The 144,179-nt window shown below is 40.7% G+C and overlaps 1 protein-coding gene across 1 annotated transcript; it reads left to right on the plus strand.

Annotated features, from left to right (window-relative positions):
• The first annotated feature begins 51,680 nt into the window (after positions 1–51,680).
• On the plus strand, positions 51,681–110,147 carry LOC133557784 (teashirt homolog 1-like). The gene is made up of 3 exons (XM_061908579.1): positions 51,681–51,906; positions 51,995–52,487; positions 106,199–110,147. Exons 2-3 carry the CDS (start codon positions 52,448–52,450, stop codon positions 109,348–109,350), a joined length of 3,192 nt encoding a protein of 1,063 aa, XP_061764563.1. The 5' UTR covers positions 51,681–51,906; positions 51,995–52,447; the 3' UTR covers positions 109,351–110,147.
• The last annotated feature ends 34,032 nt before the right edge of the window (positions 110,148–144,179 follow it).

Consider the following 144,179-nt stretch of genomic DNA (forward strand, 5'->3'; position numbering starts at 1 on the left):
GCCCGTATAGAAAGCGGTCTATAACCTGCAGACTTTTTTTTGTTAAAACTTGCACCAATCCTGTGTAGCCTGTGCTGTTATTTCTCCAATTAATTCACCACAAGGTGGCGCTATTCTTCACCCTCTTGAGTCAAATTGACTTGATATTTCTCACGCAGCTCTAGAAAACACCCCTTGTAACTTTAGGGTGTGTAGCCGATTTAACATCCAATTTGCTACACGCCTTTAGTTCACCGACAAGCACCTGTGTGTAGAATTTAAGCAGGATTTGTTGATTAACATGGCTGCCATCAAGCAAAACATTTGACTCACTTAGCAACTAATTATATAAAGCAGGGGGGTCAAACTCGTTTTAATCAAGGGGCCACATCGAAAGGATGGTTCTTGTCAGAGGGCCGCTTGTAACAGTGATTATATATGACTATTCATGTATAATTAACTCATGATAGTATTACACTATGGCAGAGGTGTCTGAACTGTTTCCACTGAAGGCAGCTCACTGAAAAATGAAGCATGTGGACGTCATTTTGATATTTTTCATTTGCAAAACCAATACAATATTTATTGTAACCATTAGGGCTCCCCTCAAATTTTGGTGAAGTTCCCTCAGTCAGCAATGGTTTGGGGAGCCATGTCAGCTGCTGGTTTTGGTCCACTTTGTTTCATCAAGTCCAGAGTAAATGCAGCTGTGTACATGCTTCCATCTCTTGTAAAGCTCTATGGAAATGATGATTTAATTTTCCAGCATGATCTGGCACCTGCTCACAGTGCCAAAACCAGCAGTAACTGGTGTACTGACCATGGCATTACTGTCCTCGATTGGCCTGCAAACTCCCCTGACCTGAACCCTACAGAGAATTTGTGGGTTTTTGTGAAGAAGAAGCTGAAAGACACCAGGCCCAATAATGCAAATGAGCTAAAGGCCGCAAGTGAAGCATGCTGGGCATCCATAACACCTCAGCAATGCCACAGGCCAATTGCCTCCATGCCACGCCGTATTGATGCAGTAATACGTGCAAAAGGATTCCCAACCAAGTAATGAGTGCATTAATTGACATTTTCAAATGTCTGATTTTGTTTTGCTGTTATAAATCTATTTTTTTACTTGGTCTGAGGAAATATTCAAATTTTTGGAGGTAGGATTTTTTAGTTTTCTTAAGCTGTATGCCATTAATAGCAATATTAAAATAATAAAAGGCTTGCAATATTTCAGTTGATGTGTAATGAATCCAGAATGTATGACATGTTCATGTTTTTAGTTGCATTACAGAAAATAAAGGACTTTATCACAATATTCAAATTTTCTGAGACAGTCCTGTATGTATGTATATATATATATATATATATATATATATATATATATATATATATATATATATGTGTATATATATATATATATATATATATAAGATTTGAAATTACAACATACAACAAATCATTTCAAACCACAACAAAGCAATTGCAAAAGGACTGCCTACCCCCAGACTAAACGACTCTGAAACCAATAAGGAATGTAACTGTCGCAAGAAACCTGATTGCCCTCTCAACGGAGGGTGCTTACAATCATCAGTCGTTTACCAAGCAAAGGTAACACGCAAGGACATTAACACATCCGACACGTACGTAGGATTAACGGAAGGAGCGTTTAAAACCAGATGGAATAATCACAAGGCCTCCTTTAGAAACCAGACCTTGCGGAATTCTACAGAACTCAGCAAGCACATTTGGAACCTCAAAGACAATAATGTTGACTATTCAATAACATGGCAAATTCTTGCATCCAGCACACCTTACAACAGTGGTAATAAAAGATGCAACCTATGCTTAAAAGAGAAACTGTCTATTATATATCATCCAAACCTGTCATCCACCAACAACCGCAGTGAAATCATTTCAACATGCCGCCACAGACGGAAACACCTCCTAGGTAACACATGAGCCAATCACCACGCCCCTACGCCTGTACCCACCCACTCTGTGCCCTATATAAACCATTGTATGTGAATGCTTCCATTAAAATCTGTTGATGATTGAGGGAGGCCCTCATGAAACAGTTCTGTAGAGATAAAGTAGTCTTGTGATTTTTCCCACACATACATATGTACAGTATATATATATATATATATATATATATATATATATATATATATATATATATATATTTTTTTTTTATATATATATATATATATATATATATATATATAATATGTGTGTGTGCGTGAGTGCGTGAGTGCGTGCGTGCGTGCGTGCGTGCGTGCGTGCGTGCGTGCGTGTGTGTGTGTGTGTGTGTGTGTGTGTGTGTACAGTTTTTTTTAACCCTTATTTACCCAGGAAAACTAATAGAGTCATATAAGAAAACAAAAGAAAATAGTCCAACATCTTCCGACTGTATCACGTCCTCCGGCGTCCCCCACAGGAGCGTCTCATGGCCCCTTGCTTTAGCATGCAGGGGCTGAGGCGCCGTCCCATCCCGACACCCCCCCTCCACACTCCCCACCTGCCCCCGCCTGTGCCATGGATCAAAGTGACACTTGGTCAGCATCAGCACATTATGAACTATGGCCACCTGCCACAGTAGACACATTGTTCCCTCAGTCTCTACTAATGTGAGGAATATAGGGGCCGGGCAAACACTAGGCTTCTGACAGCTTATTCTCTTTTTCGTGTGTGCGTATCTTTGTGTGTGTTAACACTTGCTATGTTTTTTTTTTTACATCCCCCATGCTTCACCTGCATATAGAACAAAAACAGTAGAGTGGCGATAAACAAATGACTCAAGTTAAGAATTCCGTCAATCTTGGCGCCAAAATGGAGTCACTGTTTGTAACACATGAATGACCTTAATAAAAATACTGCAATACAGCGGAGGGGTCCAAAGTGCGACCAGGTGGCGATTTCAATCCCGCGGTTTGTTTTTTATTGGCCGGCAAAACATTTTAAAGACAAAATTAAAACATTTCACAAAAAAACTAGAATATGCAATTTTGGGAGAAATTACGTATGAATGGTGAAATGTGCGAGCCAAACTTTTAAATGATAACGTTAGCATGCAAACCAATGGAATGCATTAAGTACCGAGTTATTCGACTATGAAGCGTACACATTAACCGTTAGCATGTGTTACAGGCATAGCCTTGGGCAACTTGCTCGGGGGTCCTGTAGTTAAACTCTGACTTGACCTGGGGGGTGGTAGCAAAAGACATCAGAAAAGAAGTGGGTGGCAATAGAGGAGAAATGCAAGTAACAGGAATTGTTGCTGCAAAAGTTATTTTTGTGCCTGAAACTACCATGTTGGACAAAACCCCCCAAAAGGAAATATACTGTAAACCTGTTGTGTTGGTTTCCGACTCACCAAGCCAACTCAAGTGTAGTCAGTTTGTCCCTTGCTACAGTTCCAGGTCTGAAGGTACTGCCTAACAACGAGATAAAAAGGTAACATGCTAACGTTAATATGCATGTATCAAGTACCAAATGATATGACCATGGATTACCATGAATTGATTAACGTGGACCCCGACTTCAACAAGTTGAAAAACTTATTCGGGTGTTACCATTTAGTGGTCAATTGTACGGAATATGTCCTGTACTGTGCAATCTACTAATGAAAGTCTCAATCAATCAAATGACTAAATGATGTGGCTAACTAAGTTATCATGCTAATGTTAGTATGCTAGAATGCCATTGTTAGCAATTTTGAACAGTCGGCGTGTTTCAAGTATCAAGTTATGTGACTCTGAGGTGTTCAGCCGTAAGTAACATTGGCTAATGTGCATCAACTTCCTGGGGGTGCAGATCACTGACAATATAACCTGGTCCCTACACATCCGAAAGAGCTCAGCAGCGCATGCACTTTTTGCGTCGGATGAAAAGAGCACAGCTTCCTCCCCCCATTCTCACCACATTCGACAGAGGCACTGTAGAGAGTCTGCTGACCAACAGCATCTCTGTCTGGACTGGAGCCTGCAATGCCTCAGACTGGAAGTCTCTCCAGAGAGTGATGAGGACGGCGAAAAAGATTATCAGGACTCTTCTTCCTCCTATCCAGGAGATCGCAAAAAGCCGCTGCCTGACCAGGGCTCAGAACATCTGCAAAGACTCCTCCCACCCCCACCAAGGACTGTTTTCACTGCTGGACTCTAGAAAGAGGTTCCACAGCCTCCGTAGCAGAACCCCCAGGTTCTGTAACAGCTTCTTCCCTCAGGCCGTATGACTCTTGAACGCATCATAATTAAATCATTCCCTCAACTCCCCCCAAAATGGATTAACTCGCTGGAATAAAAAGACAATATAACATACATCCATAAACCTGGATGCATATGAACAAGTGCAATGTATACTATATCTGTACAGTAATCTATTTATTTATATCTTCACCTTATTGTTTTTTTTTTTACCCTGGACTACCAAGAGCTAATGCAACAAAATGGGTGGGGCGTTGCTGGAGACTATCTCAGCTGCATTCGGGCGAAAGGCGGGTACCCCCTGGACAAGTCGCCGCCTCATCGCAGGGCCAACACAGATAGACAGACAACATTCACACTCACATTCACACACTAGGGCCAATTTACTGTTGCTATTCAACCTATCCCCAAAAAGATCCCGAGACCGGGATTGAACTCAGGACTACTCAGAACCTTCGTATTGTGAGGCACGGGCACTAACCCATGTACCACCGTGCTGTCCTGGTTTTAATATATTTAATGTAAAAAACTCACAATGGCATTCGCATCTGGCAGTAAGTCGGACACGTTTCCAGTGAGGGTTGGACTCCACCAAGGCTGTCCTTTGTCACCGACTCTGTTCATAACTTTTATGGACAGAATATCTAGGTGCAGTCAAGGCGTTGAGGGAATCCGATTTGGTGGCTGCAGGATTAGGTCTTTGCTTTTTGCAGATGATGTGGTCCTGATGGCTTTATACGGCCAGGATCTTCAGCTCTCACTGGATCGGTTCGCAGCCGAGTGTGAAGCGACTGGGATAAGAATCAGCACCTCCAAGTCCCAGTCCATGGTTCTCGCCCGGAAAAGGGTGGAGTGCCATCTCCGGGTTGGGGAGGAGACCCTGCCCCAAGTGGAGGAGTTAAAGTATCTAGGAGTCTTGTTCACGAGTGAGGGAAGAGTGGATCGTGAGATCGACAGGCGGATCAGCGCGGCGTCTTCAGTAATGTGGACGCTATATCGATCCATTGTGGTTAAGAAGCAGCTGAGCCGGAAGGCAAAGCTCTCAATTTACCGGTCGATCTACATTCCCATCCTCACGTATGGTCATGAGCTTTGGGTTATGACCAAAAGGACAATATTACGGGTACAAGCGGCCGAAATGAGTTTCCTCCGCCGGGTGGCGAGGCTCTCCCTTAGAGATAGGGTGAGAAGCTCTGCCATCCGGGAGGAGCTCAAAGTAAAGCTGCTGCTCCTCCACATCGAGAGGAGACAGATAAGGTGGTTCGGGCATCTGGTCAGGATGCCACCCGAACGCCTCCCTAGGGCACGTCCAACCGGTAAGAGGCCACGGCGAAGACCCAGGACACGTTGGGAAGACTATGTCTCCCGGCTGGCCTGGGAACACCTCGGGATCCCCCGGGAAGAGCTAGACGAAGTGGCTGGGGAGAGGGAAGTCTGGGCTTCCCTGCTTAGGCTGCTGCCCCCGCGACCCGACCTCGGATAAGCTTAAATTTTTATTAATGTGACCCTCACTGGAAAAGGTGTGGACACCTTTGCCTTCGAGTATCTCACAAGTGAGTAGATGCTCTACACTTCAGTTTTTATTGCGATTGTCATGATTGGTGTTCTGTATCATGTTTTGTTTAGTTATGTTCTGTTAGTTTTGAACTCCATTAGTTCCTGTTTTTGTGCCCCCTTGTTTTAGTTACCACGGTTACTTATTATTTCCACCTTCCTTTGATCAGTGTTCGCCCGCTCACCTGTTGCCCGAGCACTAACCAGAGGCATTATTCAAACCTACCTTGCCCTCCAGTCAGTGCTGGAATATTGTTTGCTGTATGTTGTGGACTGCCTGTTTTTTTAATGCTGTGAGTGTGAGCTAATTCCTGGAACCCGACTCCTGTCCCTGTTTGCTGTTTCCTGGTTTCTGGTTCATGTTTTCCTTGCTTTTTTTTCTTTAACATTAAAACAATGTTTTCATGTACCAAGCCTGTCATATTTGCATCTTGGGGTTCGTGACAGCGATATACATTATATTGCCAAAATTATTTGTCCACCCAATCAAATGATCAGAATACGGTGTCCTGGGATCCATTATTTAAATTTGTTTTAACTATTAAATGAACCTAGAATATGACTTATTTTATATTTGTGGAAAATATTGGACAGAATGTGTTGTCAAGCTTATGAAATGTGACGCAAGTGTAAGCCACTGTGACACTGTTTTTATTTTATTTATTTTTTTATATATTGCTGTAATGATAATGTCAATCAGGGATGATTTCTAATCACTGCTATGTTGGAATAGTTGTTAATATTGGTACTGTAGTTGATATTATTCATTTTTTGTTTGACTAATTTGGATTGTTTTGTGTCATGTTTGTGTGTCTTCTCAAATTGCTCTGTGGATTGCTATTCTGAATGTTGTTTTGCCGGGTTTGGTTTTGGAATTGGAATTGTGTTGTAATGGTATTGTGTGTTTTTTTGCATGGATTTAAAAAAATATATATTAAAAAAAAATCAGGTGTCCTAATCACTAGGCCCGGCCACAGGTGTATTTACTCTAGCACTTGGGCATGGACACTGTTCACACTGTGTGTAATGTTACAGTGGCCAAAATATTAAAAATATACTTGTTAAATATAACCTCTGCCTTGTTTTAAATGAATACTGAGGCCTACTATGCTACTGTACTTCAATGTTGGTAATTATAGTGGTACTTCTAGAGCCAAGTTTTTTCCAAGGTGGTACTTGGTGGAAAAAAGTTTGAGAACCACTGCTTTAGAATATACCTTGGAGTAGTCAGTGTATAGCAGTATGGATGTACTATCAACACAGTCATTATTGTGTAAATATCTGACAACTAGAGATGCGCGGATAGGCAATTATATCATCCGCATCCGCGTCACCAAAATTGTCACCAAAATTGTCATCCACCCGCCGTTACCCGAACCAACTTTTTATCGGGACCGTACCCACCCGCCAACCGCCCGCAAAATTACATCAGAGGTTGGCCACTTTTACCACTCACAGAGCTATTTATAACTGTTTCACAGAGTAATGATGACAATTGGAGGCACTAACGTTCTCGCGACTATTCAATAGCGATCATCCTGATGACAAGAACGTGGGCGTGCTGTGAAGCTATTGCCTTAGACACCTTCAACGACATGTACAAACCGATTGTTGGTCCGGCAACATGTTGTGTGCAGCTTCCGCAATTACACGTATGAGATTGAAAGGCATACTGGGTGTCACAGAGTACACTGATGGTTGTGATATAAACAACTTTAACACTTACTAATATGCGCCACGCTATGAAGCCACACAATACAAGATTGACAAACACACTTCGGGAGATCATACTCACAGTAACACAACATAAACGCAACACAACTAATACCCATAATCCTTTGTATTCATGACAATTCCTGGGGGGGGCATGGCGGCGTTTGGGGTGTATAAAATAGTCAGGAAGTGTCATGAATACAAAGGATTATGGGTATTTGTTGTGTTGCGTTTATGTTGTGTTACTGTGAGGATGTTCTCCCGAAATGTGTTTGTCCTTCTTAATTGGTGTGGCTGCAAAGCGTGGCGCATATTACTAAGAGTGTCAAAATTGTTTATATCACAACCATTACTGTACTCTGTGTCACCCAGTATGCCTTGCAGCTGTGTGCATGTTGCTGCGGAAGCCACACACAACATGATGCTGGACTGACAAGCAAATCGCGTATAATGTAGAAGGCGACAAAGCCAATGGCTTCATAATACGCACTAATATTTAATATCTGGGTGACTGCCGGCAGTCATTCAATAGAATAGTAGCGTCTCCTATTGACTTCTTCGCTTTATGACACGGGTCTTAAATGGCTCTTTGAATGGCAAAGGATACCGATTCCAGAACCATGTATATCAAATGTCTCCGGATGGTTCAACCGCCACCCGCCCGAATCTAATTAAAATAAATTTTTTCGTCATGTCAAGCGCCCGACCTGCGGTTTACCCGCGGACTCTGCGGCTGAGACCGAAAACCGCGCATCTCTACTGACAACACAATCACCTCAGTTTGTGTCGTCAGAGTGAATATGTAGTGTTACTTCACTTCCTCTGCTCTATGATGACATCACTGGTGGATCTGGTGGATTTTACACACCTTGCTATCCTCATTCATTCATTCCTTTTGTCTTTCCTTCCATTTAAGGATGTCCAGTTTGGTTTAGGTTCTGATGTGACATCTTGAAGGTGTGTTTAGGCTCCTTAATTGTGTTGGAAAATCTTCATGTTGTCCAAATTCTGCATCAGAGTGTCATTGTACATTCTAAAATTCAAGTTTTGACTGAATGAACCGCAGTTCCCCAAGTGTCAGAAGCACTCGTGTATGATATTACCACTTTGCCTGATGGTAAGGCAAGACACAATTAAATTGCTACTTACTTTTGTTGCTAAATATTGATAGTAAGTCTGTGCACAAGCTGTACACTGACTGCTCTAAAGTATGTAATTTCTAGTGACAAGATATGTTGTCATTAAACATGCTAGCTGGAAGTTAGACTGTCGATGAAAAGACGGACAGATGTGACATCAGCAGGTAAAACGTGCCCCAGAAAGCAATTAATACGTGAAATGGAGCGAAAATGATGAGCACGCAGAAGACGATTTGATTACTTTCTATTTTCTTTGCACACTAAAGTGAGCTTCATGAAAGTCCATTTTGTACACAAATTAAACTTTTAATGTTGCCGCTGGCAGATAATAATAAAATGTCTTGCATTTAAAAGTGAGTGCAAATGATGAAAGTCGTCTCCCGGCGTCAGGAATTAATTCTGCAACTGCGCTTCTTTCGACGTAGCGTAGCTCCAAAGTTCACGCTGCATGAACACCTTAATATGCATGGCCTTCACCTTTTTTACGGGCTCATAAAAAGTGTTGAGTTGTGCCTAATTCCTTTTATAATGCAACGCAGATGATAATTTATCAAGAGCGGCAGTGTATGTTAATGAGGACTCTCTGTGGGCGAGGTTTAAAAAAAAAAAAAGAAAAGCAAAGTGGACATGAAAAGGTCAATAATATTGTTTAATGCGGCTTTGATGATTTGCATTTTTCCACACATATTTTAGCCCATGAAAGGTTGTTAATATTTCACAATAAAATACCTGTATTATCCCATAATTTCAGAATGAGTGCATTCTTAAAAATGCTGTACCTTTTTATATAATCACTCACGTAATTGAATAGAGCTCAAATAATAATATTGTATACAAAAGGTCCAGAATGGGATGACGTTCTGGCCAAAAAACAACAACAAAACCTCCAAATTGGATCTAATGGTGGACCTTACTTGTTGAAATTCATTTAATTAAGTCATTACTCATAGAAGTGTGCATGTGTGCCCTTTTCAGCGCTATGAGGAAGTCTTTCCTTGATGAAGTCAGGGTGTCCTGAGCCTGGGGCAGCCCCCATCCTGCCCCCCGATGACAAGCAGCATCCTGGTAATAGAATAGCAAAGAATAAGGATATTAAGTGTGTAAGGTCCCTGCCTTACACACTCTCAACCAGGTCTTGTTTTTTTTCCACCTTTATCGGTCCTGTCATCTTGTAGAAAGTCTTACCAGGAATCTCAACATTATCATCGCAGTGTATTTTGATATTTTTACTCCCCCACAGTTGGCCCTATACTTTTGTCCTGTAGCTCTCATCAGTGACCTATGACCTAGATAAATGCCCACTGCTCATTTCGTCACCATAAGCCCACAATTGTTTTAAAAACATGCTGACATTAGCATGCTGATGCGGCGCGCCCACGCCAATCTGGTCGTCCGTGTTTCAGCTGACGACGCTGGAGACGTTGGCGGGATTAGCTGAGTTCGGAGAATCTTTGCATTGTTGTCAGTCAACGTGGGGCGTAAATTTAACAAAATGGAAAGAAAAACTCGACAAGATCTATATATTTTTTAAAAGACATCCCGGTGTGTCGTATTGAGTCAAAAAAAAAAAGTGTACCAATGTGGCCAAGTTGTGTCCTAATGTTGTCTACTGTATGTGCTGTGAAATGTACCTTAATGCCAGTGTTGTGCCGTCAGGGCCAACAAGGCCTCCTCTGCTGGCCTAACATAACCAGAAATCATGATCATAATTAAATATAAAAGTAATTTATAATTTACTTTGCCTAAGTATTTAAAAGTATTCATAATCTCCTTATGTCATATTATGCTCATTCAAGTGCTGTTGTTTTTAGTTTATAGAGTTTTTATCCAATCAGAATTCAGCGAACTTATGTTGCCATGCTATACCAAATCTGCTCTGGGCCTTCAGAATCAACAATGCGGGCGTCCGTGCACTGTAAGTGAACGGGGACATACAGTTGACAGTTGCAATAGCCAATCAGATCACAAGTTGTTGTCAGTAAGGCCTTCTAGTTGGCCGAAGGCAGATATATACTGTGATGTTATGAGCTAGATCAGTGTTTCTCAACCACTAGTGTACCGTGAAATACAGTTGTCATGTTCTTCGGTTATGTTTTGTTTAGTTATGTTCTGTTGGTTTAAGACTCTTTTTAGTTCCTGTTTACGCTGTATTGTTTTGTCACCATGACGACTGATTAGTTCACCTGTGTTCATTTTGACTCACGTACCTGATTTGTTTAGGACTCACGCACCTGTGTTAATCATGTCACTGTCATTTAAGCTTGTAGTTGCCAGGCAGTCGGGCTGGCGTCATTGTTGTTGCTCCATGCTCTGATTACGTATCGCTCTGTTCATTTCCTTCCAAGTAAGTTTTGTTTATTCATGTTCAGTTTAGCAAGTCTTTTGTTTCATATCCATAGTTTTGCCTCTGCGGTAGTTTTTGTTTTTTAGCCAAGTTTTTTCTCCGCCATGTGCGCGCCTTTAATTTGCACTGTTTTTTATAGATACATTGAAATATGTCTTTACCTTCACGCCATGTCTCGTCACCTTTCTTTGCATTCCGGGAAAATTATCCACACCATAGCCACCGTTTTGACAACAGTCTGGCATGCCGTTGGAGTTTATATAATTTCATATAATTGGGTTAAAAAAAGTTTTTTTGTAAACCAGTAATTATAATCCGCAAATGTGCCGTTGTTGAGTGTCTGTGCTGGTTAGAGCTCGGCAGAGTAACCGTGTAATACTCTTCCATATCAGTAGGTGGCAGCAGGTAGCTAATTGCTTTGTAGATTTTGGGAACATGGTTTGTCGTAATCACAATATGCAGACGACAGCGGGAGGTAGTGTGAAGGTAAAAAGGTATCCATCCATCCATTTCCTACCACGTATTCCCTTCTGGGGTCGCGGGGGGTGTTGGGGCCTATCTCAGCTACAATCGGGCGGAAGGCGGGGTACACCCTGGACAAGTCGCCACCTCATCACAGGGCCAACATTCACACTCACATTCACCCACTAGGGCCAATTTAGTGTTGCCAATCAACCTATCCCCAGGTGCATGTCTTTGGAGGTGGGAGGAAGCCGGAGTACCCGGAGGGAACCCACGCAGTCATGGGGAGGACATGCAAACTCCACACAGAAAGATCCCGAGCCTGGGATTGAACCCAGGTCTGCAGGACCTTCGTATTGTGAGGCAGACGCACTAACCCCTCTGCTACCGTGAAGCCGGTAAAAAGGTATCTAATGTTTAAACCAAAAACAAAAAGCATTAAAACTTAGGGATGGCTTTGTAAAACTAAACTAAAATTGAACTGGCTGCAAAGTAAACAAAAACAGAATGCTGGACGACAGCAAAGACTTAAGGCGTGTGGAGCAGACGGCGTCCACAAAGTACATCAGTACATGACATGACAAGCAACACCACAATAGTGCAAGATAATAACTAAAACACTACATACACACATGAGAACACAGCGTGGTTTGACAGGTCGTGACAGTACACCTACTTAGCTATCGTGATGCATGCTTGGTCATGGTTTGCATTCATATCCAACAATTGCGAGAACAACTTTTTATCGTCAATATTGGCTGCTGAGTTAAATGTTTTAATGTTTTCTGGTAATGGTGTACTTTGGGATTTTTTCAATGAAAAAAATGTGCCTCAGCTCAGAAAAGGTTGAAAAACACTGAGCTAGATAACATAATTACTCCGATACCCAGTTGTGACCCAAAATGCAGGAAACAGGAGAACAATGTGCAGGTAAGAGTATTTTAATATACTCAAGAATAGGAAAAAGCAGGCGTGCGTGCAAACTGTCCCAAACATAATCAATCCTCGAGCCCTGACGAACAGGCGAGGCAGGCATAAATAGCAGCCTGACCAGGTGTGTCAGGCTGCCAATCAGGGACAGTTGAGGGAAACAAGCGCTTAGGGAGACATGCAGGAAATGGAACAAAATTAAGAGCGTTGACAGGACAGAAACACCAAACAAGGAACCATAACCAGAGGTGAAGTGAGAGATTGTCACAGTTTGTCAGTTTTACAGTATAACTACAACTATTCATACTTACTAAACATCCCATGTGTGATGTCTATAGTAAGATGTATAGTTACTTTAAAATTTGTTGGTTATGACTTACAGATAATGAAAATCAATGTAACATTGACACAAATGTGTTTGGTTTTTTTTAAACGCTGTTATGTTTTACAGAACATTTAAAATGGCCCATGAATAGTCCACTATGGTTACATAGTGTACTGCTTGTCGTGTTCTCTCCGTCAGTCTCTCACTGAGACGAAACGCTCGCTCTTCTGTCAGCCTTAACAGCTGTCATGTTGCGTTCAATGACTGGCGCTTCAAACCGCCATTCACTCCAGAGGATAACGAGATAATCTAATTACTCTAATCAACACAAACCCTCGCAAAAACGCTGCTTTTGAAAAAGCATATTAATTTTTAAAGCGGCCTGAGATCAATTTGAGTCTATTTTTAGTCTGGGTGAAGTTTTGTATTGATATGACAGCTTTCAGAATGCGAGCGTGCGTCAAGAAGGCGCTGACAGTCAGTTGTGACAGTTGGAAAGTGTTGTTGAAAAGGCGCCCGGCGCGGACACTCCAGGCAGCCAGACGGAAGATTTGCGGGCTGTGATGTGCGCGTGTCAAACGACTTATCTTGCTAAGCGCAACGCCGCCTGGCACGCCACCATCGGAAACTTCAAACGGCGGCGAGCCTTCAAACGCGTTAAAAGTTAAAAAAAACGGACGGGCCGTGGCGCTCGAACACATCAGTCATGTAGCCGGCAGCGGAATGAGCGAGGTGTCGTGTGCACTCAACAAGACGACATTTGAAGACACGTCTTGATGACGCTTTCAATTTGGACTGACTGCAAGTCATAACGTCTGTTAGGTGACTCCCATATCCAAATCTTCCAAATCTGAATCAATTACTGCTTTGGTTCCTGACGACAATTAGCGTTTGAGCGATGACGCAGCTGCAGGAGTTCATATTTGAAGAGCAAAAACCGATGACATTATTGTCTATGCTTTTTGTCCTCTTTTAGGCCTAAGTGCGCTTGAACACAACTCATCACGCACACACACCTTTTTTCTTTGTGGTAGTTTTAATCTCACACACTTGCAGAGCAAACACATACATCTTGTAGAGATAGACATACAGACTAATCAACAGAAACACACACACAGCTAAAGGGTCCTGGCATATGTATCAACAAGTATACACAAAAACACATCAGAATCAGATGTATTGGCAAAGTACATTGCAGTCTTAATTTACAAATGCTTCTATTTGTGATTTTTTTTTTTTGCGGTCTGCTGAGTGCGTACAGTGCCTCGGCATACAAACGCTTCATTAATTTATTATTTCAGTCATTCATTCACTTTGTGTACAGCTTAGTGATGTGCGGATCGATTTTGAAATATCGATACCAGATCTTAATGAGATAATATCGACTCTCAAATTAGAATATCGATACTTTTGATACTTGAGTTCTGAGGTGTCCAAACTTTTTCCAACCAAGGGCTGCATACTTTGACTTATCAGTATGTGGGCCATATTGATATATTTTTTAATAAAGCAAAGAAATGCTAAAAACAAAAATGGTGTCAGCTTTGTGGTAATGGTGACCACGTACAGTACAGGCCAAAAGTTTGGACACACCTTCTCATTCAATGTGTTTTCTTTGTTTTCATGACTATTTAGATTGTCACTGAAGGCATCAAAACTATGAATAAACACATTGTGACAGTCTCTTACTGTCGTCGCTCGGGTTCAGCAGACCACCAAGGAAGGACATCTCTTCAGCAGGTTTGACTTCTTTATTTTGCAATAAAGCTTGGCAGTAGTTTGGATCGCTTTTCAGCTCCTTCCTTCACTGCTCATTCGCCGGTGGCTTTTCAGCCGCCGCCGTCGTTGTTGTCGTCTGCTTTCTGTCGCTCTTGCTCTTCACGCACTGCATCTGCTGCGGACACTCCAACTCCTTCCCTGATCTCTCCTCCTTCTCCCCTTTTATACAGCAGGAGGAGATGAGTTAATTGTGTGCAGGTGTGTGTGCCACGCACTTGATTTAAATTGTGGAGGCATTGCTCCCAGCAAGCCCGCCTCTCTGCTCCACCGCATCCTCCGCCTCCTCGCCGCCATCTTGGGCAGGGCAGCGTGCCCTGCCCTGCCGTCGGCCCGTTGGCTCCGACTCTCCACACACATGTAGAGAAAAGGTGAAATACCTGAATGATAAATGGGTTGTACTTGTATAGCGCTTTTCTACCTTCAAAGTACTCAAACCGCTTTGACATACTTCCACATTCACCCATAACTGAAAACATGTTTTACATTCTGGTTTCTTCAAAATAGCCACCCTTTGCTCTGATTACTTTTTTGGACACTCTTGGCATTCTCTCGATGAGCTTCAAGAGGTAGTCACCTGAAATGGTTTTTACTTCACAGGTGTGCTTGAAGTGCATCAAGAGAATGCCAAGAGTGTGCAAAGCACTAATCAGAGCAAAGGGTGGTTATTTTGAGGAAACGAGAATATAAAACATGTTTTCAGTTATTTCACCTTTTTTCGTTAAGTACATAACTCCACATGTGTTCATTCATAGTTTTCATGCCTTCAGTGACAATCTACAATGTAAATAGTCATGAAAAGAAAGAAAACACATTGAATGAGGAGTAGGGGTCTCCAAACTTTTGGCCTGTACTGTATATATTATAAGTTATTAGTTAGAACATTTTTTTTATTTTATTTTTTTATTTTTTATTAATTGTTTTGTCCTGTCCAGCTCTTCAGGCAAATCATATAGTTGATATAGATGCCCATATCGGATGTTCAGATTTACTTTACAAAAGAGAAGTGTGGGATACTTCTCTTGTTGCCTTATTTGAACATGACTTTGTTAAATGTATTTATATTATCATTTGGTGCAGCCGAAGACAGAGGGGGAAATTGTGGGGATAAGAGGGGGATTAGACAGAGACAAAAACAACAACAGCAAACACAACAACAACAATAAAACAACACCAGCACATATGATATGTACAAATATGATCGTAAAAGTGATAGCAAAGAAGCAGTTAGCGAAATAAATAATAATATAGAAACGACAATGAGCATTTTTACACTACAAACGGAGCAATACAAATGCCAATAGAGAAAGCGCTATTGATCATGAACAATACCAATAGTTTACATTAGTGTCCTTGAGTGCCCAGAAAGGCGCCTTATAAATAAAATGTACTATTATTATTATTATTATTACCTCTATTATCAACAATACAGTAGTTCAAATGCAACAATACATATACATAATGATAACTGGAGGGAAAAAAAAAGAATACCGAAAGATGGAAGGGAAAAGAGAGAGGCAACCTACTGTATATTACTCTTGTAGGTTGTTATAGTACAATGGGTTAAGCTGAAATTGAATAATTTCGATCACATCTAGGAATTGATGTAATGGGGATTTTGAGATTATTTTAGATAATGTTTTGTATAAAAATAATACCTTGTTAACCACATTCACTCCTCTGTCATTGCAACGAATGACGCTCAGAGCGACACTGACTCCCATGGTGTATTTTTATTTTTATTTTTATAAGAGCACTTAACTTAAATCAATGTATGTGGTCTAACAAAAAAATAATATCAGTATTGTGAATTGATCTAGTTGATGTAAATAAAGCAGTAAAAAAAATTATTGAAATCTATTTGCACTTTAAGGCCGCTGAACACAATATTCAGGTTTCTGTATGAATACAAACACTTTCAAAATGATTACTGTGTTTTTAAATAATGTATTATTTAAACAATGCACATATACACACACAAAGGCATCTGAAACACACACCAGAGCATAGGTCAGGGGTAGGGAACCTATGGCTCGCGAGCCAGATGTGGCTCTTTTGATGACTGCATCTGGCTCGCAGATAAATCTTAGCTGACATTGCTTAACAGCATAATTATGAATAATTCCGCTGATAATCACAGTGCTAAAAATAACATTTAAAATATAAAACATTTCATGCATTTTAATCCATCCATCCGTTTTCTACCGCACTTGTTCAAGAAGTCGCATTAATGATAAGAAGTATTTTAATTATTATTGGTTAGCTTTAGAATATCAATGTTGTTAAAAAGAATAAGAGACGTATTATGCTATAAAAATGTTGGTCTTTCTTAAAAAGGCACGCATTTAGTTGTATTCAGTGTTAAAAAATATTATATGGCTCTCACGGAAATACATTTTAAAATATCTGGCTTCCATGGCTCTCTCAGCCAAAAAGGTTCCCGACCCCTGGCATAGGTATTGACACACACTTGCAGCTCGTGGACAATAGGTATAGACACCGTCACACACAGTCATATTGGTGTACAACTACAAACCCCATTTCCATATTAGTTGAGAAATTGTGTTGGATGTAAATATAAACGAAATACAATGATTTGCAAATCATTTTCAACCCATATTCAATTGAATGCACTACAAAGACAAGATATTTAATGTTCAAACTCATAATTTTTTTTTTTTTGCAAATAATTAACTTAAAATTTCATGGCTGCAACACGTGCCAAAGTAGTTGGGAAAGGGCATGTTCACCACTGTGTTACATCACCTTTTCTTTTAACAACACTCAATAAACGTTTGGGAACTGAGGAAACTAATTGTTGAAGCTTTGAAATTGATATTTTTTCCCATTCTTGTTTTATGTAGAGCTTTAGTCGTTAGACAGTCCGGGGTCTCCGCTGTCGTATTTTACGCTTCATAATGCGCCACACATTTTTGATAGGAGACAGGTCTGGACTGCAGGCAGGCCAGACTTGTACCCGCACTCTTTTTTTACGAAGCCACGCTGTTGTAACATGTCCCGAATCTGGCTTGCCATTGTCTTGCTGAAATAGATGAAAAAGACAGCACTTAAATGGCAGCATATGTTGTTCCAAAACCTGTGTGTACCTTTCAGTATTAATGGTGCCTTCACAAATGTTTAAGTTACCCATGCCTTGGGCACTAATGCACCCCCATACCATCACAAATGCTGGCTTTTGAACTTTGCGTCGATAACAGTCTGGATGGTTCGCTTCCCCTTTGGTCGGGATGATACGATGTTGAATATTTCCAAAAACAATTTGAAATGTGGACTCGTCAGACCACAGAACACTTTTCCACTTTGCATCAGTCGATCTTAGATGATCTCGGGCCCAGAGAAGCTGGCGGCGTTTCTGGATGTTGTTGATAAATGGCTTTCGTTTTGCATAGTAAATGATAAATGAATAAATGGGTTGTACTTGTATAGCGCTTTTCTACCTTCAAGGTACTCAAAGTGCTTTGACACTAACTAGTAGAGCTTTAACTTGCACATACAGATATAGCGACAAACTGTATTTACTGACAGTGGTTTTCTGAAGTGTTCCTGAGCCCATGTGGTGATATCCTTCAGAGATTGATGTCGGTTTTTGATACAGTGCAGTCTGAGGGATCGAAGGTCACAGTTGGTTTCCGGTCATGCCGCTTAGGGCATGGCCTTTTGATGATATTATGAACCGTAGATGTTGAAATCCCTAAATTTGTCATGGCGCGGAGTCGAACCCGCGTTTCCTCTGCGGCTGGATCTGCGGACGCCTCCAAAGCGTTCCTCCATTGACAGCATGCTCAGACACGTCCCCACTTGTGCTGAGCGCAGCACGCCCACGCATAAACGAGCCTGCACACAATCAGGAATCAAAACACCTGGACTTGACGAGAGGGGGTGAAATAAAAGACCAGTGAAGCCAAGAGACCTTCGCCAGAACGTAGCCAATCCCCCTTGAGTAAGCATCCCGTCTGGCACCACTCCCTTGTTCTTTGCTCGCCTTCTTGTGCTCTTCCTCTGTCCCGACTTGATGTCTTTTGTGTTTCCCACAGTGTTTTCTGTGATCGTGTCCTGCCTCACGACCTCCTCCTGGATCTTTGCTTGCCCTCCCCGATCCTGGACCACTGCTTGGAACCGGACATCGTTGCCTCTCTTCAGCCCCCGACCGCTTGCCTCACTGTTGACTGCCTCTTTGCTTTCCCCCTTGGATTTGACGAAGGATACATCCAACACGCAAAGACAACACCCTCTGGTAAATTCCACATTGTTATTTCCACACATTGTCCGCATTCATTCTCCAGTAGTAGCATCCACACCCCACACATTCATCAAAGGTTTTAATAAACCTTCTAAAACCGCAGTTCAGTCCTGGTGTTGCCTCCTTCCCTTTGCCCATATACAACAGTACGTTCTGGCCAACAACATGGCGGAACCAGGCGACACCAGAGAGCCCCAGTCTCAAATCCCTAAGACATCTGACTTGTCCATTCTAGGTTCTGTTGTAAACGGACACCAAGAGCGTTTTTTCGCTCTTGAGGGCAATTTGCTTTTTCCAGACCTCACTCTAGGCTGGACTGCCTTATGCCTAGAGTGTCGCCCGCTGCTACAGCCCCGCTTCTTACCTCCCCAGTCCGAAGACCGGAACATTGCATTCTGGAACGAGAGCCTAGGCTAGCTAGTCCCAGACCCTTTGAGGGAGATTTCGAATTATGCAGGGGTTTTCTGGTACAGTGTGATCTGATTTTTCAACACCAGCCCTCACGCTATTCCTCTGATGGAGCTAAGATTGCTTTCATTTTTGCCCTGCTCACTGGGCCTGCCCTCAAGTGGGCTACGGCTGCCGTGGACAGGACCGTAGATGTAAGCACTGACTACGCCGCCTTCCGGGCCGAATTTCGGGCCGTATTTGACCACCCCAAGGATGGGGGGGACGCCGCGGGACGCCTCCACTCCATCCAGCAGGGACTACGCTCAGTGGCGGCCTACACTCTGGAATTCCGGACTCTGGCAGCTGATAGCGGGTGGGACGATCGTGCACTTCTCAGTGCGTTCCGCCGAGGACTTTCGGAAGAGATTAAGGACGGGCTACTGAGGGACAGACCCACTTCCTGCAGAGACCTCATCGAACTTGCACTCTTGTTTGATCAGAGACTGTTGGAACGTGCGGCTGAGCGAGCCCAGGGAGACTCAAGGATCAGTACCCGCCCTCAACTGCAATCCTCCTTTGAGACTCCAGCTGTTCCACTTCTGGATCCACCCATCAGGCCAACTACTCCTGAGCCCATGCAGTTGGGAAAGACTCGATTGACCCTTGAAGAAAGAGAGAGACGGTACAGACAGCACCTTTGTCTTTACTGTGGTCTAGCTGGACATATTCTTTGTTACTGTCCGGCTAAAACCAAAAGAGCAGGCTCATTAGCTGAGGGGATCCTGGTGAGCCATACGTCTTTCCCCCAAAGAGAAGAGAACCAGGACATCAGAATACCCGCCACCCTGGCATGGGGCTCTAGAACAATCCAAGTGGAGGCTTATTTGGACTCGGGCGCAGATGAGAGTCTCATTGACTACGAGTTTGCCCGACAGACGGGCATTTCCCTGGTCCACCTGGACAGGACTCTTCCAGCTCAAGCCCTGGACGGGCGACCTTTGGGACCCATCAGGTTTCGTACTGAACCAATTTCAATGACCATTTCAGGAAACTACAGCGAGACCATCAGCCTTTGGGTTCTGGATGCACCGATCGCCCCGCTGATACTGGGTAGGTCATGGCTCCAACAACATGACCCCCACGTCTCTTGGTCGACTGGCGGGATTTTGGCGTGGAGCACACCCTGTCACGTTAACTGCCTCAGAGCTGCTTCCGTTCCGGTTGTCCGCCCCAGTTCCAGCGCCCCCCAGACAGATCTATCCCTTGTACAGGTCTGCTACCATGACCTAGCTGAGGTGTTCAACAAGGAGCAAGCACAGGTTCTACCCCCACATAGACCTTACGACTGTGCCATTGAGCTCCTTCCAGAAGCTAAGCTAAGTCGTCTCTACAACCTGTCACTCCCAGAAAAAGAGGCCATGAAGACCTACATTACTGAGGGCCTAGCTTCTGGGATCATCACCCCATCCAAATCTCCACTGGCAGCTGGATTCTTCTTTGTCTCCAAGAAGTACGGCTCACTCAGACCTTGCATTGACTACCGTCACCTCAACAATATAACAATAAAGAACAAATACCCTCTACCGCTGCTTAACTCTTCATTCGAACCATTGGCCTCTGCAACCATTTTCTCTAAATTGGATCTCCGTAACGCCTATCATCTTGTGCGGATTAAGGAAGGGGACGAGTGGAAGACGGCGTTCAACACCCACCTTGGGCACTTTGAATACCGGGTCATGCCCTTTGGACTCACGAACGCTCCAGCTGTATTTCAGGCCTTCGTCAACGACATTCTTCGTGATATGCTTGATCAATTTGTTGTTGTTTATCTGGATGACATCTTGATTTTTTCCCATAGTTTGGCTGAACACCAGGAACATGTGCGACTCGTACTTCAGAGACTGTTGGAGAACCGACTGTATGTCAAGGCCGAGAAGTGCAACTTTCACACCTCTTCTGTGGAGTTCCTTTGTTTTGTGGTGCAGAAGAGACACATCAGAGCCGATCCCAAGAAGGTGGATGCCGTGGTGGATTGGCCTCAGCCAGCTTCCAGAACAGAGTTGCGGAGGTTTCTCGGCTTCGCAGGATTTTACCGTCGCTTCATCCAGGACTTCAGTCGGATTGCTGCACCACTCCATGCTCTCACCTCTCCTAAAAGCTCTTGTGTATGGTCGCATACTGCCAACAAAGCTTTTGAAGAACTGAAGAGGAGATTCATCTCTGCCCCTGTCCTCGTCCACCCTGATTTGGACGTGCCTTTTCTCGTGGAGGTGGACGCCTCCAACTCCGGGATTGGTGCCATACTTTCCCAACGCTCTAAGATTGACAATTTGATTCACCCAGTTGCATTCTTTTCCAGACGCCTATCCCTGGCAGAGCAGAACTACGACGCTGGGAACAGAGAGCTGTTGGCGGTCCATGAAGCCCTCACCAAATGGCGACATTGGTTGGAGGGGGCTCGTCACCAGTTCCAGATTCTGACCGACCACAGCAATCTCCTCCACATCCGCTCTGCCAGGAGGCTGAATAATCGACAGGCAAGATGGCAACAATTCTTCTCCCGATTCGACTACTTGCTATCTTTCAGACCCGGATCTAAGAACGCTAAGGCAGACGCTCTCTCCAGAGTGTTTAGGGAGGAACCTTCAGAGCGCTCAGTAGATGTTCCCATTCTGCCTCCCTCTCGTATCGTGGGGATGGTCTCCTGGAAAGTGGAGGAACTTGTTAAGACTGCGCTGCGCTCCAATCCAGGACCTGGGGGTGGAACACCCAACAAGCTTTTTGTTCATCAGGAACAGCGATCCAGAGTCCTGGATTGGGGTCACTCTCGCCTGTTCTCGTGCCATCCTGGATTCCAACGAACCCTATCACTGCTTCGTCGACGCTTCTGGTGGCCATCCATGGCCAGAGACACGCGTGAGTTTATCGCAGCTTGTTCTTGTTGTGCCCGCAGCAAGGCCTCACATAGACCTCCAGCTGGTCTCCTTCACCCGCTTCCCATCCCTGCCCGCCCATGGTCACACATCGCCTTGGACTTCATCACAGGACTTCCGGCCTACAGAGGTAACACCACTATATTAACCATTGTGGACCGTTTTTCCAAGGCAGCCCATTTCATTCCGCTCAGCAAATTACCTTCCGCTTCGGAGACGGCCGACCTCCTCACGCTCCACGTCATCAAGCTTCATGCCATCCCGGTAGACATTGTCTCTGACCGCGGACCCCAGTTTTCTTCACAAGTCTGGAGAGCCTTCTGTAGGGGGATTGGGGCCTCGATCAGTCTCACTTCAGGATACCACCCCCAGAGCAACGGGCAGGCAGAAAGGGCTAACCAGAGCGTCGAAACCATGCTCCGCTGTGTCGCCAGCAAGAAGCCTACTACCCGGTGCAAGTTCCTCCCTTGGGTAGAATACTCTTACAACTCCTTGAAGAGCTCCGCTACCGGTATGTCACTTTTTGAATGCTCATTAGGCTATCAACCCCCCTTGTTTCCCCTGCAAGAATTGGAGATAGCGGTGCCCTCTACAAAGGCCCATATAAGGAAGTGTCAGAGGGTGTGGAGAGCCGCTCGTGCAGCCTTAGAGAAGGCTTCTGCGAAGATGTGCCACAACGCCAACCGTCATCGCATCCCTACTCCAACCTATTGGCCAGGACAGCAAGTGTTTTTACTGGCGAAGGACCTAAATCTTCAGGTACCTTCTAAGAAATTAGCACCACAGTATGTGGGTCCTTTTCCCATCCCATTAACCCCGTATCTGTCAAGCTGGCTCTTCCACCCTCGATCAAGAAACCGGTAGCGGAGAGCTCTCTGTCCCATCCTGTCCCCCCCCACCCTCTAGGTTCTTGTCTAATGGAGATCAGGTTTGGATGGTTAAGGAAATCCTCAGGGTCCGTCGACAAGGTAGGGGGCTCGTTTATCTGGTCGACTGGGAGGGATATGGACCTGAAGACAGATTTTGGGTGCCAGCCTCCTACCTTGCCGATCCCTCACTTCTGGAGGATTTCTATCGTTCCAATCCTGATGCTCCCCGACGATCGTCAGGGGCCTCGCATAAGGGGAGGGGTACTGTCATGGCGCGGAGTCGAACCCGCGTTTCCTCTGGGGCTGGATCTGCGGACGCCTCCTCTGACAGAGCGCCAAAGTGTTCCTCCATTGACAGCATGCTCAGACACGTCCCCACTTGTGCTGAGCGCAGCACGCCCACACAGAAACGAGCCTGCACACAATCAGGAATCAAAACACCTGGACTTGACGAGAGGGAGTGACATAAAAGACCAGTGAAGCCAAGAGACCTTCGCCAGAACGTAGCCAATCTCCCTTGAGTAAGCATCCCGTCTGGCACCACTCCCTTGTTCTTTGCTCGCCTTCTTGTGCTCTTCCTCTGTCCCGACTTGATGTCTTTTGTGTTTCCCACAGTGTTTTCTGTGATCGTGTCCTGCCTCACGACCTCCTCCTGGATCTTTGCTTGCCCTCCCCGATCCTGGACCACTGCTTGGAACCGGACATCGTTGCCTCTCTCCAGCCCCCGACCGATTGCCTCACTGTTGACTGCCTCTTTGCCTTCCCCCTTGGATTTGACGAAGGATACATCCAACACGCAAAGACAACACCCTCTGGTAAATTCCACATTGTTATTTCCACACATCGTCCGCATTCATTCTCCAGTAGTAGCATCCACACCCCACACATTCATCAAAGGTTTTAATAAACCTTCTAAAACCGCAGTTCAGTCCTGGTGTTGCCTCCTTCCCTTTGCCCATATACAACAAAATTTCTTGCAGTTGCATTTTGAGAAACGTTGTTTTTAAACTGTTTGACTATTTGCTCACACAGTTGTGGAAAAAGGGGTGTACCTCGCCCCATCCTTTCTTGTGAAAGACTGAGCATTTTTTGGGAAGCTGTTTTTACACCCATTCATTGATCCCACCTGTTCCCAATTAGCCTGCACACCTGTGGGATGTTCCAAATAAGTGTTTGATGAGCATTCCTCAACTTTATCAGTATTTATTGCCACCTTTCCCAACTTCTTTGTCACGTTTTGTTGGCATCAAATTCTAAAGTTAATGATTATTTGCACAAAAAAAAATAATGTTTATAAGTTTGAACATCAAATATGTTGTCTTTGTAGCATATTCAACTGAATATGGGTTGAAAATGATTTGCAAATCATTGTATTCCGTTTATATTTCATCTAACACAATTTCCCAACTCATATGGAAACGGGGTTTGTACATAATAGGTGTGCACACTGATATAGGGAACATACACACATCCGTAAAGAGATGTACACACATTGACGTGTATGTTCATACGGATGGACACACACACATAAATTTGCGCACTTTCATATTTAAGTGCGCACACACACACACAAACACACACCCACATACACACACACACACACACCAATAAATATGGATGTACAGGTACTGTATGCACACATTTATATGCACATGCTCATTGGTTCACACACACACACAGAATGAGGAGCACATATTCACATAGATGCACACAAATACAGGTAGGTGCACACACATTTTAGGAGTGCACATGTTAAGGTGCATGCGGACACAGGTGCTCATACACGTTAAACTGTGAATGCTCATTGGTACATACATTCGAACACATGCTGAACGGTGCACACACAAACACACATTTGGGAGTACACCATTTTTGTACTGTCGAATGAGAGGGCGTGTATAAAATTGTGATTAATACTGTACACACAAACACACACACACACACACACACACAATGAGGCGCACTTATACAGGTAGATGCATACAATTTTTAGGAGCACATTTACAGGTTCATGAGACACATGGGCGCACACACACACATACACACACTAATACAGAGGTGCTAACACAAGTGCTCACGTTTAAGTAAGCACCTTTAATTTATATAGCACTTCTCACGAGGAGAGCTCACAGAGTGCTGCTCATAGTTAAAATGCAAATCAAGTACAATCGAAATAAGCATGTAGCATGATGCAACATCAGAGCCATTGCAATTATAATTCTTCATTTGGTAATACAAATAATTAAAACTAATTGATTTATATAAAGTAATACACGAATTAAAATGGAATGTTTACTGGAACGCACACTTAGACAAATGTGTTTTTAATGTGTAGGGAGTGCACACAAGTACAAATGTAGGTGCACACATATCGCCATATACTATGTAGCTATACACACACACATACTGTACACGTTTAAGAGCACACACACACATTTTGGTGTGCAGTAGCAGTCAAAGGTTTGGACACAAAATTGTCGTATTGTAGAATATGAGGTTGTGTATAGTATTTTGACTGGTACTAAACACACACAAACACACACGTGCACACAAAGCTGCACTCACACAGACGGTCGAACGTGCTGCAAAAACACATGCTGCTGCACACATTCAGATGTATATATGCAGCACTCTTTCTCTCACACATACGCACACGCGCACACGCGCACTCACGCACACACACACAAGGAGTCAGTTTCAAGAGTTCTGTAGCTTTAATTTGCTAGCACTAATTGGATCATGTCTGTTCTCAACATAAACGGACAAAAAGATTGTAAATGGTGCCCAATTAAACCACTCTACAAGTGTGTGTGCGTGCGTGTGTGTGTGTGTGAGTTCACTGACAAAAACAGTGACAAAACATATTTATATAAAATCCTTTTTCTCTAATTGCTTTTTTATAGTGCACTGTGATTGTATACTGTGACTGTATTCTTGCCACATTGATACTATACAGTATGATAAGTAGGAACTGTCATGACAAGACGGCACAATTTGTACGCTTTTGTGCACATAACATTCCTCCCACGACATCATCCCTCAGGCAAGACCCCCAGCCTTGCCAGACCGCCCTCTTTGACCACATGTGACAGGATGTTTACGGTGCGTTGTTTGCGGCCCTGATCATCACTGTCATGGCTGCTTCTGCTACAACAGTGCCTCTGATGGATGACGAACAGTCACTAGCGTCCTTGACCACCTGGCAGAGTAGGTGTAACACAGAGGTCCCCAAACTACGGCTCGCCAGCGTCCTAAATCCAGCCCGCGGAAAGTCCTAAATAATTTTTTTATAAATTAAAAAAAATATATATTAGAAAAATAAAAAAAATTATATATATATATATATATATATATATATATATATATATATATATATATATATGTTAAAGTACCACTGATAGTCACACACACACTAGGTGTGGTGAAATTACCCTCTGCATTCAACCCATCCCCTTGTTCCACCCCGTAAGAGGTGAGGTGAGCAGTGAGCAGCAGCGGTGGCTGCCCTTGGGAATCATTTTGATGATTTAACACCCAATTCCAACCCTTGATGCTAAGTGCCAAGCAGGGAGGTAATAGGTCCAATTTTTATAGTCTTTAGTAGGACTCAACCTACCGATTTCAGGGCGGACACTTTAACCCAGGGGTAGGGAACCAATGGCTCTAGAGCCAGATATGGCTCTTTTGATGACGGCACCTGGCTCTCAGATAGATCTTAGCTGACATTGCTTAACACAATAAAAATGAATATATTCGCTGGTAATCACATTGTTAAAAATAACGTTCAAAATATAAAACATTCTTATGCATTTTAATCCATCCATCCGTTTTCTACCGCACCTGTTCAAGAAATAACAATGTTATTAAAAATAATTAAAGACTTATTATACTCTAAAAATGTCGTTCTTACTTAAAAAATGCACACATTTAGTTGTAATCAGTGTTAAAAAATATGATATGGCTCTCACGGTAATACATTGTAAAGTATTTGGCTTTCATGGCTCTCTCAGCCAAAAAGGTTCCCGACCCCTGCTTTAACCACAAGGCCACTGAGCAGGCTAAATATATATATACAGTGGGGCATAAAATTATTTAGTCAGCCACCGATTGTGCAAGTTCTCCCACTTAAAATGATTACAGAGGTCTGTAATTTTCATCATAGGTATACTTCAACTGTGAGAGACAGAATTTGAAAAAAAATCCAGGAATTCACATTGTAGGAATTTTAAAGAATTTATTTGTAAATTATGGTGGAAAATAAATATTTGGTCAACCATTCAAAGCTCTCACTGATGGAAGGAGGTTTTGGCTCAAAATCTCACGATACATGGCCCCATTCATTCTTTGCTTAACACGGATCAATCGTCCTGTCCCCTTCGCAGAAAAACAGCCCCAAAGCATTATGTTTCCACCCCCATGCTTCACAGTAGGTATGGTGTTCTTGAGATGCAACTCAGTATTCTTCTTCCTCCAAACATGACGAGTTGAGTTTATACCAAAATGGATACATGGATTATGCAGCAGAGAGATTGGGAGAATGTCATGTGGTCAGATGAAACCAAAATAGAACTTTTTGGTATGAACTCAACTCATCGTGTTTGGAGGAAGAAGAATACTGAGTTGCATACCAAGAACACCACACCTACTGTGAAGCAAGGGGGTGGAAACATCATGCTAAGGGGACAGGACGATTGATCCATGTTAAGGAAAGAATGTCCCCTTCGCAGAAAAACAGCCCCAAAGCATGATGTTTCCACCTCCATGCTTCACAGTAGGTATGGTGTTCTTGAGATGCAACTCAGTATTCTTCTTCCTCCAAACATGACGAGTTGAGTTTATACCAAAATGGATACATGGATTATGCAGCAGAGAGATTGGGAGAATGTCATGTGGTCAGATGAAACCAAAATAGAACTTTTTGGTATGAACTCAACTCATCGTGTTTGGAGGAAGAAGAATACTGAGTTGCATACCAAGAACACCACACCTACTGTGAAGCAAGGGGGTGGAAACATCATGCCAAGGGGACAGGACGATTGATCCATGTTAAGGAAAGAATGAATGGGGCCATGTATCGTGAGATTTTGAGCAGAAACCTCCTTCCATAGATATATATATATATATATATATATATATATATATATATATATATATATATATATATATATATATATATATATATATATATATATATATATATATATCATTAGAGCCCGGACCCCGGCCAATGTTTTAACCAAATGCGGCCTCGAGTCAAAAAGTTTGGAGACCCCTGGTGTAACACATTTTGAATAAGGAGACCAAAATATTTTTTCGAATGAATCATGTATGATCTGGAGTTAATTAATCTATTTACCGTAAATTCATTTTCCCCTACACTTTGAACCCTGTTATAGAACAGTGTCTCTAATTTATGGATTTTTCTTTGCTGACAGCCGTAAAGCAGATAGTTTTTATAAAACACATGCAAATACACTTAAATTCTGTGTTAATGTGTGTACTATGACGCCATCTTTTGTATTAGTTTGCTCACTGCAGGTGCTGCTGGTGTATGTTAATTCCTGCTGTTTAAAGCTTTCAACCGGAAGTGCAAGTGCCGTTCCGTCTTCTAAATCGTCCATAGCGTTTATACTCCAATGGATTTTTTATTCATCACTCCAAGCAACGTTTGCAATTTTTACAATATACCTAGAACAATTCTTGCATACTGAACCTTCTCATGTGTGATGTCTGCAAAACTGTTTCAATGCATATTTGTACATGCTATTGTATTGTATTGAAGCTAGCATGTTTTACATTAGCTAATATGCTACCATGTTTATGAGTGTAGAATTATTCACTTACAAGGGCATTCTGTTTGTATTATTACAGTTTCACAAATTCCTCAGTAAATTCCCCAAAACATCATAATGAAGTTATTGAGTCGTTTTAGCTGTTTGTAGAACTAGCTTTTTGTTTGATCAGCTGTTTTACAGACACCGCTTGAAAACATTTAAGGTATGCAAATTAACATTAACAAACTCTTTTCGTGTAAGCAACTAATTTCACAATGTTATATATATATATATATATATATATATATATATATATATATATATATATATATATATATATATCTGCAACTTATAGTCCGGTGCAGTTAATTGCTGTGTTGCATATGACCTCACGTCTGTTTTTGTTCTCCGCCGCATAACTCCCACGATGGTCACACCTCTTGAGCGTAGCATTAAAACAAGTGAGTAAGTGCAGAAAAAGCCGTATTGCTGTTCTTTTCTTGGGTGTTCCAATCATTCAAATAGAGAGATAAGAAAGTGTTTGCATTGATTCCCCAAAGAAGTGGTTCATAAAGGTAACAAATTCAAGGGAAAAAAACAAAAATGTGTAAAAGGAAATGGCTCTTAAAAATATCGCTTTCATCATCTTGTACAATCAAACCTTGCTCGTGTCTGCAGTGATCACTTTGTAAAATGTTTGTTTAAACTTTTGATTTTTTTGAGAAACTTTCTGTGATGAAATCGAGTTTATTCCCTACTACAATAGTAGTGTTTGAGAGCGGAAGTAATTGTAAAGAAAGGGCAAGAGATCGCATTCGTTAGATTGTGTTCATTTGTTGTTGCTTTGTCTAAATATTGACCAGATTTTTTATTTTTTTTTTCCCAAGATGGCGCTGCTGTAGTGGCTGCTGTTGGCAGGAGCTCTGTGCTCTTGTGTCATCCTTTTGTGTTTCCCTCTTGTTTTCATGTGTTATTATATTTTTTTGCATTTTGGTCCGGGACCCTTTGGGACTGTGTGACAAGGGGTGGCACTTTTGTGACCTCTGTGGTGCTTTTTTGTGGACTTCTGGATCTGCCTCCCGGGAGCCTTTTGGCCATGGAGACCAGCGGCTGGGTGTCTGTTTGGAGAGACTGGAGGAGATGCGGATGAGGGGACAGGGCTGCGGAGCTAGCACTGAGCGCTGGGACGGAGAGGCTTCGCGGTGTCTTGGCTGGGTGAGCAGGTGTCGGACACCTCAGTCACTTTGGACGTATCCACGCTCACCCATGCGGACTGGACACTGGCCGAGAGTGGAGTCTGCTGTCTTGGTTGCTTTGTTGGGTCTGCTCCTGTCTCTGGCCATGCTCCCTCCACTCCAGCGGACAATGGCGTGGAATACCGCAGAGGCCACCACAGTGGACATGTTTCTTTTACTTTTTTATTCATAGCTGTATGTAGAAGTGTCTGGTTGCATCAGCTGCTTTAATGTCTTTAATGTCCTCTGTGTTCTTTGATGTTTTATGTTTCCCTCTTACACACATGGAAGAGGGATGTGTTCTATGGCTATGAGTTGTTTTTTCCCTTTGCCTCAGTCTGCACCCCCTCTCCAGGGCCCAGGCTAAGACCGATTTTTTATATTTTATTTTAATCTTCTATTTTTTTCTCCCATTCCCCCCCCCCCCGTTTACCTGTATCTCATCATTTTTGTAAGGGGCGCTGGAAGCTGGCAGACCCATCAGCGATCCTGTTCTGTCACCCTGTAATGTTTTTCTGATCTTGAATGGGATTGTGCTGAAAATTTTAATTTTCCTGACGGAATAAATAAAGTACTATTTTTCTATCTATCTATCTAGACTGTGCAAAAAAAAAAATGTCACGTTAAGTTCTAGTAATAAATATTATTATTGTTTTTCTTATCCACCATATTTTCATGTTCAATTTGCATAACAGAAACTAAAAGCTTAGTTTTATTGTGCAGGAAAGCAAAGGGATTTATTCAAAATTGATGACCACATTATAACGTATTTGGTGCTATATATGTATGTATGTATGTATGTATTAATAAACTAGATGTAGAAATCCTTTATAGGTTCAAGAGCATTTACTAAATCATGATATCGCTAGAAAACATTGCTGAATAACAGGTACATTTATAGCTAAATAATGAGACAAAATATGAACTTCACACCACAAATAAATACAACATTGTCTTTCACCGATTAATGCTTAATTTGTGGAACCCTCAGATGTAAAGACATGATGTGCCTCCAATATTTTCTTCTTTAAATCATTGTAAGTGTGTAAAGACGTGAGGTTGAGACGAGCAATAACGTCTTAGTGATGATGAATGGTTTACATTATTTGAAAGTAATTTTCCTCAAGACTGTATAAATCCACTCCATCCCTTTTTAGATTTTTTTTTTCATTATCTCTTGTATATTTGCCTGTAAAACTTTAAATAAATATGCTTGAATCTGCACTGATTCAGGTAAATACAGTAACTTAATGGGACTCTCGATCATCGTCTGAAACCGGGAAATACCTCTGGGTCACGTGATTCCACCATTGCAATATATGTTTGTTCGTTCTTTTCCTAACATTTTATGGGTTAGGCTTATATACCGGTGCGCTCTATGGTCCGGAATACACGGTCATTTCTTTTTTAATCGAAACAAAAAATTGCTGGGAAAAGCTCTCAACATTCCTTTAGATTTATTACATTATGCAATTAATCTTGTGTGGTGCAGACTTGCACACCTGTTGCTGTGTAATAACATTGGCACACCCACCAAAGCACCATGAAAGTCGGGGCAGTGAAACGAGGCCCGGGAAAAGTTGGTCCACGTCGGCAAACTGTCAGGTGCTGTTGGTCTTGAACCCCAGGATGCAGAGATGGCAGGCGTAGCACAAGAAAACATTGCTTTAATGTCAAAAAGGAAATAGTGCAACCGGTATGTGCCTATGCAGGGTAACATTGCAACAGGCATAAATAGCAGCCAGCTGATTAACAACAGGTGTGGCCAGGTTGCCAATCAGCGGCAGGTGAGGGGGAATAGGGCTCAGGGAGACAAGTAGGAAAAGGAACCAAACATAGGAAATAAACACAAACCACGGAAGCACAGTGTGACAAATCACAGCCTTAAATTAGCGATTAAAAAAAAAAAACATCCTCAAAAGTCACTAGGTCAGCAACAAATTCTCCTAATTTGAGCAGGCACTAATTATTGCAGCAGGAGAGGCGGTAGATATCGGCCAGGTGGAGTGGTAAAGGTGCAACCGACCTAATAGTAAGAACTTTAAAATGTTAATATTTATTACTTGAGGTAAGGTTAAGGTTTACACCAGAGTTTAGTGCGACCCATCCACCCCTTTTAAGGGGACGAGTTACATGTGAACTTGTATAGTTAGGAGGAGATGCCTCGTTAAGCAGAGAAAAATAATCTGGTTATAACCATGTTTTGTTAAATCCTATGACGCTGATATTGTTGTTTCTAATGAACTCATTAACTAATAACGCTTTGGGAGACAATTAACTGATATTTAAAAAGGCCATATTAAAGGTAGTGGGCTGTTTATTAATGGATTTGTAGTAATAATATTAATGACATTACGTAGATCTCGTGCTAAATGTCTTAAATAACTTTGAGTACATCTAGGAATTGTATGGTTGGAATTTGGAAATTATTTACAAAGCTCAGCGGTTAAATTGTTACGACATAGTTTGCCATCACAGTAGATAGCATATCCACTTCTAGCACGGTCTCTGGAGAGAAAAACAATATGTGAGGTGTGTATTATTCTATGAAAAATAGTAAAAAATAAATTGCCAAATGACACTTGAAAGATTCTTCAACCATGAGACACCAGATTCACTGGTCTGATGAGACAAAGATTAAACTCTTTGGCGTGAATGCCAGGTGTCACTTTTGGAGGAAACCAGGCACCGGTCATTGCCAGGCCAATACCATCCCTACAGTAAAGCATGGTGTTGGCAGCATCTAGTCGGGATAGAGGGAAAGATGAATGCAGCAGTGTACAGAGACATCCCGGATGAAAACCAATGCTTTTCATTCACACTAATGCAGCTTGAGAGGTGCTGCAAAGAGGAATGGGCAAAACTGACCAAAGTTAGGTGTGCCAATCTCGTGACATTGTATTCAAAAATACTTGAGGCTGTAATTGCTGCCAAACGTGCATCAACAAAGTACTAAGCAGATGTTGTGAATACTTATGTACAAATATTTTTTATATGTCAAATAAATGAGCAAAAAAATGTACAAACGTTTATTATTGTCGGAACGAGGACTGTGGTGTGGTTATCTGCTTGGATAGTTGTCCCGAGATGCAAAAGAAGGTGACGGGATATGGCGTGAAGGTAAATACATGTTTTAATTATATTATACAAGTGCCAACAAAAGGCGTGCACAAGGCGGAGACACAAAACTTAACGCAGGGAACAAAACTAACACTAAGGCCGAACTATGGACATAAAACAAAAACACTTACGGTGACGAGAGCAGAGCAGCATGAACTATGAAAATTGCATGAAGCAGTAAACATAGCATGAAACAGAGTGAACCATGCATGAAACAATCAATGACGCCAGCACGACCAACTGAAAAAACAGGCTTAAATAGATATGTCATGATTGACAGGTGCGTGAGTCCGAACACATGACAGGTGAAACTAATGGTTGTCATGGTGACAAAACAAGAGTGCACAAAGAGTCCAAAAACCAACAGAACATAACCAAACAAAACATGATCACAAATACATGACACTTATGGGGTATTGTGTGTAGAATTTTGAGTACAAAATAGAATTTCTTCCAGTTTGGAATAAGGCTGTAACATAACAAAATGTGGAAAAAGTAAAGCGCCGTGAATACTTTCCGGATGCACAGTACTTTTCAATGACGATTGGACCATCCTAATATGATTAAAATGTCTCCATAAATGCTCCTGAGTCAGCTGTATCACCAGGTGCGTGGTTTAGAAATCAGCAAACCGACCAGAGTCTATAATTAGTGCCTGCTCAAACACCACTGGGTTTAACAGCTGCAGCCTCCTCCCCTTTTTGTTTTATACCAGCATGACAAGTTGGCAGTAGCTGCATTGAAAGGTATCATTAATAGCTTTTTCTTATGCATCTGCATGCGCTTTGCGCAGCTGTTGGTGTGGAAGTCGTTCTTTACAAATAATCCATTTGCGCTGTTAAAGGCCTACTGAAACCCACTACTACTCACCACGCTGTCTGATAGTTTATATATCAATGATGAAATATTAACATTGCAACACATCCCAATACGGCCTTTTTAGTTTACTAAATTGCAATTTTAAATTTCCTGGGAGTTTCGTCTTGAAAATGTCGTGTAATGATGACGTGTACGCGTGACGTCACGGACTGTTAGGAAATATGAGCGCTGCGCACACACACAGCTAAAAGTCGTCTGCTTTAACGGCATAATTACACAGTATTTTGGAGATCTGTGTTGCTGAATCTTTTGCAATTTGTTCAATTAATATTGGAGAAGTCAAAGTGGAAAGATGGAGTTGGGAAGCTTTAGCCTTTAGCCACACAAACACACGGTGATTCCTTGTTTAAAATTCCTGGAGGTGAAACTTTCCCATGGATCACGACGGAATGTCAACCAGCAGGTTTTGGTGAGAAAATTGTGGTAATAAGTCGCTTCTTACCGGAGATCAGCTGAGCTTGTGCTGTCCATAGCTGCCGTCGACTCCCCTGAGACAATGGCGTCAACACACCTGTGGAGACACACCTCCCACTATCAGGTGCTATTAAACTCACTAAAACACTAGCAATACAATAGAAAGATAAGGGATTTCCCAGAATTATCCTAGTAAATGTGTCTAAAAACATCTGAATCCGTCCCAATGCAATCGCGTTTTTTTTTTTCTTCTAGTCCGTCGCTATCAATATCCTCAAACACGAATCTTTCATCCTCGCTCAAATTAATGGGGAAATTGTCGTTTTCTCGGTCCAAATAGCATTTTGTTGGAGGCTCACATCATAAACAATGTGAGGATGCGAGGAGCCCCCACACTTGTGACGTCATCGTCTGGGACTTCCGGTAAAGGCAGGGCTTTTTTGTCAGCAGCAAAAGTTGCAAACTTTATCGTGGATGTTCTCTACTAAATCCTTTCAGCAAAAATATGGCAATATCGTGAAATGATCAAGTATGACACATAGAATGGACCTGCTATCCCCGTTTAAATAAGAAAATCTCATTTCAGTAGGCCTTTAATGCTGGCTCAGCAGTTTGCTCCTAACCCCTATTACAACATTGGTTGTACTGTGCAATGCACTTTTATAAATTACCATGTGGTCAAAAAGAGCAATGTTTTCTTTCCCACTTTTTCATGTACTCCAAAATCATTACTAACAACTTTTTGTATGTATGATGAGCCCTTTGCCAACAATTTGTGATATTTAGCTGCAAAGTGTCCTTATGTTTACTGTTGGGCAGCCATTGTCTGTTGCCGTTCCTTTAAGACAACAATGCAGAGGCACAAACATACAGTACTTAACTGCAACCATTACAGCCTACGCTAATGTACAATCAATATGCAAAGCTATGCTAATTTTATGCGCACTGTCAAGCCGCATATAGGCTGGGCTTGCAATTAGACGCCAACTGATTGAGATCAGTTTGTTGTGTTATTTTGTGTGTTGTGACAGTCCCCCTCCAGGAGCTACATTAACTGCCATTATTGACCCTAATGCAACACAACGGGTGTTGCATTTCAAGGCAGGCGGGATGACGACTTAATGACGTTTTATTACCGCACACCCCAGATGGACAAGTAGGTGCAGGTGTGCTCTATTTTTGTTTAGCTAAAGCTAAGCACATTTTAGCTTACAACTCCAAAATTGAGCATGACAAAAAAAAGGTCAGAAAAATGCAAAAAACAGTTAAAGTTGTCTTCAAGCTGTATGTAATGATTATGTAAATTACCGTTGTTTATACCAATCGCACCAAATGTTTGAATAAATGAATATTTTTGCATATATTAGCTGCACCAGACTGTAAGCCACAGATATGTACGAAATATTTTCCAACGGGTGCCTGGAAAACTAGCTATCTTCACTAAGTCCACAGAGACGTTTTGGTGAATTTACAAAACTTAAACTATAGAAAAATATAGAAAAAGAATTCCATTGTAAGTTAATAATATTAACACACTAACACTTGTAATTGTGTTAGCATGTTTGCTAATGCTAACGATTCTAGCTTGATTACATAATAGCACGTACAAATATTCATGAAAAAACACTTGCAGACATCCCACATGGGAAGATTTAGTAAGTATGAATTGTTATAGTTATATTTTAAAACTTACAAACTTTTCTTAGGGTGATGAATGAAGAATCCTATTGACGAATAGTAGACGAAATAGTCTGGTTCAAGGCAGGAAACAGGATGTACATTTTCAACCGGCAGCAAACTCGTCCAAAAGAAGGCAACGTAGCACAAACAATAACACACGTTTCCAGTCTCTCTGTCTGTGTTTTGTGAAAACTATTTGTTGAATACAAAACAAAATGACCATTAGCGTACAAAAATCCATAAATTAGCTGCACCATATTAAAAGCCGCAGGATCCAAAGCGTGTGGAAAAGGTTGCGGCTCATGGTCTGGAAAATACGGTATTACTGTGACTTTACTTGTGTTTTTCTTACAATTTAGCTTGTGAAAAACAATAAAATTTAAATTATGAAGGAAAAGCAACTGTCTTTTTTTAGTACTTGTTGTAATAGTTAAGGCTTCACGGTGGCAGAGGGGTTAGTGCGTCTGCCTCACAATACGAAGGTCCTGAGTAGTCAGGGGTTCAATCCCGGGCTCGGAATCTTTCTGTGTGGAGTTTGCATGTTCTCCCCATGAATGCGTGGGTTCCCTCCGGGTTTTCGGCTTCCTACCACCTCCAAAGACATGCACCTGGGGATATGTTGATTGGCAACACTAAATTGGCCCTAGTGTGTGAATGTGAGTGTGAATGTTGTCTGTCTATCTGTGTTGGCCCTGTGATGAGGTGGCGACTTGTCCAAGGTGTACCCCGCCTTCCGCCCGATTGTAGCTGAGATAGGCACCAGCGCCCCCCGTTACCCCAAAGGGAATAAGCGGTAGAAAATGGATGGATGGATGTAATAGTTAAATAAAATAATTGAATGGTGGCTCATGGAATAGATGCTAAACCCTCCCCCCTCCCGGCACGCCACCCTTTTGCAAGGCTCTTGATGAATCGTTAAGCAGCAGTAATTGTATTTCATAACTGTCACGAGACCAGGGACAGTCGGGAAGCTATTTGTGTCAGCGTCTCCATCATCTCTCCGCTCGCCGGCTTCAATAAAACTCCAGTCAGCAGCCAGATTGTTAGCAGTCCGCCTCCAAGATTATTAAAAAATCCAAATGGGGAATTTATGGCTGACACCCGCTAACAATTAATAGGGGAGCGCTTGATTAATAAAGTTGGCTCAGCAGCATCCTCGACACTCCCCGTCGCTAAAGTTGAGGAGGGAAGGTGCGGCGGTCGTGTTTGTCATGGGCGACAGCTGTGTCATTCTTTTTGATTAATGGAGCAGTGTGACCCCGCCCCCTAACCCGCCTCCTTCCCTGTCGCAGGTAAAAATAGATGTAGGCCAATTTAGGAGGCGGAATTAAGAAGTGGAGAAAAGATTGAGAAATGTAGAAAAAGTCACCTAGCTGACCTTGTCACCATGTTGAGTCAGCTGTGATTAATTAGTGGAGGGAGGCTGAGCAATTAGGTCAGGGCTCTGTGTGTTTGTGTGTGTGTGTGTGTGTGTGTGTGTTTGTGTGTGTGTGTGTGTGTGTGTGTGTGTGTGTGCACGTGAGTGTGTGTGTGTGCGCGTGCGTGTGTGTGTGTAAACTTTTTGGGGGGAGAAAATGTTCATTAAGGCAACCGCATATGACAATTACTTTCGTTATCAGTTCATTTGCCGTTTCGTCAGTCTAATGTCTTCCATCGGCGAGAAATGTCAGAAGAAGTGTCGAATAATAACGAGCCTCCTTCGATGTCGTCTTTTATTTCTGGTTCCTTGGCCTAGCAATTTTACAAATCAAAGTAAGAAAAAAAAAAAAAACATATTTAAGAGCAGGCACCAGATGGAACTAGGATGGAATAAACGCCATCCATTTATTAGGATTTTTAGAGATAGCATTTTGGCATTCTTAACTGTCATATAAGTGTAAAAAAAAAAGAATGTATCAATGTATTGCACGAGCTCAGTAAGAAATGTTAATATTAGGATGTAAAAGCAGTAAAACACAACCGGTTAGCTATAATGATAACAATGTAACACAAAAGTTATTAACTGGGGGATGGCATGACGCATTGAGAGAGTGGCTGTGCCAGCAACCTGAGGGTTCCTGGTTCAATCCCCACCTTCTACCATCCTAGTCAGGTCTGTTGTGTCCTTGAGCAAGACACTTCACCCTTGCTCCTGATGGGTCCGGGTCAGCCCCTTGCATGGCAGCACCCGCCATCAGTGTGTGAATGTGTGTGTGAATGGGTGAATGTGGAAATAGTTAAGCGCTTTCAGTTCCTTAAAGGTAGAAAAGCGCTATACAAGTATAACCATTAACCTCTGTCTATATTAAAATGGGAAACATTGAAACACTGCATCTATTCACGGAGACTTACGCAAAGCTTTAACATAAGGAAAAGTTCCTTCGACTTACATCATACAAACTTTGTAACCATATTTAGTTTTAAAACTTGCAAAAAATGATCATTCAATCAATCAATCAAATCCACATTGACATCTTTGGCTCAGATTCCACATCAGGGCAAGAAAAATCGCAGATGTGGGGATCCCACCTGGGTTGACTGGTGCAATGGATGCCGAGTGGATACAGTTAATATTATGTGAGAGTCCAGTCCATAGTGGGGTCAGCAGTGGATCATCTTGCATATCGGGGCACAGGGACGTCATCAATTGATGCAAAGAAGAGTGGTCCATCCTGGGTCCCGACTATAAACAGCTAGCGCGTCATCCGTGGAGGCAGATCCATGGAGAGGGGGGCAGAGAAGAAAAGAGAGACAGTAGTTCAACTGGTCTAAAAAGGGGTCTATTTAAAGGCCTACCGAAATGATATGTTGTTATTTAAACGGGGATAGCAGCTCCATTCTATGTGTCATACTTAATCATTTTGCGATATTGCCATATTTTTGCTGAAAGGATTTAGTAGAGAACATCCACGATAAAGTTCGCAACTTTTGCTTGCTAACAGAAAAGCCCTGCCTCTACCGGAAGTTGCAGACGATGATGACGTCACATGTTGATGGCTCCTCACATATTCACATTGATTTTAATGGGAGCCTCCAACAAAAAGTGCTATTCGGACCGAGAAAACGACAATTTCCCCATTAATTTGAGCGAGGATGAAAGATTGGTGTTTGAGGATATGGATAGCGACGGACTAGAAAAAAAAAAAAACGCAATTGCATTGGGACGGATTCAGATGTTTTTAGACACATTTACTAGGATAATTTGGGGAAATCCCTCATCTTTCTATTGTGTTGCAGTGTTTTAGTGAGTTTAATAGTACCTGATAGTCGGAGGTGTGTGTCCACGGGTGTCTTGACTTGCAGTGTCTCAGGGGAGTCGATGGCAGCTTTATGGGCGGCACAAGCTCAGCTGATCTCCGGTAAGAAGCGACTTTTTACCACATTTTTCTCACCAAAACCTGCTGGTTGACATTCGGTCGGGATCCATGTTCACTTGACTGCGCTCTGATCCATAGTAAAGTTTCACCTCCAGGAATTTTAAACAAGGAATCACTGTGTGTTTGTGTGCCAAAAGGCTAAAGCTTCCCAACTCCATCTTTCTACTTTGACTTCTCCGACATTAAGCGAACAAATTGCAAAGGATTCAGCAACACAGATCTCCAAAATACTGTGTAATTATGCCGTTAAAGCAGACGACTTTTAGCTGTGTGTGTGTGCAGTGCTCATATTTCCTAACAACCCGTGACGTCAAGTGAACACGTCATCATTACGCGACGTTTTCAAGAAGAAACTCCCGGGAAATTTAAAATTGGAATTTAGTAAACTAAAAAAGGCCGTATTGACATGTGTTGCAATGTTAATATTTCATCATTGATATATAAACTATCAGACTGCGTGGTGGGTAGTAGTGGGTTTCAGTAGGCCTTTAAAGGCTAGAGCAGGGCTGTCAAACGTACGGCCCGCAAACTGGTTTTATGCGGCTCGGTAGATGATTTTGCCAAGTATAAAATTGACCTGAAATTGTTCAAGGAAAGAGACTGCTGATCTAAACGTGTCCATTCGATGTCACAATAACATCCCTATTGGGCAAGCAAACGCTTTACACCGGGGCCAAGCAAGAAGTACGCAGTAAAGCGCATCTAGCTATGGTAACGCGTGGCTTTGGCTCCTCCCCTCGAACCAATGCAACTTAAAACCTGCAGTTTTAGGTCTTCTGCTTCGAACACATTGTTCTTCGACACACTCAATCTGCGTTCAAAGTACTTCGGCTTATTAGTGATTCCTAGAGCCCCAAAAAAGTCTGCGGGCTATAGAGCGTTTTCCATTCGCACTCCAGTACTCTGGAATGCCCTCCCGGTAACAGTTTGCGATGCTACCTCAGTAGAAGCATTTAAGTCCCATCTTAAAACTCATTTGTATACTCCTGCCTTTAAATAGAACCCCTTTTTAGACGAGTTAATCTGCCGTTTTTCTTTTCTGCTCTGCCCCACTCTCCCTTGTGGAGGGGGGGCACGGGTCCAAGTACTGGCTGTCCAGAGTTGGGCCCAGGGGTGGACCGCTCGCCTGTGCATCAGCTGGGGACATCTCTGCGCTGATGACCTGTCTCCTCTCGGGATGGTCCCCTGTTGGCCCCACTATTATGTTAGATCCACTATGGACTGGACTTTCACTATTATGTTAGATCCACTATGGACTGGGCTTTCACTATCATGTTAGATCCACTATGGACTGGACTTTCAAAATATCATGTTAGATCCACTCGATGTCCATTGCACCGGTCGCCCTAGAGGGGGGCGGAGAGGTCACCCTCATCTGAGGTCCTCTCCAAGGTTTCTCATTGTGGTCCCACTGGGTTGAGTTTTTCCTTGTCCTACTATGGGATCTGAACCGAGGATGTCTTTGTGGCTTGTGCAGCCCTTTGAGACACTTGTGATTTAGGGCTGTATAAGTAAACATTGATTGATTGATTGATCGATTGATACATTGATTGATTGATTGATTGATTGATTGATCGATCGATTGATCGATCATTGCCCCTAAATGCCTCTGTCAAAAATTAGAAAAGTGAGTTAAACTCCACCATCTTCCACCGTTTCTACCTCCGGGTGTGTAGTATGTTGAGTTAGCACAGGGTCAATACCTGGACATGACAAATGAGGTATTTGACACCTAGAAGTTTATTTATTTTGTTCAATCCCAGATAGGCTCTGACTTCATGTTTATTGGTTTTGTAGATACATTGAGACAAAGTGTGTTGTGTTTTTCAAACCGCACACATTTTTTTCCCCTTAGAATTTGAAGTGTTTTGTTATTATTTGTGATTTGTACATGTTCAGAATGTGCTTGGTCTATTTTCGGCCAAAGTAAAACAAAGAAAACAATCTGAAGTCGTCTTTGTTGTTAAGTTATCATGCCATGATTTTACCAGTCCGGCTCACCTGGGAATAGATTTTCCACCATGTGGCCCCTGAGCTAAAATGAGTTTGACACCTTTGGGCTAGAGTATACAAATTAGTTTTAAGATAGGACTTAAATGCTTTTATCAAGAACTCTCACGAATGGCCAAGACAGATCAATTATTTTACTTTTATGTAATATTTTTACAATATGCTACAAGTGTAAAAAGAAGTTAACCACTTTTAATATATAAACGTAAAAACAATACGATAGTCTCGAAAGACAAGGACACAACTGAAAGCTTTTACTTTTACGCAAGCCCTTTTTTGTGCTTGTTGTACAAGCGGGATAAGAAGTTAACCAATGTGACAATTGAAACGTTGTTTCAAATGACAGACATAGGGCAAATATTTTGCTACTATGTATTGCTATTTTTATCGTACTTGTCATTCAAGCGTGATAAGAAGTTTACCGCTGTTAGTATGTAAACATAAACACAAAACAGTAGTTTTTATAAGATGAGAACATAACGCAAAGCATTTACTTTTTTGTTATGGATTTTTTTGTACTTTTACAAATGCAAGCATAATAATAAGTTTACAGATGTTCATATTGAACACTGAAACAATTCAACATACTCTAAATTTAGGGCATAACGTAGGGATTATCCTTTTTTTTCCACCCTGTCCAGCTACTCAGGCAAACCATATTGTTGATGTAGATGCCCATATTTGCTGTACAGGTTTACTTTACTATAGAGAAGTGTGGGATAATTTTATTGTTGCCCTATTTGTGTATGACTTTATGAAATGTATTTACTGTATATTAAAATTTGGCGCAGAAGGGGCTAGAAAGACGAAAAAAGAAAAACACAGGGGGAAATTGCGAGGACAAGAGGGGTATAGGACAGAGAGACAATAACAAAAACAACAGAACAGCATCCTGCAATGAGGTGGCGAATTGTCCAGGGTGTACTCCACCTTCCGCCTGATTGTAGCTGAGATAGGCACCAGCGCCCGCCACAACCCCAAAGTGGAATAAGCGGTAGGAAATGGATGGATGGATGGATAGAACAGCATCAGCAAATATGATATGCACAATTATGATAGTAAAAGTGATGGCAAAGAAGCAGTTAGTGAAATAAATAATAATACAGAAATGACAATAAACATTATTACACTACAAATGGAGCTATACAACTACCAATTGAAATAGCACTATTGATGATAAATCATAAAAATCTATTATCAATAATACAAATGTTTCAGATGCAACAATGCATAGATGTAATGATAACTTGAATTAAAAAAGAAAACAGATAAATCAAGGGGAAGAAAGAGAAGTGAACTGTATTAACCTAGTAGTTTGTTATAGTAACAATAGGTTAAGCTTTGTCAGTGTTCCGTGCCTTACTCAGTTTCTTTCCCCTAGGGCAACAACGTTAATATATGTTTAATGAAACTTGAATACATGCATGTGTGCTTGTATATGTACAGTATGTGTATATGTATGTTTGTACAGTGAATGTATATGTACAGTATGTGTATATGTATGTTTGTACAGTGAATGTGCGTGTGGATGTATGTACCATGAGTGTGTATGTATGTACCGCATCCGTGTATGTATGTGGGAGCGTAGGTACTTATGTATGTGCTTGAGTACCTTTGTGTGCGCGTATGTATGTATTAAGGATTGAATATGCGTATGTGTGTTTATATGTATGTATAATTGTGTGTATATGAGTATGTATGTGCATTTGTGTGTACAATATATTTGTCTCCCAGTGTGTGCGGGAGCCAAAGTAGGGCCCCAGCCACCCAGAGAGTCCAAACATTTTACTTTTATTTAAGTCATTTTTTGTAGCGCAACATGGGGTCCACCAAGGCTAATACTGAAACACAAAAACATAACAAAAATGAAAAGCATACAGTGAATACTTGACTTCTATGCAATGCTTTATTTATCGTATTTGTCATACAAGCATAAAAGCATGATCACTACTGTTAAAATTAAAACGTAAGAACAATAAAACGCGTTGTGTCAAACGACAAGGACGTCACACAAATATCTTGCTTTTATGCAATGCTATTTCCCTTTTGCACTTCTCATACAAGCATAAAAATAGGTTAACCAATGTTAATATTAATGTCATGATCTGCTACTCGGATCATGGCATATTCTGGTTTTGTTCTGTTTTGTATCTCGTCTTGTTGTTATTTGACTTCCTTAGTTCCTGGTGGCACTTCCTGTTATGTTCCGTTGCCATAGTTTCATATTAGTGTCACCTGCCTTGTGTTTTCGACGCACACCTGCCTCCTAATTTCTGTCTCTACTTAAGCCTGCCTTTTTCGTTACTGGCTCTTGGATTCTCATTTGCTATTTGATGCAACAGGTGACGTCGCTATTCCCACATTGTGGTAAAGACTTTTGTGTACTTTAGCTTCCACGCTATTCTGTTGCTTGTCCCTAGCTCACATGTTAGCGCTTTCTGTTGGTTTTGTCTATAGTGCCTTTGTGCAAGTATTTTCTGTTCCTAGTCCGTTTTTATAGTTAAATAAATCATCATTCTTACCTTCACGCTGTGTCCAACTCAAACTGCATCCACAAGGGAACAAAAACCACACCACGATGCCAGTAAAGCGTCACAATTAATACCTAAAAACAATAAAATGCATTGTCTCAAATGCTATATGGACGTCTTTTGCAACGCTAATTTTATTGTAATTCATTTACAAGCGTAAGATGAAATTAACCATTGTTAATATTAAGATGTAAAAACAATAAAACGTATCTCCGCTGATAGACGTTACGCAAAGATGTTACTTTTATGCAACGCTATTTTTATAGTACTTCTCATATTAGCTGTTAATATTAAAATGTTAAAACAATGAAACATGTTGTCTCAAACACAAAGACGTTACTTTAATGCAGCGCTATTTTTGTCGGACTACTTATACAAGCATACCATGAAGTTAACTACTGTTAACTACGTCAAAACAATAAAAACAATAAAAATTGACAAGGACTTGCGACAATACGTTACTTTTAAGCAATGTTTTTTTTTTCATCTTACTTCTCATACAAGCGTAACATGAAGTATATCCCTGTTAATATTAAAACGTAACAGCAATAAAACCCGTTGTCTTAAATGAGAAAGACGTAAGACAAGGATGTTACGTTTATGCAACGCTGTTTTTATAGTACTTCTCATACAAGCGTGAAAGGAAGTTAAACACTGTTAATATTAAAACGTAAAAACAATAAGACGTGTTCAAATGACAGACGTTACACAAAGACATTACTTTTAAGCAACGCTATTTCTATCGTACTTCTCATACAAGTATAAAAGTAATAACTGGTAATATTGAAACACAAAAACAATAAAACGTGTTGTTTCAAATCACAAAGACGTAAAACAAAGATATTACTCTTATGCAAACTATTTTTTATCGTATTTCTCATGCAAGTGCAAAAGGAAGTTAAACACTGTTCATATTAAAAAGTAGAAACTATAAAACGTGTCGTCCCAGATGACAGACCTTAAATAAAGACGTTAATTTTATACAAAGCTATTTCTATCGTAGAAGTGCAGAACTAAGTTAACCACTGGTCATATTAAAACGTGACGAATATAAAAAGCATGCTCTAAAGTGACAGACGTTACTCAAAGACAATAAAACACATCTAAATGACAAAGATGTAAGACAAAAATGTTTACTTTATGCAAAGCTAGTTTTATTGTAAGAAGTAAACAGTGAAAACAGTACCTGACTATATCATGAATGTTAATAACCGTTTAGAATTGTTGAAGTGTAATTTTACAGAAAATGTCGGTCACATTTTACGACATTGGATGTTTTGGAAATGGATATTTTCTTGTGGAATGTACAAAAAGAAGTCCTCAGTGCTGTCTTCGGATAAGGCGTTTAAGGATGAGAGCCCCCTCAGACAAATCCTTGAACCCGTAACGAGCATATTTAACAACGATGGCTATATATCCCCCTCCTTCTTTTCTGGCAATTAAAGAGTCCCCGTGTGTAATTTAATTCTTCTTTTCAAGTGCGGGGGCTCCCCTGAGACGTGGCCTGTAGCTGTGCCATCGCTCTTTTGGTGATTATCATTAATGAATGTCGCCCAGGACCATCCCTCAATCTGACTGCGCAGGAAACACAAGCCCTAATTAAAGGTTCCTATTCATAAATATACGCCTACAACCACGCGCATGCTCCTTTTAATGTCAGGAAGGGACGCTTTTAAGAGCGGCGGTGACATATCTTTAAAAAAAAAAAAAAAGCCTGCAAGGAAGGATCTTTGCAATTTTAGATTTGCAGAATTGTGGAAGATTAGTTTGCCCTACTTTGAATTGGAAAAGTTGAGTCCCGGCTGTAATTTTTGTACACCTAACTGGACCATGTTAGTAAACATTTTATCTTTTTTTTTTTTTTAAATCTGTCTTTTTTGTCCCAACTGAATGGAGACAAAACACTAAATGGAGGACACCTGTCAAAGAAAACAAAAGCACGAAGGAGGCGGAAGCAGTTTTTCCTATCAGGAAAAGTGGGAATCTCTATCTTTTTTTACTGCAATAATTGTTTAGAAAACGTTGTTTCTGTGAGGCAAAAAAAAAAAATTAAAAAATCCAATGCAGATTAATTACCCAGTTTTTATATTAATTTTAATTATGCAATAATTTACCGTGAATATGTAAATTAATATAACTTTGAATTATGAATAATCATGACTACTCACAGTTCAGAGTATATTAATCTAATTTAAAAAAATAATCATAATAATTAAATAGAACAACATAGCTAATTTAATAATTAATAAACACAAAATGTTAATTGATCTAATCACACAATATTGATATTACACTTGTAATAAGTAATACTGTTTAATACATCTATATTAAACTATTTTAAGTAGATATTACACTTTCAATTAATAATGGTACAATATACTAGGTCTAAAATATAAGTTAATAAACATATTTGCGAGGCTTACTTTTTTCATAATTTATATAATATTTATTAAAATTCTCAGTAATATGTATTAACAATACTTAATTAAAAATAGATATTAGGCACATTTGTGGATTGCATGTTTCTTTAAAGTTTTGTATGGTTAAATTGAATGATTATTTTTCAAGTGAGACGTTTTCGGTCCATGGTCCTCAGGTTGCCCACCCCTAACATAAACACTGTAATAATTCACTCTCATATGATGCAATAACTAATACACATACAGTACATACTATTGTCTCATGGTGCATGTGTCAACCCTGCACATCCATTTTTTTGTACACCCACAATTGTCCAAATTTAAAAGAGGCGGGGATTAAGGGGCTTTAATTGCGTTGTCAAAAGTACGGCAAATGCGTCACTTCTTGAAAGTCACACACCCTGTCGACGCTGGCGTTTTTAATTATGTCAACTTATCTGATAGATGTGTGCAGATAGGGGCAGAGTGAAAGTTAGACTTTTCTTTATTAATTCTTTGTATCATATATATATATAAATATATATATATATATATATATATATATATATATATATATATATATATATATATATATACACACGCATGCACGCACACACACACACACACACACACACACACACACACCTATATTTAGCCTGTCACTCTGATAGCAGCCAAGTTGATTGGAGATTAAGAAGCCTTTTTCAACTTCAGTCCAACTCCTAAGAACACTCACCTTTTTTCTTTTTTTTTTTTTAAGTGCAAACTGATTTATTTCTGACCAATAAGAGGAAGGCATTACATATTTTTCTTTGTTCCTTAACTTTACCGTAGGTAGGGATAAATTATAACATAAATCCAACAAAAGTGGTGTTTATAGGTGTAACATAAATGTTCCTGAGTATTTCTGCAGGTGTTTTTTTTACGCTGTGCAGTCTTCTTGTGAAGATGGCTGTGTTGGCACTGGAGAGAAAAAGAAAGAAAATAAGCACTCACTGAACAATATTTGGTACACTTGTACAATGTAATTACAACCAGGATCAAATGTTGCATCTAACACAGACTTTAGGGAAAGAGTGACACATGATTTTCATGCTAAATAATCAATGATAATTTACTCAAAATACCTCACCATTGCCTAATGCAGTCCAGACCTTTTTCTATCATTATTTATTCTGATAATATTGTTTTTGAAGTGCAATGTGACTTGTGAGATCTTGCAGACACATATTTTCATTTCTCAACACCTCATGACCCCCCCTGCTGGTCTCACTGGTACTTCTCCACCATTTAGTTGTGTTCCAGGACCTTCACAATAATATAGACGGCAGTTGTATTTTCTTCTGATATGAAAAATGGTGCACATTTAAAGCATACTAATCATAGATACAAAATGATTCAGTTGTAGCTCTTATCCTGCCGTATATACAAATAAAACTGACTACAGTTTTAAACTCAAAACACTCAGAGAAGAATGTTGGTCTATTTGCTGTTTGTTACTCGGCTGTTTTTAATATTTTAGTAACCCTTTTCAGCATTTTAAAAGGTCAAAATTTCAACAGCAATCATTTCACTTATTGACATACTCTTATAGTTATGTGCTTCAAATATTTAAAAAAAAAAAACAATACAAATCTTACTCGTGTGGAAATTCTAAAAAAATATATATATATATAAATATATATATATATATATATATACATATATATATATACATATAAGTTATTATAGGACATCATAATGCAGGCTTTATAGTGATACTTTTGTGCCAGAACCTTTAGAGTTACAGACAACCTTTTTACTTAAAAAAATAAAACTCCCCTCTTTTACATTTAGGAATATTTCTTAACTTTTAGAAATTCATCGGCAATATTTACTAAGTTACATTGTTAGTTGTACCAATAAAAAATAATAGGATAACAGAACACTATATGAATTACAACAGTTTTTGATTGATTGATTGAAACTTTTATTAGTAGATTGCACAGTTCAGTACATATTCCGTACAATTGACCACTAAATGGTAACACCCAAATAAGTTTTTCAACTTGTTTAAGTCGGGGTCCACGTTAATCAGTTCATGGTAGTAGTCTCTGACATATGTATGTTGATATAAAATTAAACATAATATTTTGGTAACATTCTAGAGCAACTGGAAATACCACTGCAAGCTCCTTACTGTTGCAGCCATATAGATCCATAAGCAAAGTCCGAGGCAGCCATTTTTGTAATAAAAAAAATATTACTCGAAAGTAAAAAATAACTTATAAATTATGGTATTTTTTTAAATAGTGTATATATTTTTTTAAATTCTAGGAATGAGTAACAATTTAAGATGCCCCCTCTTGTCTGGTTCAGTGACGTCACAGCTCTTCGTCAATCAGCAGCCAATAGTGACAGACGCCGATGGACATTTTTCTTTTTTTGAGGGGGCGTTCCTCGGTTCCGCACGGGCCTCAATATAAACCTGAGGAGCTGTCATGTAGAAGTGTGCATTCGTAGCAAGGACAACACTCACCATGACTGAAGTTTGTCCTTCCACTTTGAGCTCAATAGGAAAATAGTCCCACGTCTGCATTGTATCCATCCATTATCCTCATGGTAATTCATCAAATGTTCTTTATTTTCCCTCGTGCACGATGGCATTACAGATACAACCCACACGGGTGTTTGCCCCCCTTTATATATAAACACTTTGCGGTGTTTGGGACGCCGTGAGGGCTAGTGGAGCCTCTTGTGGATGGAGGAGCCCCTCCCCTCTGCGTGAAGCCTCCACATAAAGGTGGAACCAATTGCTCTGCCACTGCTTTTGTCCCACTTTTTTTTCAAACACTTTAAATTCCACGCAATCTTACAGCCTAAACCGGTATCCCTCTTACGAGACAAAATACATTTTGTACTACTTTTTATATTGCGTCCTTTACTCTCACTTATGTGGCACTTGCCCAGTCCCCAGGGTGCACATGCATTTATTTACATTTTTTCACCTTTGATGAGTATGAAGTGTGTGGAAACATCTTACAATCTTAAAAGGGATCAGTTAGCATGTAAGAAATTACTCGACTAGTAGTTGTCAAACTTTTTTACCAATTACTACCTCAAAAAACTTTCCAAGTACCACCATAATGACGAACATTAAAATACAGTAGCGTACTATCCTAAGTATTCATTAAAACCAAAGCAGAGGTATTATTTAACAAATATATTCAATATTTAGGCCACTGTAACATTACACCCAGTTTGAAAAGTAACACTGCTTTTGAATTTAGGAAAATATAACTATAATCACTGCGATGAGGTGGCGAGTTGTCCAGGGTGTAATGCGCCTACCGCTCGAATGCAGCTCCTGAGATAGGCTCCAGCGACCCCCCGCGACCTCAAAAGGGATAAGCGGTAGAAAATGGATGAATTAGGTGATTCACCACCATTGGTACACGTACCACAGCTTGAGAATCACTGGTTTAGACCGCATGTTTATATCATAACTTATCAGTAAGCTTTATTTGCTGCTTCTTTTTACCATTGCTTTATTTTGGGTGTCAGTTTTCTGCAGGCACCAAAGTGCAAATGACTTGTTATACTTGAATGTAGTCCACATTAAGCTTTTTTTTGACGTTTTCAATTAAGATATTACTTTATGCTTCAAGGGGGGGAAGCGTTGGCATATTTAAAAGGTACTAAAAGTGCCCTTGACCCCGCAACTATAGCCTAGGTGGGTTAAAGACAATTACAGCCCACCTACAACACACATGTGCATGTTTATGACATGTTAAACATATGGAAATTAATTCGGTTGCGTGCCCATACATTTTTGTTAAAAATACATGACTAATATACGGTATGCATTTTTCACGGTAAGTAATGAGAATATGTATTTTCTTCACCTTCACATAAGTGAGTTGCTGTGGGTGCATGTATTTGTAAAAGGTTGGAAAGCATTCCTAAAGCTGTGTGTATATTCCTATATAATACATATGTCCATGTTGCATGTATGCAAATGCAATTTCCTTTGGAAAATATTGTGTTATGCTAGTCAAAGTTAAAAATGCGTATATTGTACACCTGTTTTTTTTAGATCCCAAAAGTATGAACGTGATCCAAAGCACTGAAAAGGAGTAAACCGCAAAATATTTAAAGGCCTACTGAAACCCACTACTACCGACCATGCAGTCTGATAGTTTATATATCAATGATAAAATATATTAACATTGCAACACATGCCAATACAGCCTTTTTAGTTGACTAAATTACAATTTTAAATTTCCCGCAAAGTGTCCTGTTGAAAACGTCGCGGAATGCTGACGTGTACGCGTGACGTCACGGACTGTTAGGAAATATTAGTGCTGCGCACACACAGAGCTAAAAGTCGTCTGCTTTAACCGCATAATTACACGGTATTTTGGACATCTGTGTTGCTAAATCTTTTGCAATTTGTTCAATTAATAATGGAGAAGTCAAAGCAGAAAGTTGGAGTTGGGAAGCTTTAGCCTTTAGCCACACAAATACATTGTGATTCCTTGTTTAAAATTCCCGGAGGTGAAACTTTACTATGGATCAGAGCGGTCAAGCGAACATGGATCCCGACCACTTGTCAACCAGCAGTTTTCGGTGAGAAAATTGTGGTAAAAAGTCGCCACTTACCGGAGATCAGCTGAGCTTGTGGCGTCCGTACAGCTGCCATCGACTTCCATCAGACACTGGCCTCAAGACACCTGTGGATAGATACACCCTTCCGAGTATCAGGTACTATTAAACTCACTAAAACAGTAGCAACACGATAGAAAGATAAGGGATTTCCCAGAATTATCCTAGTAAATGTGTCTAAAAACATCTGAATCCGTCCCAATGCAATCGCGTTTTTTTTTTTTACTTGATTTTTTTTTTTTCTAGTCCGTCGCTATCAATATCCTCAAACACAAATCTTTCATCCTCGCTTAAATTAATGGGGAAATTGTCGTTTTCTCAGTCCGAATAGCTCTTTTTGTTGGAGGCTCCCATTAAAAACAATGTGAGGATGTGAGGAGCCATCAACGGGTGACGTCATCGTCTGCGACTTCCGGCTTTTCTGTTAGCGACCAAAAGTTGTGAACTTTATCGTGGATGTTCTCTACTAAATCCTTTCAGCAAAAATATGGCAATATTGCAAAAATGATCAATTATGACACATAGAATGGACATGCTATCCCAGTTTAAATAAGAAAATCTCATTTCAGTAGGCCTTTAAAAAGTGTTTGCAAAATGTATTCACATGAACTTACAACTTTGTATGTGTTTTGATGCATTATGCAAACTGGACCGTGCACGTGAGTGTGTGTGTGTGTGTCTGTGAGTGTGTCAGAGTGACGCCTTCCAGTAGTAAACATAAGATTGACAGACAGGTGGGCTCAGGCTGTCAGTGTGACGCGCCTTGAAGGGGTGGAGTAAAAAGCAAGCAAGAGGCCGACCTGCCGTGCTTTCATGTGTCCGTCCATCAGTGCGAGCAGCCCCGGACTCGCTTCGCCATCATTGCCCCGGAGAACCTACTTTTTTTTAATTAGCATTTAATCCAACGCGTTGTATTTCTTGTCAAACTGAACGTTGATGACAACAACCGTGAGCGGGCGCGCACACGCTTACACGAGCCGCGTGCGTGTGAGTGTCGGACGCGCGCACGTCAATGACTGACACTCCGGGGCGAGCGCGAGCTTTAACGTGTCACTCTTCCTTCTTCTCCCCGCAGAGAGACACCTCCGAGCGGGCACGGACGAGTCCCCCGCCCGGTACAACGTCCGGCCGACTACCGAGACTTCCCCAAGAGTGGACTTCTGGGTTCCGGCGGTAGGAAATAGTCCATTTAAGAGGGGCTGGAGGGTGGCCTCTTTCTCCCCGAGCCACCTCCGGTACATCTGCGCGGACCTTCTGGCACTTTCCTCGCCGAGAAACAACTTCCCGGACCGGGCGAATCGCCTCCCTCCTTTGCGGAAATACTCCTTGAAAACAATGCGAAAAGGCGAGTAACCAGCACAAGTCCTCCATTTTCCTATTTAAAACAAGAAGAAGGAGATCTACGCGATTCGCTCCAAGACTTCCGGACTCGTCGTTGCTTTTCCACCCCGCAGTTTGGGCCAGCAGCTCGGGGTCTCTGCATGAAAGCTCCCGGAGCAGCAGCAGTAGCAGCAGCAGCAGCAGCAGCATGCCCCGGAGGAAGCAGCAAGCACCGCGGCGCTCATCAGGTACGTCCGGGTGATGTAAACTAACACACCTTCGCTCATTTAAATGACACGAATCAAACGCACCAGAACCTTGAAGGGACGTTTGATTCACGTTTTAAAGTCAGGGAAAATAAATATAAGGTGAATTAAGTGTTGAATTTGCTAAAAAGTGTAGTATACTTTAATTGAGGCACATACTCGAAAAATGTTAAGCACTTTTATGTTGTTACAATGTTTCAACTCTTTATTAGTCTTGAGGCAAAAACTCTAAAAATGTTAAACACTATTATATTGTTATCATTTTTCAACGCTTTATTGGTCTATACGAACGGTCTCCAACAGGTAGCTTCCGTGCCCCTATTTGCTCACTACTATCAAATAGTTGTGTACATTACTTTGTAGTGTTGTGTTGTGTTGTATTGAATGGTGCAAAATCATGCAAATTCACCATCACCTGTCATGAAAACATTCTCGTTTCTTTCCCTTGTGTGGTTGCAAAAGACTGGGACAACAACTAAAATACTTTTCAAAAGTGTCAACGTTCATCTGTAAAGACATAGTGACCGCTTCAGTGGCCTAGTGGTTCGAGTGTCCACCCTGAGATCGGTAGGTTGTGAGTTCAAACCCCGGCCGAGTCATACCAAAGACTATAAAAATGGGACCCATTACCTCCCTGCTTGGCACTCAGCATCAAGGGTTGAAATTGGGTGTTAAATCACCAAAAATGATTCGCAGGCGGGGTACAGCTGCTGCCCACTGCTCCCCTCACCTCCCAGGGGGTGATCAAGGGTGATGGGTCAAATGCAGAGACTAATTTCGCCACACCTAGTGTGTGTGTGTCAATCATTGGTACTTTATCTTTAACTTAAGTTATATTTTAGATAAACATGGTATTTGGGTCACCTGGCAAATACGAAAAAAAGGTCCCTCTGTTTTCAATTTGGTTCACGTCATAGTGCAAAAGGTTGCAGACCCCAGTCTATGTAAGGAACAAAACTGTACCCTTATTTCCTCCAGTGCAAATATTAGTTGGCATGCTTTGTTTAAAAATAGTTCTTAAGTTCTCCAAACAAACTTAATAATCTCCTGTTTGTTTGTATTTGTTATATAAACAAAAGGGAGGCATAAGTGTCGTATATTCAGCTTTCCCTGTTTTCCGGCCCTAGGATTTGCCATCCTCGATTTGATGCTTGATTGATCGCCTGTCACGCCCGCCGCCTTTCATCTATTCATTCCCGATAAACATCAACTAAATCATTCGCCATGGAGACACGCATGCGCCCAGCAGCTGGCTAGACTCTCCGTCAAAGGGTCACTCCTCCCTTTTTTTTTTCCTTTTTTTTTTCCACCCGTGCTGAGACAAGACAAATTGAAAGAAAAGTTCTGGAGCAGGGATGAATAAGTTGGCGATTAAAGGAAGCAAGGAGGAGGGGTATTGGAGGAAGAGGAGGAGGGTGGTGGGGCGTAGCAAGATCACAGAGAGGCAAGCAGGAAAAGCAGTGTGAGCTTCTTAACGCTGTGACCTGACCTCCGTGTCGGGGAGGTGTTGTACGTTTTTCTGTGCGATTAGGAGTCGTGACCCGATATGAGACGAGATAAATTCAGCGCCTTTTTGAATTTCAGCATCTAGCGCCATAATTATCTCCACCAGGGACGTTTCTGTCACATTTTCTAGTTTAGTACATGAGTAGAGATTATTTTACATTCTTTATAGGATAATAATGTACAAGATTGTTTTGGCCCTGCCGTTGGTATGAGATGTATTTATTATTTTCTAGTTATTGATAAAATTGTTCATTTTTGGGGTGTTGATTGTGGTTTCACATTTAGCCAGATTACCTCACTATTCTACTGCAAACTTTGTGAAGCCATTAATTAATGTATTTTCTTAAATTGTTCACTAAATTATCCATCTATATTGTGTTTTACACAGAGATACCATTTTAATTAACTGAACATTTTATTCAGAGACCAGCAAGGGCGGACTGAAGAACTGTCGGGTGTAAACGTCACCAAGAATTCCCTTACACACAGGCACTGTCCCGCCTGTTACTTTTCTCATACTACATTCCCAGGATGCAGAATTGCCGGCTTGACTTATTAGAACAGCGAAAAACAGGCTTTTACAGACAGTGTTTGGCCTCAGCTTGCATTTATTGTGATTTGTGGCTTTCCTAAAGAGTGAGGGTGTTAGTAGGTTTGAAAGAAGGTCACCTTCTCTCTCTTTCCCTCATGGTGATTGACAACTTTGAAGCCGTTTGAAGTCTACACTGCGATGACCAAAGCCCTGCCAATGAAAAGTTGCTGCAGAATGTTCAATCAAGCGGTGGCGGCGGCCGGAAATGTGAGGTTAAGCAGACTTAATTAAGGTTGCGATGGCGAGACTTTGAACTGGCCGGTGCTGTAATGTGTAATTGACAGGAGGCTTCCACTGATGGATGTGTTGCCTGTTTGAAGAGCTAAACTGTCACGTGACGGCCTAAAGCCTCAGACTTCAGCCACAAAAGGTGTTTCTTCTGGCCTCAAAGCCAAGCTTATATTACCTCCACCAAGGAGCTCATGTTTTGACCAGATTTTCTTGATACTTCTTATCAGGACAGATTGTCATACATTGCATTATTTAAGGGCCGGGCCATCCATCGAATTTCTACCGCTTGTCCCGTCAGGGGTCGCGGGGGTTGCTGGAGCCTATCTCAGCTGCATTCGGGCGGAAGGCGGTGTACACCCTGCCACCTCAACGCAGGGCCAACACAGATAGACAGACAACATTCACACTCACATTCACACACTAGGGCCAATTTAGTGTTGCCAATCAACCTAGGTGCATGTCTTTGAATAAAACAATAACATATATTGCCATAGACATATACTTAATAAAAATGCGTTCAATTAACTGTTCGATATATGTTTTGGTTGAAGGAAACCAGAAAAGGATATCAACATATATTGCGATAGACACATCATCAATAAAAAATGGTCGAAATAAACCGGAAGTTGCGATGCAAGGTTGGTTTCATGAACAAAGGCACTCACACCGGGGTAACTTGACAAAACAGGAAGTGATGACTGAGCAATGGTGGGAGGGGCATGCCAATCACAACCACAGCCAATCACTTAACAGTATCAAGTTTGGTTGCGTCTTATTCCTGCCTCTGTTCATTCTCTGCATGGAGTGAGAAGAGAAACTAAAAATGAATTCCACAGATAGCGAATACATTTTTCATAAAACAGGAAAAGTCACCTTGGCAGTATGGCAGTTTTGGGGAATATTTAAAACACACTCTTTTTTTCTTTTCAACTTCGGTCTGTTCCCTATTCTATTCGGGTATATGGAAACAACAGGAAGGAACTAAAGTGCTGGACTGTATAAATAAAATAAATTACAAAAAATAACAAATCTGCCCCTTTTAAAATAGTAATTTGGTACAATAATATTTAAATAAAAAATACTGAATATCATAAATTCATTTCTTTACTTAAATAAGAATAACAGATCAACTTAAATGTTACACAGCTGTAACTTCATGGCACTAAACTTGCAAAAAATAGTTGTCCTCATGTGTCCATGTTTACATTTTCACACTTTGCACTTTTTTGTTCAACTTAAGTAAGCTTTTCTTACTTTTTCCTTATACTTTCTCTTGGTCCTTATTTTCAATAAGTTATGCAAATATCAATAATTATCCATATAGTCCGATATAAAACACTCAAAATGTTATGTAGTTTTATGCGATACCGCCCAGACCTACGTTTCATTTCTATTAAATAACAGACATATAGTAGACCTGGGTGATATGGCCTGAAAATAATATCTCAGATTTATTCCCCCAAAAATATGATTTACGATTTTGTTCCCCTACTTTAAAAAAAAAAAAAAAACATTGAATACAAATGACAGCGATCATTCAAAACAAGTGTATTTGTTTTCGATCAAAAACATATTGTACATACATTGAAATGACACTGCATACATTACATCTTACTCTTAGCAAAATTGTTCTCAAAATTATTTTTAGACCAGATATAAATTGTACTTTTCGTGGGATAATTTTCAAAGAATTAAATTAAGAGCTTCCCTTAGGAAGCAATACTTCTACTTGGGGGTTAAATCACCATAAATGATTTCCGGGCGCGGCATTGCTGCTGCCTACAGCTCCCCTCACATCCCAGGGGGTGATCAAGGGGATGGGACAAATGCAGAGGACAAATTTCACCACACCTAGTGTGCGTGTGACAATCATTGGTACTTTAACTTTAACTTTCCATCCATCCATCCATTTCCTACCGCTTATTCCCTTTGGGGTCGCGGGGGGCGCTGGTGCCTATCCCAGCGTTAACTTTCTGTTAGCAAATAAACAATAATCTCCAACATTGACTTTAATAACGTGCAAATTTAAATGCAAACTTGGATAAAATACTTCTATAAATAATAATGTTGTATTAAACATTGTATCCAACTAAAGAAGTAAAACATCAAGAGGACTATAGTTTGTTTCAGTAAATAGATAAAGTAAACACAGCCTTTTTCATTCACACATCTTGGTGGTGTGCAGACTAACTGCTTTTGTGATCGCCTTGTGATTCTTTTTCATCATACATGGCATCATTATACATACCTGGTGTAAATGATTCCACCATATTAAGGTCATTTGTTTGCCCGTAGTTTTCTTGTTGTTGCATCATGTTCGCCTCGTAAAGAAATGAATTTCCCGCACTCGGCTGGAGTCTTCAGTTTCAGATGCTTGAACAAGTTTGTTGTAAATGGGTTGTACTTATATATAGCGCTTTTCTACCTTCAAGGTACTCAAAGCGCTTTGACACTACTTCCACATTTACCCATTCACACACACATTCACACACTGATGGAGGGAGCTGCCATGCAAGGTGCCAACCAGCACCCATCAGGAGCAAGGGTGAAGTGTCTTGCTCAGGACACAACGGACGTGACGAGGTTGGTTCTAGGTGGGATTTGAACCAGTGACCCTCGGGTTGCGCACGGCCACTCTCCCAATGCGCCACGCCGTCCCTTGTTGTGCCTTTTTGTAAAACAAACTTTGCAGCGTGCAGTCATTTGTTTCACGCCTGTTGCCGTAAAACCAAAGAACTGTCAACGCTTTTCTTTGAAACTAAGCGTCCCACCTTTGTTAGCGTTAGCATTAACCATTCGCTATGTGTGCTGCTATGCAAATAAAGGGACAATGCAAGCTACGGAAGGTCATGTGGGGCAAAAAGTATGCCTGTGCCAGAGGGGGAAAAAATTATTTTTTTAAACTGTCTGCAACAAAAAACCCGAATATATCGATAAAATCGATATATCGCCCAGGCCTATAAAATAGTCTTCCAAGGATGACCCTGTTATAGCAGTACCTCGTTTTTCATTAATAATGTTAACTTTAAACCTGGGTTAGTGGCTTTGTGGTTAGAGTGTCCACCCAGAGATCGGTCGATTGTGAGTTCAAACCCCGGCCGAGTCATACCAAAGATTATAAAAATCACACCTATTTCCTCCTTTCTTGGCACTCAGCAACAAGGGTTGGAATTTGGGGTTGAATCACCAAAATGATTCCAGAGCGCGGCCACCGCTGCTGCCCACTTCTCCCCTTACCTCAGAGAGGGTTGGAACAAGGGGATAGTTTAAATGCAGAGGGTAATTTCACCACACCTAGTGTGTGTTTGACTGTCAGTGGTACTTTAACTTTCATTCAAAGCCAAAGCATTTACCAATTACCAAATATTTGCATTGTGAACATTTAAAATAGATCTGTTGTTTTTGCATCTTTTTGTGCTTAAATGTTAGCTTTGAAGAAGACCCGCGCTGTACCATGTTGTGTTTCAGTGACCGAGACACAGCTAGCACAGCACAAGATCCTATCCCTCCTCTGTGTGTTTACATCCCTGTCCAATATCTCCGTTTGTCTCTGAGGAGTTGCAAACAAAAAGCTGTCTTGCCTTCTCATGGGGAGAAAGAAGGAAGGGAATGTTTCAATGACTGCTTGTGTGAAGCTCGGATTCATCAGTCACAGGGATGCTTTTACACCCTGTAATGGCGCTGGGGCCGATCTAGTTTATGGCCAGTGACAATACATCAGTGTTCCCTCATCTGGAAGCACATTAGTGCATCTGTTAGTTTTGGCATCACAGTTCAGCACCATTTGAGCGGCACGTGTTTTTTGCTGCAGTCATTCGTTGTCATTTTTGTTGCTAGCCATGTTTTACTTCTGTGCGAAAAGATTATTTTAAGGGTACAGTTTAGTAACAATCGGCCCTCAAGCAGTCTTTTTTTTTTTCTCTTAGCAAAGTGTATTTGCGCCAAAAGTTGTAAAGAGCTTTAACAACAAGTTCAGCAAAACCTGAAAATTTTTATATCAATTATATTTGGGTATATTTATAGTAAGCAATAAAACATAATAGCGTAGGAAATGTGGCTTCCAGCAAAAAGGTCATGAATCCATATTTTTGTTGTTGTTCAAAGTCAAAAAGACGGTGCTGGGTCCTAACTTGCGCTGCCAGCAACAAAATCTTAAATCAAAAGTGTGCCACTCTTTGTAATGAACATGTCAACTAATCACTCAACATGGCAGAGTAATTACACAATGACACAGATTGAATCCCAGCTTCACACGCATATAAAAAAAAAAGGCGAGCGCAAGAGGTAGCAGTTCCAATGCACTCCATGATGCGGCAACTCGACAGGGAGTGGCTCTTCCTTCCGTGACGTGCCTCATAGTTCTTAATGAGGGGTCTGCCATTGTTAACAATTTATTTTAATTTTATTCAGCCAGTATTTGTGACAGCAAGCTTATTTCAGAGGGTACAAGTCTTCCAGGCCTGGTTATTTTGCTGCCTAAATATGTTGCATATGTAGTAGCAATAAACACATCCAAAGCTTATTTTGCAAATGTGGACAAGTTACCACTTCTGGACACAGAGTAGGCCAGCGGTGTCCAAACTTTTTTCAAAAGGGGGCCGCATTTATTAACTCAAAGGACGCTGGGGCCACTTTGATGTATTTTTGCATTTAAGATGCTAAAAGTAAACCATTGTACGTCAATATATATTGTGCTAGCTGAACAAAACATCTACAGTAGTGTTGTGTGTTACTGTAGGTAACCAAGAAGTTAGTGTATTCTAATAACTAGGTATGTCAAAAATAATGAGACTCATGGGAATATTCACAAAAATGTTGCAATAATCACATATATATGCAGTTTAATCAGGTAATTTATTTTGCGCCTCTATTTTCTACTCTTATCTATTACAACAATAGATATTGTGACCAAGTAATGGGCTCTTTTTGAATTTAATTGAAAAATTTAAATTCATTCAAATCCTGCAAGTGAGTTTATGCTACTAGTAAAACTGATGATACATTCAAAGTTTGATAATCAGATTTTAAAAATGTACGGTTTGACAAGATCGCTAATAATATCTCGATGATAATGAATTCATTTAATTTTTACAATTTGCCGGGGGGCCAATTACAAACTAGCTGCAGGCCTGAAATTGGCCACCAGGTCGCACTTTGGACACCCCTTGTTATCTGCTGAATAGATTTTACAACCAGCATTACATTACAACCATTCATGTTTGCTGCCTAAATGGGCTGTAGTTTATTTATATTTGATTGTGTCAATCATATTTAAACTTATGTCAATCCGTTTTTAATGTTGTCACTACAGAAGCCATAAGGATTTTAGTGTTTGGTAGAAGCCAGCAAAGGTTGCAAGTCATTTGATTGCTGATTAGACGAGCTGCAGAAGAATTCAAAAGTCAGTGATAACCGAGCAAAATTTTGTGAATTACTATTCTGAACCAAAATAATTGATTCATCTTTACATTATAACACACACATCATGCAGTAAGTTAACTTTTGTAACGTTTAGCTGTGATGGGTTTGAAAGTCATATGTTAAGTATTTATTTTGCAGATACAGTTGGCTAGTGTGTATTAATGTGCAAAGGATTAGGTCTGAGCCTCAGGCAAGGAAATTATTGATAGGTCTGTTCTTCTTGGAAGTTGAGTTCAGTTGTTTGGAAAACTGTAAAAGAAAAAATGGACTTTTAAGTAAAGTCTGTTATCGCCTTCTGAACATTTGTTCACTGGCATTCTGTTTTGTGATTGGTTTAGTTTAAGCTTATTTCCTCCATTGTGAAGTTTAGGCCTCATCTGCTGAGTCTTCCAGTTTTAATTAGACAATACCAGAAACATAACGCATGCTAACCGATATCTAGATTTCATTGACAGAAAAACAACAATATTTTAGTTTCAAAACTTCTAATAATTAGGGATGAGTATTATTTACATTTTAACCGATACTGGTACCAATTCGGTACAGTGGTACCTCAACTTACTAATACTACTAATTAACTTAGGAGTAATTTGAGATACGAGCTGACTCTCTGCTTTTGTTATGATTTAATTTGTGTGCATAATTTGAGTTCTGGGTATTTTCACCACTGTTGAAGTCGTATTTCTTCACAGCTATATTTCCGATTTTATGTGTAATAACAGTACATGGAGTTAAATCTCTAGATGTATTTCTAACCTGCTGTCACATTGCCTTACACAGTTGTACTGTAGCTACAGCTGGTCTGGGTAACATATGTATTGTGCCGTATCAAATAAACAGCACACAGCCAGAAATCGACATAATCTGCTTCTCTAACCACTGGAACTGAAAACATGAGTGTGAAGGATAACACCAACCAAATTAGGAAAAGAAACCATTGAAAACATGTCTTACCGTTTAGCAAAGTGGCGCGACCGTTGCACCGTCAGTCTGCACCACATTTCGAAGCTGCTAAATAGTCTGCCCGACGTGTTTCAATTTGTTCTTTTTTCTGACTCTAAAAAGTGGACGATCGTACAGTGTCATAGCTGGTCCGGTCCGTTAGTCAAAGTGGTCCGTGTGCTACATAAACATTGATTTCCTAGATCCGAGGATAATTCTGTCGTCGTCCGCACTACACGTGAGGAGCCGAGCTAACTGAAAGCAGCGGTCTGCACGTCGGGAGCAACCCAAACGAGAGCGCGCTATGGTTACACACCTACTGACTATGAACTGGACCAGCAAGAGTGAGCAGCGTGTGTTTATTTTTTCCTCTCGCTTGCACTTTGAACATGGAGGATTACATATCTAAAATAAAACAGTTTTCTAAACTGGACTTTCAATCGAAGCAAGAGGTAATAAAGGAAGATCTCAATCGAGATAGAGAGTTTTAAAACTGAAGAAAGATAAGGAAGACTTCTATAAACAAGTTATCGATGCTTTTGATCAGAAGGAGCTGCGCATGGACTTCATTTATAAGTAAAGGTAAGACCATAATAATGTTTTGTTTTAATCAAATGTGTTTTTCACAATGGTATCCTTACATCACACTCAAATTTTTAAGCGCAGGCCTAAATTTACTGCATGCCTTTACGGAGGGCCGGAGTTAGAAGAGGTTTTGAAATAATTAGGGCATGCTTGCCTTTACCGCATTCCTTTGGTAAGTACCGGAGTGAGAAGAGGTTTTAAATGAATTAGCGCCCTGGCAGCAATTCAAGGAAATACGGTATACAAAAATGGGGCTCCCCTCAGACCCATTGTCAGCAGCATTAACTCTGTGATTTGCAATATTGCTAAGTATGTGGCCAACATCTTAGCACCGATGGTTGGCAAAACTCTACATCACGTCCAAAACTCAATTGACTTTGTAGCGAAGATCAGAGATTTACAACTGGACACAAATGAAAGTATAGTTTTAATTTTCAAACAATTTCCCTTGTGGATCATTAAAGTTTGCCTATGACGTCACCTCCCTGTTCAGCTGTATTCCAACCCAGGATGCAGTAGAGACAGTGAGGCAACGTCTAATAGGTAATCACACCTCACAGGATAGAGCCACACTAAACCTAGAACAGATTTGCCTTTTGCTAGAACGTTGCCTTAACACTATGTACTTTCAATTCATGGGAAGGTTTTACCGACAAAAACATGGTTGGGCCATGGGATCACACCGGTTGTGCCATGGGGTCACCTGTATCCCCAATAGTAGCAAACCTTTACATGGAGGACATGGAAAAGAGAGCTCTGAGCGTTTTTAAGGGAACACTACCAAGACATCGGTACAGATATGTGAATGGCACATGGGTGAAAATCAGAAATAAAGAAGTGCAAACCTTAATCGAGTACATGAACTCAGTGGACAAAAACATAAAGTTCACACGTGAGGATGTCAAAGACAGTAAGTTGCCTTTTTTAGACTGTGATGTCCACATTTGAAAAAAACAGGGGCCTCCATGTTGGGATGTACCGAAAACCCACACATACTGATCAATTCCTACTTTTTGACTGACGCCACCCACTGGAACACAAACTGGACGTTATCAGAACCATGTTACACAGATAACGGTACTGTTCCGACCAGCCCACAGGCCAAAGAGAAAGAGCATAAGCATTTGAGGGCTCAGCCCAGCTGGTCGTTTGTGAAAAGTGCGTCTATTTCTGGAAATAACAGGAACAGAGTGTATGAGGAGGAAAAAGGTGACAGACGCAAAAATATAGTTATTCCATATGTATCAGATCTATCTGAGAAACTCAGAATAATTTTTAACCAAGACAACATCCCAGTAAACTTCAAACCAGTCAACACCCTGACACCCACAAAAACAATCTGGTGTATGCTATCTAGTGTAATGATGAATGTACTGATTAATGTATTGGGAAACAAAACAACCACTAAGCCGACGCATTGCACAGCATAGATGTGTAAACTCTTCAGGCCATGAATCAGCAGTCTACCTGCACCTCAGGGTGAAACAGCACTCCTTTGAGAACAAAAATGTACAGATTCTAGACAGGGAGGATGGATGGTATGAAAGAGGAGTAAGGGAAGCCATCTATGTCAAGGTTGAAAAACCATCCCTGAACAGAGTAGGTGGTCTGCGACACCACCTGTCTCCCACATACAACACCATCCTTTCAACCATTCCTAAAAGACTCTGCAATTTAGCCTGCAACAAATAACAGGAGTTCGAAACATGCTGGTCACTGAAGCTGACCAGAATCCCATTTGTTTACAACCGAATGGAATGCTTACGCGGGGGACTCCAACTATTTTGACTGTTAGTAGTCGATCCACAGCGATCGTTCTGCCACACAATACATCAATGCTAACGAGAGGAATTTACACTTCAACAACTGTTGTTCTTTTTGACAATTAATAATTGCTCGTTTGCATTAAAACAGTTGTTTTTCTCACTACGATAGGGCAAAACCCTCCTTGCCCAGGCACACCCTCCTGTTTTTTTGGAGTATAAATATATGGGGTTTTGGCACCAACTACTGGACTAGATCTGACCTATCTAATTCTATGAGCACGAACTGATGAAGCCTATTCGTCTTCCAAGACAAACCAAGCAGTCCCGTTGCGATCGATTTGATGTCCTGAGATCATTGATCTATAGTTCGCAAAAAAAAAACAACACAATGCCAGTATACAGTGCATGTTTATGGTCATAAACCATAAACTAGTTTTATGCTATATTGTGTATATCTACACTGAGTGTGCATATTAATTGGTATCTTGTCCTGTCTCGTGTAAAAACAGAAACCAGTGTTGTAAACTAACGGATTCATGTCTCACATAGCTGTGTTAGCTTGAAAAATGACAAATATGATATTTTCGGTTGTCAAATTGTTCAATTAATAGCTGAACAGTGTGGTGAGGACAGCATAAAGTGCTTTCTTCATGTCCTTCCATCCATTCATCCATTTTCAACCAATTGTCCCTTTTGGGGTCACGATGGTGGCCGGAACCTATCCCAGTTGCATTCCGGCAAAAGACAGGATACACCCTGGACATGTCGTCACCTCATCACAGGCACTGTTTAGGTATCTTGCTTATTATATTGGCCGGAAAACCGCCGTATATGGTGTACTACAAAAGTAGTTTGTTTTTAAGTAAGTATTTTTCGGAAGTGTAGACATCATGTAAGCGCCCTTGCTCCTGCCTTACCGTTTTTAATAATAACATAAATTCAGAATGGTATTAGCCATTTCGAAATATGAGCTGCTGCCTACTTACTGTTGCGTAGACAACCCGATGGTTAGTCTGCAGATGGCGCTTCAAGTTGGTTTGTATATTTACAGAAGAAAATGGAGCCACAGGGTTTATACGTTTTTTTTGTCTACGGCTGCTAAAGGGGAAGTGCGTCCATGTCTCTTATTTTCTCTTTCTCGCCACTGTAGGAGAATTATTTTGTATTGATGTCTTGTATTGTGTCTTGTTTTCCGGATGAAAATTCAAAACCGTGTTTATTTAAGACTCTAGTTCTGATCGGGTACCCTTTGTGCTTTTCCACCCACCCCTTTCCAACATGTAACTGTGATTGGCCACTCTCTCCAGCCCACCAAAAGAGGAAATTAAATATAATTGGATTTGGTCTATGTCAGTCTCTTCACATCATTTTTATTCGTTTAGTAAATGTTCAATTACTTTTGTCATTGTTTTTGTCAAAGTTCTTTTGTTTTCATTTATCGTATTAATTTCGTCAAGGTAAAATAGGTTGTTGCTAAATAAGGAATACGAACATTTTCAGTCAACAACATTAACACTGGGAGACACATTAGTCCCCAAGATAATGCTGTTCAAAATAGTTAAATTTTTTCATAAAACTACTGTAGCTGTTTGTAGTACATTTTGTTGTATTGATTTTCAAACAGTATTTTCAATTTAAAAGTTGTTCTTTTGGGTAGCACTGTGCGACAGGGGTTAGTGCATGTGCCTCACAATATGAAGGTCCTGGGTTCGATCCCCGGGCTCGGGCCTTTCTGTGTGGAGTTTGCATGTTCTCGCTATGACTGTGTGGGTTCCCTCCGGGTACTCCGGCTTCCTCCCACCTCCAAAGACGTGCATCTGGGGATAGGTTGATTGGCAACACTAAATTGGCCCTTGTGTGTGAATGTGAGTGTGAATGTTGTATGTCTGTCTGTGTTGGCCCTGCAATGGGTGGCGACATGTCCAGGGTGTACACCGCCTTCCGCCTGAATACAGCTGAGATAGGCTACAGCACCCCCGCAAACCCAAAAGGGACACGCGGTAGATAATGGATGGATGGAAGTTTCTTGTTTTGAAAAGGCATGTTACATGTTAAAATTGTGATGTCATAATTGAGGGATTAAATTGATTTCAAATCATTTTAGTGGGCGGAGCTAATTTGAGAGCTCGGCTGTAGAACAAATAAGTTTAGGTATTACTGTACTTTAAAAAAGACGCCGGTGCTTAAACTGTGCTTGAACCGGAAAAATAGAAAACATACACATTTTTGAAAAAAAGAAAACTGAAACAATGTTTATTTTTTATTTTTTTTATTAAACTTGAACAGACTTGTAATTTAAATACCTTTTTTATACAAATTAAATCACACAACTTAGTTATTAGGGCTGCTGCTTTTGATTAATTTAGTAATTGAATAATCTATAAATACCATTGTTTGATTAATTGAATAATTAAATAAAACACACTTTATAAAGCCTTAATGTGTATTTTATGGAAAATAATTAAAATAATTTTTCAGCGTGCCATAAGCTTCATTCTTTTTTTCTTGGAAATGTACATCAACACTGAAATTGCCCTTTTAACATGCCTTGATGCATGCATTAATATAAGTAAAAAAATAAAATACTCAGTACTGCTGAGTGTTTTTATTAGTATTGCTGATATTAGGCGCTCTATTGCAGCGGCTGTGTGGTAATTATGTTCAAGTAATTAATTTGTTAGTAACACTCAAACTAATAGTCAAAGCAATAGAATAGAATAGAATAGAAAGCACTTTATTGATCCCTGGGGGAAATTCCGCACCACAGTTCGCTCACAATAGACAATAATAATAAATAATATAATATATATAATATATATATAATATATAATACATGAATTATATAAATATATTATACATATATTCTACATTTAAGTGCAGTCAAGAGGAACATGCATTATACAGTCGGACGGCTGTCGTTTTGAAGGACCTCCTGTGTCATTCCGTGTTGCATTTTGAAACATAAGTTGAAACTTTTTTGGAATCATATGAACTGACTATTGTAAGTGATATATTAACAAATAAGAAATACAGTCCAGAATAATTTGTCATAATTATTTGTGCAATACAACACATAAAGAGTGTGCAAAAAAATTATAATTTGCATGGGTTGTAATGTTGATGCTCATAATTCCTGAGGTTCCTTGATGCAACCTCATTCGCCATAACCAACATTGGTGCATAATGAGGAAGTTATGCGTTATTGTTGTGGCAACTGGTTAGCGCTGCGGTGCTAGTGGTGTTATGAGAGCTGTTGATGGCGTTTCAAAGAGGAACTCTACTTTTTTTTTATTTTTGTCTGTAATTTTTACAATCCCTATGTCGGGGAAGAATACATATGTCTTCCTTCTTTTATTTTATACATTCTAATTTGTAATGTCTGGCACTTACGAAGTGGCTAACAATACAGCTAATGGGCATTGCGGCTGTAAATCTCTTCAAAAAAAGATAAAAAAAACTGCCCATTTACATGTCGTAACTTGAATAATAACCAAGTCTAAACGGTATTGTTATTATAAGCGCTAATGCCAGGAAAATACTTTTGGCGCCCTGTGATCACAGAGTGGTTACTAACTTAGCAGGCATTTTTGAGCCGGTGAGGTGCTGCATCACCTCTGAGTTGGTTAAAGTTTGTGCTAGATGATCAAGCATGCCTGTCACACATATAGTAGAATGTTATGGTCATAAACAGAGAAGTTGGTCAACTTTGACATTGAACTTAGATCCAGGGATGGTAAGAAAGACATGAAAAGACACTTGTTTTTTTCAACTTGCGTGAGGATAATGATTAATTCTTCATCTAATTAGGAAGATACAAACATCCCATCAGTCAGCATCCCAGTGAGAGCAGACGTACAGTAAGTAAATGTTTTATTATGTTTGTAGTTTGTGTTTCGTGTTTAGCATTTAGCAATAGTGCTACTTGCTGGCTCTGCTTATTTCTCAGCTTCTAAAACTTATAGTTCATCCACCTCAAATTCAGGTCGAAAAATATAGGTTTCTCAATCATCATTTGTCCCCAAGTAGTCGTTTTTGTCTTTCATGAAGTCTGCCATGATTAGTGGTAGTTGTTGTTTAAGAAAATAGCAAATGTTGTGATCCATCCGTCCATTTTCTACCACTTGTCCCTTTCGGGATCACGGGGGGTGCTGAAGCCTATCTCAGTTGCATTCGGGTGAAAGGCGGGGTACTGATGAGTCTGTGAAATAAATGTGCTACTGTATGGTTAAAATGAGCAAAATAGTAACATTGTACATGTTATTAGGAATGTGCCTGTTACTTCATTACATATAGTATATACTTACACAGTGTTTCCCCCAGAAAATTTGTTAGTTAAGGTGGTGTCTCTGCAGGGGTAAGGGGGCTGTGTGAGTGTAAGGAACAGTGTAATTTGGCCTGTCGCCACCATCACGTCTCCATCTCATCGCTGCCTGGGGGGGGCAATAGATTACAGACTGTGGTGAAATAGGCCGGCTTCGTCGCGTGAAGAAGCCTACAATTTTTGGTTGTTTTCCGCTCCTTATGCTGAATGGCAATATACGATGTATAGCTCGATTTTTTTTTTTCGTAAAATAAAAACAACATGCTTAATGTATTGCAGCATTTGGGAAGCCTGTAGTTGATTTTTATTATGTAAATGTTATATTTTTTATCAACATGTGAGAGCAGGGACCCTGCCATTCAAAACTAGGCTGCTACATTACTAATGATTAATGTAACTATAGCTGAAAAAATAGGACAATAGCAATAGGAGAGACTTCATCCCTGAACACCATGGAGTTTATGTAGGCTTTATTATGCAGTTACATTATTATATCAACTATCAGAGACAGAAACTCTTCATTTAACATAATGTCCTTTTTTGCTGCTCCAACACAGAAAACGGTGAAGTGAAATAACTTAGTTGTTAACTGTAGGTCAATAATGCTTGTCTTTCTCTCACACAGACAGGGCTTTGCTGTCCGTAACACACACACGCATGCACACAACGTTAAATGAGCTAACGTTACGCTGAAAGCTAATTAGCCTTCACCTCAAGGACTGCCACTTATATTTTTTAGAACGTTAACGGGCTCATAGTGATGTTACTATAGTTGACTGGGAGGTGTTTATTCTAATTTGGAGAGAGTCCGCTGCGTTATGCTCACCTGCTAAACACCTTTCTGCTAACCCGCTCCGTCTCTTTTCTCTGCCTTCCTCTGCCTGGAGCACTGACTCCATGCGCTCTGAATACTCACTACTGATTGGCTGTTACCGCTCTGAATACGCCCTGCTAATTGGCTGTTACATGCGATCTGAATACGCACTGCTGATTGGCTGTTACATGCGCTCTGAATACGCACTGCTGATTGGCTGTTACCTCTCTGTGTGTAACCAATCAGATGGTTGTATGGGTGGGACAATGCTGCAGAGACGTACTGACAGAGGCAGAGGCAGTATGAAGCGTAGCAGCTTGTTAAGTCTGTGTGTCTGTTATTTCACTTGAACTCCATGGTGTTCCGGGATGGATAGTCTCTCCTATTGCTATTGTACTATTTTTTCAGCTATAGTTACATTAATCATTAGTAATGTAGCAGCCTAGTTTGAATGGCAGGGTCCCTGCTATCACATGTTGCCAAAAATATAACATTTATATAATAAAAACAAACTACAGGCTTCCCAAATGCTGTGATTAATTAAGCATGATGAGTTGACTTGAAACTGTTTAATGTTGCACTTTTTATATGTAGAAGAAAGGTTTTGTCATTTTATTTAATCCAAGCAACAACCTGAGGTAGTTTAATGTGGATTAACGTGGGCAGAATTATTATAGTGTTCTCAATGTTAAAAGGATAAAGCCATTGTTTACAAATTTGGTAAATAAATAACCAAAACATTTATATTTTGTTGTTTTCTTACTGTACCGAAAATGAACCGAATCGTGACCTCTAAACAGAGGTATGTACCGAACCGAAATCTTTGTGTACCGTTACACCCCTAGTATTTACATCAACTATGTGATTTGCCTTAGAAGCTGGACAGGACCCAAAAAAATAATAATAATAATAAATAAAAATAAAAAAATGTTTTATTTTTTTTCTCAAGACTTTAGTTTATGTGGTGGCTCTTTGATGTTAAGGCGGCCGTCTTAACAACAAAGCACTGCGGGAAACCCTGACTTACAGCATACTGTATATGAAAAGTTTATGGATGTTTTTGGATGATTTTATATACTTGAGTTTGAATTACATTGCGTTAAAAAAAGAGACATATGTGCCCTTGTCTCGCATAAGGACTGGGAACTTTAGACAAAATTCCAAAATTAGTGCAGTTGGCCTTTTAAGGTTGGCTTCACTTAACAATAAAGTTTAAAAAGAGCGTCAATTGTGATTCTGTCGGGAGGCTCGCTACATAACTGACAAGATGTTACTTGTACAATGTCCAATGTCCAAAGACCTGCAACACGTGCTTGGCGGGTTGCAGGTTTGTATCAATTTTGCAGCGAAAATAATAATTACTTATTTTTTTGGCTTCGCCATGTTACTCCCGGGTTTCACGGTGGAAGAGGGGTTTGTGCGTCTGCCTCACAATACTAAGGTCCTGAGGAGTCAGGGTTCAATCCCGGGTTCGGGATCCTTCTGTGTGGAGTTTGCATGTCCTCCCCGTGACTGCGTGGGTTCACTCCGGGTACTCCGGCTTCCTCCCACTTCCAATGACATGCACCTGGGGATAGGTTGATTGGCAACACTAAAATTGCCCCTAGTGTGTAAATGTGAGTGTGAATGTTGTCTATCTGTGTTGGCCCTGCGATGAGGTGGCAACTTGTCCGGGGTTGTATACCGCCTTCCGCCCGATTGTAGTTGAATTAGGCACCAGCGCCTCCCGCGACCCCAAAGGGAATAAGCGGTAAAAAATGGATGGATGGATGGATGTTATTACTTCTGGTGCCATTATGGTATTCATCCCTAATATTATTACACTTTGTTGTTGTTGTTGCTGCCTTGCTTGCGGAAGACAGCTGTCAGCCAAGGCGCATCCCGCTATTAGCACCTCCGCCGCTTCTATCTGGATGGCGTCCGATAAAGCGTTTAATGACATTTGTCAGGATTCAGCAACGTGCCGCGGAAGGGAATATTTGAAGCGAGCGACTACCCAAGTTTGTGTGTGTGTGTGAGTGCGTGTGTGCGAGCATGCGTGTGTGTGTACGCATGGCTGAGCAAGATAAGTTTATGATAAGGGAGCGTATGCAAAGTGTCATTAAGAGTGTGACATTGACTGAGGGAGTCGGTGGGACGTGTTTGCAGGAAATCGCGCACAGCTTACGTGTGCGTGTCCTCGCCTTGCTGGAGGTGAAGTGACACATGAAGATGGATGCCTCAAGGAAATAAGAATAACAAGGGGTCAAATAGAACATATTAATGAAATTTGGCTGGCCTGCAGAGTGACGACGTAAAGGCGTTCGGCTCGGTAAACGTATCCTCTGCTTTAATGAGCTTGAGAGGAAACAGGAAAGCCTGGATTTCCACTCAGGCACAAACAACAAAGGAATCCTTGACAAGGAAAGAAGGGTCATTTGTGGATACTTTTGATTAAAACACAAATAAAACTTTGAGGCCTGCAGGTAGGATGTTGTCACTCATTTTCCGGGGGATTTCCTTGCTACACAACATCCAGGATTAATTTGCGATCAGTTTGAAGTTTTAATTCAGGAGAAGTCTTTTGTCAGATCTACAAAGGCTCATGGGAGTTCAAACGGTAACTTATAATGGCTATTGCACAGGTTTAACAGAAAAGAAGGAAAAGAGTCATAACTTAGGGAGGAGTTTAAGGTTTTTTTTTTTTTTTGCAGTAAATTAATACATAGGCAAATTTTTTGTTTTCAAGATTGTTGTCCACTCTAAGCACAGGATGTCCTTGCTAAATTCATGCACATCCTGCTTTTACTTTATCCGCACCAATAGCCATGCCGTTAGCTATATATATATATATACATATATATATATATATATATATATATATATATATATATATATATATATATATATATATATAGACATAAATATGTTTTAAAGAGTAAACAAAAACTAACCGAATATTATTCCAAACGATATCTTATAAAGAGTCGAAATTGTCAGTTGTAACTGGACATGCTTGAAATGTGAGAGAACGATGGTCTCCTGTATTTACATCATGTTGACAAATCATATCCAAGCAGAGACTGAGGGCAAAGTTAAGGCTGTGGAGTAAAATACTGCAGAGTCCAGACCTGTTATGTCAGCACATGTGTAGGGTCGCAGCTATTGAGTTTTTTAGTACTAGGATATTGTTCTGAAAATTCCTTCAATTAACCGAGTAAACCGATAAAACATGTTTATGTTTGGTTAAAGAGCATTTGTAAAGTACAAGAAAAAAATAAGACATTTAATAAAGAACGTTTCAGTTTGGCCGAAATATGTTGCAAGTACACAATTTACACTCATCTATCACTTATTTTGTTTTAGGCATTAAGCACTGGGAGGGGTCTATCAACAACAAACACCAAACACTACTACACTTCTTTTTCGGTGGTTTTTGACCACTCTTCCAGTTCTAATACAAATAAAATACATTACTATTTTATTGTCTGTGCTTTCACTTGAGAAATAGCATAAAAACTATACATTGTAACACATTTGAACATAAATCACATTAACTTGCATTTTTCCATTAACTATTGTCATCATTACAGTAGAGCATATGTTTATTGGGAAATTACATTTTGACCTTTAAACCTAAAGCAATGTATTGCTATAACGGTGAAATTAAGTTTTAACCCTCAAATCAGAAGCAAATTAGCAATTAGCGCCTAATAGACATTATTTTTCTAAAATTCTGATTCCTCAACGGTATGGCTCCATTTACAAACATTATTACTGTCAACATGCATTTTATTATTTTATCAAACATCAGTAAGGCCTATATTTCTCTTGCACTATGAGCTATGTTGTTGACAGTTTTAGCTATCGCTGCGACTGCTTTAGTGAACAGTAATCTTGTGCTTTTAGCTATACCAAGAAATAAACGATCCCTCGAAACAGGAAAAAGTCTAATTTATTTCTTTAAGTAAATTTACTCAAATTCCTCAATTTGTTTCAACCCTACATGTGTTTTTTTGTGTGTAATTTCTAGTCGTGTATCCTTTTTACGTCACATGTATGGTATCAGCTCGGCACCCAAATAGTACCTGGTAGTAGCTCCTGAGTAGTCGTTTGTAGTGATGATGTTTTTATGGAGTCACACCAGGCCATCTGAAGCGGGATGCTTGCGGCAGCAGACATAAGACTGAGACATGAATTGGCTTGGTGGATGTGTGATTGAAAGGTATTGGAAGTGACAGACGAACACGACTTGCAGATACTTACTTCTTCCGCAGCAGCAACCAACGCCATCACCCTGGCAGATGTCAATTAGGAATTACTACCACCGAGGTCCCGCTGTCTTTCCTTTTTTCCCCTTTGTGCAGCTATTAGTTCTGTGAGCCTTTTTGGAGAAACAACACTTTACCGTTGTCTACGTTTTGAGCAGCCCAGTCACCGTGGCCCTGCAGTTGCTAATCGATACCTAGCGTGTAATTAGGGATGTAACGGTACACAAAAATTTCAGTCCGCTACGTACCTCGGTTTAGAGGTCACGGTTTGGTTCATTTTCGGTACATTAAGAAAACAACAAAATATACATTTTTTGGTTATTTATTTAACAAATTTGTAAACAATCGCTTGATCCTTTTAACATTGGGAACACTATAATAATTCTGCCCACATTAAACTGTTGCTTAGATGAAATAAAATGACACAAATTATCTTCCTGATATAAAAAGTGCAACATTAAACAGTTTAAAGTCAACTCATCATGCTTAATTTATTACAGCATTGGTGAAGCCTATTGTGGATTTTTTATTATGTAAATGTTATATTTGTATCAACATGTGATAGCAGGGACCCTGCCATTCAAAACTAGGCTGCTACATTACTAATTATTAATGTAACACTAGCTGAAAAATAGTACAATAGCAATAGGAGTTCATGTAGGCTTTATGATGCACTTACATTATTATATACACTATCAGAGACAGAAACTCTCTTAATTGAAGATACTGTCCTTTTCTGCTGCTTCAACACACCTCAATCAACACACACACACACACACACACACACACACACACACACACACACACACACACACACACACACACACACACACGCACATCTACACGCACACACCGCAAAATGAGCTAACGTTACGCTAAAAGCTAACTACTCTTCACCTAAAGCCAGGACTGCGAGTGAGCTGCGCTGCAGTTTGTTTCTAGAAGGTCAACGGGCTCATAGTGATGTTTAGAAAGTAGTTGACTTGGAAGTGTTTAGTATAATTTGGGAAGAGTCCGTTGCTCCCCTGCTAAACGCCTATCTGATCGACGCTGAAGCGCTGACTAGATGCGCTCTGAATTTGCACTGCTGAATGGCTTGTTATCGCTGCTGTTGTAACCAATCAGATGGTTGTGTGGGAGGGACAATGCAGGGTGCTGTGCAGGAGACAGAGGCAGAACGGAGCGGAGCAGCTTGTTAAGACTTTAGCATAGGCGGCTACTTCATATGTTCGTGTGGAACTCGTTCGATACTCCTCCGCACCGAACCAGAACCCCCGTACCGATACGGTTCGATACAAATACACGTACCGTTACACCCCTACGTGTAATAGACATATTTTTTTGCCATTGATCTAGTGAAGGGAGCATCACTTTCCCCTGTTGGCTGATCATGTGGGATCTTGGCTTGACTTTGTTGTATTATTTTTACTTCTGTCCTTCACTGTTTCTTTTGCCATCGTCTTTAAACACCTCTCAAGGTCCCCAGAAATGCAGAGATGCAAATTTATGTGTAAGTACAATACTGTAGAATGTTCCAGCTTCAAGATATGTTTTATCAATGTTGGTTTTTCCAAAGTAGGAATTTAACAAAATGTCATATCACAGTTATCGTGACCAAAATGATCACAGTTATCATTATTATAGCAGTATTGTTGAATGTGCTCAAAATGTACACACACTAACAATATTTTAAAAACAATTTATTTTTTTAAATAACTAAAATGAATAGACACTAGGGGGTAACGTTGCGTGTATTTGTATTGAACCGTTTCGGTACGGCGGTTTCGGTTCGGTGCGGAGGTGTACCGAACGAGTTTCCACACGAACATATGAAGTAGCCGCCTCAGCTAAAGTCTTAACAAGCTGCTCTGCTTTCTGCCTCTGTCTCCTACACAGTACCCATCATTGTCCCACCCACACAACCATCTGATTAGTTACATATATAGCAGTAACAGACAATCAGCAGTGCGTATTCAGAGTGGTAACAGCCAATCAGCAGTGCGTATTCAGAGCGCATGTAGTAAATGCTTTAGCGTCGAGCAGATAGGTGTTTAGCAGGTGAGCATAAGGCAGCGTACTCTCCCCAAATGATAATAAACACCTCCCAGTCAACTACTAGTATCACTATGAGCCCGTTGACCTTCTAGAAACAAACTGCAGCTCAGCTTCCTCGCAGTCCTGACCTGAGGTGAAGGCTAATTAGCTTTTAGCGTAACGTTAGCTCATTTTGCGTTGTGTGTGTTAGCTCATTTTGCGATGTGTATGTGTATGTGTGTGTGTGTGTGTGTGTGTGTGTGTGTGTGTGTGTGTGTGTGTGTGTGTGTGTGTGTGTGTGTGTGTGTGTGTGTGTGTGTGTTACGGACAGTGTTGATTGAGCTGTGTTGAAGCAGCAAAAAAGGACATTTTGTTAAATGAAGAGTTTCTGTCTCTGATAGTGTATGTAATAATGTAAGTGCATCATCAAGCCTACAAGAACTCTGTGGTGTTCAGGGATGAATAGTCTCAACTATTGCTATTGTACTATTTTTTCAGCTATAGTTACATTAATCATTAGTAATGTAGCCTCGTTTTGATGGCAGGGTCCCTGCTATCACATGTTGATAAAAATATAACAATTACATAATAAAAATCAACTACTGGCTTCCCAAATGCTGTGATAAATTAAGCATGATGAGTTGACTTGAAACTGTTTAATGTTGCACTTTTTATATGTAGAAGAAAAGTTTTGTCATTTTATTTAATCTAAGCAACAACTTGAGGCAATTTAGTGTGGATTAACGTGGGCATAATTATTCCAGTTTTCCCAATATTATAAGGATAAAGCCATTGTTTAAAAATGTGGTAAATAAATAACTAAAAAAAGGTATATTTTGTTGTTTTCTTACTGTACCGAAAATGAACCGAACCGTGACCTCGAAACAGAGGTAAGTACCGAACTGAATTTTTTGTGTACCGTTACACCCCTAATAGACACATTGTTAAAAAAAAGCCACTGTTTTGCATGTTTTGTGTTTCTTGTGCTTCTGTGATGGTGTTTTAGTCTTTGTATTATATCTGTTTTAAAGGATAAGCTTGTATTGCTTTAAATATTTATTTATACTGCATCACTTAAAGATTTACCTAAATGAATAATGCTTAACAAATAAAATGTTTATGTTAACATTTCTGGCGGGCATTGTGGCGTCCTACTCTTTTCAGCGGTCCTGGAATTCACTGTAAAAACACCTGTGTCTTGTATTCTTCGGAGTACAGACGGATCACTGTGGTCTAAAAGAGCAGAGCTTGTAGGATCAATGTGCACAGTTAAATATCTTAGTTGCTCAGACAGCAAAGTGTTTATATAAGTTTAGATTGAGGTATGCCCCTTATTATGGGAAAGCAAGTTAATGTTTTTGTTTTCAATTGTAGCATTCAAGCCAATGGCGCCAGTCAAAGTTTATCAAAGTGCCGTTATCAATCACGGTTTTACGAGAATTTTAAATTAAAGTGGTAATACTAACTCTATGAAGCTTTTTCATGGTTTATCATTAATACCTTTTATCGTTGCATACCTTACCTTACCTATCCTCCTCGTGCCTTGTGGCACATAAGCTCTCCACGCTCATCTTCCATTGTGTCCTCTTGGTAGCAGGCCTTAGGACTTCATTCCAGTTCTTCCATTGTCCATATTTTCTTTCTTCTTCGATAGTCCCTCTCCATGTTGTTTTCGGGCTGACCACTCTTCTTTTGCCATCTGAATGCCATGTCAAGGGATTGGTGATTATTTGGCTCAATACATGACCAGTTCTTTTTGACTTCCTGGGTTACTTTGGAAATTTGGGTTTACCATTGCATCCCTATTCCAAATCTTTTCATACCTTGTGCAGTTCATCTTTTAATTGATTTAAAGTAGTTAGATTTAGTTCTGTACGGTCCTAGCAAAAATGATAATCACAATTATTTTCATCAATATTGAAATGACGAACATTCATTATGTTAAGTAAAACAGTGTCGCAGGGGTGCTTGATAGTGATGTCATCATGTAATTTGTAATTAAGTAGGCTAATAAATAGGCTAAATAAACATTATCCCTATGCTTAAGTCTTTTTTTATTCTGTTTTAATCTCTGGGGGTTTTCAGGGGGCCATAACAAAAACAGCCATGTTTTGTGGCTGACCCACACGTCATCAATTGGAAATCATTGTTAGTAGTGTGAAACATTTATAATACATTTTAAATATAGCGTTATTACAGTGTACCAATTGTATTTACGTGAAAGAGTCCTTCAATGCATAAATAAATGTCCGCATTCTCTAGATTCATACGCAAGCACAAATGCAGGGTGTGAATGAATTCCAATAAGCGCACATCTCACCAGAACACCAGTGAAATGTTGCTCCTTGACGGAAAAGTGTCTCCAAATTCTTATTTAGCACGATCGGTAGTTATTAGGCCAGCTAGTGTGACTCCAAAGAGACAAGCAGAGCTGTGTGTTGTGCAGGCTTCTGCACAATGAGTACAGCCTCTAACACTCCGCAGAAGTGAAAAAAGGCAACCAGCTGCAGAAGCCCAAGGAAAGTTTGGTAAAATCGGTGGGTGAGGTGTTCAGCTCTGTGCCCATACACAATGGCGTCCGGCATAGGCCGCTTAACGGTGTTTCAATGCATTTCTGCCATCGCAGACTGTAAAAGTGCTTGATTTGACATGATATGAAACACGATTTGAGCACCCTCATTTAGTCGTGGCAGCCCAAATCGGGATTGTGATTAAAATGTTATTATTAGTGCAGCCTTAGTTTAAATCGATTTTTTTATTTTTACTTTTTTATACTGTAGCAGGCTTTATTGTGAACATCTTGTGCTAATAATGGTTTACTAGCTCTGTCTGTCACCCAAAAGCAGTTCAAAGCAATTGTAGATCTGTAATTGCTTTGAATATTATTTTATACTGTATGGTGCATTTTTTAAATATTTAAACTATATATATTTTTCATGTTTTTCGACATGAATTTTCTTTTTGGATTGTTTTGTGTAGATTTTTAGTAGGGGAAATGCATTTGTTCAGTCAGAAATATGTAGTGCTTGGAATGAAAGTCCAAAGTAGGTTTTATTTGAGAGTATCAGCTTTGTTATGTGAGCCAAATCAAATCAGGATGTGTCGGAAGGACGTGTCGGCCACGCCTGTGAGAAAACCAGGAAATGCTAATTTGCACGGGAGCAAAGTCTCAATTTCCCAGCTGATTTACGTTCCGACACTCCGGTCACAAGCTTTGGGTTAGTGACTGAAAGAATGAGATCGTTTGGATGAAGTGAGCCGCCTCCTTCTGTAGGGTGACCGACCTGCCTGGGACGGCTTGTTACGCATCAGGCACTGCTGCTGTGTTGCCCCTCAGCTGCTGCTCCGCGTCATAACTTTGACAGGAGGCTTACTATTCTTTAGCACTCCTTTATAAAATGTCTTGGGGAGCCTTCCATAATGAGAAACATTGTTTTAAAAGTGTCTAAAGTTGAGATTACACTCAACACAATGGGGAAGTTGTTCTTTGGCTACAAATAGCTACTGTTCTGTAATCATTTTCATTGACTTGATTACATGGTGTAAATTGTACAAACCTTCCAAAATTCTGAATAATTTCAACTCCTCCAAATAACTCACAATATGGCTCAAGGTTGTGTATGGTCTCCATGTGCCTTTATGCACTACCTAGTTATTGCATTGAAGAGATTACCTAGTATTTTTTAGTCTGTTAAATTGCAGGTTTTTGCCAACCCAAGGTCCGTAAATGCACCTCACGTTCTTGTCTTTTTTTTTGCCTGGGTACGCCGCAAGGGGTGTGGCAGGTTTCTGTGTGACTTAGTCTAGCTTAAGGGGGATTTGCTCATTTTTGGTTATTTTGCCTATTGTTCACAATTTTTAAGAAACTCAGACGGATGTATTTTTATTTAGTGCATTCTAACTCGTAAATAAACGTAAATAAAAGTCCGCTTACAGTGCATCCTGTGGGATGTCCTCTATTCCGCCCATAAAGCCCATTAAATTACCATCCCTAAAGTTCTAGCAAAACTCCATTTACATTTCATGACTTGAATTTTAACCAATCATGGATGGATGGATGGATGAATTTTAACCAAGTATTAGTGATATTGTTATTATAAGCACTAACTCAGACGAACTATTTATATTCAGTCGTTGTCAAAAGTTTACATACACTTGTGAAGGACATAATGTCATGGCTGTCTTGAGTTTCCAATCATTCGAAGACGAAACTCCCGGGAAATTTAAAATTGTAATTTAGAAAACTAAAAAGGCCGTATCGGCACGTGTTGCACTGTTAATATTTTGTCATTGATATATATACTATCAGACTGCGTGATGGGTAGTAGTGGGTTTCAGTAGGCCTCTAATGGAGGTGTTTGGATGTTTTTTAAAGGCCTACTGAAACCCACTACTACCCACCACGCAGTCTGATAGTTTATACATCAATGATGAAATATTACCATTGCAACACATGCCAATACGGCTTTTTTAGTTTACTAAATTACAATTTTAAATTTCCCGGGAGTTTCGTCTTGGAAACGTTGTGTAATGATGACGTGTATGCAAGACGTCACGCATTATTAGGAAGTATGAGCGCTACGCACACACATGCTAAATGACGTCTGCTTTAACGGCATAATTACACAGTATTTTTGGAGATCTGTGTTGTTGAATCGTTTGCCATTTTTTCAATTAATATTGGAGAGGTCACAATCAGAGCATGGTCAAGAGAACATAAATCCCTACAAAATGTCAACCAGCAGGTTTCGGTGAGAAAATTGTGGTTAAAACGTGTTCTTACCGGAGAAAAGCTGAGCTTGTGCCATCCATAGCTGCCGTCGACTCCCCTGAGACACTGCGCGTCAACACACCCGTGGAGACACCCTTCCGACTACCAGGTACTATTTAACTCACTTAAACACTAGCAACACAATAGAAAGATAAGGGATTTCCCAGAATTGTCCTAGTAAATGTGTTTAAAAACATCGGAATCCGTCCCAATGCAACCGCGTTTTTTTTTTTTAAGTCTTTTTTTTTTTTTCTAGTCCGTCGCTATCAATATCCTCAACACGAATCTTTTATCCTCGCTCAAATTAATGGGGAAATTGTCGTTTTCTCGGTCTGAATAGCACTTTTTGTTGGAGGTTCCCATTAAAATCAATGTGAATATGTGAGGAGCCCCCACAATTGCGACGTCATCGTCTGCGACTTCCGGTAGAGGCAAGGCTTTTCTTTTAACACTGACAGTTGCGAACTTTATCGTGGATGTTCTCTACTAAATCCTTTCAGCAAAAATAAGGCAATATCGCGAAATCATCAAGTATGACACATAGAATGGACCTACTATCCCCGTTTAAATAAGAAAATCTAATTTCAGTAGGCCATTAGGGATTTATAGGCAGAATAGAGCAGCTTCCATAGGTTCAATTGAAAGCGGGCTTTTGATTGCATTTAATATTTTTGTAATGCATTTAGTGTGTGAATGTGAGTGTGAATGTTGTCTGTTTAACTGTGTTGGCCCTGCGATGAGGTGGCTGGCGACTTGTCCAGGGTGTACGCCGCCTTCCGCCCGAATGTAGCTGAGATAGGCACCAGCGCCCCCAACGGGAATAAGCGGTAAAAAATGTATGGATGGATAATGCATTGAAACAAAATACATCTGTCGTCATGTCTTTAATAATTATTGTGAACAATAGGCAAAATTCCCCAAAAAAGTGCAGTTCCTTTTTAAAGGCCCACTGAAATGAGATGTTCTTATTTAAACGGGGATAGCAGGTCCGTTCTATGTGTCATTCTTGATCATTTCGTGAAATTGCCATATTTTTGCTGAAAAGATTTACTAGAGAACATCGACGATATAGTTCGCAACTTTTGGTTGCTAATAAAAAAAGCCTTTCTTGTACCGGAAGTAGCAGACGATGTGCGCGTGACGTCACCAGTGTGAGGGCTCCTCACATCCTCACATTGTTTATAATGTGAGTCAGCGCTTTGAGTCACTTGAGAAAAGCGCTATATAAATATAATTCACTTCACTTCACCAGCAGTAAGAGCAATTCGGACCGAGAAAGCGACGATTTCCCCATTATTTGAGCGAGGATGAAAGATTTGTGGATGAGGAAAGTTAGAGTGAAGCACAATAAAAAAAATAGAAAAAAAGAAAAGGCGGCGGCTCCAGACGGCGGCAGTGGGAGAGTTTCAGATGTAATTAGATACATTTAATATGATAATTCTGGAAAATCCCTTTTCTGTTTATTGTGTTAATAGTATTTTAGTGAGATTATAAAGTCATACCTGAAAGTCGGATGGCTGCGGTGAACGCCAGTGTCTCTTAGAGAAGCCGAGGAGCCAAGATCACAGCTGCCTTTTTGAGCTGCAGGATGAGGGCGCGTAATCCACTCAAGTCTCAGGTAAGAGCCGACTTAATATCACAATTTTCCCATCCAAAAACTTGCTGGTTGACGTAGAGAAACATGTTCGCTTGACCGCTCTGTGTTAAAGCTTTACAACAAACAAACACCGGCTGTGTTTCAGTGCTAAAGGCAGCTGCAATCCACCGCTTTCCACCAGCAGCATTCTTATTTGACTTTTCCATTATTAATTGAACAAATTGCAAAAGATTCAGCAACACAGATGTCCAAAATACTGTGTAATTGCGCGATGAAAAGAGACGACTTTTAGCCGTAAGTGGTGCTGGGCTAATATGTCCCATCCAACCAATACCGTCACAAACACGCGTCATCATTCCGCGACGTTTTCAACAGGAAACTCCGCGGAAATTTAAAATTGTAATTTAGTCAACTAAACCGGCCGTATTGGCATGTGTTGCAATGTTACTATTTCATCATTGATATATAAACTATCAGACTGCGTGGTCAGTAGTAGTGGGTTTCAGTAGGCCTTTAAGTGGGGGGGGGGATATTGAGGTGAGACTTAAAGAGGTCATAATATCCATCCATCCATCCATTTTCTACCGCTTATTGTCAAACCAAATTCCCTTACCTGTTTGCACCTGTTTTTGTGTATTTAGGGTCTCCATAACTCCTGAAAATGTTAATCAAAACCACAAAGGTGTGGCAGAGATATTGATAAAACACATTTGCCTATTTCCAAATAGAACTCTGTTTGGAATTTGAGAAGATTGTGACATATTTTGCCTTAGTTACATCAGCCGATGTCTCCATACATTGGGGAGGTGTAACCAAAGAGGTTTGCGTGAGTCCGCCATTTTATTCAGTTGTAGTCTGATGTCGAAGTCAATGTGTTCCTTGTTTTACTCTATACTCTTATTTTGGGGCAGAATGGCTCGTACATGTGCATGCATCCTCCACTGTTGCCAATTGAAATACTAATTGGTAGATAGTTCTAACTTATATTTGTCAGTAGACTCCATATGGAAGCTCAAAAAACTACAACATGGCTGACAGTGTGGAGATGCAGTCAAAGGGGGCTTCAGCTCATAAATAAGACAAACAAAATGGCACATTCTGACGAGACAGTCAGGAAGCGGCTTAAACGTTTTGACCAAAGAACCACCATTACGTGTTATGTAAACCCCAAGGAAGTGTTTTAAATGTAGGAAACAAATCATAATAAGACCCTGTATAAGTGACGTCTGTGGCTCAGGAAACACTGGGGTGTTGTAAGCAATAGAGAGACATGGCAACAGGATACCTGTAGGAGAAGAGTGCACCATAAAGATTGACACAATGGGCAACATAAGAAATTGCCGTCCTGTTGGTAATAAACTTGCCTACTGAGATAATCAGAAGAACAGTTTAATTTATATATTTATATTCATTAGAATTTACCTTTTACGAGTTAACTTGTACTGAACTTAAATGGGTCATATATATTTTTTTTTTCTAAGGATTTCTGTAAAACATACAGATTATGTTTTACATTCTGTTTTTAAGCCACTTTCTGGCCATCTCTTTAGGATGTGCCATTTTGTTGGCGGTCTTGTTCATGTGCCTCCACTTCGACGGCTGGCGGGGAGAAGACGCAGTCTTGTAGTTTTTAGCACCTCCATATAGAATCTACTGACAGATATGTTATAACTATACGCTACTTGGCAACAGCGGAGGATACATGTGCATGTATGAGCCAGTCTGCCCTACAACAAGAGGATAGAGGGGGAAAAAAGGAGCTTATTGACCACAATAGCGAACTGGCGCAAAGCCCTTTGGTTAAATATTAAATGTGGAGATATCCACAGACATCACATGTTAGACAACGTCACAGGACAGAGGAAATTCCAATTGGCCCATTTGAATGCAATATGAAGAAAGGCAAGATTATTTAATAGATATCTTAACACTGCCTCCACGGTTTGATTTCAAATGTTGATGCCTTTTAGTATGCATATCCCATTTACACAAAATAGCATGTACTATCAGCTACGAAAAGTTGGTTTTGCATGATAGGTTTCACCTTTTATCCATGTCCATGTCCAGTTGCTCCTATTCAACTCCATAGATAAACCTTTACACACACTGTTTGTGCATATTTGTGTTGGGAAATGTCCGCAATTTGGGCGACCGCTTGTCATTAAGGGATGATGGTGCATCCTGCCATCAAATATGTTGTGAAAAACTGCTTTTGAACGCCTGGTTTGTCACTGTAAGGCAAATTTAAACATCTGAGGGGCAAGAGCAGCAGAAATGTGTTTGGATTCATTCATTTCAAAATTTGATTGCCCACTCTTAAATTGGAAATGGTCCAAAGGTCACCGACAAGACGACATGATGTCTTTTGAAGTTAAAAACTCATGACTGTCACATATCTCTTCCGGCCGTAAAGCTTGTAGCTCACAGAGTGAATCAAAGCATATTTTTGTTCGCGCCTTCACAAAAAAAAAAAAAAATGGAAGCCATTTATTGCAGTTATTGCTTGAGGTTACACCAACAAGTCGCCTGCCTTTCCGCATGGCGGGATGAGTAGTGACAGAGGGGTTACGCAAGGATCCTCGAATTGCTTTGTCTTGTATTGACGAAGACGCCCTCATCCCCTCAAAATAATGGTCAAATCTTTGTCTCAGACCTCACTGAGGGGGGTGAGGTCCTAAACCTGGCTCTGTCCCTCTAAGTCGTCTGGACTAACAGCAGGATGCCTCTTTAAGACCCAAAAGATCCCGCGTCTCCAAACCAACTGTTCTTCCACTTCACCCTATACACCAGAGAGCGACTTTCAATGTTTCCGTTATGATGCAGCACACAGTGAAAATTTCACCGACATAATTAGCATTGCAACCTGTCTATTAATTTGATGCGCCGACATATTATAAAACATCATAGGCACGCGCATTCCACTCCCTGTCTCACTAATTAACACAAATTTGATCAGGCTTATTATCAGTTATGAACATTTGTTAAAACAACCGTACTGTGTTGCACGGGCATTCAGGGCTTTGATAAATACACCACGAGGTGGCACTGTTATTCAATACCAAGGTTTATCACACAGCTTGACAAAACACACATTAAGACATGTTTAGTCGAATCACTATAACATTTAGAAATCACCAGAGATGTATCGGTATTAATATCTCTCGGTACGATATTATGACGGTTTTAAGGGGCCACGGTATATTATTGTGATTATATGTCCAAAAAAAAAAATTCTAAATGCCATTTTGTGTAAAAATGTTGTGCCAGGAATGTTTACGATAAACGCACTTCCTGTAATTGAACACAAACATAATGCTAAAATGTTCTAATCCTATGTATTGCGACAAACATGTATTTTAAGTGAAAATAATTGTTCAGGAACATCCACTGTTTCAAGCAAATATAGAGAGAAATAACTTACTGTTTATATCTATAAAGCATACTCGCCAACTTTAAGACCTCCGAATTCGGGAGATGGGGGGAAGAGAGGGGCGTGGTTGCGGGGGCGGGGTTGAGGGGCAGCCAGCATACCCCTTCCCCTTCGAGCTGTTCTGGATGAAATGAAATTATTTTTTCCAATCATTTTGGAACTTGCAAGCGTATTTCTTCTTCTTAATCGTCGTCGCCATGTCTCTTCTTCGTTCTTCTGCTTCGTCTCCTTCTTATTGTGTGTGCAGTTGTGCACTGAGCTTCAAAAGCCATAGATGTTATTGCAATGTCCCGGAAGGGTTACTGCTGCAAGGGGTTCTGGGTATTTGTTCTGTTGCGTTTATGTTATGTTACGGTGCGGATGTTCTCCCGAAATGTGTTTTTCATTCTTGTTTGGTGTGGGTTGACAGTGTGGCGCATATTAGTAACAGCGTTAAAGGCCACCGTCAGTGTGAAATGTATGGCTGTTGACCAAGTATGCCTTGCATCTTTCACGTGTGTGTGTGTGTGTGTGTGTGTGTGTGTGTGTGTGTGTGTGTGTGTGTGTGTGTGTGTGTGTGTGTGTGTGTGTGTGTGTGTGTGTGTGTGTGTGTGTGTGTGTGTGTGTGTGTGTGTGTGTGTTTGAAATTAACAAGGTCATTAAACCAGTTAAAAGATCATACGTGTAAGCATTTCTTGACATCTTTGAGTAAAGACCATTATAAAACACGACCAACACTACATTATTATGTGACTGGGGCGGCACACTCTTTATATGGAAGAAAAGCGAACGCCTGGACAGCATGCGGCTGTTAAGCGGTCAAGGTTTCAGGTGAGAGAGGACGTGCCTTTAAGGCATGGCACCAATATTGTTGTCCGGGTAGAAATGGGGAAAAATTCGGTAGAATGGTTGCCCCGGGAGATTTTCAGGAGGGGCACTGAAATTCGGGAGTCTCCTGGGAAAATCAGGAGGGTTGGCAAGTATGCTATAAAGTGACAATGTAAATATCCAGTATAAAACAATAATGTTCACTTTAGTGTCTTTTAACTTTTAACTTAGGCTCCAGCCCCTCCCCCTTTTGAGCAAATAGCACATTTTGTTACCCCAAAGGGAATAAGCGGTAGAAAATGGATGGATGGATGAACTTGGGCTCCAGCCCCCCTCCCCTTTGAACAGCTAGCAAATCATCTGTGGTCACCTAATAACCTCTCTATGCAGGAGAAGAGGGCAGAGCATAAAAGAAACTGCAGATCAACTTGTCTAAAAGGGGGGTCTATTTAAAGGCGAGTGTATACTAAGTAGTTTAAAAATGGGACTTAAATGCTTCTACTGAGGTAGCATCTCTAACTCCAGAGTACTGGAGCCCAAATAGAAAATGCTCTATAGCCTGCAGACTTTTTATGAACGCAGATTTCTTGCTGGGACATATGGTACAATACAATCAGATTGCAAGATAGGATAAAACTCGACCATTTAGTATTTTATACGTAAGTAGTCAAACCTTAGTCGTGTGATTTTCCTTGGTGCACTGTGCCATGACCAGCATGCTGTGTCTGCTTGAAAACGTTTGAGAGGATGGTACTGCGCTTTGCTTTGAAGAACGCAGACACTCTTACCCCTGCCACAAAGGTTATGTTTTTGACTGGGTTCGTCTGTCTGTAGCAACATAACTCAAACAGTTATGTGCAGTTTTTGATGAAATGCTTAGGATATGTCCACAAAAGAAACAATTCCTCTTGTTTACCACAAACGCTTAACTTCCTGCTTAGAGCATTCCACGTCCCGACATTGCAAAATATTCTGGGGGATGTAGTTTATTTCCAACCCGGTCAAAGCTAAAGTGCCACTATACCGTTACATCCCTAGTATGTACCTTTTGGGAACTGACGAGTACAAATCAAATTTGAGCAAGAGTGGTTGAAAAACATGGCAGGCCTAAAGCAAAACACTTACGTTAAGGTTATCCAGGGTAAATCACACCTTATCCGTGTCCACACATATCAATGCCACTGTTTAAAACATCCGCCCCCCTTAGTCCGCCTGCGCAACGAGACCTAGTACGCATGCGCCGAAGAAAAAAAAGCGTTCATCTGTTCTCCAGTAGATGACTTTACTTGTGCAATTTACATTTCTTTGCTGTGTTTTGTGTGCAACTTTTTAAATTAAAAGGTATATACCCGGTGTTGTAGTGTTTCAAATACAGTAACTAGAATCCAGTGTGCTGTGGGGCCCTATTATAGTGAATCACACCTGAGACATCATAAATTAATAAAATCTTTAATGGACATGAGAAAGTGCACAATGCGATAAAGAACATTTTAAAACAATTAATGGAGACAGAATACCCAAAGTATTATTGTTGTGGGTTGACTCCGCCTTTGGGGTATTCTTTCGTGAGATATGGCTTCATGGGATAAGCTGGGTCACCCCAAAGAAAAACAGGGAGCGGATCTTCATCTTCCAACAGTTGTTTGGGACACAAGGGGATGTTTCCATCTTTCAGCTGTGCGCTAATGGCGGAGTTAGCAAAAATGCGGGCATCCTGCACGCTGCCTAGCCATTTCACAGTCACATCCATAAAGCAATATTTTTAGTTATACACTGGCTATCACGATCACACATCCACGGGAGGAAGGGACAAAGTTTTTCACAGCTGACCCGGACATCAGAAAGTTCCGTCTAAAAAGTGTTGTATCCGAAATAGCTGCAATCGCCCGTTGCCTTCTCTTAAGGTATTGATTTGTGATTTCCAAAAGCGCATGTGTATGTACAAGAAGGAGAAACACGGGCATGTCTGGATGATCCATCTCCATCTTTGTTATGAAGCTGCCTGTGGCGTGTTCTTTCTGATGTCTTTTCCTGTGTGAAGCATATGCTTTCTGGCGTCACTTCCGATGTGGGCGTGGTCTTTCCGGCGTCACTTCCTCTCCGAACTCACATTGTAAACGATCAATGAGTCCATACAAAGCTAAGTGCTGTATATTCAAGAATTAACCGGCTGACTTACCCGTGTAAAAAATTGTCAGAGGTGGGAAACCTTAAACGATGTTTTTTTGTTTATATAAGCTAAATAATTATTCGTTTAAGGGATTAAACAACATGGCCTGGACCCGGATTTAAACAAGTTTAAAACTTATTCGGGTGTTACCATTTAGTGGTCAATTGTACGAAAAATGTACTGTACTGTGCAATCTACTAATAAAAGTTTCAATCAATCAATCAAAAGCCTTACACTCACTACCTAGTAATAACTCATTGACCCATTGTCAATGATTATAAACCTTTGAGGATATCTATATTTCATGATTGCTAGCAAGTTTCGCAAAGCATTTTAGCCTGAGGTGGGTAGAGTAGCCAGAAATTGTACTCAAGTAAGACTACTCTTACTTTAGAGAATTATTACTAAAGTAAAAGTAAGGAGTAGTCACCCAAATATATACTTGAGTAAAGGTAAAAAGTATGTTGTGAAAAAACTACTTAAGTACTGAGTAACTGATGAGTAACCTGTTTGTTTAATGATGACGCAACAAGTAATGCACAAAAACATAAAAATAGCAATGAACAAATTCAGAGCCAGGAATATATATTAAGCAACTCAAACAATAATACATATTAAATAATATATATTTGGTTTTACACTGTATTGAATTTTTTTTTTTACCTTTGCAACCTCATTATATTATTGGCTAAGTTTTATAAAGTTAAAGTACCAATGATTGTAACACACACACTAGATGTGGCGAAATTATTCTGTGCATTTGACCTATCACCCTTGATCACTCCTTGGGAGGTGAGGGGAGCAGTGGGCAGCAGCGGTGCCACGCCGCCCGGGAAATTATATTTATAAATGTAAGTTTCTCAATACCCTACCTGTTTTTTATGCCGTTAAAAAAGATTTAGAACTCTACATTAAAACACTCTACCTCTAACAACCAAAAAGCTGTGAAAACTTAAGTTATTTATTGAGATTGAGTGAGCCTATGGCTTTGCACTTTGTTTAATTTATATATATATATATTTGTTTGCATTCTATTTTAGTTACTTTGAATTTATAACACCCTGGCGCTGTTTTGTATGGTTTTTAAACTGTTTTGTACTGTTTTTGTACTTACTTTGATTTTTATTTTCAACTGTTTGTAAATGTTGAAATGTATAAATACTTTATATTAAAAAAAAGTGCAGTGAAACGCAGGCATAGATCCTACTTTGAAGGTCTGTCTGACAAACCAAAACAAACAAAGCGTGCATTAACAGATCGATAAAAATCAGTAGCGAGTAGCGAGCTGAATGTGGACAAATGGAGCGGAGTAAAAGTAGGGTTTCTTTTCTATAAATATACTCAAGTAAATGTCTGTGTTTCATTAAAACTACTCTTAGAAGTCCAATTTATCCCAAAAGTTACTTAAGTAGATGTAACGGAGTATATGTAGCGTGCTACTACCCACCTCTGATTTTACCTTGACCAAATGTACATGACTGTATTTATGGCTGTAGAATTAGTGCAAGATAGTTTGTTTTCTACTAATAACAGGCGCAAACTGACAGAATCCTTCTAATAGTATGATCTGAAAGTACAATTTTAGTGTCTGATTGCATTTTTTTTAATTTTTGGAAGCCCTAAAACTATTTCACAACTTTGTGTATAACCTCGCCATGCCAGGCACAGAGAACCTATTGATGTTGGGTGAATATGTGTGGAGATCTATTATGTATGGCGGAACTGAGTACCTACAGTACATTGGCCTAGACGGGTTTGAGTCTGAAAAGCAATGGCAGGACAAGGAAGAAAGAATGAGGGGGAAAAGAGTGACAAAAAAGAATGAAGGGGGGAGGGAGGTTAGTAGAAAAAGGGAAGCGACAGAGAGAAGTGAAAGAAAAATGACTTGAGGGATCGACGGCGCTGGAATAAAGCAAGCGGGAGAAAAGTATCATTGCAATGGCCAGGGGGAGGCAGGCTGGGGGGGCTGAAACATTTGGATGTTGGAGAGAGAGAGAGAGAGAGAGAGAGAGAGAGAGAGGGGAGGATGTCACCCATGGCTGCCACTCATCACTCACAGCCTAATGACGCCGTTTTTTTTCCCCTTCCCTCCCTGCCGTGGGAGAGGGACGCTATGAGAGGAGAAGGCGGGAGCGTAGTCCAACCAAACGAGGGTCACTCAGAGTTCACAACCTCCAGGTGGGACTCTCCTCCACCAGGGTATTTGTGCCCTTGTGACCACTATTTGGTCCGCAACTGCGATGCTCTAGCACACGTGCTACAATATGGTTAAAATGTGTTTTGAAAAGTTTTACATAAACCTGCATGCTTACGAAAACACAATAATATATTTGCAAGGCCAATAGAAACGCAAAAACACTTTTCCTTATTGTAATCCAAAAGTGTTTTTGAACGGCCATTTTTATTTTAGTAGTGTTGTGCTTGTGCGTGGCAACACGTCTTTATCCTATATAGACAAACAATAAAATAATAACTCACACTTTGAGATGTGTTTTTAAATTAAATGTTTTAAAACGTCCAAAATTAAATTTTTCAAAGTTCTTATTTGAAAGTGTTTCATTAGCGATCCCTTATTGAGTATGAATTACTGTACTGTCGTACTTTAGCAAAAGTTCAAACAAACTCACAAAATAAAACACACAAACATATGTTTTAGACTGAAAATCCATGCTAATTTTTGCGAAAATAGAGCTTTGAAGCCTGAAAATAAAAATCCAAAATGGCACTTTTTTCCTGCACTTTTTATTTACGTAAACAGTCTCTTAGTTAATGGTGACTGTCTTTTTTATTTCTGAGTCCCTATGGTAATACAAGTTTTTTCAATCTTGCTAAAGAAGAGGACATAAAACCACACACAAAAATAGCAACCTTTGGTTACAATTTGTTTACAGCATATAATAACATAGAAAACAACAGATTAAACAAATGTGGTTAAAATTCGTCTTGCAATCACAAAATACTTTTTTTGGGGGGTTGGCTTTTCCTCTCTGGTTTTATCTACAAGATTACTGTTCATTCCCTTCATCTTTGAAGTTGACTAGTACTTTGGTCACCATTTTTTGTTTGTTTTAACAGCAACTATGTCATTTTCCAACACTGTGCTTTGAGAAAACCCATTTTGAAATGTTTGCACTTACTAGCCTGGAAATACAAAAACAAGCATCCAAAACAACCTTGTTCCCTATGTTTTAGTCCTGTAAACAGCCCCTTGGTTTCCTTGTTTATATATATGAGTCGAGTTTAGCACGAGGTGAAATTACATAAAAACTTCAAGGTGTCTTCTTGCGTGTCACTCGGTTGTTTATGTGTTTGCTGACGGGAAAAAACATTTCCTTCTGGGATTGGCTAGCTTCTTATCCCAAACTTTAGATTCACTCGTGTGTGCGTGTGTGCTCCGCTTGTCCTCGTAGTTTCTGGGAAGCGTCAGCCGTTTAAAACTCAACCTATTTTTTTTTTCTCTCCCACCACCACCATCACCGCCGCCTCCTCGCTCTCCTCCTCGCACCAAATTTGGGGAACAGCTGGGGCGGCCATGACGATGATTTGTCTCCTTCTGCCCGTCCGCTTGACAGCTTCAGAGCACGCATGCACACTCGTCCGCCATCACTAATAGACGCACGCACGCACACTGTAAGACACACAGCCTTATACAGAGGCCATGTTTTTTCTGGCCGCTGCCAAAACACGGCGATTTCCTTTAAGCTGGGGCAGCCATACATCAACGTGGGGCCTCCCAGCCCGGATGGCAGGGGCTGACAGAATGACACGTGTCATTTATCAAACTAAGGGGCTCTGCAGAGGGGGGATTCAGACGGCCGCGTGACAAAGCCCCCACAACCGGAGGAAGAAGTCCTGGGATACATGCACAAAACCCACTATCTTAACATAAGTAAACACCCACGTTTCTCGACAAGTTGTTTAAAAAGTCTGTTTGAATAAATTGGCTGGATGGTGAGATGCTAACGGAGAACCTAATAATACACGTTCACACACATAGGCACATAGTCAGCCAAACATTACGCCTACAACCATCTGCACAAAAAAGCAATGTTAAAATATATTTAGCTTTTTGTTCACCTTATGAACACTAAACTGAAAAGGGACTTTTCAAACTTCTGATCTGAGTATGTAGATGAGAAAACATACTGTATGTTCATTTTGTATATGCGTGTGACGTATGGTATGATGCAAATGGTAACGGGACGTTTGTTTTCAACATAGTATGTATGCTGTACAGTTTATTTTTGTGTACCCAGAAAGTAGCTTAACAAACGAAAACATACTTGGGGCTTCATGATTTGTTACAGGGGCCCTATTATGCAAAATATATATTTTTTTTACCTGATGGTACCTGCCTGTGTGTATTTGGGATCTGCGTAAGTCCTAAAAATTTGAAATCAAACTGTGGAGGCATTGCAAAGATATTTATAGAACAATATTGCCTTCCTTCATACTTCCTCCAGACGGCTGGTTTGGAATTTGCTCTGACTTGTGATGCATTTGCCTTATGTGACGTCAGCGGATTATCCATGTATGGCAGACATTTAGTCAAACATCCAAACTGTGCTACAACATCATGCCGACGATGAAACCCAATGAAGGAAAATGCTCTCGTTTGTTTTAACCAGCGCAAGTCACTACACTAACTTTCAGCCTCCTCTGAAGTAAAAAGTGCCCTACTTTTAACTTTTATGATCCCTGGCAATGTGCCTTCAACTGTGAAGAAGTCGCTTTTCGTGTGTACAAAGACGAGTTGACTGCTTCAACCACAGACTTTCACAAAACGATGGATTTCCCCCAAAAAAAACTCCTTTAATTGCGGGCTCGTTGACTAATATTTACAGCAATGGAAGAGACAATGAAATGTTAAGTAATAACAGTAGGTTAGAAATGTGTGACTAATATGTTAGCAATGTTAGCTCAATGTCTTGTGTAGCTAACTTCGCCTTCTACTGTAAGACAATAGCATCCCCCTCCACCATCAAAATTAAAAATGATCCTTCTAAAAACGACTTAAGATGATCACTGCCTTCTGTGTTTGGCAGTGAAGTGAATTATATCTATATATCCCTTTTCTCCAGTTACTCAAAGCGCTTTTACATACAGTAGTGAAACCCGATATCTAAGTTACATTTATACCAGTGTGGGTGGCACTGGTTGCAGGACACAACAGCAGTGACTAGGATGGCGGAAGCGGGGATCAAACCTGGAACCCTCAAGTTGCTGGTACGGCCACTCTACCAACCGAGCTATACCGCCCCAATAGACCAGTTAATACTATAATCCGTTATTACATTCACGAAATGGTGCTGCCCGTCACATGGATAACTGTATTAGCCAGCTCAGGCCTCTATTCTTTACAAAGGTTCAAAGCAGCAGTGCGGTGTAAGTATCAACATCATATATCATGTACATCTAACAACACCGCCTCTCAAAACGAACTGTTTTTGAAGGCAATTAAAATTGGGTTGCAGAAAGGCCTTTAAAGCAACATTTTGACCAAACAACCCCCATTACATGTTATAAACATAGACAAAAATGAAATGTTTTTAAAAAATATTAAAAAAATAAAAAAAAATCATGTTATGACCCCTTTAACTGGTTAGTTAGTCGCTATGTTTTTCTCTTTTTGTTTTAGTCACGCTCGTTCTCCGAGTAGCATCCAGTCTGTTATACCCAAAGTTTTAGGAATAAGTCACTGCATAGCAATAAGAAGCCTGCTAACATCCATCCATCTATTTCTTACCGCTTTGTACCTTTCGGGAGTGTGGGGGTTGCTGATGCCTATCTCAACTGCATTTCGGGCGGAAGGTGGAGTACACCCTGGACAAGTCGCCACCTCGTTCAGCCTGCTAACAATACAAACAAAAATATTGAACTTTTTGGTTTAAGAAATATTAGTAGATGTTATTTCCCTTTGTCGTTTTGGACATGAAGAAACTGTTCCCAAGCCTGAGAATGTGAATGGTATAGTCAACTTTTGTTATTCCTTAATGAGTACAGTACGGAAATTGCAGTGAACCGTGACATAGCTGCTAATGAACGACAAAACTCTTGTTTTTCGGAGGCATTTAGTTTTTTTGTTCCTGTTAAAGCCACAACAAAACCAATTTGTCCACTCACTATTCAAAGGGCGGAAGCTCGTACATGAACCAGCAAGAACAAAAAGACAAACATGTTAGCTTGGTTATGCTTATATATTCCATCCATCCATCCATTTTCTACCGCTTATTCCCTTTCGGGGTCGCGGGGGGCGCTGGCGCCTATCTCAGCTACAATCGGGCGGAAGGCGGGGTACATTCATTTACTTATTTATATGCCGCTTGAGTCGCAATAGAACCATTCTGCCTACCCTAGAATCAAAGTTGGTACAGTCTGTTTGTCCTGCGTCACCCTCAGTGAACTAGGAAGTGACCTGCTAGCGTAGGGACTAAAGAAACAACCGTGTGTACAGCTTTAAGGAACGACCAATGACTGCCTGAAATTTTTTTTCATTGACCCCACAACATTCCCACATCTCTTCTCCTTCATTGCGTCCTCCCTCCGTCTTTCCTACCTCACTCCACCCCGCATCCCTCCTCCTCCCGCGTTTCCCTCACCCCTCCCATCGTCTACTCTTTCAACCACCCGTTCATTTGTCTTCATAAGCCTAATTTATTCACTCGGCCAGATGCAAGCTGACACACATCACTCTCCCTCCTACGCTGGGGTGACGCACACACGTAGGGCGCACACCTGACCTCCTGGCACACACACACACACACATCATGTACTGTATTACCTCACACTCACCGCTTAAACCCTCTTAGCCCCTCCCCTTTTAGCATTCCTAAAGATGGATAGGGGTTCATAGTCAGGGATTGTAGACATAGTTCCATTAATATGTGTGTGTGTGCGTGTGCGTGTGCGTGTGCGTGTGCGTGTGCGTGTGCGTGTGCGCGTGCGCGTGTGTGTCTATGAGGAGATAGTGGGCTTTTTTCTTTTTCTTTTTTTTGTTCCAGAGCCGTACAGCCGTTGGTTGTCTGTCCGCAGTCGGATATTGTGCTGTGTTGAAGGATGGCTTCCTCTCTTCCTGCCTTGCTCCAACTGGGATGCATTCTCTCAGCCAACACACACAGAGAGTCAGGCATACACAGTCGCACACAGACACAATTAGCAGGAGATGGTTACAAATACTAGTGCACGTTAAAGAGCGAGTATCAGTAACTGTTTTCATGCTGATGTGCAATTCCTCCTAATGTTGGAACAACACAGTCCAAACTTTGCCTAATGGAACGTCCTCAGCCTTCAGCAGCACTTAAAGAGGGAAAAAAAACAGTGAAAATGTGCCCATGCATGAAGGATAATGGCTTTCACGTCGCACAATTGTCAGAATTTCCCCCGGTACCACATGTGCTTGAACGCGCTAAAATATTTGGGGACGATTCGCCACTTGTCCGGAGCGGTCTTCCTCTAGGAGATTTTCTGCTCTTGTAATTAATTTCCCAGAAGTAATATTATGTTTTTTCATGTGATTTTTTTTATTTCTTTATCAATTTCTTTCATCCATGTTTGAGGAAAAATTATGTGGCTTTCCTGCTTATTTAGGACAGTTTATTTTGCAGATGCCTGCATCATCATTCTCACATCAGTTAGACTTGTTGGCATGTTTGCTCATGAGACAAAAGTAGCGCCTTGTGAGAGCGCTATCCTTTAAGAGTATAGTTTATTAGCTTAGCATTTAGTTTAATTTCTTTTCTTATGCCAAGACATAAAAATTGTTCGCCACAAAAAATGTCAGGAGGCAAAAGTATGCACTCCATCAATCGTTTCCGTCACATTACCGTATTTTTTGCAGTATAAGTCGCTCCGGAGTATAAGTCACACCTGCTGGAAATGCATAATAAAGAAGGAAAAACATACAGTATATAAGACGCACTGGAGTATAAGTCGCATTTTTGGGGGAAATTTTTTTGATAAAACCCAACACCAAGAATAGACATTTGAAAGGCAATTTAAAATATAGAATAGTGAACAACAGGCTGAATAAATGTACGTTATATGACGCTTAAATAACCAACTGAGAATTATTTGATATTTTACGGTAATGTGTTAATAATTTCACACACAATTCGCTCCCGAGTATAAGTCGCACCCACGGCCAAACTATGAAAAAAACTGCGACTTATAGTCCGAAAAATACGGTAGCTTTGCACTGACTACCTAGCTAACAAATTTAACTACTTCAAGATGTCTTTACTTCTGATACAGCAGATGTTTATTGCACTAAATGTGTTAAATCCTTGTTATTCTTGGTAAGAATGCAACATTTGGCTCCAATGGAAGTTGTCTGTGTGCATATATTTGTGCTAAAACTAAGCCAACAACCAAGCTAATAAACCCTTTGACTCAAGATGTCTTGTTTTTAAATAAAGTAGTTATTTAGTATGCTAAAAAATTTTGCTAATCGTCTACATGATTTAAACGTGCATCTACTCTCTGTAACTACATTGTCGGGTAAGTTTCAGCCATGTTTGTTGCCTTGTTATTGTTGCACGCTTTGTTACGAGTACGCATAGTTTTCCCCGTTTTTATCAAAATATAAGTATAGATGTCAACATTATGTATTGCCTGAAAGCTTCATTAATGATTGCTGCCCTTAGTAAAAGCTTAATTCTTTTAGGTTTTGCTCACATTTACTTTCTTTTATTTAAACTTCACAAAGTTGGTGGTTTACGAAACACTCGTAGCAAAAATGCATTTTAAGAACCCTGAAATAAAAAGTTAAAGTTAAAGTACCAATGATTGTCACACACATACTAGATTTAGTGAAATTATTATCTGCATTTGACCCATCACCCTTGATCACCCCCTGGGAGGTGAGGGGAGCAGTGGGCAGCAGCGATAAGATAGAATAGAAATAATATCAAGATAATACTTAAATGAGAAATACTAAACGTTAAAAGTATATCAAACAAACCTTGAACAAAGTGATTACTGCAAACTTGTGTATTTTTGACTCTGCTTCTTTGGACTAGAGTGCCATTTTTGTAAGCTTATTTTCTTGTCCTCATTTCGTAAAGTCTTGACATCTTTCAGTCTTTTTGTTTACCTCTCGTGGAAGGCTAAAGAAACATATAAACTTTTCCAGATTTGAACTGTTCCAGCCTAAAACAACACAAGTATACAGCATTTTAAAGGCAAAATAGTGCCCAGAATGCTCTGACAACTAACACTCGCTTGACCACCACTTCAAGCCTTACATATTTACTTAACCGAACGTGACATGTCTTTTTTTTTTCTTTATTATACTCAGTGTTCTGTTAAACCGTTAAAAATTGTGAGATTAAATGTGTATATGGTTCCTAAAAAAAGCTATGCATGCAATTAGCTTTTTGCGCTAACCTAACTAATCTTGCCAACAGAATTGATAGCCCAAGATGCATTTTCTCTTTTTATTGCAATAAGTAAATGTGATCGTCCATTATCTTCAAAATAAATGTTGATTTGCTTCCTAAAGAATCTGCTTTGCAAGTGACTGTTATAATACCAACTAGTTGTGGCTACATCACAGCTTTGTAGTTAAAAACAGTGACTCAGCTTCCTTTGTCCAACGTTGAAAGTCCATTTTAATCACACTTTTTATGCTTTTATATCAGAAAATTGTGTCATGGCCCCCCAAAAAAACCTACCCGTACATCGCTGCAAATGTCCAGCACAGACAGTTTTTTTTGAGGATTTATAGAGGTGTTGGCTCTGCTCGCGAGCGTTGTACGAAGCGGGCGTCCTTGTGTGAGTTGCAGGGAGGGCTGACAGCGCGGTGAAGGCTGATTGATGGCTTATTGTGCAAGCGGACTCGACTAGACCCGACTGGTTAGGTCGCGGCCCTGTTGAGGCTCTCTCATTTTCTTCTTTAAATACTTCCCGATGTTTCTTTTTTTTCCCTCTCCGTGTGAATCAAACCTACACTATGTATTTTTATACATCCCATCAGTCATCCTTCCTTCAGCTTTGTTTTCCGTTCCTTTTGTCCCATGAGTCATCGGGTTTCAGCCTCCCTTTCATGACGTCCAGAACCATCAGAAACACTGGATACGCTTTACTTCTGTTACTGTATGTAAAAACCTGCCCTTCAACAACGTAATTTCCCCCTTGTGGGATAAATACAAGTCCATCCTATCCTATCTTTGCCGTACAGTCGGGTCTTTTTTCTTTTTGATAAGTAGCAAACCAGTTTTTTTGTCACTGAAAGAAAAAAAAGAGTAAAACTTAAAAGCTCATCTAGTCTGTAGGTCTGTTGAGGATTTTCCGTTCTCTATTGTCCACACACGCGTTAGTGATTTATGGTAATTATCCATCTTTGGGGGTCATCCGTCAACTGCTTGTTGCTAGGCGATGGCAGCAGATGTTGTTTGGTCGGGGAGTAGACTGTCTGGGGCAGCACAGGTGAAGTCAAACTGTGCGGGAGAAAATATGAAACATCAATGTCAAGATGGTCCATTCTCTATGTTAATTTTAAACTTAACCCTTATTCCGAGTACAGCATTGCAAGCAAGCCCATCTGTAATAAACTACACTTTTTTTTTTTGCCTTTGACACTGTTTTTCGACTTAAAAAAATCAGAGGAGTCACATGACTTCACTAAAGTGTTAAAATACACTGTTATGGTTTTGTATGTTTTGGACATGCTCAACAAGTTACAACAACACATGCCCAAAAAGGAGTAGCAAGAAGCCCAGTGGATTTACCCTGCAAGGAGTAAGATGTCTCATTTCCATGTCTCAACAAATACTGATTTTTGGATCTTTTTTTTTACTTTCTGCGTTTAAATGTCACCATTTATAATAAGGATAACAATAGTAGAAAATGTATAGCAATAGTTAGTTGTTATAATACAGTGTTGAAGGGAAAGAAAATTATTACTATGAAAATATTTTTGAAAATCTAAATATTTTTGATAAATAATTATTTTGATTTAAATTAAATACATTGTATATAGATAATTCAGCTAGTACCGTATTTCCCGGACTAAGGCGCAGTTACACCGCTGCTGCTCCCCTCACCTCCCAGGGGGTGATCAAGGGTGATGTGTCAAATGCAGAGAATAATTTTGCCACACCAAGATTGTGTGTGCCAATTATTGGTACTTTAACTTCAACTTTAAAATCCTTTTTTTTCTCAAAACTCGACAGTGCGCCTTTTAACCCGGTGCGCCTAGTGTAAGGAATAAGTTTGGTTGAGCTTACCCACCTCAAAGCTATTTTGTATGGTACATGGTGTAATGATAAATGTGACCAGTAGATGGCAGTCAAACATAAGAGATAATGCGCCCTATAATCTGGAGTGCCTAATATCTGAAAAAAGATCAAAAATAGACCTTACATCGGCAGTGCGCCTTATAATCCGGCGCGCCCAATGGTCCGGAAAATAAGGTAAATAGAAAACAAAGATTATCCAAGTCAATCAAAAAATTAAACACAGGGAAAAAATATCATATATTAAAGATAGTACTTTAACAGTCATTCTCTTGTTATCACTTGATTCCAAACAACTCTCTGTCCTCTTCATATAATAAATAAACACCCAAGTTAAAGTATTTACAAACCCCGTTTCCATATGAGTTGGCAAATTGTGTTAGATGTAAATATAAACGGAATAAAATTATTTGCAAATCCTTTTCAACCCATATTTAATTGAATGCACTACAAAGACAAGATATCTGATGTTCAAACTCATAAACTTTATAATTTTTTTGCAAATAATAATTAACTTAGAATTTTATGGCTGCAACATGTGCCAAAGTACTTGGGAAAGGGCATGTTCACCACTGTGTTACATAACCTTTTCTTTTAACAACACTCAATAAACGTTTGGGAACTTAGGAAACTAATTGTTGAAGCTTTGAAAGTGGAATTCCTTTCCATTCTTGTTTTATGTAGAGCTTCAGTCGTTCAACAGTCCGAGGTCTCCGCTGTCGTAAATTACGCTTCATAATGCGCCACACATTTTCGATGGAGACAGGTCTGGACTGCAGGCGGGCCAGGAAAGTACCCGCGCTCCCTTTTTTTACAAAGCCACGCTGTTGTAACACGTGCTGAATGTGGCTTGGTATTGTCTTGTGGAAATAAGCAGGGGCGTCCATGAAAAAGACGGCGCTTAGATGGCAGCATATGTTGTTCCAAAAACCTGTATATACCTTTCAGCATTAATGGTGCCTTCACAAATGTTTAAGTTACCCATGCATTGGGCACGAATGCACCCCCATACCATCAAAGATGGTGGCTTTTGAACTTTACGTGGATAACAGTCTGAATGGTTTGCTTCCCCTTTGGTTGGGATGTCACAATGTCGAATATTTCCAAAAACAATTTGAAATGTGGACTCGTCAGACCACAGAAAACTTTTCCACTTTGCATCAGTCCATCTTAGTTGATCTCGGGCCCAGAGAAGCCGGCAGCGTTTCTGGATGTTGTTGATAAATGGCTTTGGCTTTGCATAGTAGAGCTTTAACTTGCATTTACAGATGTAGCGACCAACTGTATTTAGTGACAGTGGTTTTCTGGCCCGTCGATGTTGAAATCCCAAAATTTCTTGCAATTGCACTTTCAGAAACGTTGTTCTTGACTATTTGCTCACGCAGTTGTGGACAAAGGGGTGTACCTCGCCCCATCCTTTCTTGTGAAAGACTGAGCATTTTTTGGGAAGTTGTTTTTATACCCAATCATGGCACACACTTGTTCCCAATTAGCCTGCACACTTGTGCGATGTTCCAAATAAGTGTTTGATGAGCATTCCTCAATTTTATAAGTATTTATTGCCACCCTTCTCAACTTCTTTGTCACGTGTTGCTGGCATCAAATTCTAAAGTTAATCATTATTTGCAAAAAAAAAAATGTTTATCAGTTTGAACATCAAATATGTTGTCTTTGTAGTGTATTCAACTGAATATGGGTTGAAAATTGTTTGCAAATCATTGTATTCCGTTTATATTTACATCTAACACAATTTCCCAACTCACATGGAAATGGGGATTTTACAATACCTAGTTTCCAGAAAAAACAAAGTCAAACATGAGCATTGCAAATATATTAATGACAAAATTGTGTAGCTTGTCTCAGCGCTTTTTTTGTTTCGAATACAGTATGCTCAATAAGTTCCAAGTGTTAGGTATGGATAAGGCACTTAATGTTGTGTCCTCACTAGAGAGAGACCAACATGTCCTGTCATAAAATAAGCATCAGGATAGTTGGCTTCTTCTCCACTGATAATCTCGCCATTTTATTTACATTTACCTCCAATCCCTGCAGGTCAGTGACACACACTGATCAGGCTTGTCCAAATCAATCCCAGGTGACTGGCAGCAAATGCAGGTTCAGGTGACAAAGCGAAACGGTAGGGAGGAATAAAGATTGCCCGTCGTTCAAGGGCTTCTAAACTGCATGAAGGAAAAGAGGGGTTTTGTTGGGTGAATCAGCAGGGCTAAAAACAAGCGGGATTGGACATCAGTGCTGCAAATGAGAGGCGGAATTGGCCTACTGGTGGAGACGACATGAATAAATGAAGAGTGTGTGTTGGAAAAGTGAAGTTGATTATTTTCGCTGATGAGACATGTTGATTCAACATAGGACAAGTGCAGCTCCAGAGGCATTCGGACAGAGAATGTCATGTATGTTGCCTCTCTGTTATGTTTGGAATACTTTTGTAACTTTTTCCACATTTTGTTATGTTACAGCATTATTTCAAATTTTTATTAATCCATTTTTGTCCTCAAAATTCTACACACAATACCCTATAATAAGAATATGGAAAGTTGTTGTTTTTTTATTTATTTAAATCGTGCTTACTTATTAAAAATACCCAGAGAGAGATAAGTGGTAAAAAATGGATGGATGCAAAAAAAAAAATAATCACATTTGCATTAGTATTCACAGTCTTTGCTCAATACTTTGATGCACCTTTGGCAGCAATCACAGCCTCCTGTCTGATTTGAATTTGTTGCCACAACCATGGCACACCTAATTTTGGGCTGTTTCGCCCATTTCTCTTTGCAGTACCTCTCAAGTTTCATCGGAAGGGATGGGAAGCGTTGTTTTTTATCCAGGATATATCTATACATTGTTGCCTTCATCTTAGTCTAGTCAGGGAGGTGACCAAAAACCCAATGGTAACTCTGTCAGAGCTACAGCATTCCTTTCTGGAGAGAGGAGAACCTTACAGGACAACCATCTCTGCAGCAATCCACCAATCAGGCCTGTATAGAATATTGGCCAGGCATAAGCCAAAGTTCGCCAAAATGCACCTGAAAGATTATGAGGCCACGAAAAACAATTCTCTGGTCTGATGAGTCAAAGTTTGAAATATTTGGCGTGAATGGCAGGTGTTATGTTTGGAGGAAACCAGGCACCGCTCGTCACCAGGTCAATACCATCCCTACAGTGAAGCATGATGGTGGCAGCATCATGCTGTGGGGATGTTTTTCTGTGGCACGAACTGGCAGACTAGTCAGGATAGAAGGAAAGATGAATGCAGCAATGTACAGCGACATCCTAGATTAAAAGCAATGCTTCTCATTTAACCTGATGGAACGGGAGAGGTGCTTCATTGAGGTAGGGCGAAAGAGAAATGGGCGAAAATGCCCAAATTTAGATGTGCCAAGCTTGTGGAATCGGATTAAAAAAATACTTGGGGCTGTAATTGCTGCCAAAGTTGCATCAACAAAGTATTGAGGAAATGCTGCTAACATGTGATTTTTTTTTTTTAATTAGTTATACATTTTCAACAATAAAACTTCACTCTGTCATTAATATGTATTTATTGTCTTTAAAATGTTGAAAACAAAAATGAATTTATTCTTTTTTGGAATAAGTCTGTAACATAACAATGTAGAAAAAGTGAAGTGCTGTGAATACTTTCCGGTTGCACTGAATACCGTCACAGGGCATTACTGTCAATGGCATTTGGTATTTGTTTACTAAATTTTCTTGGGATTTGGATAAACACCTTAAAGTCTTTTAAATAAATATGTGTTCCAACTAATAGGGTTTATCAACAGCACCACCATGTGATGTATTTGGTAGAAAATAATAGCTCAGGTAGTAACACAGTACGGGTGTCATTTTTCGCAAATGTTCACCTTTATATATACAGCCTTTCAGGAGTAAAGGAGTTAGCCTCCATATCTTTAGTATACACGCAGGTGTGTGAATGAAGAGGACATTGTGTGAGGACCTCACGCATGTCCCTTCCCTGAGGGAGGGATGGTGGTGTCCCACTGCAGTGTCACCTGTCTGCAACAGGAAATCCTGGACTGTACACAACAATAGTGACAGGCTGCACACAGATGGCTTCTCTTCTTCGAGGTTAACCCCCTCTTCACGCACAAACACACAGGACAAAAGCAATCACCACACCAACTATACACAAAATCTCAGTTTTTATTTTTTTAGGCTATGCACTATAGCTTATATTTAATACAGAGCCACCCTGCAATTTCAATATTCATGTGTACACACTAGCTAATGTCTTTGGATGTTCTCATTCATCTAGGTCATTGCAATCTAAGGGCATTCAATCTAGACCAGTCCAAGTCTAAAACAAGATTTGACCAGTCTAAGGTCTATGAGCGTGAACTGATAAAGCCTACTTTGACTTCCAAGACAAACCAAAGAGATTGAGAGCCCTGAGATACACATTAGTTTAGTGCATAATAGTTGTTTTGGTCTTGTTTTTGAAGCTGTGTCCTTAGTCTGTGTCTATCTGATTCTCCTCTTTCTGTTGTCATTCAAAGACCCAGTGGGCATGGCCAGCATATGACACTTTTTGTATATGCCCTGGAGCAATGGAAATTAAGCCCCATGAAGTAGTTCTAGCAACAAGTGGTAAATGTGAACAGGAACCTGCATGACCGTCTAGAAATTACAAAACTAAACAAACACTAATGTTATCTATTGCTGTCTTAGCGGTGGATGCTGCAGTATTATACTCCGTAAGTCTCCACTTTGCTGCACTTTGCCCTAAGTCGCCGTCTATCTATTTCTTATACCGCTTGTCTTCATCAGTATCCCGGATGAGCTTGACCCTGTCCTAAATTACCTCAGACGAGAGGTAGGGTCCACCCTGGACTGGACACTAGCCAATTGCAGGGCACACTCAGGTCTCCTCTGGGTTAAAATAGTTTTGTCCTATGGGTGTTTTCCGAGGTAGTGCTTTTAAGTGAAAACCCAATCTCACCTAAAGAGGTGAGCTAAGTCGTACCATGCTGTAGAAAGGCAGCACAAGTGGTTGATCCACCAACATTTTAAAAATATACTTTGTTGGGTCTATAGTTTTTCCTACATTTACCCTACTAGTGAAAAACACATTTTTTTAAAAATTTTTGACTGACAACCACAACACAGTACCTCCCTTCTCCGTTTTAATCCCTTCTCCCCCTTCCTCCCTCTCTATCTTTTGTTCTGGATGACGCTCCAAAGCCGCCACGTCAGCATCTTTCCCATCTCTGGTTGCCTTATTAGCCGGAGGTGGCACTTGCAGCTTTTTAATACGCAGATGGTAGAGTAGAGGGGGGTGTTTTGTTGTGTGTGTTGTGCCCCTCCCACCTCTTCTCAGGCTTGGACTCTCTCAAAAGATGGACTGAAGTGCTTCTTGTGTATTTGTTGTCAGCTAAGCTTTGTCTTTAACCTCCTCCTTTAATGCGTATTTGCTATTATAAGGCTTGTCTGCACTCGATGTTGTGAATGGCCCAATTTAAGCCTGCTGTGTGTGTAATTAGAATGGTTCATTTTTAAGACAATAAAAAGAACAAGAAAGATGTGTGTTGAGTATCACACACAAATAAACTGAAAAAGGGGCTTGCAACTGTTGAATCACCAGCTTTTCCCAGGCAGCTGTGACTGGCACCTCACACACATCAGGTATTATGTCCACTCCCATTATGGGATGGAGTGCAACAAGCTGTTTGAAGCTGACAGCACATCTGCTTCCTCGCTGGAGACTCATTCTGGCACCTCAGACAAGCATCTTACCCGGGATGGATTTGGGGAGGCAAAGGAGGGAGGCAGGGGGTTGCCTTTTTATATTCAAACCCCTTTTCCCCCCTCTTGTCTCTTGGAAATATTTAGTTTCTGTTGCTGACAACATAACGTCATAAAAAGCACCCCTCTTGATGGCGGCGGTGTCGTCAGGGAGCACGGGCAGCAGCAGCAACAACGAGGCTGTCATGTCCGCTGGCACTTTCCTTGCATCACGCTGGGAAGACTTCCACAGCTGCTGCCAAGTCCACTCCTTCTTGCCAACCGTGGCTTGGCAAGGCAGATGAAACTGGCATATTCCTCATTTACTTACTTGGAGCCTTGTTTGAATGAGTCAAATTGAGGAATCGTTAGTTTATAGGTATTTGTAATTGGGCGGTAAAATGTTGAAATGCAGACACTGTCCAAAAGTCTTCCCAGAAGAGTGAAAGCTGTTGTAGCTGCAAAGGAGTTCACTTCCTGTTGGTGCATTTGCCAAGTGTCGCTATACTTTTGTTGTTAGTTAAGCTCTAAGCTTGAACTTAACACTTGTGTAAAAATCCCAGACACTCTGCAAAAGTATTCCCAAAAGAGTGGAAGCTATAGACTCCATATTTTTGTCCCATTTCTTTCCCTGCAAGCTTAAAGTCCTAAAATGTTTTACTAATGGATAAATATTTCCACATACGAAATCTATTATTATATGGCAGTGGTGAACTCAATATTTACCTAATTTCCTGTTACCAAGTTATAGCCTAGTGTCCAATACTATGTCAGTGGGTCTCCAACATGTACAGCAGCTCATGGGGTAACTCTAGCTCACTACATGATTTTTGAGTACTCATTACATAGGGTCAAAAAATGTTTGCTGTGGCTCTTTTTTTACTCTTCTGTTCATACATATTTGTATTATGCATCTTTTTAAGTTAAACATAAAGGTCACATCCACACTTTTGAGTGGAGGTCAGATGTATACCTTTTAAATGTTGCCAATCATACCAATAAAACACAAATAGCTCAACTCCTTTTTTTTTGTGGAAGTAGTTCTCAGTGATGAAAGGTCCAAGTATAACTAACTTACTATCTTCATATTACAGTAGTAATATTTTATTTGAACAGAAGATAACCCATTTAGATCAAGCTATCTCTGGGCGGATCTTGCGTGAGAAGGGGGGTAATCATTTTGCAATGCAATCTGCTATATTAATGGAAAGTGCCACTTTATAAAGCAACTGACGCTGTGGTCAAAGTTGGAATTGCCACAAAACACATTTTAAGATAATTAACTTTACTGCCATTTGGCAGCTTAAGTTGCTAGTGCAACCCCCAATTTGTCACGTTTTATGTGTCAGATAAATTGTGATTAATGGGGCCATGTGAATCCTCATCCTACTGTACTCATATGACTCTACTACATACAAAATGATACATGGATAATTTACATGTATATCCGCTTCCTGTTTTCCAGCTTATGGCCTCGAAGATGATTTTAGCGGGGACAAGACTGACGATGAGGAGCACCTTCAGGATGACGGCCTTTCCCTGGACGGACAGGACGCAGACTTGTTCAACGATGAAGAAGACGGTCAGGATCACATCAGTTTCCAGAACTCGCCGCTCAGCAATGGCACCAACCCAGATGCCGGTTACGCCTCACCAGTCAGCACAGCCAGCGATCACCCTGCAGACCTCCAGACGTCACCCTCGGAGAAGCCAGAGGAGACCACGGAGTCGGTCAACGGCCTCTCCCTGCAGGACAGTTTAGCCAAAATGAAAGCCGTCTATGCAAACTTGATCTCTGACGCCTCGTGGTCTAGCATTGCTTTGGACATGTTGAAAAATAAACAAGAGGACGACAAAAACGAGAAAAGTGATCACAATAAGAGCAATGGGCTCCTCAACAATCACAGCCAGGCGAGCATGCCGCCAAAGAACAGATGTAGCTCAAATAGCACCTCCACTACCACGAACATGACCACCAGCAGTACAGCCGCATCACGAATGACATTGAGCAACAGCAGTGTCAACTCGGGACTGGCCTACGACTGGCACCAGGCTGCCCTTGCTAAAACCTTGCAGCACACTCCATACCAACTCCTTCCTGAGCCGAGCCTCTTCAGCACCGTGCAGCTCTACAGGCAGAACAACAAGCTGTATGGGCCTGTTTTCACTGGCGCCAGTAAATTCCGGTGTAAGGACTGCAGCGCCGCATATGACACTTTGGTAGGACTCACTATCCACATGAATGAGACTGGACACTACCGCGATGACAATAAGGACACTGAGGACGATCGTGGCAAAAAGTGGTCCAAGCCTCGCAAGCGTTCCCTCCTCGAAATGGAGGGCAAGGAGGACGCCCAGAAAGTTCTCAAATGTATGTACTGTGGCCACTCTTTTGAGTCCTTGCAAGACCTTAGCGTACACATGATCAAAACTAAACACTATCAGAAAGTGCCTCTAAAAGAACCAATGCCGGCCCTCACCTCTAAATTTGTCCCCCCTACCAAAAAGAGAACATTTCACGACTTAATGCCGCCTAGCTCCCCTGATTCCGTTTCATCGGGTATTCCTCTTGGAGAGACACCGAAAGACCAGAAGGCTATCAACCCTTATGTCACGCCCAACAACCGCTACGGTTACCAGAACGGCGCCAGTTACACCTGGCAGTTTGAGGCACGCAAAGCGCAAATTCTCAAATGCATGGAATGCGGCAGTTCACACGATACATTGCAGCAACTGACAGCACACATGATGGTCACAGGACACTTTCTCAAAGTCACCAATTCAGCTTCAAAAAAGGGGAAGCAGCTCATTTTCGATCCGGTCTACGAAGAGAAGATCCAGTCCATTCCTTTGCCGCCGACCACCACCAAACTTCCAGCTCCAAATGGGAAGTCCCATCCTGAATCCCCTTTGCAGCCGGAGGAAGGGGAGGAGGAGGAGGAAGGGCAGGAAGAGGAGGAAAATCAGGAGAGAGAGGATGAAGAGGCAGAGGAAGCAGAATCAGATGTAAAAATTAAAGAGGAGAAGGAAGATATGCCTGAGAAGCCTAAAAAGGGAAAACCCTACCAATATCTGAGAGAAGAAGACTTAGAGGAAACGCCTAAAGGGGGGCTAGACATCCTAAAGTCGTTGGCAAACACAGTCTCAAGTGCAATCAGCAAAGCCCAAACAGGTGCACCAACATGGGGAGGATACCCCAGCATCCACGCTGCCTATCAGCTCCATAGCTCCCTGAAGTCCTCATGTGCGCAGATTCAGCCTTTATTCAGCAACAACACATTAAAGGCGCCGCCCTCGGACTTGTTGCAGTGTAGCCCCACATCACCTCCCAACCACAGGAACAACAACATGCAGGCGATGGAAAAGTTAGTGGAAAAAGTAAGCGGAAAGAGTTCGGTGAAGGAGGAAAAGCCCTTAGAGAGGGTCAGGTGTCCTAAGTCATCACTGACAAACTCTAAAGAAAAACGGGCTTCGCCTAAACTAATAGAAGACAAGACCGAGTTAAGAAGCAAAGACTACCATCCAACGGAGATGAGAACCAACATAAAGGAAGAGGTGAAGTCACCAAAAAAGCTTGATGGAGATGGCTGCAATAACTTGAGTATCATCACTGACCACTCCCCTGAGCAGCCGCTAGTTAACCCTCTCAGCGCCCTGCAGTCCATCATGAACAACCACTTAGGGAAAGCCGCTAAAGTGACGACACCCTTTAGCGATCCCTTTGCTATGCTTTACAAGATCAACAACAAACCTGCTCCAGTGAAGGAGCCTGTGACTGAATACCAGAGTGACGATCAGCCCATGGATTTGACTAAATCAAAGGACACCAACGGAGGAACAACGGCAAGCCACAACGTTGACAACAGACAACCAGGTAGCAAAAGCCCACCTCTTCGGGAAAACGCATTAATGGATATATCGGACATGGTAAAGAACCTGACAGGCCGCTTGACGCCAAAGTCTACAACGCCGTCATCCATCTCTGACAAGTCAGACGTGGATGGTGTAACTTTCGAAGACAGCCTTGAGGAACTGTCTCCCATCCAAAGACGGAAAGGCCGGCAGTCCAACTGGAATCCTCAGCACCTTCTTATCCTCCAGGCCCAGTTTGCCGCCAGCCTAAGAGAAACCCCTGACGGGAAGTTCATCATTACCGACCTGGGACCCCAGGAGAGGGTGCACATCTGCAAATTCACCGGTCTCTCTATGACCACCATCTCACATTGGCTGGCCAATGTCAAATACCAGTTGAAGCGGACAGGCGGCACAAAGTTTCTCAAGAACATGGACTCCGGCCAGCCGTTGTTTTTGTGTGGCGACTGTGCTTCCCAGTTCAGAACTCCTTCCTCCTACATCCACCACTTGGAGTCCCACCTCGGGTTCACCCTGAAGGACCTCTCCAAGCTCTCCATAGACTTGATAGAGCAGCAGGTGGTCAGCAGGATGGATGAAAAGTTGTTATTGGGATTCCCAGAGGACGAAGGCGCTGGCTGTGTGAATCAGTGCAAAGTGTGCAATCGGACCTTTGTGACTAAGCATGCGATCAAATTGCACCTTTGCAAAACGCACGGCAAGGCGCCAGAGGACCATCTCATCTTTGTCAAAGACTTACAGTAATGAGCGAGGGCGCTTACTAGACGTGTATAAAGCATCACAGCACAGGTTGTCTTGAAAACATGCTAGCTTTATGCCACACCGTGGAATTAGTCACACATGCAGAACGGCCATAAAGGAGGAGCCCGGGGGGGTCGCACTGTTCCAAAGTTGAATTTCTGGCAATGCAGCCGCAGCACTACCATGTCTTTGACTGACTGTCGCTTTTTTTTGTTAACGCACTGCATCTTTTATGAGCCTTTTGGGAATCGTCCATCTGTTGTTTTTAAAACCTGGACCACGCTCCTTCTTTTCTGTCACGGACAACTCGCCTATTATTTATGAGATGGTTTGTGCATGTTTTCACGTTAAAGCGGAAATTGCGTCCCGAGTTAAAATTGAAATTGAACAACCATTTAAATGAAGGAAAATTGCTCTTCCCAGTGTAATTTAAGCAAGTGTAAATGACTGAAGACATAATCAGGCACGTGTTTGCCGTTAAATAGCAAAAAAAAAAAAAAAAGAAGTGTTTCTCTGGTAAAGTATCATACCTAATTGTTTGTACAGTATTTGCATTAGTTGTCAAATGAATGAAGTTACCGTATAAATAACCAGCAAGGACACTCTTGCTCTTTATTTGTACCGTGTGCATTTTTCTATAATGTTATTTTCTAGACAAAGATGGCTGAAAGTGTATAAAGTTACAGAGAAATGATCCCGTATTGGGGCTAAAGTGACAGAGAATAAAGAACACATTCTCAAGTTTATTTGCAATGATGTAATTTTATGTTGTACAATAAACTCCATGGTTTCAACTGCAACCTTATGTGCGTTTATACGATCATTGATAAGCAAGCTTTGCAAACCAGGGTTAAAAACACACAAGACTGAAAAGATACTAAAAAGGTGATTTCATTCAAAGGTTTCCAGACAATCTTCTATGAGTTGCTTCAAAATCTAAGTGCCAACTACTATGACTTCTCAGACATACAACTGCTTGGTGTCTGCGGTATTCTTTTAAATGAATGTTGCAAAGATTATCGAGCACCTGATTGACTTTGTTTTGTTTTTCATTTCCGAGCCCCGAATGTGTGCTTATATTAGCGCGCCGTAATCCCTTTATGGTGGAACAACGGCAGATAAAACAGAGAAATATTAGTATTTGTATTTTGACGTACAGCTTGGCCTTGTAGTTCAGGCACCGGATGATAAAAAGAAGCCGTGGCACATTTCTTCCACCGAAGGCGGTAAAGTCGACATGGTCCCGCCCCACGCTGCTTTTGAACGCTCGCTCGCCTCGGGCGCTTCTTTTCAACACAACCCCCCCCCGTTTTTCTTCTGGAAACAATGAAGGCTGCCGTGCCGTAAAGCCTTTGCACACTTTAACTTCACATTATGATGAAACTAACACCAAATAAAATTGCTTGTTATGTAAAAATGTGTCACTTTTACATTTTGATTCATTGCAATTTATGTAAATTAATTATATTATTGTTTACTTAAATGCACGTCATTTAATTTCTCAAAAACAGTTTTGTCCAAATTACTGTCTGAGTGTATTTCAAAGTAAAATTTGCCAGGGTGCACACGAGTCGGAGTGCCCTCCCTCACCTTTGCACTGGTGTGTGCTACTTGTTCCGCCTTTCAGGTAACAGTTAAGGTAAGGGAAGGAGCATGTGAGGTCAAAATAAATGTCCTAATGTTTTGTGATTAATCACATGATTTGTCATAACTATGTTATGATTTTACATAATTAATATTTAGCATTCTGGCCTCAAATATACTTGTTTAAATGAATTTATATAGCATATAGCATTGTATTCTTGTAAAAGTACTAATTCTAGTAGATTTGCAGCCTTTTTTGTGGTACTTCACAATTGTTCTGACAAATGGTGTATGAACCATTAAATGATCTGGCCTCAATGCCGAATAGCCTGCAAAATAAAAGTTTCAGACTGTAAGCCGATGCTCTTTTCCTACGCTTCAAACCTTGCGGCTAATTAATGGATTTTTCCTCCTTGACGGCCATAATGCAAATAGTTTTCATAAAACACATGCAAACACACTGAAATGGTGTGTTATTGTTTGTGCCATGACACCATCTTTTGGACTGCAGGTGCTGCTCGGTGAAAGTCTACAGTGTTCTCTGCTGTTTAAAGCTTTGAACCGGAAGTACAAGTGTCGTTCCTTCTTCTAACCGTCCATACCATATTTACTCATATGGATTCTCCATGCATCCCTCCAAGCAACATTTGTAAGTTTTGCAATCTAACTGAAACAATTCTTACTTACTAAACCGTCCAATGTCTGTAGGAGAGTTTTCATGCACATTTGTACATGCTATTGTAATGTAATGAAGCTCCTGTTTTTAGCATTAGCTAATATGCTAACATATTTACGAGTGTCTGTGTTAGTATTATTAATTTACAAGGGCATTCTGTTTTCTATTGTTCCAGTTGCACAAATTCCTCAGTAAATTCAAAACGTCACTGTGGAGCTTTAACTGATTGGAGCGCTAGCTTCCGCAGGGAGTGGAAGTCCATGACGATGACTTCTGTTTTGTTTGATCGACCGTTTTACTGCCGTGTCACAGACACCGTTTGGAAACGATTAAGGTATGTAAATATACATTTACGAAATCTTCCTGTGTAAGTAACTAATTTCACAACGGCTTATTGTCCGGTGCGGCTGACATCTGGTAACGTATTTTTTCCTTCAGAAATGTATTGGGTGCAGCTTATAGACATGCGTGCTATATAGTACGGAAAGTATGGTCATTTTTCAGACCGAAAAATGTGTAATATTAGCATACCAAGTAAATATTTCATTGTACTTCCCTTTTCCCCCTAAAAAAGTACAACTCTATTCCTGTGAAATTGCACACATATTGATGTTCTCATTTTTCCTTTTGCTGTCAGTTCTGTAGGCACTTCGTAAACCATTTAGGGCAGACCTAGGAAAATTAAGGCCCAGGGGCCACATATGGCCCACTGGACAGTCCCAAATAATTTTTTAGATCTTTAAGATGGAAGTTGTAGCTGCCATTATGATGTGCAGTGATTTTTTCAAATGACCGTAAGTCTTGAACTATACAAAGTATTTCAATGCTTGGAATTTGCGCTTATGGATAATATACCAGTTAATATGGCAATATAATTAGTTACTATGGTAATCAAATTAGTTACTATGGTAATGTCTGTCACAGCAGCTCAGACGAGGCACTAAGCAGTGTGGTCGGGAAGCATTTCCAAAGACGCGGACGGAGATTTTCACAACAAAGTTTTAAAGCTTACTGATATATAGGATAGAATAGAAAGTACTTTATTGATCCCTGGGGGAAATTCAGCAAATATCAGATTTATCAGATTGTAGGTGGGTTTATTTAGTAGCCTTTGCGTTCATATTTAACTGTTTGTTGCATTTTTGTTGCGATTCACTTGATTGTAAAATATATCGATCAAAAGGGGATGTGACATTCATATTTTGTCAATATTCAGTGTTTTATCGTTCATACAAAAATGTAAAAATTCCATTCCGTTTTTAAGGCGGTATGTCATAACGTTTTTAGCATTCAATCAGACATTATTGTGAAGTTTTGTATTAGTGTTCCTAAAAATAGATATACCGGCCCCCAAACACATTTTTTTCTGTAAATGTGGCCCCCAGAGTCAAAATAATTGCCCTGACCTGTTTTAGGTCCATCCTTGATTTATATATGGCCGGTTCCGATTTTTTGGTCTTCTAAAAAGTAGGACTTCATTCTTATCTGCTCAGTGGCCTTGTGGTTAGAGTGTCCGCGCTGAGACTGGTGGGTCGTGAAGGTCGTGAGTTCAAACCCCGGCCGAGTCATACCAAAGACTATACAAATGGGACCCATTACCTCCCTGCTTGGCACTCAGCATCAAGGGTTGGAATTGGGGGTTAAATCACCAAAATGATTCTCGAGCGCGGTTGCTGCTCACTGCTCCTTCCACCTCCCAAGGGGAGAACATGGGAATGGGTCAAATGCAGAGGATAATTTCACCACACCTAGTGTGTGACTATTGTTGGGACTTTAAATTCCATCCATCCATCCATTTTCTACCGCTTATTCCCTTTTGGGGTCGCGGGGGGCGCTGGCGCCTATCTCAGCTACAATCGGGCGGAAGGCGGGGTACACCCTGGACAAGTCGCCACCTCATCGCAGGACTTTAAATTCATCAAAAAAAAAAAAAAAAGTTTCCGTGTTGCCTTGATAATTGTTGTACATTTTCAGCCTCAATCTGTGGCACTCCATTGTTGTTCTGACAATTGGTGTCAGAAGTGGGATCATTAAATGATCTGGCCTCAGTGCCAAAGAGCTTGCAAAAAGGAAGTATATCTTTCCGACCAAAAAATGTGTAATATTATAAGCATACCATGTAAATATTTCATTGTACTTCCTTTTCCCCCTAAAAAAGTACAATATTAATTGTATCATTTTCTTTTGTTGTCTGTTCTGTTGGCCCTTGGTAGTTCTTATGGGTTCATACTTGATTAACATACGGCAGGTTCCGATTTCTTTTGTCTTCTAAAAAGTAGGACTTCATTGTTATATTAAAGGCCTACTGAAACCCACTACTACCGACCACACAGTCTGTTTATATATCAATGATGAAATCTTTACATTGTAACACACGCCAATACAGCCTTTTTAGTTTACTAAATTGCAATTTTAAATTTCGCGCAAAGTATCCTGTTGAAAACGCTGGTATGATGACGTGTAATTATGCTTTAATCGCATAATTACACAGTATTCTGGACATCTGTGTTGCTGAATCCTTTGCAATTTGTTCAATTAATAATGGAGAAGTCAAAGAAGAAAGATGTAGGTGGGAAGCGATGTATTGCAGCTGCCTTTAGCAACACAAACACAGCCGGTGTTTCCTTGTTTACATTCCCGAAGGTGAAGCTTTACTATGGAACAGAGCGGTCAAGCGAACATGGTTCCCGACCACATGTCAACCAGCAGGTTTCGGTGAGTAAATTGTGGTAACAAGTCGGCTCTTACCGTAAACATGAGTGGAGCTTGCGTCCTCTTGCAGCTGCGGACTCTCTTACCTCCTCCCACCGGAGACACTGGCGGTCGCCACACCCGTGGCCACACCCCTCCGACTTTCAGGTACCGTATATTCTCACTAAAACACTAGTAACACAATAAGCAGATGAGAGATTTTCCAGGATTGTCCTAGTAAATGTGTCTAATAACATCTGAATCGCTCCCACTACCTCGCTTTTTTTTTTTTTTACTTTCTTTCTTTCTAGTCCTTCACTCTCACTATCCTCATCCATGAATCTTTCATCCTCGCTCAAATTAATGGGGAAATTGTCGCTTTCTCTGTCCGAATCGCTCTCGCTGCTGGTGGCTATGATTGTAAACAATGTGAGGATGTGAGGAGCTCCACAACCAGTGACATCACGCGCACATCGTCTGCTATTTCCGGTACGGAAAAGGCTTTTTTATTAGCGACCAAAAGTTGCAAACATTATTGTCGATGTTCTCTACTAAATCCTTTCAGCAAAAATATGGCAATACGCGAAATGATCAAGTATGACACATAGAATGGATCTGCTATCCCCATTTAAATAAGAAAATCTCATTTCAGTAGGCCTTTAAAAAAATAACACACACACACAACCCCGACCCCCATCTTCTGAATTCAGAGGTCCCAAGGTTGGCAAGTATGTTCTGTGTAGCATTGATAATTCCCTCAAACGGTGACAGAAGTGGGATCACCAACAAATAGTTTGTTGAATTCTGACGTACTGTAGTTGTACCCTTTTCCTCGGATTTGCTGCAGGACGTGTCCTGCAGTCTGAGGATGTGTCAGACTTGTTCTTCATGTGACGGCAACACAATATGTCACCTTTGGAGTGCTGGAGGGAAAGTGGAATCACCTGAGACGTCTCATCATGGACGCAGGCTTCAATCTGATTGTCTTGTTGACATCCCGCTGAGGTGCGTTAAGGTGTTGTGTAGCTGTCGGGGCGAGCCTTGTTTTTTGGAAGATACACAAGGCGTAATTCATCAGGTCGAGGGGAAAGAAAGGGAGGCTCGGTCGAGTAATGACGACTGCCAAAATGTCCGATGGATGGAGTGTCCTTTTGGATCCATCACCCTCTTCATTGCTCTCCGCCTGAACACTTTATCGAAACACTTCCGTTTTTATCGCCTGACCTCCCCTCCAAGGGATTGGAAATACTTCCTGTTAAAGGCAGACGTGACATTTATCCATGCTACTGACAACATTTCCTGTACATTATTTGTTTCTGGGGTAAAAGTTCAATCCCTGGAACCTGAATTTCTGAACTGCTAAACGTCCGCGTCGCTCTTGTGTCGTTGCTGGCTGGCCGCGTTGGAAAAAAGTCTTCAATAAGGACATGACTCGTCCTAATGTGGACAAAAAATTACGTTTTTGGACGTGTCCAGGTTGACCACAATGCAGACGGTGACATCACCCTCCGTTTTGGACGCGCAGCCATGGCATCTGGCGCAAAAAAAAAATAAATAGGTTAGACTGTGTAACGTCTCCTGGTGCCACTTCCTCATTATATTCCCCACTATTCCTGGTTTGAATGTCAAATGTCGCGAAGGAACTACTGTCACGCACTCGGGAGCCTCGGCCGCTGTGACGAGTCTCATTCACGTGGCGTCCAAAAAAGCATTTGCATGAGAATAAGGCCCAAAGTCGGCCAAAGTGACACGCCGCAGACAAGCCATCAGGACTTGGCTGTCATATTAGGCGGCTAAATTCAGGTGACACCCATCCAGTGGCCTCACCCGGGCCAACCTGACACCGCTTCGTGTTCCCTGCTGTCTTCCTCTGAGGGGCTTTGTTAGAGAGGAGGGAGGGGAGGGTTTGCTTTTAATCAGCATGACGAACCCTGCCATCTATACACACACACACACACACCTCCCTCGCTGTCCACACACACCCTATGTGAGGGTGGGCATATGCTGAGGGCAGCGGGCCGGCCGGCGTGCCATCATTAGTCCGAAGCTACACGGCGAGCTCCTGACAACATGTCCAAGGAGCTTCATGCCGTCCCCACTAGGAGCGTCCGCATTATGCAAAGACGCCGGCGGAGCGTTCCTGTCAGGAAGCGGGAAGTGTGGGCCTACTGGGAGGAATGAGGGAGAATAGAATAAGGAAGAAATTTGGAATGTGTAACATTTAGTCCATCCTTCCATGTTCTATCGCTTGTCCCTTTTTCAGTCGCGAGGGGTGCTGGAACCTATCCCAGCTGCACTCGGGTGGAAGGCGGCACCCTGGACAGGTTGCCACCTCTTCACAGGGCCAATGATATTACCTTTTTTTTTTTTTTTTTTTCAAAAAAGTTGGATTTTTGGTAACACTTCAGTATGGGGAACACATATTCACCATTAATTAATTGCTTATCAACATGCAAATTAGTAACATATTGGCTCTTAATTAGTCAGTATTAAGTACTTATTAATGCCTTATTCTACATGGCCTTTTGATACAACCAGTAAGCCATTAACTAGGAATCTTCCCTCAATAACCTCAGAGTTATTGCTTATTAGTAACCCTAACCTTTATATGTTCCCATAGTGTCCAAATAACTCTAAACTAAGTATTTGTTACTTACAAGCCACGTTGAGTTGGGAAATTGTGGTAAATGTAAATATAAAGGCAATACAATGATTTGCAAGTCCTTTTCAACCCATATTCCATTGATGCACTACAAAGACAAGTTATTTGATGTTCAAACTCATAAACTTTAATTTTTTGGGAAATAATAATTAACTTACAAGTTCATGGCTGCACCACGTGCCAAAGTAGTTGGGAAAGGGCATGTTCACCACTGTGTTACATCACCTTTTCTTTTAACAACACTCAATAAACTTTTGGGAACTGAGGAAACTAATTGTTGAAGCTTTGAAAGTTGAATTCTTTCCCATTCTTGTTTTATGTAGAGCTTCAGTCGTTCGACAGTCCGGGGTCTCCGCTGTCGTATTTTACGCTTCATAATGCGCCACACATTTTCGATGGGAGACAGGCCTGGACTGCAAGCGGGCCAGGAAAGTACCCGCACTCTTTTTTTACGAAGCCACGCTGTTGTAACACGTGCTGAATGTGGCTTGGCATTGTCTTGCTGAAATAAGCAGGGGCGTCCATGATAAAGACGGCGCTTAGATGGCAGAATATGTTGTTCCAAAACCTATATGTACCTTTCAGCATTAATGGTGCCTTCACAGATGTGTAAGTTACCAATGCCTTGGGCACTAATGCACCCCCATACCATCACAGATGCTGGCTTTCGAACTTTCCGTCGATAACAGTCCGGGTGGTTTGCTTCCCCTTTGGTCCGGATGACACAATGTCGAATATTTACAAAAGCAATTTGAAATGTGGACTCGTCAGACCACAGAACACTTTTCCACTTTGCATCAGTCCATCTTAGATGATCTCGGGCCCAGAGAAGCCAGCGGCGTTTCTGGATGTTGTTGATAAATGACTTTTGCTTTGTATAGTAGAGCTTTAACTTGCACTTACAGATGTTGCGACGAACTGTATTCAGTGACAATTGTTTTCTGAAGTGTTCGTGAGCCCATGTTGTGAGATCCTTTAGAGATTGATGTCGGTTTTTGATACAGTGCCGAAGGTCACGGTCATTCAATGATGGTTTCCGGCCATGCCGCTTACGTGGAGTGATTTCTCCAGATTCTCTGAACCTTTTGATGATATTATGGACTGTAGATGTTGAAATTCCTAAATCTCTTGCAATTGCACTTTGAGAAACGTTGTTCTTAAACCGACTATTTGCTCACGCAGTTGTGGACAAAAGCTGTTTTTATACCCAATCATGGCACCCACCTCTTCCCAATTAGCCTGCACACCTGTGAGATGTTCCAAATAAGTGTTTGATGAGCATTCCTCAACTTTGTCAGTATTTATTGCCACCTTTCCCAACTTCTTTGTCATGTGTTGCTTACATCAAATTTTAAAGTTAATGATTATTTGCACAAAAAAAAAATGTTTATCAGTTTGAACATCAAATATGTTGTCTTTGTAGCAAATTCAACTGAATATGGGTTGAAAATGATTTGCAAATCATTATATTCCGTTTATATTTACATCTAACACAATTTCCCAACTCATATGGAAACGGGGTTTGTAGATTAGGTTCCCCGGTCTTACAGGATTTTTTTTCAAACATTTTTCTTGAAAAACTTTTTTTTTCCCGCCCCTTGTCCGTTTGGCCATGCACTGCAAAAAGTCAGTGTTCAAAAACAAGAAAAACATAAAAATAAAAATGAGGGGTATTTTATTTGAACTAAGCAATGTTATCCGTCAATAGAACAAGAAAATGTAGCTTGTCAAGACTTTCCAAAATAAGTAAAATTAGCTAACCTCAATGAACCCAAAAAATACCTTAAAATAGGTATAGTGTAACTAATAACTAGTGCACTTCTCTTGGTAGAAAACAAAAAGAGCCCTCTTTGCTCAATATGTTGAAAAATATTCTTATATTAAGTAAATGTTATCTTGACATAATTATATACGCTCTGCATTACATTTCTTGAAACCAGCAAACTTATACTAAAAACAAATTTATTGTTCTTAATGTAAAGGCAACAAGGCAACTGCTTGTTACTCTCGGAGTCTCCTAGCCGCTCAGGCAAATCATACGGTCTAAAAATGCCTTTTTCCATCGACAACATGACATCACGCCAAGTGCATGCTCTTTCAGTCAATTTGTGCGCATATATACAGCCCGGCCCAAGCCAAAAATGTGTTAATTGTAATATGGAAGAATTTATCTGAATGTGCATGAACCTTTTCTGTTCAAAATTGTTAGAAATCTCACATGTTAAATGTTTAAATATTAACTGTCAGTCTACTGTACTGTGCCAACTGTATTACTATAGGAGTACATATGTTCTATTGTTTCATTGAAAATAAAACAGCAAAGTCCATTTGGCTCTCATCCGTTTTAATTACGAGATACAATTGTGTCAAAGTCATGATTTTTTTTTTCATACTTGAAATGAGAAATGATTACTTTAAAAAAGTAGTTTTACACTTCTGAGTGTTGATGACACAGCTATGCAACAGTTGATATTCTAGTTTCAAGCATGTTTTACTGAATATATGTCATCTAATCTCAGCAACATTTTAATTGTAATAGCTTACTGAGATCATTTAGGACCAAAACCCTTAAAACAAGTAAAACACTCTATAATAAAATCTGCTTAGTGAGAAGAATTCTCTTATCAGGCAGAAAATAAGCCAATATCACCCTTTTTTGCGATATTTACTATTACTTAGATTTCAGATTTTGCAGTGTGATGACCCTTTTGGGTTGAATTGGTGTCAGAAGTGGGATCGAAAAAAGGAAAGCATAGGAGAGAGCATGCTAACAGATGTAATAAAGATAAATCGAGAAACAAAAACGAGTAGAACGAGCAGACGCGCATATAGAGCAACGCACAAGCACAGAGCGCTCACCAGCAGAAACACTGTGAGGAAAGAAAATGGACGTGTTTTGTCTTAAACGATAAAGTAGAAGTTATAAACGCAGAAGTGCCGCTCTGCAAGAGATGCTTAGCTCTTGCTCTTATTAGCCGATAGCTGTCTAGCGGCAAAAGTGCATCCACAGTCGGTAGTGTTTTAGCTACTTCTAAATCACTAATCGTTAATGCCATGGCAACAAATAAAGTACGTTTCTTACAAGTATCATCCCTGGTTGTTGAGGAATAGCTAAACATGCTTCACTACACACTGTAAGAGGATACAATAGCTAACCGCTAACAACAAGCTAGCGCTCTTGAATGTAAACAAATGCCATGGGTAGGTTTACGCAGGCGTCGGCTGTAACGATACCAAGTTCAAGTGCCGTATTTAGTGGATATGATTACGTCAATATTTTTTTTAATCACAAATTATTTTGTGTTTTTTTTTATTGTTAAACTTTATATTTATAAACACATGAAATGTGTCCCTGGACACAGGAGAACTTGAATATGACTGATGTGTGACCCTGTTGACTGATTGCAAAATGTGTGGGAACACCCAAAATTAATGTAAAGTATCCAAACAACAGAAGAATAAGTGATTAATACATTTTAACAGAAGTGTAAATCAAACATGTTAAAACAGAAAATGATCAGATATTAACAATTAACAAGTAGATTATTAATCCATCATAACTTTGACACAAAAATATAAAGAAATGACAAAATATGTTACTTCATATGTCCACACCCAAATTAGGAGCCTTTGTTTGCTTACTTAGTACAAAAATATATTTTTTAATGACAACATTCTTCTTTAATTGTAATAAGCAACGTATGTTTAATGTATCATAAGATTTTCTGTTAAAATAAAGACAATAATGACATTTTGTTCTGGTGCCCTTTGTTTTTAAAAGTATCAAATATATTTTTGTACCAGGACAACCTTACTCTGAAGTATATTGAGGTAGTGACGTGAATAACATTCTAGCCAAGCTAATACAATCGAAAAAACAGGACAAATTCATACAAAGTAGACAAAAATGGTGTTTCAAAAAACAACAAAAAGAAACAAGTAACATAATAAAAGCATTAAAATAATTCATTAAAAAGGACTACTTTTAGAATAAAAGGTAAGTCACAGTTCAGTTACATGAACCTTTCTGAGGTGAAAATACTGAACATATTCTCAACAAAAGCATTCAACATTGACACATCTTTGTCCATGTGATGTCAAAAGAAACAAAAATTGAGCTGTTTGGCCACAATACCCAGCAATATATTTGAAGGAGAAAAGGTAAGGCCTTTAATCCCAGGAACACCAACCCTACCGTTAAGCGTTTGGGGTGGTAGTATTATGCTTTGGGCCTGTTTTGCTGCCAATGGAACTGGTGCTTTACAGAGAGTAAATGGGGCACAGTGTATGTGTGTGTGTGTGTGTGTGTGTGTGTGTGTGTGTACATATATATATATATATATATATATATATATATATATATATATGTATATATATATATATATATATATATATATATATATATGTATATATATATATACATATTAAGAGATGCGCGGTTTGCGGTCTCATCCGCGGAGTCCGCGGGTAAACCGCGGGTCGGGCGGTTGACATGACGAAAAAATAGATCTTAATTAGGTTCGGGCGGGTGCCGGTTGAACCGTCCGGAGATATTTGATATACATGGTTCTGGGATCTGTATCCTTTGCCATTCAAAGAGCCTTTTAAGACCCTTGTCATAAAGCGAAGAAGACAATAGGAGACTATTAATCTCTTGAATGACTCCCGACAGTCACCCAGATAATAAGTATTAGTGCATGCTATGAAGCCATTGGCTTTGTCGCCTTCAACAACATATACGATATGCTTGTCAGTCCAGCATCATGTTGTGTGTGGCTTCTGCGGCAACACGCACACGACTGCACGGCATACTGGGTGACACAGAGTACACTAATGGTTGTGATCTAAACAATTTTAACACTCTTAGTAATATGCGCCACGCTTTGAAGCCACACCAATTAAGAACGACAAGCACATTTCGGGAGAACATCCTCACAGTAACACAACATAAACGCAACACAACTAATACCCATAATCCTTTGTATTCATGACACATCCTGACTATTTTATACTTTAACCTTGTTGGATGATATTTTACGATACTAGTTGGTAATGATGCTATTGTAGCGCAGTGAATAGTAGCTGTTGCTTTTTTATACAAAGTTTTGTTCATGTTTGGCATCCCCCCCGTATCGTCCCTATGCAGATCCAAACAGTGCTGGCTTCACGTGTCACACTCCACTCCCAGCACCCACTTTTAGCTCCACGCTGTCACCTCAGGACGGCCGTATTAACTCCTGACACCCACAGCGGCCCGTGATTGAACGCCCGTCGCCATCTTTACCTTCGCCGCGAGTTAAGCCGACCATCGGCGTGGTTAGAAAGAGATGTGACAGCAGCAAAGGGGAGTGAGGGCTGGGGAAAGTGGAAAATGAGCCCTCGCCGCCACTCAGCGACGAGCCTTTCGACAATCATAGGCTGTCATCACTTCCTGATCACCAGTGTCGCCAAGACTTCCATCACCACCCTTCTTGCCACTTGTGTTATTTATGTACGCATCTCAGCGACAAACATCACAGACGTCAGAAACCCTAAAAATAAAAGACACTAGCTTTTAACACGGGATCAGCTGTCACCATCGTGACTGTTGTGTTGGGAAGTACACTAGCAAGACACTTACTCCAGCAATCCAATTCTATAAAAAAATATATGTTTGTCCAGTTTTAATAACTTATTTAGTTTAGATTTACTGTTAATTATTTTTTCAATTTATATGTAGTTTTTTTTTATTATCAGTTTTATATTATTGATATTCTTAAAAAAAAAATAAAGTTAATATTTTAATAAGTTAGTATTTGTTAGTTGGCGCCAAGACCTGAGTATCGTTTCTTCTTCATTGAAATGACGAACAAAAACATAATCATTTGTATTGCTATTTTTTGTGTGTAGGTTTTGAAAAATGTAAAAAAAAAAAAAATGTATTTTTCTGAGGTCTATGTGTAGACTTAGACTTAGACAAACTGTAATGATCCACAAGGGAAATTGTTCCACACAGTATCTCAGTTACAATGGATGGAAAGGACAAGGATGGAAAGGATAATGCACCTAAGGGCACAAAAAGAGGGCAAAAACAATATTTATGAAGTTTGTACCATAGTAACAATATAAAATATTACATATACGTAGTATTTACATATTACATATACAATATATAATATATTTGGATATATTATAGTATTATATTATATTAAAAAAAATACAATATATAACAAATCCCAATTACCATATACAATATTAAAGTATATGTAACAGCTGCAGCAAAAAAAAAGGGGAGCATAAATAAAGAGTAGATCCAGCAGAAAATATACATTATAACCAACGAGAGGTATCTATCATAGAAATGATCAGGTAATAGACAAATATAATCTATTTCTTTATGGCGAGTGCAGATTGAAAGATTTCTTGAATCGCACAGTGTGGGAACGAAGCTGAAGGAGCCTGTTGGAGTATGAGCTCCGCTGTCCCTCAATTGTCTGGTAGAGTGGGTGGGCAGGATTGTCCATGATGGCCAGCAGTTTGTCCTGTGTTCTATTGTCCCTCACTGACACAAACGCCTCCAACTGCGTGCCAATAGTTTGGCCGGCTTCCCGGACCAGTTTGTCAGTCTGGTTTTAGTCCCTTTTGCTGATGCTGCTCCGCCAGCAAACCACTGCAAAGTACAGGGCACTAGCCGCACACAACAGACTGAAAAAAGATCTCCAACAGCTTGCTGCACACATCAAAAGACCTAAGCTTAATCGGGAAAAAGAGTCTGCTCATGTCCTTCTTGTATGCAGCTTTGCTGTTGTCCTTCCAGTCCAGTCTGCTGTTGAAGTGGACACCCAGGTACTTGTACTGCCCCACTACTGCCACCTCACGGCCCTGGATGTTGATGGGCTCTACAGGGGTCATTTTCTTCTTGAAGTCGATGACCAGTTTCTTGGTCTTGTCCACATTAAGGAGCAGATGATTCGCCTGAGACCACTTCACAAAGTCAGTGATCAGTTTCCTGTACTCCAATTCTTGTCCCTCTCCGATACACCTAACCACAGCAGAGTCATCAGATTATTTCTGCAGGTGGCAGGACCTGGAACTATACTGAAAGTCTGAGGTGTACAGGGTGAACAGGAAAGTAGACAGGACAGTCCCCTGTGGAGCACCTACACCACTGACCACAGTATCTGACAGGGAGCTCCCCAATCGTACAAACTAAGGCCTGTCAGACAAGTAATCAGTGATCCAGGAGACAATGGACTGACACCCCTCCTGAGCAACTTGTCACTCATCAGAATTGGCTGGATGGTGTTAAAGGCACTGGAGAAATCAAAGAACATGATCCTCACAGTGCCCCTCCCACCATCCAGGTGAGAGTGAACAGGATGCAGCAGGTAGATAACAGCATCATCCACCCCAACATGGGGCTGATACAAAAACTGTACAGGGTCCAGAAAAGGAGTCACCAGGGGTCTCAGCTTAGCCAGCACAAGTCTTTCAAGGCCTTTCATGACATGAGACGTCAGGGCAACCAATCAAAAGTCATTCAAGGCCGATGGGATCGGGTTATTGGACTATGCAGGATGTTTTCTATAGCGCTGGTGTCTTTTCTACCAGACTCGGGTTGAAGATGACTTGCAGAATCTCAGTCAGCTGAGCAGCAATGTATAATTGTTTCCATATTTTTTCTAAATGTTCTTTTCATTATAGTTAAAATATAAATGTCTTTAATTTTGTTAGACGTGTCTGATAGTAGTATATTTAATTGTACATGTTTTCAAATTATTCATTATTGTAAAATTATAAATGTCTGTATTTTTTAGCTTTTTTTAATGTTACCAAATATAATTTTATATATTTTTCTAAATATTATTTTTTATTCTTGTTAAAATATACTGTCTGTATTTTTTGGCTATTTCTAATATTACCATATTTTATTTTATATATTTGTCTCTAAATACTCGTATTATTGATAAAATAGGTTATCTGTATTTTTTCACTGTTTTGAATTTTACCATATTTTATATACTTTTTTAAATATTCTTTTTACTATTGTTGAAGTGTCTTTTTTTTCAGCTGCTTCTAATATTAACATATTAAATCTTTATATATAGGTTGATTGGCAACACTAAATTGGCCCTAGTGTGTGAATGTGAGTGTGAATGTTGTCTGTCTATCTGTGTTGGCCCTGCGATGAAGTGGCGACTTGTCCAGGGTGTACACTGCCTTCCGCCCGATTGTAGCTGAGATAGGCACCAGCGCCCTCCGCGACCCCAAATGGAATAAGCGGTAGAAAATGGATGGATGGATGGATATTTCATAAATACTCCTTATTTAGACCTGTATTTTTTTTAGCCATTTCAGATATTATATTGAATGTTATATGTTTTTCTAAATAATTTTTCATTATTATTAAAATGTAAATACATGTAATTTTATTCGATTTTTCTAATATTACTAAATTAAATCTTATACATTTTTCGAATTGCTCTTCATTATTGTTTACCCAAAAGGAAAAGCGGTAGAAAATTGTTAAAATAATACAATCTGGAATTTTGTTTAGTTTTTTCTTATATTACCATATTTTAATCGAATACATTTTTCTCAGCACTCTATTCATTATTGTAAAAATATGTTATCTATCTGTTACTGATATTACCATATTTAATTCTAAATATTTTCTAAATACTATTTTCATGACGGTTAAAAATGTAAATATTTATTTACACAAGCAGGTCAAAACATTCCCAACATACTTTGCATTTGGGATGTTTTACAGGAGTGCAGAATATTACAAACTTTTCTCACATCCCCAAAAAGGGGAATTTGTACGATTTTAATATACAAGCAAATGGAACATAAATTCAAATAAATAATTAGTGTAAAAGTTGTGCGGCTCCCTGCATTAAAATGATGGCAACTTTCATATTTATTGTATTTATTTGTGTGCATGTGTAAACAATGTTCTAGAAGGAGCCTAGTCTTCTTTGTGTTACCTGTGTTGTTGTTGCACGTGCTAACACAAACAGGACTCACAATATTCTGAATGACTATTAGCCTTTTTTTCTCCAGCATTCCCTCCCACTCAGGCGTCACTTTAGCGTAATCTCGAGCGACGTTATTAACCGACCAATTAAAAAAAATACGTATGTGGAGAAATATGCAAATGTGTGTTTTTGGTGATAAAAAGGTGTCCTTAAGCGCATGAGTGCATTTATTTGGATCCACCATGACAAACAAACACAATAATCCTATTATGTGTTTGTGCTTTTTTTGGTTTGCACTTTGCCACTCGCCCAACATGTGTTGTTGTTGTTGTATCACTTTTTGAGTGCGTGCATGTAGTTTAAGTATGTAGCTTAGCATGCTAGCATTGTTGTGACAATGTTAGCGATTTAACGCTGACAATTTAAGTCTTGCATGTGCACCTCTATCCTGACACCCACCAATTATATTCTTGACACACTTTTGTTCATTTTTGTACAAAATATTTTTGCACAATCATTGTGCCGGATTGCAATCCTGCAGTGCCACCCTTTATGTGCCCTGCTAATGCAGAAGGTTGCCAAAAAGAAAAAGTTGATTTCCATTATCAGTTTTTCTCAAATGGTGATGTTTTTTTTTTTTGGTACGGACTGGAAAAATACTTGTCAACGATCCTCTTTATCAAAGATCCTCTATAAAACTGGAGTACTCTGCTGCTTTTCATGACCTACTTCAAAAACGCCTGTCAAAGATATTGTATATAACAGGAGCATTCTGCTGTTATTAGGGACCTTTTTTTTTTTTTTTTTTTAAATGCTCGTTGAAAATTAGTTACCGTATTTTTTGGACAATATGGCCCACTCGAAATCTTTTCATGTTCTCAAAAATGGACAGTGCACCTTATAACCTGGTGCCCCTTATGTACGGCCTAATTCTGGTTGTGCTTACCGACCTCGAAGCAATTTTATTTGGTTCATGGTATAACAAGTGTGACCAGTAGATGGAAGTCACACATAATAGATACGTGTGTACTGCAAGATGATGCCAGTAAACAACACCAAAGTTTTAAATTTTCCATTGAGAATATAGAACTTTACACACGGCCAGAGGTGGGTAGAGTAGCCAGAAATTGTACTCACGTAAGAGTATTGTTACTTTAAAGAATTATTACTCAAGTAAAAGTAAGGAGTAGTCACCCAAATATTTACTTGAGTAAAAGTAAAAAGTATATTGTGAAAACAACTACTCAAGTACTGAGTAACTGATGAGTAACTTGTTCCTTTAATGGTGACTGCAGCAAATAATGCACAAAAATATAAAAATAGCAATGAACACATTTAGAGCCAGGAATATCTCTTAAGCAACTAAAACAATAATACATCAGAAATCAGAAATACTTTAATAGTCCCCGAGGGGAAAAATATATTATTTAAAAATGTTATTAATAATATAATATTATATTAAAATATATTAAGTAATAATACTTTGAAATAAATACAGTTATGGCAAATTGAGCCACAATAATGTAACAGCACCTTAAGCTCAGAAGGCAGATTTACAAAGGAAAATAACAAGTTAGCCTTTACGCAAATCATAAACTCTGACAGGTGTGGGCTGCACCTGCGAACACATGTGCACTTCTGATTGGTGTGTGTATGCATGCGTGAGTGTGTGTGTGTCTCTGTCTGTCTATGAGGCTGCAGTACGTTACCAGTGACTGCATTTGATTGGTGAAACGCAGGCATGCGATAGATCCTACTTTGACGGTGAACAAAAAAAAAAAAAAAACGTGTACCAACAAATCGATAAAAATCAGTAGCGAGTAGCGAGCTGAATGTAGATAAAAGGAGCGTAGTAAAAGGAGCGTTTCTTCTCTATAAAAATACTGAAGTAAAAGTAAAAGTACGTTGCATTAAAACTACTCTTAGAAGTACAAATTATCCCAAAAGTTACTCAAGTAGATGTAGTGCGTTATTACCCACCTCTGCAGACGGCGCTCAACAATCTAAGCTATGAAGCCGCACTGCTTGATGGATTGTCGTAGCATTAAACCTGAAAGTATCCTTATGGTGTGTATAAGGACCGAAAATGGCACCTATTAGCAGACATATTACCTGGCGTTTTGTTTCGAAATTCTATGCAAAACCAACTTTTCTTACCTTCTGGTACCTGCTGATGTGTATTTGGGATCTGCATAAGTCCTGAAAATGCGCGCGCGTCCGCCATTGTAGTCTGTGGAGACAGTGTATTCATAAGCTTCTTCTTTTTCTCTATCTTCTTGCTATGTGGCATTCATCTTCCCTTGTTGCCATTTTTAGTATAAAGTAGTGTAAAGTTCTTACTTATATCTGTCAGTAGACTAGCTATCAAAGCGCTAAAAACTGTAGTGGGTTTACATTATTCACCGACGGAACTTTAGTTATTAGAGGGTTCCGGTCGGACGATTTTTCAAGGAACACATTTCTGGTGAGGTTGTTGCATTATTGAGCCACGGATGACAAAATGATTCTCCGCTATTGATTTAAGTAAAGTCTGAATGCCATTAAAACAGTTAGCTCCATCTTTTGGCACTTCTTCCACTCCCGTCCTTGCACGCTACACCGCTACAACAAAGATGACGGGGAGAAGACGCTGCATCCGGAAGCGACTGTCAGAAAGCGGTATGAAGAAGAGTATGAAGAAGATCTGTAAAACATCATCTATGCAACATTTTGACCAAAGAACCACCATTACTTGTTATGTAGACCACAAGGAAGTGTTTTCGGTTCAGCAAAAAATCATATTATGACTCCTTTAATGCACCTTATAATCCGGTATGAAAATAGACCTGAATAGACTCGCTCATCAGCAGTGCGCCTTTTAATCCGGTGCGCCCTGTGGTCCGAAAAATACGGTAAATGACAGCAGCACTGCTGTTATTAAGGATATGTCACCACAAAAACATGCAATGTCCTTTTCAACAATGAACATTGTGTGCACTGTCTCACACAGACAAACTACCAGTTCAACCAAGTCCAAGGCGCTGAAGATTTGAAACTGAAATGCACTAATGACGTCTGACATATTGTATAAGGCAAAATGGCTTGCTTGTCATTATGTTTAACAAAAAAAGTAGAAACTTGTCCACTTTGTCAAAAAGGTTGTGTTCATTTGCATATTTTCATTTTGCTGTGCATTTTTTTTCCTGACATTTCAAGACCAAACTTGACACACATTGTTTACTCGGCATGCACTATTTTGATCAAAAAAACAACCTAATTGCGATGTTTTTCCCTCCAAAATTGCGATCGATTTGCAATTCAAAATGTTTTGCACATAAGTGAAAGAAGATGTCTTACTTTTAGACTGTCAATAAATATATTCTTGTGTTAAGGTGCCACACATTACAACAATATGTACTTTGAAAAAATATTTGGCTTTAGGCAGACAGACTTTAAGATTTTGTCCTCATCATGCTCTTAAACTGAACAAATAATGGATAAAACTGTAGAGTAATTACAAAACCTTAAACAGGTGAAGTTGGTACGTTGTGTAAATCATAAATAAAAACAAAATACAATGATTTGCAAATCCTTTTCAAACTATATTCAATTGAATAGACTGCAAAGACAAAATACTTAATGTTGGAACTGGAAAACTTTATTTTTTGCAAATATTAACTCACTTAGAATTTGATGCCTGCAAGATCTTTCAAAAAAGCTGGCACAAGTGGCAAAACAGACTGAGAAAGTTGAGGAATGCTCATCTAACACTTATTTCAAACATCCCACAGGTGAACAGGCTAATTGGGGACAGGTGGGTGCCATGATTGGGTACAAAAGCAGTTTCCATGAAATGCTCAGTCATTCACAAACAAGGATGGGGCGAGCGTCACCACTTTGTGAACAAATGTGTGAACAAATTATCAAATTGTTTAAGAACAACATTTCTCAACGGGCTATTGCAAGGAATTTAGGGATTTCACCATCTACGGTCTGTAACATCTAAAGGTTCAGAGAATCTGGAAAAATCACTGCACGTAAGCGGAAAGGCCAAAATCCAACATTGAATGCCTGTGACCTTTGATCCCTCAGGCAGTACTGCATCGAAAAGTGACATCAGTGTGTAAAGGATATCACCACATGGTCAGAAAACCACTGTCAGTAAGTACAGTTTGTCGCTACATCTTTAAGTGCAAGTTTAAACTCTACAATGCAAAGCAAAATCCATTTACACCCAGAAACGCTGCTGGGTTCACTGGGCCCAAGCTCATCTAAGATGGACTGATGCAAAGTGGAAAAGTGTTCTGTGGTCTGAGGAGTCCACATTTCAAATAGTTTTGGTAAACTGTTGACATCATGTCCTAACCTAACTTACACATCTGTGAAGGCACCAATAATTGTTAAAGGCACATACAGGTTTTGGAGCAACATATGATGCCTTCCAAGCAATGTCATTTTCATGGACGCCCCTGCTTATTTCAGCAAGATAATGACAAGCCACGTGTCACAACAGCATGGATTCATAGTAAGAGTGCGGGTACTAGACTGGCCTGCCTGTAGTCCAGACCTGTCCCTATTGAAAATATGTGGCACATTATGAAGCCTAAAATACCACAACAGAGACCTCGGACTAGTGAACAACTTAAGCTGTACATCAAGCAAGAATGGGAAAGAATTTCACCTGAAAAGCTCAAACAATTTGTCTCCTCAGTTCCCAAACGTTTGCTGAGTGTTGTTAAAAGGAAAGGCCATGTAACACAGTGATAAACATGCTCCCTTGCCAACTTTTTGCAATGTGTTGATGCCATTAAATTCTAAGTTAATGATTATTTGCAAAAAAAAAAGTTTCTCAGTTCGAACATTAAATATCTTGTCTTCGCAGTCTATTCAATTGAATATAAGTTGAAAAGGATTTGCAAATCATTGTACTCTGTTTTCATTTACGAACTTTGAGGAATTATACAACGTGCCAACTTCACTGGTTTTGGGTTTTGTATAATGTAATGTGGTCATCATCCATTTTCTACCACTTGTCCCTCTAGGGCGGGGGTCACCAACCTTTTTGAAACCAAGAGCTACTTCTTGGGTACTGATTAATGCGAAGGGCTACCAGTTTGATACACACTTAAATAAATTGCCAGAAATAGCCAATTTGCTCAATTTACCTTAAATTTCTCTTTGTGGAAACACTGATCATCTTAATGATTTCAGACAATAAATATATATTTTTGATGACATGTTCTAAATAGGTTAAAATCCAATCTGCACTTTGTTAGAATATATAACAAATTGGACTAAGCTATATTTCTAACAAAGACAAATCATAATTTTTTTGTAGATTTTCCAGAACAAACATTTTAAAATAAATTCAAAAGACTTTGAAATAAGATGTGAATTTGATTCTACAGATTTTCTAGATTTGCCAGAATAATTTTGAATAAATTTGAAGAAATATTTCACAAATATTCTTTGTTGAAAAAACAGAAGCTAAAATGAAGAATTAAATTAAAATTTGTTTATTATTCCTTACAAAAAAAAAAATACTTGAACATTGATTTATATTGTCAGGAAAGAAGAGGAAGGAATTTAAAAGGTAAAAAGTTATATGTGTTTAAAAATCCTAAAATCATTTTTAAGGTTGGATATTTTTCCCTAAAATTGTCTTTCTGAAAGTTATAAGAAGCAAAGTAAAAAAAAATAAATGAACTTATTTAAACAAGTGAAGACCAAGTCTTTAAAATATTTTCTTGGATTTTCAAATTCTATTTGAGTTTTGTCTCTTTAAGAATTAAAAATGTCGAGCAAAGCGAGACCTGCTTGCTAATAAATAAATACAATTTAAAAAATAGAGGCAGCTCACTGTTAAGTGCCGCTATTTGAGCTATTTTTAAAACAGGCCATCGGGCGACTCATCTGGTCCTTACGGGCTACCTGGTGCCCGCGGGCACCGCGTTGGTGACCCCTGCTCTAGGGGTTGCAGGGTGCAGGGGGTTTTCTGTAGTTAAAATAATAATGCAAGTAACCATTTAAAAGGATATCCAATTTTAAAACTTTAAAACCCTCCATCAACATTTTATACAAACACTGCAATTTATAATATGTACAATATTTAGCATATTTTGGTCATTCCAATAATTTCCGGGACATATTATTTTTACGCGCATTAATTTCTGTTTCCATGGCAGCACACATTTACTGTTTTCCTGTGTGTAGTGTTTTAGTTTGTGTCTTGCGCTCCTGTTTTGCTGGCTTTTTTCTCGTTTTGGTATTTTCCTGTAGCAGTTTCATGTCGTCCTTTGAGCGATATTTCCCACATCTACTTTGTTTTAGCAATCAAGACTAATTCAGTTATTTGTATCCTTCTTTGTGGGGACATTATTGATTATCATGTCATGTTCGGATGTACTTTGTGGACGCTGTCTTTGCTCCGCAGTAAGTCTTTGCTGTCGTCCAGCATTCTGTTTTTGTTTACTTTGCAGCCAGTTCAGTTTTAGTTTTGCTCTGCATAGCCTTCCCTAAGCTTCAATGCCTTTTCTTAGGGGCACTTACCTTTTTGTTTATTTTTGGTTTAAGCATTAGATACCTTTTTACCTGCACCCTGCCTCCCGCTGTTTCCGACATCTACAGAGCAATTAGCTACTGGCTTCCACCTACTGATATGGAAGAATATTACACGGTTACTCTGCGGAGTTCCAGACAGCACCTACACCCAACAACATCACATCATTTGCAGACTATAATTACTGGTTTGCAAAATATATTTTTAACCCAAAAAGGTGAAATTATATAATCTCCCAGGGCACACCAGACTGTATATCAGTGTGCCACGGCACAGTGGTTGAAAAACACTGGTATGGAGGATCTTTGAACTGTGTTTTTGTAGAAGTTCTTAAAAACATTAATTCCTGTAAAAATAAAACTGGCAAAAAAATGTTTTTGTCTGTTGGTCTGTTGGTACCAACAAACAAGCAACATTTTAGAAAGCTTTTTATGGAAGTCACTGGTTGTGCGGACAGGGGGTACGAGATGTCCTTCAAGGTGAAAGGTGACGCCACACGTTCCTGGAAGATAGATAAAAGCCAACGTGGTGACTTGTTGTGGAAGAAGACTTTGAAAGTTTCTTCATGTCCCTTAAGCCCCCAAAGTAGTGTTTGAGCCGCAAAGTAACTTCAACATGGCTGCCTATCTTCACTTCCCCACTAATACCTGAACTAAATACCCTGCGGCCGCCTTTCAAGGTGACGCGGCGGCCCTGAGGGGGAACTTAGTGACAATGAGAGGACTTCCTCTTCCTCGCAGCCATGGAGAAAAGTCTACTTGTAATTATTGAAGAAGTGTTTGTTGGAATCTTTGAAGCGTCGCAGTAAATCCTTGAACTCAGACCTCTTTCATCTGGGGGGTTAAAGCTCCTCTGACGCACCTTTCACCGACAATTTTTTCATGTCCCGTCACACTGCTGTCGCCTGAACGCACCGCCGTAACCTACGGCACGTAGGCGATGGCACGCGCATTAAAGAGGAAATAAAGCGGCTTCAACGTTCTTTTGAGGAACATCAGTCCAACTTTATTAAAGACCTGTTTTTTCTTCTTCTCACATCTGAAGAGTAAAATTAGGAACCTTCTTCATACATTTCATTGTTCCTGAGGACACTTTTACTAATGGATTGTTTTACACAACAAGTCTACAACTTGTGCAGAATAGCTTACATAAGCAGGAAGAAAACATTATCAAAGATCCTACGTGACAGGAGCGCTCTGCTGTTTTTAAAAACTTACTCTTGGGGAAAAAATGCTACTTAAAGATCCTCTATATCAGTGGTTCTCAACCTTTTTTCAGTGATGTACCCCCTGTGGACATTTTTTTAATTCAAGTACCCCCTAATCTGAGCAAAGCATTTTTGGTTGAAAAAAAGAGATAAAGAAGTAAAATACAGCCCTATGTCATCAGTTTCTGATTTATTAAATTGTATAACAGTGCAAAATATTGCTCATTTGTAGTGGTCTTTCTTGAACTCCATCCATCCATCCAACTTCTTCCGCTTATCCGAGGTCGGGTCGCGGGGGCAGCAGCCTAAGCAGGGAAGCCCAGACTTCCCTCTCCCCAGCCACTTCGTCTAGCTCTTCCCGGGGGATCCCGAGGCGTTCCCAGGCCAGCCGGGAGACATAGTCTTCCCAACGTGTCCTGGGTCTTCCCCGTGGCCTCCTACCGGTTGGACGTGCCCTAAACACCTTTCTAGGGAGGCGTTCAGGTGGCATCCTGACCAGATGCCCGAGCCACCTCATCTGGCTCCTCTTGAGGAGCAGCAGCTTTACTTTGAGCTCCTCCCGGATGGCAGAGCTTCTCACCCTATCTCTAATGGAGAGCCCGGCCACCCTGCAGAGGAAACTCATTTCGGCCGCTTGTACCCGTGATCTTATCCTTTCGGTCATGACCGAAAGCTCATGACCATAGGTGAGGATGGGAACGTAGATCGACCGGTAAATTGAGAGCTTTGCCTTCCGGCTCAGCTCCTTCTTCACCACAACGGGCCGGTTCAACGTCCGCATTACTGAAGACGCTGCACCGATCCGCCTGTCGATCTCACGATCCACTCTTCCCCTACACGTGAGCAAGACTTCTAGGTACTTGAACTCCTCCACTTGGGGCAGGGTCTCCTCTCTAACCCGGAGAGAGCACTCCACCCTTTTCCGGGCGAGAACCATGGACTCGGACTTGGAGGTGCTGATTCTCATTCCAGTCACTTCACACTCGGCTGCGAACTGATCCAGTGAGAGGTGAAGATCCCGGCCAGATGAAGCCATCTTTCTTGAACTATTTGGAAAAAAAGATATAAAAATAACTAAAAACTTGTTGAAAAATGAACAAGTGATTCTCTCTAGGTCGTCCTCAGACGAGCCTTCCATCGTTGCTTCCAGTCATCCCGATTCTCCATACATTTGGCCAGTTCCTTGGTACACTGAACTCCTGCATCCTTCTTGAGTATGTCCACGTATGTTAGTGTGGGACGTCCTCTTGACCGATGCCCATGTGTTGGTTCCCACAGCACCAATTTGCTGGCTGGCAGCTTCTGATGCCTTTGGCAGTGACCTGCTAGTTTCATTCTCCTCACAGCAATCTTCTCGCTCACCCTTGGTATTCCCTTGTAGAGGATTCTGTTGGTTACGTACCCACTCTTGTTGATGTTATGCACAGCACGCAGCATCCTGGTGTAGCAACCATCCAGAGACTTCTCCAGGGTTGGCTTCAGGGTCCTGCATTCTCTGCCATAGAGGAGAACGGACTCAACTGTTGCGTAGAAGAAGCTGGGTTATATTTGGCGGGGTAGGTTGGAGTTCCATACACTGGCCATGCCGTTCAGGGCCCTCCATGCAAGTGTCTTCCTCACTTTTAGATCTTGCTCAGTTGAGTTGACCCATGCGCCCAGGTATTTGAAGTCCTCAACTTCTTTCAGCACAGTGCCTCCTGCTGTTACCAGAGGTTGATGTTCTGTTGGAACATTGTAGGTCATGACCTTAGTTTTCTTGGCATTTAGCCTAAGGCCAACCTTGGCACACTCTAGCTCTACCCTGTGTAGTAGTTCTTGTGCTTGTTCCACGTTGTTGGAGAGCAGACTGATGTCATCCGCATAGTCAAGGTCTGTCAGGACCACTGCTGGTTGTCGACTCGACTTCCTTGGTGTCAGCGTGAAGCCAAGTTCCTGCTCTCACCCCTTTTTTGCCTTCCTGAGCGCATGATCAAGGACTAATGATGAAGAGGAAGGGGGCTAGTGTATGCCCTTGTATAACTCCAGCCAGGATGTCAAACTCCTCACAGTTGCCATCCGGGGTCAGCATCCTGGCCCTTGTTCCTGCGTACATGGACTCTATTGCTGGGAGTAGGTTCGGAGGAATACTGTATGCCTTCAAGATCTTCACCACCGTGCCTCGATGTATCGAGTCAAATGCCTTTTTGAAGTCTTTGAAGCATAGGACTGCAGTCAGGTTGTCCTTCCACACCTCCTCAATCAATCTCCTAAGTGCCAAGATCTGGGCTGTAGTTGTTTGTCCTTCTTGAAAGCCATTCTGATTTACTCTCAGGTGAGGGTCGATTGCATGCCGGACCCTGTTTAGGATCATGCGGTTGTAGACTTTCGCAGTGATACAGGTCAGGCTGATGCCTCGGTAGTTGTCTGGCTGTTCCGCAACAGCCAGACAGCCTGTTCCTCCAGGCAGATGCAGAAATGAACGTGCATTTCTCCACTCTGCAGTACAGGATGGGGTCATCAGTGTGCACTCTCCTGTGCTCTTGGACGCCCAGGATCTCACTCCCTGTTCCACTGCACAGTGTGCAAGTTCTATCAACATTGTTTCTTCTCTCGCTGTGCATGCGTTGAAGGTTCCCATAACAAATGGTCTCCAACAGCGCATGAGTGCATTGGACGGGGTGCTGTGTTCGTACAGGACCCTCCCTGGAACAATCCCAGGGTTTGAGTTCCTGTTGTCATGGTGTGGAGGACCAGTACCACCGTCCGCCGTGATTGTTCTGCGTACTCCCGCCCCTGGAAGTATAGGATTCGGGATGACTTTGTACTCAATGATTGGCTTTACAATGCTAATAGCGAACTGTGGGGCGCAACTCCTCGCAGTCCCGGTTTTAGTTCAGAGTGACCTTCTCCTTGACAGGTTGCCATCCAAGGCATAAGAGCCCCATCTGCCCGAAGATTTCTACACATAGAAGTAATCATCAACTTAAAGTGCCCTCCTTGGGGATTGTAAAAGAGATCCATCTGGATTCATGAACTTAATTCTAAACATTTCTTCACAAAAAAAGAAATCTTTAACATTAATATTTATGGAACATGTCCACAAAAAATCTAGCTGTCAACACCGAATATTGCATTGTTGCATTTCTTTTCACAGTTTATGAACTTACATTCATATTTTGTTGAAGTATTATTCAATAAATATATTTATAAAGGATTTTTGAATTGTTGCTATTTTTAAAATATTTTAAAAAAAATCTCACCTACCCCTTGGCATACCTTCAAGTACCCCCATTTGAGAACCACTGCTCTATATGACTTGGCTGTTCTGTTGTTATTAGGGGCTAACTCTATATGACAGGGTACTTTGGGGTCACGGTGGGCGCTGTTGCCTATCTCAGCTCCAATCGGGTGGAAGGTAGAGTACATCCTGGACAAGTCGCCACCTCATCGCAGGGCCAACACAGATAGACAGACAACATTCACACACATTCACACACTAGGGCCAATTTAATGTTGCCAATCAACCTATCCCCAGGTGCATGTCTTTGGAAGTGGGAGGAAGCCGGAGAACCCGAAAGGGAACCCACGCATTCACGGGGAGGGCATGCAAACTCCACACGGAAAGATCCAGAGCCCGGGATTGAACCCTGACTACTCAGGACCTTCTTATTGTGAGGCAGACGCACTAACCCCTCTCCCACCGTGAAGCCTCCCTACACCAACAATTGAATGAAATTCTCTATATGATCGGGGTGCTCAGCTCTTTTTAAGGAGCTGCTGTAAAAATGCTAGTCAGAGATCCTCTTTACCAGTGCTCCCCAACCACCGGGCCGTGGCTCGATTGGTACCGGGCCACAGAATAATTTTTTATTATTTTATTTTTATTTTTTATTAAATCAACATGAAAAACACAATATACACTTCCAATTAGTGCACCAACCCCAAAAAAACTCCCTTTTTCATGACAAAGAAAAAAAAAAAAAGAGATGCCCCCCTCACCCCCACCCCCTCTATACGACTAAAGTGATCTTCCGTTTTAAGGACCAACTAAAAAAAAAAGCTATTCAAACATTCTCCATATGACAGAAAAGCTCATTTTAAAGACCTACTGTCAAACAATGTGAGAGGGGCGCTCTGCTGTTTTTAAGGATTAGTCACGAAAACATGCTGGTCAAAGATCCTTAATATGAGAGGAACTTTTCTGTAACTTTTAAGCAACTACAGCAAAATAATGCCTGTCAAAGATCCTCTATATATATGATAGGAACAAACTGCTGTTTTTAAGGACCTGCTGCAAAAACAAATGCAGTGCAAATATCCTCTGTGACCTAAGAGCTCTGTTTTTTTAAGGACCTACTTCAAAAACAAAATGTGGGCCAAATATTTGATATATGACATGAACACTCTGCTGTTTTTAAGGATTTGCAGCAAAAACATGCAAGTTAAGGATCCTTTATATGACAAGAACCTTTCTCCTGTTTCTAAGGACCAACAACAAAAATGCAAGAATAATAAACTTTATACAACAGGCACGCGCTGTTATTTTTAAGGACAAACAAAAAAAAAATGTGAGTCAAAGATTATTTATACAACAGGAACCTTCTGCTATCTTTAAGGAACTCCATCCATCCGTCTTCTTCCGCTTAGCCAAAGTTGTGTCTCGGGGGCAGCAGCCTAAGCAGAGAAGCCCAGGCTTTCCTCTCCCCAGCCAGTTTGTCATGCTCTTCCAGGGGAATCTGGATGTGTTTTATTAAATTGGATTTTTTTGGCATCAGATTTTTTTCAGCTGACTGTTTATACTGCAAGTAAGATGTCGCTATTACTACAAAATAAAATAAGTTGCAACACCTTAAAACAGTAGCTATTTGTTCGGAATTAAAATATTATTCATATATTACTTATAGTCTATTATTTGCGCACTATATTATAATCACTTATATTTATAGATAATTACAAACCCCATTTCCATATGAGTTCGGAAATTGTGTTAGAGGTAAATAAAAACAGAATACAATTATTTGCAAATCCTTTTCAACCCATATTCAATTGAATGCACTACAAATACAAGATATTTAATGTTCAAACTCATAAACCTTTTTCTTTTTTTTTTTGCAAATAATAATTAACTTAGAATTTCATGGCTGCAACACGTGCCAAAGTAGTTGGGAAAGGGCATGTTCACCACTGTGTTACATCACCTTTTCTTTTAAAAAAAACACTCAAAAAACGTTTGGGAACTGAGGAAACTAATTGTTGAAGCTTTGAAAGTGGAATTCTTTCCCATTCTTGTTTCATGTAGAGCTTCAGTCGTTCAACAGTCCGCTGTCGTCTTTTACGCTTCATAATGCGCCGCACATTTTTGATGGGAGACAGGTCTGGACTGCCGGCGAGCCAGGAAAGTAACCGCACTCCCTTTTTTTATGAAGCCACGCTGTTGTAACACGTGCTGAATCTGGCCTGGCATTGTCTTGCTGAAATAAGCAGGGGCATCCATGAAAAAGATGGCGCTTGGATGGCAGCATATGTTGTTCCAAAACCTGTATGTACCTTTCAGCGTTAATGGTGCCTTCACAGATGTGTAAGTTACCCATGCCTTGGGCACTAATGCACCCCCATACCATCACAGATGATGGCTTTTGAACTTTGCGTCGATAACAGTCTGGATGGTTTGCTTCCCCTCTGGTACGGATGACACAATGTCGAATATTTCCACAAACAATTTGAAATGTGGACTCGTCAGACAACAGAACACTTTTCCACTTTGCATCAGCCCATCTTAGATGAACTCGGGCCCAGAGAAGCCGGCGGAGTTTCTGGATGTTGTTGATAAATGGCTTTCGCGTTGCATAGTAGAGCATTAACTTGCACTTACAGATGTCGCGACAAAATGTATTTAGTGACAGTGGTTTTCTGAAGTGTTCCTTAGCCCATGTGGTGATATCCTTTAGAGATTGATGTCGGTTTTTGATACAATGCTGTCTGAGGGATCGAAGGTCACGGTCACTCAGTGTTGGTTACCGGCCATGCCGCTTACGTACAGTAATTTCTCCAGATTTTCTGAACCTATTAATGATATTATGGACCGTAGATGTTGAAATCCCAAAATGTCTTGCAATTGCACTTTGAGAAACGTTGTTCTTAAACTGTTTGACTATTTGCTCACGCAGTTGTGGACAAAGGGGTGTACCTCGCCCCATCCTTTCTTGTAAAACACTGAGCATTTTTTGGGAAGCTGTTTTTATAACCAATCATGGCACCCACCTGTTCCCAATTAGCCTGCACACCTGTGGGATGTTCCAAATAAGTGTTTGATGAGCATTTCTCAACTTTGTCAGTATTTATTGCCACCTTTCCCAACTTCTTTGTCACGTGTTGCTCGCATCAAATTCTAAAGTTCTATGTTGTCTTTGTAGCAAATTAAACTGAATATGGGTTGAAAATGATTTGCAAATCATTGTATTCCGTTTATATTTACATCTAACACAATTTCCCAACTCATATGGAAACGGGGTTTGTATATGCACTGAAAATTTGGTTGTCTTAAATAGACTTTGCTCACCAAAATCGGATGTTGTGATGAAATATCCACTTCCGCTGGCGACTGTGACGTAGCTCGCCCAAAGCTGACGAAAAAGTCACACTCAGGTTGCATTGCGTTAAGACTGAAGTCACATTTGAAAACATTAGATTCCAATGGGATTCAGGACCACTTCTTGATGTGGCATGAATCTGGTGCCAAAAGATCAGATTTGGAGCGTTTGGACGGGCAAAAAAAAATCTGATTTGGTGTGCAGTGTAAACAGGGCCTTAGTCTCTCCACCGTGTCCTGGGTTTTCCCTGTGGTCTCCCACCGGTTGGACGCACCCTAAATCCTTCTGCAGGGAGTGGATACAGGTTCGGGGGTCATTCTGACTCGATGTACTCTCAAATGACAAAGCTACTCATCCTATCTCTAAGGGAGAGCCCCGCCATCCGACGGAGGGAACTCAGTTTTGCCGCTTGTACCCGTGATCTTTTTGGTCATAATCCAAAGCTCATGACCATAAGTGAGCTTTGGTTTCTTGCTTAGCTCCTTTTTCACTACGACGGACCATTGCAGGGTCCACATCACTGCAGACGCCTCATTAATTTGCCTGTCGATCTCACGATCCACTCTTCCCTCACTTTTGAACAAGACCCCAAGGTACTTGAATTCCTACAATTGGGGCAGGATCTCTGCCCAGACCAGCAGATGGCATTTCATCCTTTTCCGGGTGAAAACCATGGACTCGGACTTGAAAGAGCTGGTTTTTGTCTCAGTCGCTTCACAGATGCCAGCAATACATACTAAGTTTTGACACTGATCATACAAGGAGGGGACCGCTACAATCAGGCCCAATACCCCATACTCTGTGAGTACTCTCCACAGACTTCCCGAGGGACAAGGTCGACTGCCTTTTCCAAGTCCCCAAAACACATGTAGACTGGTTGGGGAAAATCCCATAGATACATAGATAAATAGATAGATAGATAGTACTTTATTGATTAATTCAGGAGAGTTTCCTCATGAAAATTAAAAGCATGCAGCCTCAATGACTCTGCCGAGAGTATACAGTTGGTCCACATTTCCATGACCAGGATGAAAACTACATTGCTCCTCCTGAATCCGTGGTTCAACTATCTGGCGTAGCCTCCTCTCCAGTAACCTGAATAGTCCTTAACGGGAAAGCTGAGGAGTGTGATCCCTCGACAGTTGGAACAAACTCTCCAGTTCCCCCTCCTTTAAGAGAGGAACCATCAACCCAGTCTGCCAATCCACCGTACCCACCATACAGGGTCTTGACAGTGCACTGTTTCCCCTTCCTGAAATGGCAGATGGTGGTCCAGAATCGCTTCAAAGCCATGCGTAAGTAATTTTACATGGCTTCTCCGAACGCCTCCAATGTCCAAGTGCAAAGCCTCACGCCGCTTGGCCTGTCAGTACCTGTCCGCTGCCCCAAGAGCCAAAAGGACCCAATATGACTCCTTCTTCCTGGCAGGCACCGACCACCTTCCGGCCACAGCACCGATCGCCTGCTTCGACAATAGAGGCGTGGAACATGTTCTCTCGGACTCAATGCCCAGCGTTTCCCTCGCAACATGTTCGAAGTTCCTCCGGAGGTGGGAATTAAAACTTTCTGATGGTATACTCTCCCAGATGTTCCCGGCAGACTCTCACTATGGGTTTGGGCCTGCCAAGTCTGTCCGGCATCCTCATCACCATCAGAGCCAACTCATCACCAGGTGGTGATCTGTTAAAAGCTCCGCCCCTCTCTTCACCCGAGTTTTCAAAACATGAGGCCGCAAATCCGATGATACAAACACAACGTCAATCATGGAACTGCGGACACCCTTATGTTTGAAAATGGTGTTTGTTATGGACAATCTGTGATGAGCACTAAAGTCAAGTAGCAAAACACCATTCTGGTTCAGATCAGGGTGGCTGTTTTTCCTAATCACGCCTCTCCAGGTTTCGCTAACGTAAGCTTTGAAAGTCCCCCAGCAAGGACTCCAAAAATGGCGGGTACTCTGAACTGTCAGTTGGAGCTTAAGCACAAACAACAGTCAGAACTCGTCCCCCGACCGGGAGACAGAGGGAAGCTACCCTCTCATCTACTGGGTTAAACTCCAACAATTATAGCCAGCCCAGCCCGTTGCCTCTTCCTGCTGGCAACGCCAGATTGTAAGGGAGTCCAGCCCCTTTCTAGAAAACTGGTTCTAGAGCCCTTGCTGTGCATCGAAGTGAGACCGACTAGATCCAGCCGGAACGTCACTACCTCGCGCACCAGCTCAGGGTCCTTCTTCCCAGTACGGTGATGTTCCATGTCCCAAGATCTAGCTTCTGTAGCCCAGAATTGGACTGCCAAGGGCCCTGTCTTCGACTACCGCCCAGCTCACAGAGCATCTGACTTCTACGGTCCCTCCTATGGGTGGTGAGTCCATTGGAGGGGGGACCCACGTTGCCTCTTCGAGCTGTGCCCGGCCAGGCCCTATGGGGGCAGACCCGCCCAACAGGCGGTTGCCATCGAGCTCCACCTCCAGGCCTGGCTCCAGAGGGGGCTCCGGTGACCCACGTCCGGGCTTGCGAAACTTCAGCCCTTAAAATTGTATTTGAGCTGCACTTTGTCTGGTCCCTCACTTAAGACCTGTTGGTCATGGGAGACCCTCCCAGGAGGCATAGAACCCCAGACAACATGGATCCTCAGATCATTGGGACACGCAAACTCCTCCACCACATTAGAGTAGCAGCTCAGGAAGGAATTTTAAGGAACTACTGCAAAAAAAATGCCTGTCAAAGATTCCCTATCTGACAGGAAAACATTGTTGCTTTAAGGACCAACTGTAAAAAATAAAAATTTAAACAATGCTTGTCAAAGATTCCTCATATGATTGGAGCGCTCTGCTGTTTTTAGGGACCAACAAAAAAATGTTAGTCAAAGATGATTTGTATGACAGAAGGATCTTCCCCAAAAACATGAAAGTCAAAGATTGTTTATATGACAAGAACAATCTGCTATTTTTAAGGAACGACTGCAAAAGAATGATTCTCGAGCGCGGCCACCGCTGCTGCTCACTGCTCCCCTCACCTTCCAGGTGGTCAACAAGGGGATGGGCCAAATGCAGAGGGTAATTTCCCCACACCAAGTGTGTGTGTGTGTGACTATCAGTGGTACTTTAACTTAACTTGAACTCAAATGCTTCTTAAAGATGCTCTATAGGACTCGAGTGTTTTGTTGTGTTAAAAACTAACTCCAAAAAAATGTGAGTCAAAGATTGTTTGTACGACAGGAGCGCTCTGCTGGTTTTAGGGTCTTTGGCAAAAAATCACTGGTTAAAGATCATCGATACTGTTTAAAAGGATCACTGTGCTTTTTATAGGAAACAGCTGCAAAGGTTTTGAAATAAAATCATGCCTGAGCCGTTAGCGTCGATGGCGTTCATCATGTCCATCAGGAAGGTGTTACCTAATCAGGTGTCTATGGTTATAATCACCTTCAATTAGCTAATTACAGCATTTTAGATGTCTGCAGACATCAGACTTTAAGAGGATTGAAAGATTTGACACGTTAAACATGTTTAATACCAAAGTAGCCGCGGTCTCAGTGAGGGATAATGGGATGACAAGCCCCGCCCACCACTGTGCCCCCCGCAGGGGTCCTCAGCACCGCCATATGGAGGAAGTGGGATGTTTGGACATTGCATGTACAGTAACGCCTGGTATTTTGTAATTTTAACATTTGAAAACCACACATGTATTCATGCATTTGGTTTTATTTGACTTATGAGTTTTATTATTTATTTACAATTGTAATACTACTTAACGGTGTTCTTTTGAATATTATTTATGCCTGACCCTTGGCATTTGTTCTTTGCTGTTATACTTAACTTCTAATATACGGATGTGCTAGTTGGCACTTTTTTAGTGGCCAAGGCTGGAATAGTTAATGTAAGGACACACTTTGTAACTATTCGGCCTTAAAGTACCAGTAGGTAGTTCTTGACTCATTCGATGACAA

This window comes from Nerophis ophidion, linkage group LG08 (genome assembly GCF_033978795.1).
Source record: "Nerophis ophidion isolate RoL-2023_Sa linkage group LG08, RoL_Noph_v1.0, whole genome shotgun sequence".
Classification (NCBI taxonomy): domain Eukaryota; kingdom Metazoa; phylum Chordata; class Actinopteri; order Syngnathiformes; family Syngnathidae; genus Nerophis; species Nerophis ophidion.

Coding starts and splice junctions, on each gene's coding strand:
- LOC133557784 (XM_061908579.1), top strand. CDS start 52,448: ATGCCCCGGAGGAAGCAGCAAGCACCGCGGCGCTCATCAG. Junction 52,488..106,198: donor AGCACCGCGGCGCTCATCAG/GTACGTCCGGGT, acceptor CCTGTTTTCCAG/CTTATGGCCTCGAAGATGAT.